This window comes from Hippoglossus stenolepis, chromosome 6 (assembly GCF_022539355.2).
Source record: "Hippoglossus stenolepis isolate QCI-W04-F060 chromosome 6, HSTE1.2, whole genome shotgun sequence".
Classification (NCBI taxonomy): Eukaryota; Metazoa; Chordata; class Actinopteri; order Pleuronectiformes; family Pleuronectidae; genus Hippoglossus; species Hippoglossus stenolepis.
In genome coordinates this window covers 25,721,879-25,866,057 of record NC_061488.1, presented here as the reverse complement: position 1 = coordinate 25,866,057, position 144,179 = coordinate 25,721,879, and the positions used below count along the sequence as shown (strand labels likewise).

The window sequence follows — 144,179 nt, the reverse complement described above, 5'->3', positions numbered from 1 at the left end:
AGTTTGGACAGGGCAGTGTTATGTTGAACACAGAGGACAGTATAAATTATTTCCAGATTGTGTTGATGTGTGTTTATGCTGCAATACTGATACTTTGTTGTTATTACTGATTTAATGGGTTAATACATGCGTTCGTTCAGTCAGTCTGTGTTCATGATGATTCAGACTCATTTAGATTGCCTTATCTTTTGTTTCGTGCCACTTTCAAACTAGAGTTTTCACTTACATATAAAAAAACTCTACAGCTACATCCATACTTCTACTTATTTGCTGAATTATCACAGATTATTCAAATAACAGCTCGTCTCCTACATATGTAATCAGTTGTATCATTGTAAAATACAGAATTGAACTGGGACAACAGGGTCAGCAACACTTGTAACTGATTATCCATGTTGCGTTCTACACTAGAGCTGAGGCTAGTGATGGGTGTTTTCTTCCGGAAGAGGGTGATCTGATAGGAGTTTGAGGAGGTTTTTACATCACTGTTTCCAAACATCTCTGTTTCCACCTGTTCAGACTAAAACGCAGCACTGGAGTGATGCATTTTAAGATGAAAACGTAGAAATGTGGATGTAGCCTAATATGCAGATGACGAGAAAGAGTGTCTCATACTCCTCCCTACACCCCTACTCCAGGGTGGCTGTTTGAAACACCTATGAAAAACGTTGAATTCCTGACATGTTGCGACCACACATCTTGGGAACTTGTTTTGAAAACCCACAAAACAGCCTTTACTTTAATGAGCATCTCTTTTCAGTCCCATTCCCATCCAACAACTGAAATATCAAACAGTAATGTCACAGGGCTTTTAGACAGCAGCGATGCTGAGTATGCATCACTCCCCTGTGGTGCAGGAGCACAGAGCTGTCAGGTTGTGCAAAGAGCTTTGGCCTTTATCCTCCGCTGGTCTCAGTGCTTGTTCGCTTTAATCTGTCCTGCCGAACAAGCCCGGGTCAGAACATCTTCCAGTGAGACCAGGACTAATTCCTACCCCAGCACCTGGGATTTGTAGTCAGCAATCCTCTGATATCACCTAGAGGGGAAAAAAAGAGCCAACTCCCAGGCCTCGCCGCACTCTGTTACATGATAAGGTTAATGAGAAAGACAGGGGAGGCCAGTCCCTGCACCGCTCCATCTACACGGTGCTCCCTTCCTCCAGAGACGATATCAAGCTATTCACTTTGAACGGGTTAAATCTGAACCATAATGACTGTACAAACGTCCTAACACAATCTGTGTCACCCTGCACTGATGCTTCTGTGTGTCTGATGCTCCAGCAGGAGATTGTGAACAGTGAGAGGCCGGTGTTGCTGTTCTCTGTGTCCAGATGGGGATGCCATTGATGAGGAGAGGTGTGGGCCAAACTGTCATAACATGCCTCGTCAGTTAGCAGTTTTAAAGGCAGAGGGAGGGGAGAGCGAGTGTGTGTGTGTGTGTGTGTGTGTGTGTGTGTGTGTGTGTGTGTGTGTGTGTGTGTGTGTGTGTGTGTGTGTGTGTGTGTGTGTGTGTGTGTGTGTGTGTGTGTGTGTGTGTGTGTGTGTGTGTGTGTGTTTGGGAGGAGGGGGTTTGTTGGTGGCTGTGGAGAGCTCCCAGTGGAACTGATTATCCCCATTTTAGCTTATGAGACTTGGGGGTGGGCAGGAAGCAGGGGTGGAGGTGGTGGGATCGTGCGGCTGTGAACAGCAGGCTAATTAATTACACAGCGGCTTGTGGGAATATTCTGCCTAAATGCCAGTCAGGTCCCTGTGAGGCAACACACTTAGCAACTCGAGCACTGCACACGCAAGCACACACAAGCTGTAAAACACACATGCTAAAAGTGAGTGAAGAGAACAAACAAAATTCTTGAGGGATTAACCACACAGTCTAGAAATTTTGTAAATGTCACGTACTGCGTCAAATTGATATATTTCAAAAGGAAGATGTTTCCCACTCAAAGACTTGGGTTCTATTGGCCGCCTAAAGATTCTGGCATTTTAATGGAACTAAAAGACACATGTGCAAGTGCTTTGCCAGTGCTAAAACATGTAAACACCTCCTGCTGTAAAATGAATCATCACTGATATAAACAGGAAATTGCTGAAAACCCATAGTTTGTCTGTGTTTTGTGGCAGCAAGAGCTAATTCTCCTTTTGCGAGTTCAGGTGTTTTATTACTAATGAGTTCAGTTTCGAAGGGAAGTCTTTTGTAGTCTGCCTCAGATGAATAATTGGCATATGATCTCACAGCATCTTAACAATCACATCCGTTTGGAAATTGTTGCACAAACTTCGGCCAAATAAATTGTGAATCAGATTCCTTCATACAACCTAATGCAAATATATGACATGAGAACATTTTAGCTACTTTCAGACATGCTCTGAACTCCGTATGTTGAAACGCAAATGCCTGATGGAGAGACTCTGGACTTTCTCCCCTCTAGAATAAAGTCAGCAGAAAGTCTGAAGGAGCCAATGTGAGAAAAACAGCAGGAGATCCTCCGCAGGATTCACCACAAGCGAGTGGGCATGTTGATTCTAACACGCAACAGACCCCCCCCCCAAAAAAAAGAAAACAAATACATGTAATTCAGGATGAATAAGTGGGGCCACACACTTAGAAGACCCAGACTACGATGTCAAGAGGGCTTTTGGTGATAAGAGCCGACGCCGATGTCAATGTGCTGTATAAAAACATGTGATCTCCACAGCAGAATCAATAAGTTACGTCCTAGCCTCTGCCTGCTGCTCCACCCCTCACCCAAACGCTCGGGAGACTTCTGAGTTGTTGTGACTGCGTCTGAGTGGAGAATCTCCTGCTGCGTTGTCAGTTTGTGAAAGACAAACTCAACTTCTCCGGACATCCTCCAGAGGTCATGTCTGAAAGCGGCCACAGTCAATGTCCCAGGAAACATGGAATTAAACAGGTTTAAAATTATTTAGCACAAAAAGCTAATTAGTTTTTGGAGGAGGAAAGGGCATTTCACATGTCTGCCTGTGAGCCAGCATACATCATTTACATGTGCAGTCCAGAGTATTTAGACAGTTTCACCTCTTCAGTTCTTCAGGCTCTGAGCTGCAGCGCATTGAATTAGAAATAAACTAATGGATGCTACTTTGAAGTGCCAAGTCTGAGCTCTAATTTGAGTGGGTTAACATCAATATAAAAAGAACTGTGTGGGAGATACAGCACTTGAAACACATTTGGTGCCCAAATGGGTTCAAAAGTAATCAGACATTTGGCTACTAGATTTTTCTTGTTTCAATGTTAGTTCATGGTTAAAAGAGCTCATATGTGTTACAGCCATGTGTCTGTCTGTTCCTCCTTGTGTGTTTCTATGTTGTGTGTGTCTGTGTGACAGACCTCCAGTCCTGCCTCCTCGTCGCAGGTTGAGCCTCTCCTCCTCCTCCTCCTCCTCCTCCTCCTCCTCCCGCACACCTGCTTTCCATCAACACCAACCCTGCAGTGTATTTAAACCCCGGCCTTTCACTCACTTTTCACCAGATCATCTGCTCACCTACAGTGGTATTGTCAAGTCGGCTGCTTAAATTGTGGAGTTTGTTTACAGTTTGCTTCAATGTGTATTTATGCAATTCTAATACGTCTTTTTTGGGTCTAGTGTTTTGCCTGCCACTGTCTCACCAGCTTGTTCACTAACTCAAGTTGCCTTTTCCTTCCACTCATCCCTCCTCATCCACCAACTCATCTGGACCTGACACCTCCCTCCCAACCTCTGGCAAGCTATTGCATGCATTAGCTTGCTAGTTAGCATTAGCCATGTTAACATTAGCTAAGTTAGCGTTAGCTGTGTTAGCTAACATTACCCACCAGCCACCTCTCTTCAGTCTGTTAAAGTGAAGGCCATGAACGACACACAATTCAACAAATAATAAAGTGTGCTGAATTAGTTTCTTTCTCCATGTTTAAGGCTAAGTGTATGATTAATTTAACACAATAACTGATAGTATCGCTGATACTATTTACGATATATTTAGTGTTTGGGCAGATTTCAAAAGTTAAACTTGTGTGGGAGAATAGCAAATGCATATTGTATTATAATAACATTAATTCTAATGTTATATTTTACAATTATATTGTTTATAATAATTATCAGTGTGATATACTGCCAGATTTTCACAAACTGTGTAATGAACTAGTCCAGAAGTTATTACTACCACTGCAGACTGTGTGAGGTTTATGCAGGTAGATTTCAAAATAACGAGTTTTAGTTTTCTAAAATATACATTTGTAGATTTTCAACAAACTTTTCAATCTATCTTCCTGATTATGTATAGATAGATAGATAGATAGATAGATACTTTATTGATGCCGAGGGGAATTTAGTTTAGTTAGTTTAGTTCTCTATTGGTTTTCTAAAGCCCCCAATTGAACTGGTTCTTCAGGGAACCTATAAACAAACGGTTCTTTGTGGAACCTTAAATTTTAGTTCTTTAAAGAACTGAATTAGGTTCCTTTAAAGAACTCGTTGAAAAATGGTTCTTTGAAGAACCAATAAGTAAAAGGTTCTTTGCAGAACCTAAAAAGGTTCCCCTATGGCATCACAGTGGAGAACCACTTTTGGTTCTAACTAGAACTTCTTTTTTTTTTAAAGTGTAGTCCAAACTGGACAAACTAAACACCTTTTGAGTTTTTATAACAAGTGTTTGGAAGGGGAGGGTTTGGTGAGGGGTATTCAGTTGCTACATGACACTTCACCACTAGATGTCCCTAAATTCTACACACTGAACCTTTAACAGAAATTGCAAAAATAATAAATATGACCCTCCTAAGTGATTATTTGGAAGATATCAGGGTGGTAGATCCAGACTTACGTTTCGAATAAAAAAGTGATCTTGGGCTTGAAAAGGTTGGTTACCGCTGCGTTAGAGGGTTCAATTAAACGCTGCACATTCACTGTGAATAGGGTGATGCCACGCATTGCCAAACTGCATTGTGATTCCATTATTTCACTTTACTTACAATGTGAGTGGTAGTAGATGAAAAAAAGCGTAACTTTTTTTTTTCCGGCACATGGACACTGACATTGGCTGACATCAGTTTTGACTGTGGGACTGGTTGAGAAAGTCCGGAGCCTCTCACTTGGATATTTGTGTTCTCACATACAGCCGCTCTGGAGAGTGTCTGGAGATTATCCAGAGTTACACGTCTAAAGGCAGCTTTGTTGTTTGGATTGTAGCTGCTTGCGAAGAGTTAATACTGAAAAAATATGTCACATGTCATAGTTCAGACCTAATTTTCCAGATCAATGACTATTAGCCATTTGATTTTTGTTTTTCTTTCTTATTTGAGGATTCCCCACCTCTCAACCGGGTTACGCCCTCTGTGTATAACTGAAGATTTTTCCCTTGGGTACAGCCTGACAATCAGTGCTCTTAAGTTTTATTCCTTCTGGCAAAATGTAGTTGTGAGTGGCATAGTGTGAATGCTTTGTTGTACAGTAAAACCAGAAGAAGATGGAATAACGTTGAATGTTTTTTATTCGCTATTTTTTACAACATGTCAACTTATTACCTTAAAAACTACTTTTGGGGATATTTTGGTTTTTCTGTTTAGATTTTTCTGCAGCTCCACTTCATGCAAAAGGTTACTGTGCACATAGAACAAGTGAATGTAGATGCACCTGACAGTTGAAATAATGTAAAGCTGTTGCTGAAGCTATTGTTTTTCTAGGTACTAATAAGTCATCGATGATTTAAAAAAAAAAAAAAGGATGTTGTAGGAAGTTCTCTCCTAATAACTCATCCTTTAAATTGAGCAAGCAGTTTATGGTGGGTGTGATGTGGAGTCAATAATTCAGATGTCGGTGAAGGAAAAGCTTTCTTCCGGGCTCCTGCTGTGAAGGGATTTCAGGGAGGATATTGCTACTTAGTCGATGAATGGAATTATGTATGAAGCAGCTTTGTGGTTTCTCCATCGTCACAGACAATGCATGCATGTCAGCTGCCTTGCTTTAGATTCTACCAGTGTTCCAAAGATTTTTCTGAAGCGCTTGTGTAAATTTTTGTTTCGATGAGATGAGTCATTTGCAATATGAAAAACTAATTATAACTATGATTCTGTGGTGTTGATTGCCGCATCACACTTTTCTCTTCTCCGCCCACAGTGAGGCCTACAACAAGCTGTCCTGTGGTAGCAGATGACCCCAGTCTGTAGGCGGCTGTTTGTGTGTGGACGTTTGCTTCAATTGGGAGCCCACATGTCTGGAGGGTCCTCATAATTTGCTTTACCTCCACCAGAACCCCAGTGCCTGGTCTCCCCAGCCTCAGCAGACTGATGAGTGTTTGTTCAGTTCACACTGATGTCATTTGTATCCTCCTCCACTCCTCACAGGGTGGCTGCCTGCTGCGGATCTACACAGCAGGCTAATGTTAATGGCTCTGCTCTCTCTGTGTGTGTGTGTGTGTGTGTGTGTGTGTGTGTGTGTGTGTGTGTGTGTGTGTGTGTGTGTGTGTGTGTGTGTGTGTGTGTGTGTGTGTGTGTGTGTGTGTGTGTGTGTGTGTGTGTGTGTGTGTGTGTGTGTGTGCGCGCGCATGGTAAATTACAGTATCTGTATTCAAGTGTGGTAGCACGTCTTTAGCTTGCACATGTTAATTCACAGCAGAAACAACAGTGTCATTATGTGTGTTTCAGTGTGTAAAATTTGAGCATTTACATATTAATTATGTGTGTGTGTGATTTGTACCACAAATGTATCTCACTTCTTGTGTGTTCCTGTGTCCTCGCACATTCTGCTGCTCAGTTCACATACACAGAGAGAAGTCCGGCGTGGATTCTGCACAGATTCTCACCATATGTTACTCTCTGCCTTTTCTGGCTAGACTGAGAGTCTGTGAGGATTGTGTAAAAATGTACATCCACAATTCTTGCATGGCTGTGAGCACACATGTCTGTGCTGCCTTTCCAAACACATCTGATGCATATGTTCAATTAAAGTTATGTTTATTTTGTCTCTCATGAGATAACTAGCCATAGCCAGTCAGCAAACAGTGGGAGGCAGGGTCCTCAACATTTCTCAGGCCTCCACCCCTTAGCTCAGTGGTGGGGAATAAGACCAACCAAAATGTCCTTCTGTCTGTAGGCCCATCCGGTGGTGAATTCAACACACATATATCTGATTAATTAGGGACAAAAGATTTTTATTTTGCATCTTCTTTGCATTGAGGAAAAAGGGCAATATCAAGTGTATTACAGCTAAATGAGTTGGAAGGACAAATACGTTTGGATAAAGTTAATGCTCTTCAGAGGAGTCTGATGTCCAACATGCAGCTTTCACAAGACAGAGATAATGGGACTCGTGCAAGAACCATTTTCATCTTCTTATCTTGAAATTCTTTTACAAATATGTCAGATTTAGCAAATGCTCCTATGCTCATTAAGGTGTGTGTAAATGACAGAGCCGATGACACACTTTGGCAATTGAATGCCCTAAATTGCTTGCAGGTAAATCCAAACTTAAGATTATTGAATGAATTAATAATTTTGTGGCAGTAACTCTACTTTCGCACATGTGTACATCCATGGTTACAATGCAGACAGTAACTACTGATAGCTAGTTCATCCACATCCAACGGTTTGCAGAGTCACAGTGAGACTTTGAAAGCCTCTGATCTAACCACATTATAAAGTACAATTTGAAAAGTTTGGGAGAACAACCGTTTTCTCCTTCTGTGCTGCCTTTTCACACAACAATCATTGCTCTATTAAAGATATATTAAAGGATACCGTATTTTGATTGGTTAACATGTTATCAACCCAACTAAATCGGCCCAGGCTGCCTAGTAGAACATACAGACATCAACTAAGTCTACGAGAGGGATGCATATTGTGTACTGTGTGAACAGAGTATAGTACCGGTCTGCAAATATTTATAGAGGAATAGTATTGGGTCATGTGGTTGACGAAGTAATGCACAGCTCTGCACAAAAATGCTGGAGTTGTAGGTGAGGCCTTCATTCTTTACTTGAAAAAAATCACGTAAGAGGAACTTCACTCCCAATCTCTCTTCACCTTTCATGGGAAAAAAGGCTTCTTTGCCAACAGTGTACTGTAGTATTCATCATCCTGGCTGGCTATGCCAAATACTGAAGGACTGACGGAAGGTGAAGGTTCTTTATTTCCATTTGATCTCTCTCAAGTTGGATCCCCACCGCAGAAGGTCTTTGATATCCTCCAAGAGGATGTCTCAGAGGAAGCCTTTTATGATAAGCCAAGCTGGGTCGGCCCTGAGAGCGATGCATGTAACTCGCTGCTAAGCCAGCCAGCATGTTCATTTTCTCGCCTCTTTTTCCAACCAGGCTGGGGTTTCCTTTTGTCTCTCTGTGCTTAAGTCCATTTGCCGGAGAGACCAGCAAGTACACTTTGTTCTCTGAGTCTTAGGAAATATTCCTGCAGCTTAGGCCAAGAAATCCCAATGCTTTTCAAAAGAACTTCAACTAGGCACATAGAAGCACTTGCAAGAACTAAAGGAAGTGATATATTATAACATTCAAATGAAAGATTCCACATAGTATGACGGAAAAGGAGGAATGTGATAATAGAATCATTAAATGAAAATATGTGCCTCTTGTCTTAAACATGTGGATTGACGTACAACTTCCTGGTACCCTTTAATGAATCATCTTTGATGATGCCGACAGGGCCAGGGTGACAATAGTCCCATGGTTACTAAAGAAAAAAAAACTATTTTTTGAACACTATTATTATTTCCTGTTGTTTTTTAACTTTGACTATTTTACTGCAACAATCTCTTGATCGTTTGCACCTTCCTAGAGCTTTAATTTGACCCTGAAGTTCCTATTATAGTGTATTTTTACTGCCAATATTCCAAATGACTGTTAAGAATTGCCCAAACAGTCAACAGCGAAGCTGCACCACTCAACATTATATATTGGATTCAAGGATTGAGATTATTGGGGAAAGTGATGCCCACCGAGAAAACTTACTTTGGGTTGCGTTTGCATTGTAAATTATAATATAATAATAATAATAATAATAATAATAATAATCAAATTAATGTATATAGAACCTTTCAAAACATAGTTACAAGGTGCTTTAGAATAATAAAATGGGAAATTGAAGGCAAACAATAGGAAACAATTAAGGTGTGCAGATTTGATCTATAGATCAGTGATTACCATTGACTGGATTTGAACTGTTTGACTTCGAAATGACTGTGTATCATTGGCTAATAAAGATGCTCCTTGACCTCCCCCTCCTCCCCACCAACACCTGTCACTGCAAGCACTAAGGCAAGACTTCATTGTCCATGCTGCTGACCACACACCTCTGGCCAGCACAAAATGTCAAAGCATCAAAATCATTCTGGGAGTGAATTGATATAAATAACTGGTGAATATTATCAGGTTTATAGTTGAATATAGTATAAATCATTTGATAATTTTACTTCCTTTTGTTGTCAATGGACAAACAACCAGTAATATCAATCTGTGCAATTAACTGCAAATTGAATAGAAAGGTTCAGAATGCTGTCATGGTAATTATTAAAATTATTCTTAAAGTCTGTGTGACAATCATTAAGACCACATACATCCTTAGACTGTCAGTCATTTACTTTTAAACCCCACCCCCCTTCTGGAGCAGGTTTAAAAACAGCTTCCAAACAACAGATTTTATAAAAGTGTCTGCATCCTTCTCAAACACTCCGCTGCACAGTATTTTCAACCTGTATCTGTCTGGACACCTGTCTTGTTAAGATTAGATTGAATTCAGAGATTAGAAAAGTTAATTGGCATTAAGGGAACCGCCCTAAACTGGTTTAAATCGTATTTTTCAGATTGATTCCAATTCGTGCAAATTAATGATGAGTCATCTGTAATAAAAACCTGGTTGACCCGCAATTTTCTCTTATTAAACTCTACTGACTGTATCGTGCTGGCTGATCTTGATAATAATGGCAGATCCTTTATCGTGTTGGCATCTGATACTGGTAGTGGACCACGATCGAGGTGGCAGCTGATGGTGGATCTGATGGCGGCAGTGGATCATGACTGTGGACTATAGTGGCATCCGATCATGATGGTGGATCCTGATTTGGGTGGCTGCTGACCATGGACTATGATTACAACAAGACTGCTTGATATATAATATGTCTACTCAGATACTCAATCAATTAATGTACTCTGAGGTTTCTACGTTCTTTTTACCCTGTTAAAAGGGTGTTTTAGTAGTTTTTCCTTACTCTGTGAGGGTTAAGGGCAGAGGATGTCACACCTTGTTAAAGCCCTATGAGACAAATTGTGATTTGTGAATATGGGCTATAAAGATAAAATTGGATTGATTGATTGATTGATTGATAATTGATTTATGGATTATGCCTGGCTCACAACTTAACCTCTTGCTTGGCAACTTGGCAGTGAAACTCTGTTACTTCTCATGAGCTAAGAAGTAACAGAGTTTCATTTGAAACTGATTTAGCCTTTTCCTTTTCTAAAAAAGAAGGAATTTTACAGTGGACATGGATTCATTGGCACTGCAACAAACAGACAAGTAGTAACTTTGTGTTGCTGGTTCTGCTTTTAATACTTTAGGAGTGTAACTCTGAGTATGCTATAGGTAATGTATGACTAAAGCAGTGCTCTCTTTCACTGCCACTTCTTGCAAATATGTAAAGACTGTGTATGTTGTGTGTGGTTTATGTGAGTGTGTTGGCAGTGGTGGTGGTGCTAGTGGGAGGGGGCAATCATCTAGACACAAGAAGAGCCAACAGATGTCTCTCCATCTCTCTCTCCCTCTCTTCCTTTTCATTTGTTTCTGCAGTACGTAGGTGGGGCTCACCAGCAGAGACAGACGGGGGGTGGTGAATAAAACAAGAAAATGAGAGCAACGTGGCTCCGCCATTTTCCCATCACATTGATTTATTCTAATTTTTTAAGGCTGTGCAGAAATGTTTTTTTTTCTTGTTGTTTCTCAAGTGCCAATGGCAACACAGCAATTTTATTCCATCTAGCCTTGGAATGGCCCATCAGAGATCTGGGTCTGTATGCTTCATGCGTCTATCTTGGAACAATGCAGATATCGGCACACTCATGCAGCACAATATGAAGTCTGCTGAAAAGAGGTGCAAGACTATTTGTATGGAGGAAAGACTTGAGAAAACAAGTGTGAACACCTGCGGTTGTGAAGAATTGCATAAGCCTTTGTTGATCGTGGTGGCAGTTGTTTGTGAACTATGATTACAACTAGATTGCTTAGATGAACAATATGCCTCCTCACATATACTGTACCATTATTGGGAATACATCTATCATTACAATTGGAAATACCTTGAAGATTGATTCACCGCTTCATTTTTATGTCGGACACTCTCTTTCTCAATGAATGTTGTCAATACTTGTCAATACTACTTAAGCCCGAAACAAATCATGATTTGTGAATATGTGCTGTACAAATGAAATTTGATAGATTGATTGCTTGATGTTTCTATCATTTAAAAGTGACCACCCCAGTATTTAAACAGAAAATGCACAGCCTACCTTGACTACTATGTTGCCAGGCAGATGTAAAATGTATTGTTCATATAGATATTTCACAAATGACAATACAAATACATGTAACAGTGACATGAGCAGCAAGTGATGAAATCTAAAAACATAACTATTAAGGTTCACTCTTGACCTTGGAATTCATAAAAAACAAACAATCCCACCTCAAGGTCAACTCACTTGCTTTTAGCCATGTCACATGGAATTCATTAGCAGAGTTTACTCAGTTTCCATAGAGATAGAGATGGATTAATTAACATGCATTCTCAGAACAAACATTCTACCAATCAAAAAACATTTGTTGCAATTTAAAAAATGAAATCTATTTATTTAAAACGATTTTCAAACACAAAAACAAATGTAATGTTAAATATATTTACTATGGATTCCCCTGTTTAACCTAATGTATCAACTGTTTCTTGAATGCAGTTATCTTACTAATAAATTACCCATTTAAATCTGACTGGTTAATGTGAAAGAGGAGCACAATGTTAACAGGAGCACAACCATATTCAACAATGATGTTTCATTTAAAGTGAACACAAACTGGCTCGTATCCTAATAATATTATAAATAAATGTATATATTCTAATGATTGCAAGTAAATTTGAATTAGCTTTAGAGACAGGACTCTCTGGCACAGTTTTATTCTTGGAAGTCTATTTATTTCCATGGAATTTTTAGACGTACAGTCAGTTTCTTTTTCTTTTCCCCCATCGGATATTTAATTTGTGATATTTTTCCAAAGACACTCATTTATGCTCCTTGTACTTCACAGATACAAATGCGTGTTTTCAAATATGCAGAGATGGAGAAGAACCACAGAGTTTAAATTAATTTGCCAGTAGCTCAGCATTCTCTGCCTGCTGATTCGGGATTCCTCCCACGAGTTATTCATCATAATATTCAGCCTCTCTTCCTCACTGCACCCACAGCTGGTCCTTGTTGGCCTGGTTTGTGCTGGTGCCTGTGGCCACCACTGGTCTTACTGTACACACAAGTCTCACTAAAGGCCAGGTTTTGCATCTGTGTGACATAAATTCCTTTGCTCAACTGTTTTGTGAACTGTAACAATGAACTATATAAAGATCCATCATTCATGACTTCTGAGGCTGTTGTTATATCATCAAATAACTAATTAAAACCAAACTTGCCTGTGGTAATAATGACCTAAAATGAGAAACCATCTTTGGAAAAACATAATTCAACATGGACATTTTAATTCGGCCTTTGTCCCATCTGGTTACAAGGAGGAGACAGGTTTATAATTTACACTGCAGCCAGCCACCAGGGACAGAGCAAGACATGTTGGCTTCATTATTGGGAGCCATCACGTCGTCCATCTTTACATACAGTAGCTGGTATGTTCCAGCCTTCACATCCTTGGTTCTGTTCTTGTGAAGCAGTACGACACAAGCTGCTTGTCGTCAGGACGTGACGTTATGTTTACTAGTGTGCATGTGTTGAACATATGTGTGTACTCATAACCCTGAGTGAAACGTGTCAGCTGTTGCTCCATTTACATGTTTCTATCAAATCAAACCTATCACATCTTGGCCTGACGTCCTGGTCCTGCAGTTAAGTTGTGTCCATCTCCAACATTGATCCTCCAGCACTGACTTTCCATTCATTCACAGTGCCTAGCTGAACAGAGGGTTAGAAACAAACTCCTCCTCCTCCTCCTCCACTGCTAACGTCTGGAAAAGAGTCAGTCTATCCTTCCAACCCCCTCATCCTCCCCCCCCTTCTCTTTCCTGCTCTCATCACAGGCTCCTCGCCTCGATGTTGGAAGCACTCCAAGCAGCAATGTAGAGGGAGGAAGGGAGGGGGTGGTCGCTTGTGACAGAGAAATGCAGAAGCTCTGAGCATTGCTGGGCAGAATGAATGACCCTCAGCCGCCCCAAAGCCTGAGGGACTGTTGGCTCACTGATGGCTCTGTTCATGATGTCCAGACACAGATGCTGCAAGGTTTGTAGGGAGAAGACATGGCTTCCAGCACAGCCCCCAGCAAACCCCACGGGGGGAGAGAGGAAATGTGTGGGCCATCATTTCATGCACTGTAAAAAACAACAACAACTGACTTACAGAAACCTTCTTACGGATTGGTTGGAGAGTCTTACTGCACTGGCACATTACATTTTATAATGTAATAGATTTTAATATTATTTAAGTTCTTCTGAGAAATATTTGTGAAAAAATGGCATTAAGATACAAATAAGCAATACCAGTGAACGGTGTGTGTTAGTGGCCCAAGGGACAGTTGGAACATTTAGAAATCCCCCCTGACGGTGACCTGATTCTAGTGGGCAGGGTAGTGAACACCCCGACATATGATATTATTATTAACAACACAATACAAAAAAAGGCAATGAAGTAATGATCAAATTAAAAGTGCTCAGATTCAAAATATTATGAATTCAGAAATTATTAGTATTTTCTTTTCTTAAACGTCCCTCCTTAACAAATTTTTGCTTTGAACGAACAATTTGCTCTGTGGGATCATTTGTGTTTATTTGTGTTTGTCACACTTTACGTACAAATTGTGCGTTGCTGGCGAGTATTTACCTGCCCTCCCCTGGAAGAGAGGAGTACTACGGGCTGAAGCGACCACAGCTGCTGTGTTGTACAGTGGAAGAGAGGAGAGGAGTAGCTGAACTAACTACAACTGCTGAGGTGTCGGTGTTGTGGAAACGCCAGAGAAGCCAGGGCCGTTGTGTGTGGCTCCACAAGCCCATCCAGCACACAGCTCGGGAACTTTCAGCAGCTCCTCCAGGAGTTGTGTCTAGCTCGTGTTCGTGCCAGGGTCCGGTGAATTTCATTCTCAGTGCTGATTGGCTTTTGGGACACAAATTTACACCCATATTCAAATATTTCTACTCAAGCGTTGGACACGAATGACGTGAAATTCGCATCTATTGCGCTGCGCCAAAACGCGCCTGTCACTTCGCCCAGAGTCTTATTGTGTCTTTGCATTGACTTTTTAGGGAATCCCAACGTGCAACATTTTTTTATTATTGTTATCAATAATAATATTTTCTAAACACACACAGCTTGGCCATTCCATTTTGTGAATTGGTCTGCAATCACTGTTATTTTCCTCCTTGTATTAATAGTTTTGTCAATGTCTTGTCTCTTGTCTTGCAATTTAAATAAAGAAAAGGAACATTTAAACTTTATACATCCAGGAGAACTGATGGTTGCTCCAGGAAACTGCACACGGCATGCAGTATTCATGTTTGACTCTGTCCAGCTCCCAGGAGATTTGATCATAAATCTTATCACAATGGTGCAATTAATCATTCAAGGCTTTTCCATTGGCACAGAAGTGTTGAGTGTTAATTGAACTGTGTAACCAGAGTGTATAACCTTGACACATACACTCCCAATGTGAACTGAGGAATGCTTTCAAAGAGCATGTAAGCCAATAGCAACAAAGGCAGACAGCAGTGAAATCTTCCAATGACCAAATGTGGCAGTCGTCTTGCCGCCTCATTCAGTTGATTCAATAACTAGAAATACAAGGAAATTGTCCTGCATTACAGCCTCTGAATAAGAGAGAGGTTGGGCACAGCTGACATAATCGGTTGAGTGATCCCAGATAAACTAATGTTTTGTTCTGCTTCTCCTGTGTAAGGATTTGCCACTTTTCTTTTTCATATGACAGCAATGATGGTCAGTCAAAACAAACAATCTCAAAACATGATGTTGGGCACTGAGAGATCACAGAGAGCGCATACCTCCACCGAGGCTAACACTTTATCACGGCATTTTGAAGAAAAGGAAAAAATCCTGGATCTGCCCTTAGGTCATGCTCCACTCCCTGACAAAATTTCATGAAAATTGGTTCAGTGGTTTTCAGTAGTAATCCTGCTAATATACCAAACAAACAAATGAAAACAAAAACTCCTTGGTTGAGGTAGTAAAGAGAATCGTTGGTTGCAGCGACAGAATGGTTACTTACATCTCAGCATTACATCTGAAGCAGCTGGTGACACTCGGCGTATCAAAGGAGATAAGTAGCTGTTGCAGTTGTGGCAGTCAGACACAAAGACAGTCGTGTGTGCAGCATCCATACTGGGACAAAAGGGAGAAAATACAAAAACACCTGGACAACAATCAATGACTCTATTCTTTTTTTTTTTTCAATAGAGAAAAAGAACATTACTGGATGACTAAAAGACCTCAGAGAGCATTCAATATATTACATTTATTGAATTACATTTTTTACCTTCGATGCCTTTTTTAAATTCTTAAATTCATTATGTAATATCTAGACCTGTAAATTACAGCATGTATCAGTTCACAAAAGCCTGTGTCATTTTCAGACAGTACACAGAAAATGAATCTGAGCTCAAAATAAAACCACTTGCTAGGTTTTCAATCTTTTTGCAGTGTGTCCATCTGGTCCCACTGAGCACTGTGAGAGAAACTGACTATTGAGCCATCCAATGGCACCGGGCCCTGCCCAGCAGGGTTTTGTAACAGAAGTGGCCCAGTCCTGTTTTGTCTGACCCATAATTCAGCGGGGTGGCCTCAGAGATAGTGAATATCCCTGCCAGAAAGCATGGAAAAAAGAAAAAAACAACACTATGCTAAACCAAGGGTACCACATGAAGGAGACAAGGAACTGCATCAAGCGGACAAACAACCATGGGAAATAGCAGTGCAAGAAAAAAATAGCTGAAACCACACAAATGCATCCCGGAATAGATGTCTTAAGAGGAGCAGACATCTGAACCGTTACCACACAAAGGCACCAGTGACGGCCTCCACTCACTCATCCTTAATACATTCCAAACACCGCCGGCTCCCTGAGGAAACATGCTCATTCAGTGCATGTCAACAGTATGCAGCAAGATGGAGGATTTGTACAGCTGTGGGCCTGTTAGTAACTAAGCTCTCCATGAATGGGTTAATGATGTGTACAGTTGACTTAAAGATACAGCATCAGTGTTGTTAATTACAGAACTGAAATCAGATTATATCTTTTTGATCATTATTTTCCTGACCTATGAATCACTGCACATACTGTATTTCTGTATTTGTTCCAAAATTCTAGGCCTCATGTTGTGTTCAATGACATCTATTTCCCCTGGTTGAAAAAACATCAAGTCAATCAGAGCCTTTTAGGTTCAAATTTAAATGGGGATATCATCTCCCTGTCCCACAGCCAGAAAACTAGTGACAGAAAAACAGACATAAATGACATCAAGCAAAAGTGTGAGGAACTTTATATTATGCAAGAATAGTTTTGGTTCACACAATATGAGGCAGCTAATATCCCACCCAGTCACACATGAGGCTCTGCCAATGCAGTTGAGCTCTGGCTGCAATGTTTGCATTTTTGGAAGACAACTTACACACATCAACCAATAGCATTTTTCAAAATTAAAGATTTTACAAGATCATTTTATAAAAATATATTTTCATGTTGTTATGATACATTACTGTGACCCATCAGCATAGGGTGGATATAACTTAAATCTGTCCCAACAATCAAGCCATTGTCATTTTTATCTGTGGATGGAACTTCATATTTTTTTTTATTGAACAAACTAAGTTTACATTCAACAGCAACATTTCCGTAGAGCCGCTAAACTTTGGCTCTGTTTTAGTTTGAAAACTAAGCGACTGAGTTTTAGTCTGGTCGGGCAGAAACGGAGACATTTGGAAATGATGACATAGACAATCACAACCTCTGGCTGGTTGAAGAATAAGCAGAGGTTACCTTCTGTTTGAAAAGACCCCGGCTCCTGTCACATGACCCCTTCCAAAAGAAAACAACTGGCATTAGCCTCGGCTACCAGTGTATTACACAACATGGATAATCAATTACAAGCGTTGCTGACCCTGTTGTCTTTGCTAACAGCTGTTGTGCAGTTAAGTTCTGTATTTTATTTGATACAACTGTTTACATGTGCAGGAGGTGTGCATGCAAAGTGCACACGAGTGATGACATGATATGTGTTTTCAGGCGTGATAGTATGGATGTGGATTAGCAGACTGGTGAGATGGGTAACTGGCTGCGGATCCTAGACACAAAGGTGGATGCGGCACATTGACAAACTAAACGATCAGGGAGCAGGGGCTGGCTGTTGGTGCACAGTTGTTATATTGTGCCAGTGATGTGTTGAGGTGTGTTGACTCATAGCAGCCACAGAGGAGGGACTGTGACAGAAAAAAATTCTGTTACCAAGTTATGGGTTCAACAGTGATGTTGGTCCTTGGTACCTTGTTCCTAATCCTTCCTAAGGACAGAATATTGTATAGCGGCACTTCAGTGGAGCTACATCAGCACGGAGCAGCACCTGTTCAGTAGGCGCCAGTTATTTAGAATGCAAACGTGCGTCTATACACCACTGGAGATGCTGTAGCATACAGTATGAAAGCCACAGATAATAGCTGTTTGTTGATTGTGTGAGAGCGGCAGCAGCAGCAGCAGTCTGAGTACAAATAGTGCAGACAGACCACCGAGCTTTGAAGAAAAGCTCTCCCCTGCGAGCTGGCCAGCTGTTTATCACAGACTCAAACCAGTCTGTCTCTCGCACACTATCTCATCTGTCTGTCTGCCCATCACTCCGTCTGTTTATATCCTCTTATCTGTTCCTCGCTGAGCGCCCTGCCTCTCTCTGCCTCTCATCTTGTGGATCTTTCTGCGATGGTGAGTGCATTTGCTGCAGTGGGCAAAGCCACCTCTTATATTTGCAGAATCGACTTTTGCGCATTTTTGCTTGGGAGGAATTAAACTGTGCATCAAGAACCATCATTATAAAACTGTTTGTGTGCACCTTAAAGGAGAAAAAAAGACCCTCCTGGTATGTGATTTGTATTGGATTTATGATTTATGTGTTTCTCTATTGTAAAAAATGTTATGGTAGACATTGTATTGACTTTGGTGCTCCTCGTCTGTGACCCCACCATCCAACCCTATTCCCTCTCCCCACACTAATCTGCTGTTGTCCTTAATCCAGCTCCTCTCACTCTAGATGGGAAATCCACTGCAGCTCAGAGACAGGTTTACACACGCCCCGTGCCCGGCCCTCCCGAGATTCTCTTTCTCACACTCTCTGTGGGGTATCATGGGAAATTCCTGTAACCACGCCTTGAAATGTTGTTCTCTCTCGCCTCTAATTTTTGGAATACAATTTAACATGTCAATCACTTCCCACCACTTTTCTCCAAATGTGCGCTGACACCAATGTCATATGTGCCAATGTTGTATTGAGGTTGTATGTACTATGTATACACATCCCCGATTGTTGTATGTATGGACAATCTTGGGCATCATTGGTGTCCATGGAAACTAAGAATTACTAACAACCAGGGTGATGGATGGATGGATGCATCCGCTGACTAACACTGTCGGTATTAGACACTGCTGCTTCATATAGCATGTAGCTTATACATTGATCATTTTATCAGATGGGGGTGTTACTAAAGCAGTTTTCAGACATGACCTCTGGAGGATGTCCCGAGAATTGGGTCTGGACTTTCTGCTGAGTTTACCTATCGCACATGAACAACCCAACAGGGGACAACAAAGGCTCAGTGTGGCTCTGCTTTTTTATCCTGAGATTTCTTTTTTTCAATTTTGCATCTGTTGCGTGTAAGAAACCTCATCAACACACCCACCCACTCAGTTGAGGTGACTGCTGCGGAGGATCTCCTGCTGTGTTCTCTGACCAGCTCCTTTGAACATTCTATGGACTCTACACTAGGCGACTCGATCTGGAGGATCCTCTGCCTGGACGCGTGGTTACGTGCAGTATTTATTTTCCATGGCTTCAGGGTCAGAACACATAGACCAGTCACAGCATCAAAATCTGTGTTTTAAATATTGTATAATATTAAGTTCGTAGTAAATTCACAGGGTGGGTGGTGGTGGTGGTTAAGGGGAGGTACATGCTTCACAGGTGGTCTGTAATTTCTCTCTACCCGCTGTTATCTTTGCCTGTTATGCTTGTGCGACTGTTGACAATGACAGTATTTCCATTGACATGCTATTTCCCCCGCTCCACCACCGCTCTCCAATTTCATCTGGTCTTTGAGGCTTATTGCCCACTTAATTTCCCCTTTTCAGTCTGATCCGCCTCGTTCGCCTTCTTTCATCACTTCTCTCTGTTTCTTCTTATCTCTGTCTTTACTTCTGCATTCTTCTCACTCTCCAGACTGCTGCAGCCCGTTGTCAGCTCAGCCCTATAGGACCAGTTTTTATACCCTACTTACAGATTTGGGTATGGAGTGGCTTTATCTTCACTGTCTACATCTGCAGGCCTCATCTGTCACAATCACTTTCTGTCAAACTCTACCAGTGACCCTCAGTGCTGTCATATTTCCACTCATTATGCTGCGTTTCACATTCAGTGGGTGGAAACATTGGAGTCGGTCACCTCTATTTGCTCCATGAACTCTGACTTGTGAGTGTAGGGCCTCACCTTCACAAAGCCGTCTCCCCTCCCAGGGGAGTCACAGCAAAGTCACATCAATTAGACAGCGCTGGTTGTTAATTAGCTGCTTAATGCGTCAGAGGGAGGTGTGTGAGACAGAGCGAGGGGATCACAGCGCATTTCTACCAGCTTGTGTTTCTCCTCCCCTTTAACTGAGAGTGCTGTGTGCGGCCACCATTAGCCACTTGCACCATGGCTGTGGACCGGGTTATAGAAATACTAAGCTAAGACCAAACAAATATTGATTTCTCTGATCTTAATATGTGCATTTTAAGATCTTTTGGAGTGAAATATTGAATAGAAATACCTTTAAATCCATGCCAGTGTGAAGTAGCATCACTTATCTGCCAAACATGATGATCAGGTTAAAGGGAAATGATCGAGCCAGACTGCAATCTGGACATACAGAGAACAACACCATCTTTTTTTCCTTCTCTTTATTTGAGTCTGCTTCATGTGAATTAGAGAAATGTGTTTTAAAGGGGACATAGCATGCCCATTTTACCACAAGTTGATATGGTTCCTTGGGGTCTTAATGAAATGTCTGTAACATACTTTGGTCAAAATACCACAAGGATCATATAAAACAGCACCCTTTTTACCCTGTATAAAACAGCCCTCCACAGAGTGACCTGTTTTGAGTGCCTGTTCCTTTAAATGCTAATGAGCCAGCTCCCCCTCCCCCTCTCCCCCCATGATTTTAAACGATATAAATTACATATTTTATATGATATAAATTATCAAATATGCATCCCATACTTTGTATTCCCCTTCTGTTGTCCTGGAGTTTTAATTTTCCCAATCACATAATTAAATGTCCCCCTCTGCCCATCCACTACAAGCACACAAGCAGACAGACAGAGAGAGAACCATGTAGGGAGACTTCCAGTTCCTTGTTACGACACAAAACCCAGGAAGCGCAATCGAGTCACTCAAGCATGACGTTTCTGACTTAGAGGAACCATAACAAAACGCGCGAGTGTTTTTTTCCCAGAGTTTTTGGGTTGGTAGACATGCCAGATACCCACATTAACCTGTAGAAGCACTAACAAAGTGGAATTTGCATGCTATGTCCCCTTTAAACAATAAACGTAGGCAAAACGTGCCTATAACATTATATATAGGAACTTACTCAGGAGACATATGGAATCATTAAATTATAAAAGAATGACATAGACAGAGGTTCTTCATGCAGATATTAGAGAGCAGGAAAATGTTTGTTATCAGTCACAAATGTTATCTATTAAAATATTATCAGTTTATGAGAACTCGTGTAATTCTACAAAAACTGGGTCTAACATATGTTAAAAAATTCAAACAAATTCAATGAAAACCTTGTTTCAAATGTAGAGCAGAGAAAAAAAATAACTATTTTATACAAATGTAAACATAAACACATATAACATCAACACAATTCCCAATTCACGTCCCTGTGCACTCAGAGATTCTTATTCTTGGTCTTTTTCCAGAAGCATTGGCCCTAAGAACTCATGAGAATAAGTTGGTTAACCTTAGATTGTTAAAAGCTAAGCTCCTCATTGATAGACAATGGGGAAATGTCTGTGGTTTCACATTTGAACCTTTGGAGTAAAGAGATTTCTTCTTACATGCTGATTGAAATACTCGCAGTCAAACAAGGAATCAAGGCCTGATAACTGACTTCTTAAATTTGACATTTACCAAGTGAGACTGAGTCATTGTTTCTCTCTCTCTTTTCTTCTCTTTTTTAAAAGCTATGCCTTGATGCATGTGGTAGTTGATTTTGATCATTTGGTTATGCTATATGTTTCCGATCTGTGATGTGTGAAGACACAGACATGAGTCTGCTTATTTAACTCTATTACTACTATTATTATTATTAAGTACTGACCACATTGGCACTAATTTTGTACTAGATGGTCTGTATTTGTGTGGATCTTTTCTAGTCTTGATGAACATTCAAAGTGCAAGACAGACTATTCACACACATTCATACAGTGCATCTATGTGCAGCACTTTCTCTATAACACATCAATCATACACTGCTGGCACAGCCGTCAGAGGCAGTTTGGGGTTTAGTATCTTGCCCAAGGACATGCGGAGTAGGGTAGACTGGGATCGAACCACCGACCTTCTGCTTTGTGGATGTCCCATACCTCCTGTGCCATGTCTGTAACATTTCCTGATGAAAGCATTTCCATTTTGGACACTCATGACAAACTTGGTAGTTATTATAGTTAGTAGTTATTATATGCCTTCCTTTCTCTTCTGAGACCGTCTGTCTTTTTTTCCTATTTTATTGTCTGTTTTGCGCCAACTGATATATTCTCTTTCGTGTTCTGGTTGTAGTTTTCATGCAAAGGGGATTCTGCTGGGCCAGAACTCTAACAGAGTCCTTATCCTTGCCTTTATGTACAGTGAGGACTGATTCTTATTATAATATAATACATATTCTATGCTAATTCAACCACTAACAAGAACTATCTCTGGAGAGCGGTGATCCTCACTGGAGTTGCCCCGATGTGTGTGTTATAGGGAATCTGTGTAATTTCAGACATTCTGTTTTGCTGTTTCCCCCCAGTTTCTTCTGCCTTCCTACAAGATTACATGGAAAATTGTATTTTCTCTTCGCAGCACAGTATTGTCTAATTAGCCTCTTTTTTGGCCTTGAGCTCATGTATCCCCTTCTGCCTCTTCTTTTCTTCATCTTCTCCCTTTTCCCTTTCCACCCTATCTCAGGAGACCACCAAGCTTCTTCTGCGGCTCAACCCAACTCCACTGAGAAATGTCTTCATTCATTAAACCTGTACACATGTTTTTAAATTAGGCCTGGACGTTATGACACCACCATGCTTTGTGGTTAACACCTACTGTATCATTTTGTCGTCCTATTCATCAGAGGGGTCAATGCCAGTTGTCTGTAATGTTACCACACTTCAAGAAGCAATCTCTTTGCAATTAGCAGCCAGACCCATACTGGTGATTGTTTTGTTACTTTTTTGTTGCAGGAGCCTAACTGCTCAACTGGCCTGATATCATAGTGCCTTTCATTACCAAAGGGGGCTACAGCAACACAAACACTACATGGCTTTGCTGTTGCCCAGTATCTAACAGCTGTGTAAACTCACATGCATGAATACACAAACGTATGCTAGCATGCCTAAATACACACACACATATGCAGACAAATGCATGCACACATACACATAATGATAATTTGTTCTCTCACCCACATGCAAACACAATCTTTTTTTCAAATCACAAAAAGGATTTTATCCAAGAGAACCTTCCATAAACAATTTCGCTGCGGCTTTTGTCTGGGCATGACTGCTGGTTTCCAAATATGCACAATGGGATGTTCACACTGAGCTGTTCTTTATCTCTTGCAAACACAGATGGAGAGATGGTTCCCCACTTTAGTCGTCAGGGTCTTCATTTTAATCCTCTAATATCTCTGGGAATATTTTTTGTTAATCTGAGAAAGGGACGTAAAAGGAAAGCACATGAACAGTAACTTTAAATATGTTGGAACCAATAAAGCTGAACCTTAACGGTGTCTAATTTTAAAAGTCCACCAAATCTGATTCCTCTGACCTGTCACATCCACGCCTGACCAATACCATCAGAAACTAAGAGAAAATGGTGTCATTCCAGTGACCCTGCTGATTTCAAGGGATTATCACTCACTCATATCTTCCTGCTCTTCCAGCATCAGTGCTGCCAAAACTGCTTTTTACAATAAGATCAGCAGTACCACTCAGAAATTATTGTCCACCTATAAAACATCACTCATCCTTCTCAATCTCCAGCAGTTTATTATCACCCTCCACACTCAGCCTTGCACACCTGACATGCAGCTGGGCTGCTACATGTACTTCTCTGTCTTCCTGAGTCAATGGTGCAAACCTTCCTTCATTCAACACTCCCACTGAGAGCAAGGTATCAGTCATCCTTCTACATGGACCCCATTCATGTAGAAGCTATGGCTTCCTCCAAGCCATAGCTTCTACATGAATGGGGTCCATGTATTTCCAACTGCATTCAAACAGGCCCAGGTAACACCTCTATTCAAAAGGCCTTCACTCACCCTGCTCATGTTGAGAATTATCAGCTGGTCTCTTTCATTCTGTTCTTATCTTACTGTTAAGACTATCTCAGAGTATCAAAGGTGGAATTTTTTAGAGGTCTCAGATTTTTTCTCAAATTGAATGACTTCCTTGATCCAATTACAGGTTAATTGGGCTTTAAGAGAGGCCACTCCACTAAAATGGCTTTAAAGCCCTAAGGCCAGTTTGAGCTGATGTTCAATACTTGGTTCTTATCATGTTGGACGTATCATCAGCCTTGAATACAGTGAACCACTGCATCCTACTATCTTTACTTTCCGATAAGCTTCCGGGGCCAAACACATTCTTGCTGTGAATCCTACCTCACTGGGTGTTCTTTCAGTGCATCATGCTAACAACAAACATCCATGTTCTTTCACTTCCTCACAGGGATGCCACAAGGCTAAGAGTTGGAAACCCTTCTCATTGTAAAATATAACAACTTCTTTGGCGCTGAATATCCTCTCACATGGATTTTCAGCACAGACTAAATGCTCCCTTTATAGAAATCTGTTCTAAGGAGCATTATGTGGCATTGCCTTCCCTATTACAAGGCAATGTCAATCCAGGCTGTTCTCATTTGTGGTCTCTCGGTGGTGGACACAGGCGCGTCTGTCTCTATCTATAAGAATCTCTTAAAGGCTCATTACTTTCTATAGTACTTCCTGTCCTAATACCCCTAACATCTTAATGTACCTAACTAGCCCTGTCAGTGAATTTCTTGATGTCTTCCTGATTTCCTTGCACTTAGTCTTGAGCAAATATTGAAAAGATTAGTACCCACTGCTTACTCCAAAGTATCTTACTGTACTGACGCTAGAATGTTTTCCTCATTTGTTAGCCACAAAGATAATAGCATCTGTCAAATGGGAAAATGCAAATGTAAAGACACCATACAATTGTTTTCACAGGCGGAGTAGCTCTTCTTGAGTAAACTGACCTCTGTACTGTTAAATTGATGAAATTCACACAAGTTTGTCCTGAAATTGACTGACCTATCAACCTGACCCCTGCTATTTTCCACCGGAATCCTTCTCTTCCTCCATTTCCCTATCTAGTTCTACCTTAACATGGACTACCGCTGGTCAAGCCTGGCCTTGTGACAGCTCTGATAACAGTGAGAGGCCCTCTCAGTGTTTATCACAACAGCCTGAGCTCTATCTGCTGCAGCCCAGACTAGAGCAAAAGGGATGCTTATCTTTTGTTAAGTGATAACACGAAGGACTCAGCGAGCTCGACACAAATTGTACATACTGTTGAACACAGGTAAATTGTCAGTCAGTTTAAAACAGAGATGTTTGTATCCTGGGTTTTTATTTACTATACAACAAAAATAATACTACATAATCTCTGACCCTTGGTCCACAATATGAAGTTGTACACAGTGACAACCCCAGAGACACTGACACTCTCATTAGCCCTACAAAGCCTCTTTACCTCTTTTATCTAATTGTTTTGGATTTACATCACAGAGATTTACTGTTTTTGTTCTCTCATCAATAGCAAGTACACTAGCTGGTCAACAAAGTGGAGAATTTAGTAGTTCAAAAGGTTATCCTAGCAGGGAGTATTGGCTTTCCATTCATTCGCTGGAAATTTTCATAACTCTAACTCAACTAATGTTGCTTCATTTATGCCATATGTATTGGGAAAAACAACTTCATAAGCCAATTTTGGTCATTGTTGTGTTGTTTAACTTGTTCCAGTTTCCAGGTAGCTTTTAAAAGGGGGGAAATCCTCAAGATACTGTGTATGTAGGCTAGACCTGCACACTGCACACGTCTTTCCCTGGAATAAACTGCTGGTTCCATGAATGTATTTCATTTGTACAGAAACAAAAGCCTGCTGAATGATGATAATATCAATGTGGTCGGGTTAAGATAGGCTGTGGTCATCAGTTATAAACATCTCAGCGCTCAGACATCAGTAAGGTAAGAAGCATGATTCAAAATGTTATCATAATATTCTAGCGCTGTGGTTAGCTGTGGTTAGCTCAATCCAGTGGCGACTTGTCAATACGAGGCGCTGGGGCGCCACCCCCTCCGGGATCCTGAGAAAAAAAAGATGTAAACATTTTTTAACATGTTAAACATATATATATATATATTTTTTTTTTTAGCAAAGTGTTTATTATTTATGTTTGACTTTCATCATTTTCATACCAAACACTGCTAAATAAAAAAATTTCAATCAACATTTTATTTTTGCATTATGTTCATGTTTCCTTCACCTATACAAACTAAGCTCCTTGTGCTTTTGCTAAAGCTTTCTTGACAAGTCAGACAGCACCTGATGGCTGAAAGTATAACACATGAAGCCCTGTGGGCTGCCCTCCATTTAACTGACATCAGGGGAGAAAGCTGGTGTGAGGCTCAACAGACGCTGGAGGAAATATGTGAATAGGAAAAAAAGAAGTGGCTGTTGGACGTGTTTAAGTTACATGAGACAGGTTTGAAACTGTATATAGTGATCCCACCCTTAAGAGGGATATGTCTCATGTAATTGAAAAAAAATCTGTCATACAATGTCTGACTGTCTATAGTTTTACCATAAAAATGTTTTTATATTATCTTGTCCAACCTGACTATAAATAACATTCTTGCCCTCCAAAATGGCCCATAATTTGTCTGTTCCTTCACACTGTCACTAATAACTATTAAAGTTGTATATATAATAATAAAATAATAATACACATTTCATACAAGAAATGAAGCTCAAAGGAAAACGTTTTAAGTTTTCTTTTCTTTTAAAGATGTTAAGGACGGCTGTTGTTGGGAACCTCTAATAGACTTGCTAAGGATGATCATAGTGTTCTAGAGGGAACATAGTTAACTAGAGAGTCAGCTATATAACTCGGTCCTCGCCCATTCAGAGCCTTGGATGTAAGGAGGAGAACATTAAAGTCAATCTTGTGTGTAACAGGCAACCAGTGCAGAGCAGCTAGAGCTGGACCAATTTGATATACATGAATCAAAGTGCACAATTCAAAGAGAAATGATTGTGTGGTTCTTGTGTATCTATGAGTCTGCTCAGCTCTAAGCCTGTGTCCTCCATCTCTCCATCCGTCCCATGCTCATTTCCCTGTTTACTGCCTCGTTGACCTTTTTTACAGGTGAGTCCTTTGGCTCTCCATCAGTGCTGCTCAGTCACACACACACTCAATAACCTCACTCTCTCTTTACTAGTGCCCCATGAAGGTGGCCTTCTTACTTTGCAGAGATCTTCCATTAAGAAATCAATCCCATCTACATGCAGCCTACAAGCACCACAGTGGCCTCTCTATGAGTCAGACAGGGAGGCCTGCTCCTATAAATCAGCATAGCTGAGATATTTGTGGCCAACTTGGAGGAAGATTTATGCCAGCTGGATATTAGAGAGCATCCATCAGGCTCTCACAGAAGGGCTGGGGGCTGCTGGGGGCGGGGAGGTGAAGGTAGGCAGTGGAGGGTCGTGGATGGAGGAGGGGATGGAAGGAGGATCTCTGCCATCAAAATCAGACAAAAGGTTTCCAAAGGAAGGACAGTGTCAAATAAGAGAGGGGGAGATTTCGAAAATTTCACACAACCACGGGAATCCTGAGTGGGGAGTAAGCTGCGATGTGAAGTTCCAAGGAGGTGTAGCAGGCAGAGAGATGGATGGGGAGTGGGCTGCAGAGGCTAAAGGTGGTGCCAGGTTGTTACAGAGAGCCATGAATTAACTGTGGCTGTCGTATATGGATAACCTGAGAACAACCCCACACACATCATCCAGCTGCCAGATCCAGGACATCATCGAGGATGTCAGTTCACTAAACCCTACAGTAAGATACGGCTCAGTATCTGCACCTGATATCTGCTATAGGCAACCACACTTCAAATATAAAATGATTAATTATCTGAAGACCAAGAAGAGCTAGATAATAACTTACAGATAATTTGTAAAAAATATTATGTTTAAGCTAAGACTTGACAACTGAGAGGAAACTCGCACATTACCAAGGGACCATATTTTCCATACCTTGCCTCATCCATACTTAAGTGTAAAGGAAGTTAGTTATAGCCTAGTGAGGTGACGCTCACATATCACGTGTCGAGGGGTCATTTATAGACAAGCTATCAAACCTTACAATGTGGGTTTCACACAAAAAGGTTTATAACAACATCCTTCATCCTGGGTAACATCAAGGCCAAAAGCTTTACTGGCTGACACACCTTAGCACTGACACAGTTATGATGCTGCTGCAAGGTACAACACCGCTGTACACAGGCTGTTGCTCTGTTGCAGATCCTGAAGATGTGCAGAATGTTGTACCGTTGAGGCGTAAATTAAATATCTCTTAAGGAGGTTAATCTTTAAACAGATACAACACTTAACCAGTTAACAAACTATGAAATGTTACTGGTAGTGGAATGTACATGTATTTAAAGTGTAGTTAAAGGTAAACTATTATGGTCTTCATATGTCCCCTATTTGCTTATCACATCCACCTTCCAGAGGGAATTAAGTTAAGGCCTCAGTGTGCTTCAAATAGTGAATGGGTGTAAATGTATATATTTAGCACTTTTATCGTCTCTTTTTCTCAACTCAAAGCGCTTTTCAGAACAAGTCAAATTCACCTGTTCTCACAAAGCTCTATGCTTCACCTTTACTATGACACCATGTATAGCCATCAGGGGCAATTTAATGTTTAGAATCTTGCCTAAGGACACTTCTGAATGCAGACTAATAAAGCCAGGGATCAAGCCATCAACTTTCTGCTTAGTGGACCCCCTCTTCTTGCTCTACCCCCTGAGCCACAGCCACCTTAATTAGAGCAGTTGGGGGGTGTGGACTGTGACCGGCAATTTTGTAGCTCCAAAACAGATAATCTTACACCATTTGTAATTTGAACTGTATGAATTTCAACAGGGAGTGGGGTGAACTTTGTATTAGTCTGTCACTTTTCATGTGCACAGTCAACACCATGAGACACTTTGAAGAGAGTCTGAGACGGCCACCAACTGAATGGGTCGTCTGAACGCATATAAACACTTTTCCCTCTAAACGTGACCTTGCATACTATCTAGTTTATTCAAAGCATGACAAGACCTTTACCCTTTCCTTACCTTAACCTGCCCTCTCGCTCTGATGAAATCTAGGAAGCTTTATTCACACACAATAACAATGCTTTCACACTAAACATGCTAAACGGAGAAAGGTCATCAGACCACATGAGCTGTAGTGCTGTGCAATGATGTAATTCACATGCAACATTTACATGTGTCCGATGGCAAGAATGTCAGAGAAGCTGGTGAAGAAATTATTATTTACATATCCATAGTCTATATCATCTTGTTTGCTTGTTTGTAGAAAACATTTTTTCAAAAGCCAGTGTTTTCAAATTTCTTCGCATAGATTGTATTGATTGGGTTGGACTGCTGCAACAGTGAATGAGATATGGGATATTGCTTTTTTTAAATATCAGAACATATTTTTTAAACTTTTGACAAAACTTCCACAGTCTCCTCTGTGAAATTTCCAGACACCAAGCCAAGCTCAAGCTTGAAGCAGCCAGTGAGCCAGTGTCCAACATTTACCCATTCACACCACTTCACACCATGACTGGCCAGCTTTGTGTAGGTGAGAAAGTTAAATGATGCTGAACTCATCCCTCCATCTTCCCTGTAACATCCAGATCTTTGCTCAGATTTGTGGTCATACTGTTCCATGTAATAATACTAGAATAGGCACCCAGTAGGGATATAATAACTACATACCCCCTTATCTCATAACTATGTCGTTCCCCAGTACTTACATATATCTACTGGTACATACTGTACAGGTTAATATTACAATGCTCTGAAGTATTTACATTGTACATTGCGGGCTGTAATCTAAAGCGCTACTGGACAATGCTCTTGGTTTTTTATCTTCAACTTCTGGGGATACTGTCTGGGAATCAAGCTCTGAGGTATTGTTCCTGTGCTGTCGACATGCCACATAAAGACAAAAGCTCAAGAAACTATCCCAGCTTCGTGTCCCAAAAGCCTATAAAATGTCACACCTATACTTGTCCTGTGGGCTTTATGTCTGCGATGGACGTCAAGAAGTCTGGGGTGTCAAGTGTCCAACCTACATACTAGAACAATGCTGTAAGACAATGCTGGGGAGCAACTTTGTATTTGTGGTTTCAATCAAAGACAGAGCCAGAATCATGTCAGTGTGTCACTTTCATCAGAGGGAAGAGGAAGGCAGCCATTGCTATATTAAAAAGAGATATCACTTTAAATATTATATTTCAATCCACAATCCAATGACTGCTTGAGGAGCCAGCATGTGACGGACTAATCATATTTGGTAATATCAAATCACAATTCTTCTTAGCTGACCCCATATGTTTGGCTTCATCTTTTGTTTTAAGGAAATGAAAGTGAACAGCATTCAGTGGAGAATGCACTCATCACCAGACAACCAGCGATTCCATATGCTGCAGGACTCCATCTAATTACACTACAGTGCAGAGGCACACTTAATAACAAGGGTATGTAACAGTCTGGTGGATTCTGAACAGAACATCAAGGCGACAGTTAATATTCTGCTGATCATAATAAAGGCAAATGTATAAATGAAGGACAACTGAAAAAACAGCCAATTTGTTGTACTTAACTTAAATACACCCTCAAATTATATTAGAAGACTTTCCCCCAGCATTATCAAAAAATATGAGTGAAGGAGCAACTTGATGTTAGTCTTCACTTTACCTGGGTTCTCTGATCTGCTTTGCTTGTGTGGCTCTGTCCCCGGTCTGTCCTTTCCTTTCTCTCTCTCTCTTTCCCTCTGAGTGTGTGTGTCACTGTGTGTGTGTGTGCGTGTACAGATATTTTTGTGAGGACAATTTCAAGCCAAGACCTTACAGAGTGAGGACATTTTAAGATGGATAGAAGTAGCTTGTTTGTGTGTGTGTGTGTGTGTGTGTGTGTGTGTGTGTGTGTGTGTGTGTGTGTGTGTGTGTGTGTGTGTGTGTTTGCCTCAGTTATCTCTCCCTTATCCTGTGACATACCTATGTGACCACTGAAAGTTTTTATTTGGTGTCATAGTTCCTTCTGTCATGTGACTGTTGCTGTGGTCTCCATAAACAGCCCCTTAAAAAACAGGTGTTAATGTTTGTAAGGACATATATTTCAATACAACTGACATTTGTCAATTCAATTTAACATGTCTAGTGTCAAATCCTCTGCTTCAAAATATGTGTATATTACATTGCTATTAAATTCATAACTAAGAAGAGATGAAAATCCAAAGTCTGGCCAAATCTAATTATATGTACATTTAAAGGTGAATTAGGTATTATTTAGTTTTAGTCGCTGTGAAAACAAATAAGTGTGAAAATCATTAAAGGGAATAGGCTAAGTAAAAATATAATTGAAATCAAATCAAAATAATATTGAAATCTAAATGAAAATGAAAAGAATCATATAAACAGGAGAGACTATTTGATGCAGTTTTAAAGCCCCATGGCTATCAGGGGACAACGACATGATAAGCATACCTGCAGGTGATGATGAAAGAGTCTCTGTATTTGAACCTGTTAAAGGGTTAAACCAGCGTCTCAGCGGACAGGATGGCTTCAACCTAAAGCATGTTTTTATTGAAGATTAAATTAAAGTGAATAAAAATATTGGTTTTTTTTAATTAGTGCATTAAATACTGGCATCTGCAGGCCGCTTGATAAAAATACACTGACTCCTCCTGGATGCACACATTACTTCAACAATGAAGTTAAATTACAGAAACATGGATTTCTAATCAGTAGGAACACAAACTCTTAAAGGGCCCATATTGTGTAAAATACATTTTCTGGGCTTTTATCCGTAATCACTTGAAGGGGGTCAGTAGGGACCCTCAAAGTATGAAAACAGTCACTCAGCGGACTTTTCCCCTCAGTCCATTCTAAGAAATATGTTATCGAAACGTCTTGTTTCGTACTTCCTCCCCCGTATGAGTCATATGGGATCGCACTCGTCTCTCAGCCCCACCCACCCAGCCGTTACCAGTCCAGCCTCCGAACCCACCATCCCCGCTCCCTGTCAACACACCGAACGCGACACCAAGCAGACTTGTTGCTGAGCTATCAGCTTGTTAGCTACCACAGGCTAACCACAACAAACAACACTGAAGAAACACTGCAGCGTGGAGGGATGCAAGGAAGAGAATGTGTCCGTGCACATTCCTCCTAAGAACTTATGTTCGAGACCAGCGGTTACGCTTTATTTCTTCTGATGTGCCGTGTCGCTGTGCTCAGTACGGAGTAAAGTCTACATTACTCCGTATTGAAACTCCGTTGTGAAACTCCGTACTGTAACTCGGGACGTTACTCCTACATTGCGACTGTCCTGCTAAAACTTGAACAAACATGATGACGGTGTAGCTTAACGTTCAGAAACATCCTGTTGTAACCGACTGTAAATATGTGGCTGGTTCTTCTATAGCTGCAAACATAACGTGACTTTCAGCTGTGTTTACAGCCAGAGTGAATGCGCCAGAATGAGACCGGTGATAGGCCTGGTCATGTGTCACTCAAAGTGCAGTCAGCCAATCAGAGGAGGGGCTCAAGAGGCAGGAGAAAACAGCCTGTCTGTTCTGTCTGCAGCTCCAGAGAGAGGCAGAAGAGAGGACATGGAAATACACATTGCAGCAGTTTTTTCGACTTTAAACCACTGATATATCATCTTAGGGGGACCAATACCTCAAATGAAATCCCAGAAAGATGTAAAATATGGGCCCTTTAAGACACTGGTGACACTAACAAATGACTACTGGTAAAATAATCAAAAGGAAAAATCAATAATGGAAATATGACAAAATGTACCTGGAGTATGGCTTTAATTAGAACTGGAAGGGCAGGGATCCATGACAACCAACATCCTCTGTATCATATTCAAGTCCAGAGGCTTTCCACAGGAAAAGTTCTCAGGCTTTAGGAGCTCTTGGAGGAGACTCTTACTTTGGTAAAGTATAAAAGTTTTCTAATGAAAGATGCCTTCCTCTGCTACTCTACCTACATGACATTTCAACTGAATAATTGATCTGAATGCAGGACTTCATGAACTGTTATTTTCCCCAGAATGATGATAACTGATGCTTACCCATTACTGGATGATTTCCAGAGCCAGAGCAATGTGTCAAAAGCCAACGTGCAGGTCGTTAGCACTCATCTCAGTGGATGCACATGCAGGTCGGTGAGTTTTTCCCTGAAAATCAGGCGATGTCTGCAACAGAAGAGTCTATCAGAAATTTTCTTGCACTGACAGAACTTGCCAGCTGAATTGGAGGAGTCACTGACTGATGTTGTGGGCGAGACAGCTCTGAAGCCGAGGTTCATGGAGAAGCCTGGAGAAGTTTGGATATCAGTGCAAGGTGAATACCAAGGACTGAGTAACATGGCATTGAAGATAGTTTGCCTCCTCCTCAGGTTGAGCAATAACTGGAACACCTCACTGCCTCCTTATCAATAAGTGATTGATCTTTTTGATGAGCTGATAAAATCACCATTTCATTACATTAGCCTTCTTGATATGCCTTCTCTTAAATGAGTAATCCAGCAGCAACATTTAGTTTTTCGCACGTGAGAAACATGCATCAGAACCTATAATATAATAATATAATTAACAATTAACAATGATAAAAAAATTCGCTCTGCCTCAGTTGAACTTTATGTTGTCTGCTACCACGGTGGTGAATTATTTGTACAGTGCCAAATCATAACATACATTATCTCAACGCACTTGACACGGTAAAGATGAGAAAAATTTAAGAGAATGTAAACATTCTAAACACACCTGATAAGCTCTGGGTGTTAGCATGTTGAGCATATTAGTATGCTAACGTTAGCACTTAGCTCAAGCAACCTAATGGAACTGCCTCTTTTTCTTTTTTCTTTTAAAAAAAAATTATTATTATTAAATTATTCAGATACATGGTTTAAATCTAAATATATAATCTCATGCTTAACAAGCGCATCATTTTTTATTTGACGTTTGGTTGTTAAAAACCTCTAAACTGATATTTTGGCATGTCACAGCTTTTAGAACATGTTTAATTGGGGACATTTACTGTAAGTGAGCTAGTACTAGGGTCCTGGGGTTGTACATGCTGGCTCACTGTGTTGGTTTACACGGACACTTGATGGAACTGCTCCATTCTTATGTGCTTTTCCAGCTCTATTTCCTTGATACAACAACTCCTTGGGATTAGATTAAATTACTTGTCTAGAAATGTTTTCTGATCTGAATACCATTTGTTTGTACCCTCCAATACGTAACCGTTCATTGTTGGAAAGTGATGGGAAAATGCAATCGTTGTTTGCTAAGATTTGGTTCAGTTTATGCAAATGCATGGTTAAAGTTCAGGAACGATCATGGTCATTATCTAGGGTTAGGGTGACAGTTGTCATCAGTCATCCATGTTAGAAAGCCTTATTTGGTCCATCCATCCTACCATCCATCATTTTTTCTTCATATCTTTAAGAAAAATATTGAAATTTTATATTCAACGTTTAACACTTTGTATCTTTTAATTATGACTTATTTTTATTTTTACCGTTACTTAAAATGGTTGATAGACATCAGCTTCCATCAATCACTGATTAAGAAACAAAAGTAAGATCAGGAAAGGTTTGAGCAGACAGGCCCAACATTGGGCTTCCAACACCACTCACATTTACCTCATTCATCTTTGAAGGTCATCAAGCTAATTAGTGTTCGTGCTGCCAGCTAGTATGACTGGTTTGAACTTGGAAGGTCAGTTAGGCTAACTAGCAGACTAGCCATTGGCTAGTTAACATGGTGCATTGCATTTGTCAGTCAGGGTTAGCACGCTACATGTGCTTTTGTCCCTGGTCTTTTACATTTGGACACACACACGTTTGAACCCCATTCCAGCAGTACAGGTGTGCTTAGCTGCTACAGAGAGCGGCCTCTCTGTCACACTCTCTTTCCAGGCCAAAATCCAAGGGGGAGGGGAGGGACTATCACGTTGCACATGATTAATGCGGGGCCCTTGTCTGCTAGAAGCAGTGGTGAAGGAGACACTGTGCCTCTGGGCATCAACAGACTCAGTTCCCAAACTGGGACTTGGCCCCTCTCTGCATGCTTGACCAGAGGAGTTGAGGGTGTTTAGAACCGACTGTACCGATTCAATCCAGAGATGAAAGGATTCGACCTGGAAAAGTTCAAAGGCAGACTTTCCCTCTCTGTTGACCCCCACATCTTTTTTTCTTCATCCCCTCTCCCTGCCTGTCAACTTCTTTTTATCTTTCACCTGATTTTCCTCATTCCTTCTCCCTGCTTCTCCTCTCTGTCTTCATCTTCACACCAGCCTTGCTCTCTGTCGGTCTGTTCCAGGTAAACTCAACCTGACTCAACCTTAATAGGAGGATAAGAATCTGAAACAATGTCATAAAACAATCTTGTTTTTTCACATACTCTCACTATGTGGTGAGTTTACCTGTAAAACAGCAGCATGTATCTGCATGTAGCCAACTTTGGTGACAGCTTGGCGTACGGGTGTACACTGCCAAGATAATGAATTCTAAGATGAAAAGACATTAATAGTAAATGTTATGAGTAGATACTATGTTCATTTCTCATCCATATTGATATGATTTCAGGTCCATCCCACAAAATGAGCCTTTTCTGTGTTTTAAGTGTGACTAACAGTACAGCAAACACTTCATGCTGCTTCATAACATAACAGACTAACAGGCTGTTCTGTATAATCGCACTTGAATAACATTCAGCAGATAAACCTTCACAAATTCAGTTTCATTCATTTATGAACTAAAGTTACAATAGTAACTTCATAGGTAACCCACATTTCCAGACTCAGTTGTACAACACCTAGTACCACACTTAGTTTATCATGATCATTGCAAAGCCTTTTAAGCTCTGTGTTCATTTCCTCTTCCAAAGAGGGGATTTTACTGCAGACAACCATTACGAGCCCCACATCATGAAATGGGTGTTAATTAATTTGTTGTGTTCTTTATAAAGACAGGTGTTAAATATAAGCTCTAAAAGTATTGAGTCACTTACTACTTCCATTTCTGTAGACCCCCCATGAATGGATGGATGCCCCACCCCCAGCCATCCATCCAGACACACATGTTAAGTGTTAAAATATGGGACCTTTAATCATTTGCATGTTTATTGAAAGGAATTAGACGAAATCAAACTCTGGCTCTACTTTTGTTTTCCTAATGAGTGTGGCATTGTGGGAGTGTTATGTGAAGCTGCCTGAACAGTTAGTTTTAGTGTGTTTGTGTAACCAGGGCGGACAATGTGCCACAACATTGTTTGCAGACCGTTATAAAATTGGTGAGTAGAAGAAAACAAAGGGAGAGAATTAGTAATAAAATGGCAACCTGGCAAAGACAGCAAGAAACACTTCTGTGTCTCACAGAGGGAGTAGGTGAGACACAGTTTTATTGTCTCTACTTGAATGAGGATTTACTTTTTCAGTTTAGATTTTTACAACAGATACTATGCAACTAAAACTTGTGGGTTGTACAATGTAAATAATGACAGAGATAAAGTCTGATGGTGTCATTTTTTCATAAAATTCCTGAAAAATAAATGAATCTATGTTATTGGATAAATCAATGGGTTTCATGAAATATTTTGGAATGTAAGTCTCTATTTTTACTAGAAATGTCTGGTGATGGAAATTTCCACTTCCCCTGAAAGTTTCAGTAAATGCTAACAAATTGTTGAAATTGTCAGGATCTATTCCAGAAGAACAAGCTGAAAATACTAAAGTGAGATATTTTCAAATTATTAAAACCAGTTACCTTTTCACACATCCACCATACACAGTGCAACTCTGTCACTCATTTGAGCTTCTGGTTGAGTCCACCTGACAAACCCCAATATTTACTCTCTTTTTAGCTCTGATTTCAGATTTTAAGAGGAAGAGTTTTTTTAAGTTTAGATTTGCACAACCAATATTTTGCAACTCTTGGTTGTGCAACTGACAGACATTGTTCATTGTCAGTTTGGTTTTTCCACACAAACGAATAGAAAAATATTATTGTAAAATTCCTGAAAGATAAATGAATTCATGTTATTGGATATATCAGTAGGTAAGATTTCATGATATATTTTGGAATGTATGTCTCTAATTTAATCTAGAAATGTCTGGTTATGGAAATCACCATAAAGTTGTTAAACCAGTTACCTATTCACACATCCACCATACACAGTGCGTGACTATCACTCATTGCAGCTTCTGGTTGATTCCGCCTGAGGAAATCCAATATTTATTCTCTTTTTAGCTCTGGTTTGGTCTCCACACACATAACTGAGAGCTTTAGCTCCGAACTCAGTGAGTTCAGGGTTAGGGTTAGAGGGTGAGTTCATCAGAGCTGGTTTCACTGGAAACAGCTGCCTCTTACTGCTGGAAACAGGACTTGTTGTTTTGCATCATTTCATCCTCTTTTAGCTCTTTTAGTTTAGACTTGGTGATGATTTACTGTTGGTTTGTCACTACCTGGTTGACTGCTTTCACATAACTGTCATTTGATTCACTGATCATATCAAAATATTGACAAGAGCAGTTTTAATGGAGGCCTGTTGTTTTAGAGAGTCCTAACTGGCAGCATGCATGAAATTGCTTGCTTTAGTCTCGTGTTTTAGGTTTTGGCAGTAGGAGTGCATGTATAGTGTGTCTTCATGTCCCTGACTGTGTGGAGAACATTTGATTCCAGCGCCCTTGAGTTAGCCTCAGTGTCTGTGCGTGGGTGTAGTGAGACTGTCCAGTTCACAACTTTCCTCATTAACTCATCAAGTGTGCGTTGAAAGGCATCAGAGGAGCAGTGAGTGGGTGAGCCAACACGTGTCCACCACTGTTGGAGCCAGTTAACTTACCACTCTCCGAGCCTACTTAACTGCTCTCTCTCTCCAACACTGATACTGCACTACATCGCCTACACACAGACACACATACAGAATCTAGCCTGCTCCCTTAACAAACAGTAAATACTGTTGTATTGTGTTGTATTGTGTGTATACATTCTATACACACACACAACCCGGCAGAGTTTACTTCCACACAGGCATCAACTATAAAGGAGCTGGGAAACCAGGAGAGCAGGACAACACACAGCACACATTAATAATGAGTTAACTCTGAGACCACACAACTCTGCACATTAATAATTCTCCACACAACAAAGGCAGAGGGGCCCCTATAACAGACCCCAAGGTCAGAGTCCAGTGTGTGTGTTTGCGTGCGTGCGTGCATGCATGCATGCAGGTGGGCAGGCAGGCAGGCAGGCAGGCAGGCATGTGTTTGCTGTATGCTACACTGATTATGTCCTCTATCCGGACATTAGTGGGATGTGTATGCACAACCGACACATATGCACTTTGTCCAAGACACGTGAGCCACTTATCAATGACACAACAGGTTTGTCAGTTTCCCTGTCCTTCTAAACCACATTATGGGTCATAAAGTGAACAAAACAAGTCATATGCATGGTGTAGTATTGCAGGCAGTCATGTGTTTCACTGTGTGATACGGTCACCGCGCAGTGAAGAACAAATGGCTGATTATGTAGCCTACATATGTACTATCTCCATGTAGTGGAGAGAGGAACATTACAGTCATCACAATTGAGTTTATTTTAATTAATCAGTGAAGGAAATCTTCCGTCTCAAAACGGGATCTGTTTGCATTATCAACTGTTTGATTTGTAAAAGGTTTTTGAGGTTGATTGGTCATGTGACTAATCAGTACATTTATGGAAAAACTGACTATGCGCAAGGAGGACAGGATGTGAATGACCCTGACACTGTAATTCCAATCAGCTCTGCAGAATGTTCCTGGATGTCAGTGAGTGAGCGAGTGAAAGAGTTGAGTTTGGGATCAATAATATGAATGCTTCATGACTGACTGAAGTTACACCATTGGCTGACCGAGAGCTGGGAGTTTCCCCATTTGGCAGTTGCTCCTTCAAAATATATTAGCGCAGTTTCCATCATCAAATACCCCCTTTAAGTACTTCTTTTGGGTCCTAACAGCACCTCTGTTGTGCTCTCAAATGAAGAGGAAAAGTCTAGAGAGAAGGATGAAGGAGGACAACCACATGCAGCTCTCGCCTTCACTCTTCACATAAACAACGCAATTAAAACATACCGTATATTTCCCTCAGTATGAACACATTCATTTATTCTTTATCACATGCCACTTGTACAGGGACAAATGACTTATTGACAAACTTTCACAACTTTCCACAGAAGAGAGTCATCAAGCAAGTGGGAGGCTGACTTCATTCTGTGTCCACTCTGTTCAGTGAGCGGCAGAAAGGCGTAACAGCCGTTTGGTACCCAGACGAAGGCTGTGCACTGTGTGAACGGCAAACAAGTGCTTTAAGATATATTCTGCAACCCTGAGCAAATCTCAATGTTTAAACGCAAATGTCAGAATCAGTTGAACCAGACTTCACTCTATCAGCTCCTGTGTACAAAGTTTGTGTAATTTCCGACTGAATCCAACAGATAGACAGGCCGGAAACCATCTGACACCCGGCTGAATGCAAATACGATGCAATGGCATCATGAATATGTTCATTGGATTGTTTTGCTGTTCCACAACAGTTTACTGTCCTCAATCTCACACAACAGTCATACATGGTTCAGCTATATACTTGGCTTCGACCTACTCTTATTCTTTTACCGCCTGCAGCTTTAAGAGTAAAATTTGATGACATGAAGCTTTCCTTCAAAAATCGTAAATAGCATAGGAAAGTACAATTCTTCATACCTTTTTATATGAGTAAACACATCCAAACAATGTTGCCTGTTGTGTGAATTGTGTGAATAATCACAGTATTTACAGCTGCTGCAAAACAGGAAGGAACTTGCACAGATTGGAGTAAAAAGCTAAAATACACTGAAAGAAAGCACATGGCCACTTCTACTGCATGCAGTTCCTAAGCAAGCAACACTGTAGGTAGACAACAGAAAACAATGGCTGTCAGCTAATTCACAACAGTGAATATATTGTATGTGGGACTATTAGTTACAGAGGGAACATTGTCACTGCACACCTTCCGCTTTCCAGGAGGACGCTTTACAAACAGAAAACTAATCAATGCAATCTTCAAATTAGCTTCGTGCTGTCTGCTGTAAAAGCAGTCATGGATATAATGAGAATCCTCCAGGAAGAGCTAATGTGAGCAGACTGAGAGCACACATGTACGAATTGAATTTACTCCCACTTGTGAATCATCAGTGTAAACATACAGAAAGTAGAATGAGAAAATATGAGCCATTTATTCATCCATCTCATATTAAGGTCATCTGAGCTTAGTGGACTGGGCCCTGTGTGCCTGCCTCATATTTGCATGAATTCCCATCATGAGAAAACATGGCCTGATTGCATGTGTATTTCTCAATTATCAAATCAATTAGTCAGCGAGGCGTATGACCTGTTACTGATCCAAAGACGACTTACGTAATGGCTTGTAACACACTGGGGGGAAGCAGGTATGTAGTAATTCTTTATGAAACAAGATGATGCCATCACTCTACATGCTGGACAGGTACTTAACTCACAGGAGTGTCGGATGTATAAACCGTTTGCTTCTGGCTTTTTGGCTGTCCAGTTACAGTAATTGACACAGCTCGACTTAGTAATAGCAATCAAAATATTTTACTGAAATGAAATAAAACGTACACAACTCTACCCCATTAGGAATGTTCTGTTCTCTTGTCCTGTGTTAATAATCTGGAGCTCCTTCAGAATTATTCCTTGTCATTAGTGAGTCCTCCTCAAACCGTTCTGCAATATACTGTCTTTGAGGTGTAAATGTTAATGTACTTTTTATTGTTTGTTGAAATGTTGTGTGCAGAGTTTTTTGTAAAGAGTGCAACTTTGTATTCATCCGAAAAACAAGTTTATCTGCAGTGAAGATTTTATAGTCAATGTTTTTCATAAAATTAAACTGAATTTGCTTTATTACTTTTCATGTGTGTGATTATATATAAGTTTGAATTAATTACTTAACAGGTGAGATTTTTTTCCTACAGTCAGTGGCGGACCTGGGGGATGGCTGGGGGTGACCGTGGCCACCTCACGCTGAATCTTGGCCTCGCTATTGGCCGTCAGTGGTTTCCCCCATGTGGAACCTTCCTGCACTGGCACAGGCAAACTGCCGGACACTTAAGCTGAGCGCACATCCTGTGAGTGATCACCATAGGCTGAGCTGAACATCTGCTCCTAGAACAGTAGTAATAGTCAGTAGTTTGGGACACTTGTATTATAGAATAGAACAGAATGCCTTTATTATCATCACACAGCTGAAATTTAGTGCTACTTCTCAGATTACATCTTCTACTTGGTCTGCTGGTGCTTGGAAAGACTTAACTTAAACCTTCAGTATTACACTATGAAGTTTCTTATAAATACATTGTAAGTTTAAAAAAAAGTTGTCTGGTGATATTCTGTGTGTTTCTCATTGTTAACAAATCCCATGAACAGACCCAAACTAACAATGAATGTCTCCTATGTGTACGTATCCATGTGTGAGGCCATAAGTGATACATCTTAATCCTCTGGAGCTCCACTGTCCATTTTAAAGGTCACTGTAACAATAATATATTGTGTGTAGCAAAAATACAATTGAACAAATAAATATTACAGTCCAGCAACTCCACGCTGTTGTGTTTTGATTTGTTTATAGTAAATTATATCATGCTTTGAAAATATGACTGAAATAACTTTGTCAGGGAAAGAGTGGTTAACAAATGAATGCTGCATTGACATAGTTCGTCTGATGGTTGCTGTTCTTTAGAAGTGGAAACAATATGAACAGCATGACTTGTTTTCAGGGTTACCACCAATAAATAACTCATCAGTTGTATGTGGACAGCAATTAATGGTTACAACCTGATATCATATTCTTAATGAAATGCATGAATTTGCACCTTTAATCAAATGTTTCTAAAATATGCTTCTGTCCTCCATGTTTCTCCATACTTAAGTTCAACAACTCTGCAAGTCAATGTGAGGGGGTGTTCTTATGAACTTAGCCTGTAAGTAAACTCATGTTTACGATCAATTCAGTATTAGTTCTGGCCTTATTTCCTTTTTTGTCCCTGCTGGTGTTTGCTTTTGTTAATTTATTGAAGAATTACATTCTCCTCCCTAATTTGCTAAAGAAACGGTGTCTTTTTCATTTATTCAAGTCAGCTTTAGGGCTGGTTAATTGAACAATATCAATACATATCACAATATAATTTTCATCAACAGCAATATAATAAATATATATATCAATATATATCAATATATTTAAATTTATTGTCATGGGATAAACCCCTTGAGATGTATCATCCCATACATCCCAAACACATTATTGATAAACCTCGTATTTGTTTCACGTTTTGCTGTTTGTCAAGCAAAAATAATTATGTGACATTTTCCATGAGAATTATCTTTATTGACTGATATGAACATTTTCATATCAGCCGTATCGTCCAGCCCTATTGTCAGCGATTACATAAAATGTTACCCCACTGATTTAGCAATGCATTTTTATATCTTTCATTCATTGACCCAGAACATACATACATATCCCATCTGGCCTGGGAATGCCTCGTGATCCCCCAGGAGGATATGGAAAGTGTTGCTGGGGAAAAGGACATCTGCCACAGTGAAACGATCTTGGATAAGCTGAAGTAAATGAATGGATATAATAAAACATGTATCTACACTCTGTACAACAAATCATGTTACAATCTTTTTCATAATACTAAGGGTTTATCTTAATATATCATTTATAGCTCCTGTAGCCTGCAGCAGATATGAGGGGCAGGCATAAGACATCAGGTGGCATCACTTCTTCTAATACAATCCAAAATGACTGGTTCAGAAATACACCTAAGTTACCTTCTTTCTGAAATTGTGTCACAAAATTAGCCATTATCAGCTTCATTATAATACAGTCGCTGAGGGAATATGATGCTACAGATTAGGGTGGCCACAACTAATGACCCCGGCTGCCAGAGACTCCTGGATTTCTCCTGCACTGCCCCAAAGGCTGCTGGTCCCTGTCCTTCAGATGCGCCGTGGTAGGCAGGGGCCACTCTGCAGCCCGGAGTGGCCGGCTGTCAAAGCCAATGCTTAGACCATGTGATGAATTCTCGTGTCACTTTAATTATGCAGCAGTTCACTCAGTGACTCACTCAGTCTCACTCAGTGTGTCCAGGTTTCACAGTTGGAGGACTGCACTGAACATAATAATGGAGCTTTTCTTTGTCCCAGATTTGTGTCCACTTTGTCAAATGGAAAGAATTGAGATGCTGAGACTTTTACAAACAATTGCAGAAGTCTCAGCACTTACGTAATTAACCGTTTAACACTCACAGGATGCAACCACTATCTGCATTGCAATTGCCAAAACAGCTACTACTAACAAAATGTGTGTGACCATGTCATATTTTGGGTCTTTTAGGTCAATGTGATCATTTTCAAATAGCCCACCGCCACATAACTCAGGTAGGAGGGAGCTTTTTTCCGCTCCACAGTCGCCAAAGTGCTGATCGTTGTTGGAACTGTTGGGTGTCTCTATAATTGTTAAGGTCTTGACCTTCTATGTAAAGTGTCTTGAGATAATATATATTATGATTTGGCGCTATACAAATAAAATGGAATTGAATTGATGCACTGCAGCATAGAGGTGTTTAGCTTCTTTTTAGGGGTGCACAAGGTAAAATTATTTGTAGCACCCCTAAAGATATAATAATGTTGCCAGATATATATATATATATATATACCTGAATGACCTGAATTTCAGATGTTTGGGGTTCCTGTCAGTGCAAAGAGAGCATGAGGAGGATGGAGAGGGAGAGGAGAGAGAGAGAGTGAGCAGGGAGAACCAGGTGAGAAAGTGGACAGATAGTGAAGTCAAACTTGTTATTGTGGCAGAACATACATTATGTCAGTGGACTTTAAACACGGCTCAAGATGACTTTTGATTTAGGGGAAACAGTTGAAGCTGTTGAAGTACCCACACGATCAGTTTGGTACCAAAAGAAAATTGTTTGTGCTGTTTGTTAGCCATGGCTTTTTACTGCTTATTTCACTCATGACATGTTTTGTATTGTATAAAAATAATATAGGAAGTTGTTAAGGTTAAAAACTCGATTTTTACTCGAGGTGGACTTGAACTGGCATGCACATAACATAACAGTCATCTGAAGGTTATCACCCTCTTATTTTCCCTGGCCTGTTTTGTGGACCATCCTTTATTTGTCTGTGCCACCCCTGCACTGCAGACATGTCACATTGTCATGAGCACTCCTAAAAGTCTGATCCTAGACCCTGCACTGCAGAGTACATTGAAGAGAAATTAAAAGGTACTGCTCTAACCTGTGTTCATAGGAAACATAAGGTGAAAATCAGTTAACACTAGCCCTAGTCCAATAACATCACTGAATACAAAACTGACTTATATATCCCACAGTATAACTGAATTCACTTTTGGAGCCTGGGTCCATTTTTCATTTATTCAACAAATATTGCTGCATGATTTTTCGCAACTTTGACAACATGTATTTTCCGAATTTGCTACAGCTCTGATTTGTGCTGGTGACTCACCACAGACAGACAGACGGACATTTTCTGGTGGCCTGAGGGTAGTTTTAGAGACACTCATGGATGCATGACAGCAACCTGACTGATCTGCTGCAGCTCGCAGGCATGTGTGTGTGTGTGTCTGTCTGCACTGTTGCTGCTGCAGCGCTGCTGCTGTCAGCCCTATATTTCTACATTCAGTTTGCCTTTGTCTATGGCCATCAAAAATGATAATGATCCATCGTTGTTGAGTGAAGAATTGTATGCAGAAAGCAATTGCACCTGCACGTGTTGTTAACCTATACTAGGTTTGTCCCACCATAGTTTTATAATGATACATACATTTTTAGACAACATAAAAGATCTCTGACTTAGTGTTTTGTGCTGTTGCTTCAGTGTGAAGGTGTGTGTAGCGCCCTTTGCCCCCTTCTCCCTTCGTTTCTCTCTCTCTGTCACACACACACACAAACACCTAGACTGTCTGCCGTCACAGTCAGATTGACCATCACCAGCACCGGGAGGAATTCTGTCTGCGTCTGTGGCCTGTGGAAACACCCATAAAGATTTTACCATCCATGAAAGGCAGGCAGGATTCAGCATACATCCAATAGATACCCTTTTCACTGTGCATGTTCACATGACAAGTCACACAGCTCTCAGCAGACACACAGACTTCAGTGAGGCTTCTATGCTTTCCTTGGGTAGGAAATGTTTTTTAAAATCACAAACACACACATGCTTGGCTTTGAATGCAGAAAGACAGCCACAGTGATCTGGACAAAAATAACGTGCATGGAGCATTGGCGGAAAGTGAGGAAATATGTGTTTTTGTAGCTGGATGTTGTGTCGATTTTTATTCCAATGTAGCTGAACAGGCATGCGGACATACATGTATTGCTAAATGATTCTTCATTCTGATGCCAACACATTGTCTCTGGAGAAACTGACTCATAAAGAAAACACCAAGAAGTTCACTAGATGTATCTGTAGTAACACAGTGTGCACGCAGACTGACACATCCTGTGGAGTAGACAAAGGTGAGGAAATATTTACAAACAACTATTGACTTTGCCCGCAGTAGCACAAACACATAACCAGATTCAAACACTTCATTTACAGTAACATCACAGTCCTTTAACAATGTGGATTAGTGATCCTCCGCTTCAGAGTGGGATGACCGCACACTGTGAGAGACAGTGACAAACCAGCTCCTGTTACAACACACTGATACTTCCAGCTAAAATGCATTGTTGTCTGTGTGGAGATCTTACCTGTGATTCAAAACATTGCAGCACAGCCTGGCACACCCTGTGCAGCACCGCACTGACACTGCTACGTCCTGCATGACTACACGATATGAAAACGATTTGTCTTGGGAAAACACCCTTTTTCCCAAGACAAATATGCTAATTTGCTTGCTTTCAGAAAGGGAAAAGTAAAGATTTATGTCGATCTCATTTCTGTGTAAAACTAGTGGCATTGTAAGACTTTCAACAGGCACACAATGTTAACACACTAATGTTTATCAAATTTAATTTGATGCTAGTTAAGCATCTTGTGTTAGCATTTAGCATGTCCATGATGACTTTAAAATTAAAATTACATCTGTGGCTGTGTTTTGGAGGCATATTAAGTTAACATATGTCAAAACATATTACCATGCAGAGCATACAGACACAGAAAAAATGTACATACATGCATACAACATCATCAAATGCTGTTTCGGTATATACGTATGCAAGCAACATGAAGCAACATGGCAAAGCCAGCAACACTGACCACATCCATCTGTTTATACATGCAGGAATGCGAAACATCAACACATAGATAAAGATTGAAATTATCTATAGACAAAAATCATTAGGTCAATCTAGATAAAATGTTACAAGGTGCAGTTGGCCGTAAGTAAAAGCCACTATAATTACATGATGATTATGATGATATTATTATTATCTTTATTATTACTGATGTTGTTGATATTATTATTATTCACGATCCAAATTCTATACAAAATTGAAAATATACATTGGTGAATAATATATATTAAGGCAGTTACCATTGGCTACTGAAATAGCCCTACTTCAATCAACCACCACTGGGCGCTAGGGAACTGTCTCAAACTAAATCTATTGTTGCCAAGGGTTTGCTCATTTTAAGTCTCATCCTTATGATGTAAAGTGCCTTGAGCAACTGTATGTTGTGATTTGGTGCTATACAAATAAATCTGAATTGAATAAAAAAGCCATGTAGCACAGGGTTTAAGGACATGACTATTGAAAAACATATCAAGATAAAAGATGGAATATAGCATAAAATAGCCAAACTCAGCTCTTAAAGGGATAGTTCACCCAGAAATGAAAATCCACTCATTATCTACTCCCCACTATGCCGATGGAGTGGTGGGTAAAGTGTTTGAATCCAAAAAACACTTTCGGAGTTTCTCAAACACTTTACCCACCACTCCATCATCATATTGGTGAGTAGATAATGAGTGCATCTTCATTTCTGGGTGAATCCCTTTAAGACTTAAACAGGAACACACAGAGATCTTATGATGTAAGTATTCTGATGAACACAGAGAAGACAAGCCTTCTGGTGTGAACTTTAAATACCATTAGTAAGAAACTGTTCATCAGTAGAAGTAGCTCTTCAAAATCCAGTATCAGTTGAAACGTTCACCCTAAAACTCATTGTTTCCACTACGAGAGCTGACAGGATCTGACACATGCGTCTGGTGATTCCACAAAGTGAAAGAAAATTACTCGTGGTTGGTTAGGACGCTTATTTTCCATCTGAAGGTAAGAGATGAAACTCACAGCTCAAGAACGTCATTATGTGAACACACTCACCATTCAGAGATCATATTCCTGCGGACACTTGCTGGACTACTACATAGTATTCAGAGTGTTTACCTTGTACGTTGTTTGGCTGCTGTTCACCGGGGCTCAAGTCAAATGGATGAACGTTATTTTTCAGTTTAGAAGAATGCACATTTTTATTTTTCAAACACATTCCAAAGCTACAGGCCCATATTTCACTTGGCTTATTATTATGTATGATTCCACCTGGCAAGACAAAACAAAGAGCAGTGATAGCTGTCTCTAACTGCTAATGCTCCTGTGTGTGTGTGTGTGTGTGTGTGTGTGTGTGTGTGTGTGTGTGTGTGTGTGTGTGTGTGTGTGTGTGTGTGTGTGTGTGTGTGTGTGTGTGTGTGTGTGTGTGTGTGTGTGTGTGTGTGTGTGTGTGTGGGCAGAAGCCATGCACTGCGGGCTATAGTAGTGCTGAAACTGGATGTTGGCAGCACTCCAGGTGGATGGAGGCTGAGCGACGCCTCGGCGCTGAAATATTGATTCAGAAAGCTGAAGCAGCCGCAGGCCACAGGCTGCATTTGGACAATACATGCAGAAGAGTGTAAAAGTTCAATCCCTGCATCTGTGCATAGTGTTACACGACTGTAACATCAGACTGAAGAAAGCTTTGGTTGTGGGGCCACCATCAGACTCCATTTACACCGCCCACATGCTTGACAATACATTTGCATTTACACTTGTGCTTAATGAGGTCACAATGTGTCTCTGACCATGTGGTTTGACCAATCAGATCGTGATCTGTCGTCAGTACATCTTGGGTGCATTAACAACTGCACTTACTGACATGTTGTCAAGCGCTACACATTTCAATGCTAGGTGTAACTGTTGCTTGTACATAGACACCCTCCCCTTACATTTGCCACTCTGTCAGTGGAGATTAAGCTGTATTGTTCCACTGACATCTTTATAAACACATTCTCACAGTGCCCTTGCTTGTTGCTTTTACTAGATTAACACATTATACCTGAGCCAGATTTTGAAGCTCTGTTAAAAAATACTCACCACAACAGCCAGAGACAAACCAGTTGCTTTTCAGTAACCTTTTATTGAAGAATGGGCACCCACATAAGAGTTGATTGGCCAACTAGTCTCAACTTTGCCAATCACCTCTCCCTGGTCCACCTGGATGTGCTCTCTGAGCCCCCTCCAAGAGTAAATAAAGTGTTAAGTGTATATTTGAAGTTTGGACGGAGCTGCCTCCCTGTTTCTCCCTGTTCACAGACTTCATGCTGAGCTAGGATAACAACTACCCCTATGTTACACAGATGTCACATTCAATTCAATTCCATAACATTTTTTTGTATAGCACCAAATCACAACATACATTATCTCAAGGCACTTTATATAAGCCATGTTCAGACATGACCTCCGGAGGATGTGTGCAGAATTGGGTGCGGACAGAGGTTTCCTCCACATGAAGAACGCAGCAGGAGATTCTCTGCTCAGACGCATTCACAACAGCAACAAATCCTGCAGAGGATTCATGCTAGGGATGGTGCAGCAGGCCGGGTAAGACTTATCTTATTAATTCCACTGCTACACTGTTTACAGTACATCGTCATCGACACTGACTCTTGTCCTGGCTCTGCTTTTTTATGCTGAGATTTATTTATTTTTTGTATCAGTTGTGTATTGGAAACATCATCGCTCGCTCGCTGTAAATCCAACTGTTCTCACATCGGATCCTTGAGACTCTCTGCAGATTTCATACTAGGGGGCCAGACAGAAAAAAGTCTCAAACTCAGGAGGCTCTCACTCGGACATTTGTAGTCCCTGGGAAAGTCTGGGGGATCTCCAGAGAAACCCAACAGTCCACACAACGAGCAGAGGTCTGTGGAGGGAAAAAGGAGCAATACAAATAATAATTGTAGTTGTTGGTGTCAGATCTGGATCCTGCATCTTTGGAGTCAGAAATACCAGATACCAGTTGTTGGTCCTGATGAGTCATGGATCAATGATTTGTAATAGTCACAAACAGGATTATTGCAGAAGTTCTTTTCACATCAGCAACTGTTTCATGCAGTTGAGTCACCTTTCCATTATGTTAAAAACTGTTTTTAATCAATGTTGTAAATATTGTAATTTTGTTGATGTGTTCAGCTACACACGGCATCTTCTGCACTTCTGTCCGTCCTGGGAGAGGGATCCTTCACATGTGACTCTCTAGGTTTCTAAGTTCTTTTCCCCCTTTTAATAGGTTTTTTTTGGTAGTTTTTCCTTACTCTTGTTGAAGGTTAAGGACACAGGATATTGCACCTTGTTAAGCCCAATGAGACAACTTGTGATTTGTGAATATGGGCTATACCAATACAAATTAATTAGTTGACTGTTTGATTGATTGATTGATTGATTGGGGTTAAATATTCAACTGAAAAATGTAATTTAGTCAGAAAAATATGATGGAAATCATGGTCTCAGAGTCAAATGTGACATCTTCAAATAAAACTAAATTTTTAGCATTTCTTACTCACAACTTCTTCCAATTACTTAAATTACTTGTTTCTGTCTAAATCTTGAAAGTCAAAGTGGACTTCAGTGCAGTAAATGTCCCATTTCCTGGACTGGGTAAATATAGCCAGTAAACCTAATCCAGAAGTGTGTACATGTGAGACTTTTATTTATTTGTGTTTTGGCTGCTCCCACCTTTAAAATTGATTTAGTGTGTATTTCTTTTGGAGAGTTTTTGCTTTCCAGTGTCTAAATGCAGTTCAGCAGGAAGATAATTATGAGGAAACAGTTTAGATTGGGATTCAGATCAGAGGGAGCGGAGTTTGTCAGAGACAGTGAATGGAAGGTTAATTAGACAGTGTGTGCTCATATACGTTTGTGTACTTGTGTGTCTCCTCGTTGCTGTTTAAAGCCATATGCATGTTCAGAGCCCTTGAGTTGAAAATGTATGTTTATGTATGGATGGATGGATGGATGGATGGATGTATATATGTATGTGGGGGCTGTGACTGACTCTCACTTCAGAAATGTTTCTCTGCCTCACTAGGGGAGGTGTGAGTAGAACTCTCTGTGTCTTTCACTTGGAAAGCCTCTGTGCCTTTGATTCATTTTTTAATAGTCCCCTGCAGCACGAGCTCCACGCTGCCTCATACTCTGCCTGGGGTTTTTTTGTTTGTTTTTTTGCTTTTCCTCTCTCTCGTCTCTGCCTCTCCTCATTGAAGTTTTCTTTTTTTTTAATTCAACAGATTTACCACTTCTTTCCTCCTCCCCTTCCTTGTTACTGCCTCTAACACGACGCGTGGTAGCCTCGATAGCACTTTCGCCCCCTGTGTGACGTGTTCATTTCAAACTGAATAGCTAGATCCTCCAAGTCTCGCTCCTGTGTGTTGGAGCTTACAGTATATGCCCCACAGGAGACATGGTATGTAAAGGACAAGAGATCAGTAAAGTATTGGCAGGCGATGCCGTGTTGCCACAATGGCTTCATTTGCGGGCAATGCAAAGATGCCGGCCCATGCTCATGTTCCTCCATGTCCTCCGAGATGGCAAAGACAGAGTAGGAGGAGGAGGGAGGCAGCCAGCCCATCATGTCCCTCTCGTCCTACTTCTTCTTTCGTCGCCCTTCCCCCTTCCTCTCATCCCTCAGTTTTTTTCTCCCACTGTCTTACGCCTACGCCAGTTGTGTTATGTCTCTTCCTGCACAAGCGCCATGCTGTCTTCCCTGCATGTAAACAAACGCACACATGCACAGCACATTATAAGAGCCGTACTGTATGTACACGTGACAGCAGCCCGCTGTGCAGCGCTGCGCTAACGGTCACGTCACGCCAGCTCAGCCTCATCAGTGTGACACTGACGTCCCAGCTTCCTCCCTCAACAACTGACGATTACAACCCCCACCCTGCACCCACTGGAGGCGATGTAGCACCCAGCATGGCCAGTCACCCCACCCCCCCTCCTCTGGGTGCTGTCTAGTCATATTGCCTTGACAGAGCCTCAGCCAGCATCTTCCCTGGGGGAGACTGTGATGCTCTAACCTTTGTTTAGGAATTAAGCGTTGAAAGTGAGCTGAAGCTGTCTTTTTTCTTTCCCTTTTCTCTTCTCTAAAAGCCTTTTTTTCTTTTCCTTCCCTGCTCTGGATTCTCCAGCAGTACCCCCAGGTATTTCCAAGGTTTTTTTTCTTTGTTTTGTTTGTTTTTTTCTTTTTGAAGTCTCCTGTTTACAGGGTTTACTTGGATCACTGCGACAGCCGTGTCTCAAGGGAAGTCCTTCATACGCCAACCGTGCTTGAAAGAGCGCAGGGCGTGGAGGGCTGCTGGCTGCTGCTGGCTGCTCCTACCTTGTAAATTGACTAACCACAGTGGGAATCTGTGGCCTATATACTTCTCAACCCTGCAGTTACACTTTTTTTTGTCACCCTTCCCCAGATGAGCAGTAAGGCCTGTATGAGTCACCCACAGGTGCCCACAGTCTCTCTGAAATCATGCCCACACAGGCCTGGATGAAAGCTTCTGGCGAAGCATCCTGTTCACTCCGTCATGTTGTGTGAGGTTACACCCGTTCCACCATCCACAAGGCCTCTGCTGTGGACCTGTACAAACACTTGTGTTCCCATCTTTGACTGATTTTGGCTGTAGTGGTAATGATTCATGAGCCAGAAACCCAGGGCACCCTTACAGCAGGAATGTTTTCTGTTTTAGTTCACTAAGAACCATAACAGCTGTTGAGCCACAGGACAGCCACACTGATCAACCTGAAGATGTTACTCTTGAACGTAGCTTATGTTGGATTGTCCACAGAATGATACAGGTGATGAAGCAATAACATATTTAAACAGTGTGTATGTGACTGTTGACTATGGCCCTGTACACACCTGGTATTAACATCCGATCCGATCACGAGTGGCCAGCGTTAAGTACGTGTGTCCCCACTCTACATGCAATTTAATGCGTATGTCAATATGTTAGTTAAGACCAAATGATGTTATTTTGACCCATTCTGAGTTTACAGATGTGTCTGAATACACTGTTGATGTGTGTCTGTGTGTTTGCATGAGAGAGAGAGCGCATGGGCACAGATAAGAGTAAAAATAGGTTCAGTTCTTAGTGAAACTGCAGCAGGTCAGAGGACGTCAGCTGAGTAGGAGGTCCTTCACATTGTGCTCACACTGCTAAAAGAATGCGGACATATGTCTCCCAGACCACCTCCCAATGTGGTCTGTTGCGATTAGATCTATATCCGTGATCTAAATCACAAAAACCACATGTTAAAACCATTGGTTGGTAGGCGTGTCTTAGCCCCAGATCCCAGAACTGCATTCTAAAAGCATTTTTTGATTTTACGGGGAGAGACACTTCAGCCTAAACTTAGCGGTGACGTAACACTGGAGCTAGGGTGTTGTTAGCTTAGCTTAGCATAAAGACTGGAAGCAGGGGAAAACGGCATAAACCTAAACATTTCTCTCTTAGTGATCCTGTGTCTTGTGTCTCTAGCAGCGACATTCTGTCAGGGACTGTAAGGTAAGTAGTGTTAAAACAACTACTTTCAAAAACCAATATGTGAGCAATCTCTCATTATATCTGATGTCAGAATAGCAGACATCCTCACTGGCAAATGACTTATTGCAGGAAGTTGCTCACAGCCCAGCTGTTGTCCACCAATACATAGCTCCAGCATCCATCTCTGCAAAACCACAGTCTTTTGCTTTTACATAAATGGGACATGACTAACATTTGGTCCACTCTCACAAAAAAAATGAAGGCTAATTGAAGTAACACTTCGACTGAGGGCTTTTCTTTCTTACCTCTATTCTCGTGGGGGTCCACGCTGAATCACCAAATCACTGAGGCATTTTCAAAAGACCTTGTAAGCACACTGTGCCGATGCCACCCCAGAGTCAATTTGTGAGTCATTTTCAAGTAGCGTGCTTTCGGTGGCCACTCAGCAGTTGGTCTCTCTGTGTTAAACTGACAGCTAGGTGTCAGGCAGCTCGGTGCAGTTCACCTGGAGGAGTCTGCCCGCAGGCCTGCATGAAAGGGCACTGTACCACAGTGTCTGACAGTATGATAATGTCCTAAAGTTTAAAATCAGATAGGTTCAGTCATTGTTTTGGATGGATACCTCAAAGTTTTAGACATTTGATTGTGTTACACTGGTGTGAATCACTGTCATATCCAAATGGACATGTGTGTAAGGAGCTGCCATGTGTTTCATTGTTAGCGGTTTAAGCACCACAGCTCTTTGATCCAACTGTCTCCATCAGGATTCTTCTTCCCCAATAAAACCCCCCACACGTCCCAGGCCGCAGTCATGACCTCCTGAACTCTGAGGAGATGATCGATTTTTACCAAGATCATTTTGAGATGAATCTTGTGCATCAATTTTATGCTAAACACAAACTCTAGGCAGTTTTTGAGAATGTAGTGTGAGAAGGTACAAGTGTGCAAGTTCAGTCTATGAGGTACAAATCCTACACACAATCCTTTACAACACATGTAAAAATAGAAGACAGGACATTGTGTCGCAACAATTTGGAAAATTTTACTGACCACCAGCAGCTAGCTTAGACTCCTGTATGTGGGCGTACCAATGGCTAATGTTAGCAAACCAGCTAAAATACACAAGATGTGAATAAGACAACTGTAAAATTACTTCACATTTCTTCTTTTGTGGCAGAGATCAAGAGCTTCCTTACGGCTCCAGCCTCCAGCTCCAAGATAACACATTCTGGACCAGTGTTTCCAGTGAGTACAAACTGTCTTTTAGGAGGATTAAAGTCAACATACCAGTAATTAGCAAATAATAATAAGGTCTCTACAAAGGGTCATAGAGTCACAAAAGAAACATGGCTTCTTTCTCTTGGGATTGTGAGTGTGCTCAGCAAAAAGCCTGCCAATCTGGGCATCAGCTTTTGAGAAATCCCGGTCACAGACAAACAAAGAAATAGACTGAAGCTGTGACCTAACCTCAGAGCAGAGGCTGTGAACACCAGGAATCAGGGGGGAAATGGCTTTCAACCTAAAAACATTATAGATGGCATTTATACTGCTACTAAGTGGTTTTGCCAAGTGTGTACAAGGGAGGTGGTGGAGCTGGAGGGATACTCTAAAAACTGCAGGATTTTGAAACCAGAAGACCAAGGTTCACATCCTGTGTCCTGTGTGTGGTTGAAGCAGGTTTTATTCTCCTTCCAAACAGCACGTCCAATGTTGGATCGTGGTGGAAACACGTTCCAGCATCGGATTAGCAGGGTCTGAGTTCCTTTATGAATCTGATGATCCGACATTCACACTCCCTTTTCACACCATGATTGCACAGCTTTCCGGAGGTGAAAGAGGAGCCAGGCACTGTACTTCTCTCTCTCTGGCTTTCTTTTTTCCTTTGGTACACAACTATCTGTGCTACTTTGATGTGACTGTCAAGTAGACCGTTCTAAGAACAGGCACTGAAGATGCAGTCGGGATGCGTTGAGATCTGATCCCACAGAGTGTATATACCGCATATACAATATATATTGATTGTATTTAAAGACGCGAAAATGTCAAATCTAAATATCCTGGATACGGGTGCTGCCATCTTGCATTTTTGACAAAATTTAGAGCCAGAGTTTGCATAATATTGATCATGCAGTGGAGCCGCAGTATCAAGGTTACACTGATGCACATGCTGCTGAACCAATCGTGAGTCAGTTTCAGCCAATCATGACGTTTCACACCATTTTTATAGCAGCACTAATTAAAATCAAACTCATCAGAAACATGAACACATAAACATACATAAGTGTCTAAAATTACAGAAATTACTAATTTGACGTATAATTTGTCACAGCCCCCACATACATATATACATCCATCCATCCATACATACATAAACATACATTTTCAACTCAAGGGCTCTGAACATGCATATGGCTTTAAACAGCATTTGACTAATTTGGCAGCCAGCCATCAGGGGGCGATGAGTTGGTTTTACTTTTGGGGAGCTGGCATGTCGTCCGTCTTTATATACAGTTCTCTGCATTTAGCCACATTATTTTAGCAATAAATGGGAATGTGTCCTGACCACTGAAGGATCAACTACTCAACTGAGAAAGTACTTGTTTCCTACTGATCAAACATTTGTTAAATTGCAATAGCTAGTTTTAACCACATCTGAAAGTTTGGAAAACCCCATAAAGATTAATTTTGAGGTTGTTAAACATGTTGGTCTATTGATTTGACTGGAAAACACCAAGGAACAGCCCCAGTCAGTGATTTCTTCTTCTTTCTTCACTAGACTAGGCACAGACAGTGCACTGCTGCCTCTCACTTCTTACAAACTTTCCAAATGGAAAAGATGTTCGTGTTTATTTGCTTTGAGAAGTGAGGCCAGGTCCACTGCCCATCACAGGGCCAACATATAGAGACAAACAACGAATAACTCTCACATTCACACCCACGGTCCATCCTCTGATCATCCTAAACCCCAGTCTGCATGTTTGAAGAGGAAACAGGAGTACGCAGAGTATGCAAACTCCACACAGATAGACCTCGGCCGAACTGGGATTTGACACAATGACCTTCGTGCGAGGCAACCACCGTGCACCACCGTGCCGACTACACTTTTATCAAATTATCTAAAATCAAAGTCCAATTACTTGCTTGTTCAGGAGCTTTTGACTTCATTACAGTCTTCATCAGCAGATGGAGTTATCTCAGTCATGAAACTGTGGATGTTCACACTGAGCACATTCAGAACTTTTTTTATTTGCTCAAATGTTGTTGATGTAAAAACTAAAAGTCATGGACAGGTTGTCCAAAGTGTTAACCATTATCTTCATCAATCAATCATTCAAATTGTATTTGTATAGCCAATATTCACAAATCACAATTTGTCCCATAGGGCTTTAGAGTTTTTTGTGATAAGAACCGATTCCGGTTTTGATGTGCTGAATGTTTCTCCTGTGACCACTTATGATCGGATCTCACTTCCCTGGTCCCTATGCTAATAAACACATACGTAATTTCTGTTAGCAAAGACCAAATTATGTTGTTTTTACTCAGTCAATGTGTGTGTGTGTGTGTGTGTGTGTGTGTGTGTGTGCACTTTGAGGAAGTGCATCCACTCATGTACTCAGAGCTGACCACTTGGGATAAGATCAGTCAGGACAGAGTAGACACTGTGTCTAACTTGCTCACAAGTTTACCATATCGATGGTTAAATTGTGTCACTACTCGTTTCCACTGCCCCTGTTTGACAATAAACATTTGATTACAGCAAGTTTGTACTTATGATGAAAGTAGATTTAAGATTTATTTTATTTTATGGTGGCTGGTGAGACTGGAGGCTTTATGAAACCCAATAAAGAAAGAAAGAAAGAAAGAAAGAAACACACAACAACAATGATCCCATAATCCTGTATTAGGATTGAAAGCATTTACATGTCCATCCATCCATCCCCTATATGCAGACGTCAGGCTGTTTCAGCTCTGCGCCCACAGTGGTTTATCCTTGAGGTGGGGAGAACCCATCTTATTGGCTCTGTCCCAGTGACATCCTGCAGGGTTTACAGCGATGGCAGCTGATGTGGTATGTGGATCTGCTGGATTGACAGGCAGAGTGCCTGAGACGCTGATCACGTTTGTCAAGCAGAGATGCTAAAATGCTGCAGCAACCCATAAATATTGAACCTGCCTAGGGGCCAATGACCTGCACCGGCTGACTGTGGCCTTGCTGGCAAACCAAGTGGTTGTGTGTGGATGTTAGAGAGAGATGAGTCCATTAGGCTGCAGGGGAGTGTCCATTTAGAAGGAGAAATGTGGGGGGAGTCAAGACCATTGTATTTGGTGAGTTTTTCTAGGTGGAATAATATGTTAATAAACAGCATCAACACATGTATCACTTTCTCATTTGCCTTATGTTACACTGGGCATTTTACAAAAAAAGTACTGTCCACTGATCATACGATCACTTTTCTCATCCATCAGTGTCCATCATGCTATCAACAAAAGTCAACAAAATCATTAACACATAGCACTTTATTAGGAACAGTAATACTGGGTAGTTCTACCCTCAAAACCAGATGCCGGAAACTTTCCTTTGACATTCTGCTCCATGTTGACATGACGGCATTATCATCTCTGCCGATTTGTCAGCACACACCCATGCTGTCATTCTCCTGTTCTACCACATCTCAAAGGTTCTTCTGGGTTCAAAGGAGAAGAGGTCACTGAAGTTCCCTTCACTCAAAATCAAGTTCACAAAACCTGTTTGACACGACTTTTGCTTTCCTTCCTGCTGAAATTAGAACCTTATACCCATCCCATTTTTATGAAAGCCTTCTAAGTTTAAACAAAATCATTAAAGACATATATATCATATTAACCTCTCTAATGGGATGGCTGGAACTTCTCTTTGGTGAAATGATGTTCCTCTGAAGACCATGAACGTCAGTCCATCTAAAAGGTTCAATTAAACGTCTTCGGCCAACAGTGGCCGCGGATTAACCGCAGGATATGTCAGAGGACAATATACCATGAACATAGAAAATGACAATGCTTCAATTCAAGTGAAATTATATTTTTATAGCAGTATGAACAACATGTCCAACCTTGAGGTAAAGAGTCTACTACTCAATTCAGTTTTAGCGCAAAAGTGCTTTGAGTGGTCATCAAGACTAGAAAAGCGCTATACAAATACAAACCATATACCATTATAACATACATTATCTCAAGGCACTCTACATGCTGAGGTTGAGACCTTATAAAATTACAGAGAAATCCAATAGTTCCTACAACAAGCAGCACTGACGACTGTGGAGAGAAAAAAACTCCCTCATTAACTGGAGGAAACCTCTGGAACCAGACTCAGTGTGGGCGAACATCTACCTCGATTGGTTGGGGTGAGTGGCGAAAAATGGGGGAGAGAGGAGAGGTGGCTGGAAAAGAGAAAAAATATCCAAAGCGTCAAGACTGCATTTGCTAAGTAGGGTTTGGTTATATCAAAACCCATCAAAATCATTATTATTAATGTTGAAATAGTAAATCCTTATTGTGTTATTGCTGTGTAGGGTGACATTATGCTGTAGGGGTGTTCTTGTTTTTATGTCCACCCTTTCATACATAATAATAATCATGCATCTTTGCTGCTTTGTGCCAAAAAGAAGTGCAAGCATGTCTGAAAAAGCCTGCCCCGCCGTTCATAAAAAAGAAAAATCCTGGAACTGTACTAAATGAATTAAACATGACTTAGTAATTGACTGTACATTATAAAACAGCAGGAGACACGGATGCAGCGTATAAGACTGAGAGCTGCAGAGAGACTCCAGAGACTAATGAGCTAACTGCGGGGCGTTCTTCCTCATGTGACTGCTGTAATTGGGTCAGTCAATAGCCCTGTGTGGTGCTGCTGCTGGGTTAGAGGAGCTGAGCGCTGTCTGACAGGCCGGCCCACACCGCTCTGACGATTTGGGCCACAGCAGCAGCAGCAGCCAGAGAGCGGCCTGCGCTTACTGTATGGGTGGAGCCATGATCGGACACTGGGGGAGGAGCGAGACAGCATATCCTGAGTTATGTGAAGAAAATCATCTCCATAATCCTACTGCAGTTGTGTTTTGCTCTTAGCACTCTTTAGATGTACTTTTATATGGGTTAATCATTTCATCCCAACTCTTACCCAGGGCATTTTTTTTTTTTAATTAATAATTTTAACAAATATACATCAGTTTTAGTCAAACTAATTTTACTTATTTTATAAACCAACTACTTATTTTTTTTCAACCATGAATTTGTAATTTTTTGTTAATTTTTTGGTCTAGTTTAGCCCAGCCAGAAATCATGTTGCGGGGTGGTCATAGAGTAAGAAGTACTTTAACTTGGACCATTTGGTAAATCCCTGGTACAGGCACCGGCACAAAATCATAACACTTGGAAGGCATGTTAACAGCCTGGCACTCGCCGATAACCATGAGCCCCTGCACCATCACATGTGGCTGGAAGACACCAGCACAGCAGGGTCAACATTAAATTAAATGTTCAGACAACAGAGCACATATGGGGAAAAATCAATGAGCCAGTTGGACACAACAGTAAAACAGCCAGGGTCAGTGGCCCAATAAACACACAGAGACACAGATTTAGGCAATTGTGTTTCAGGGAAAGTGTGAGGAAAGTTCAGTCTGTGTGTCGCCCCTGATGTTCTGATACCTGCTTTTATTTTATGAATGACATTAACTATAAAATATGAATTGCCGATAAACGAGGTAGGATGAACACAAAGTTGTCTAACTTCACTCTGCACCATAGACTGTTTCTAAAAAGCTCTGCACCCAAACAATAAAAAGTGACAGTGTATTGTAGAACTGTTTGAGGAGGACTCGCTTATGACAAGGAATAAATCTGAAGTAGCTACAGAGCATATCAAAGAAACACTCAAATTATAATGTACATGTATAATTCACAATATGGAAAGAGGAGATAAAACAGAGATCGTTAAGAGCCTTTCATCTTTCTGAGACAAACTGTGATTTGTGAATATGGGCTCTACAGATAAAATTTGATTTATTGATGAATTGATAATAATTCCAAAAATCTCTGTCTGTCACAGATCTGTGGTCTGACTGCAGCCCTGTTTTGAAATAAAATAGAAGCTGTTATTTTTCAGTTTCTAGCATTGTCTTTTTTGTTTGGAATTTATGGTCTACATACTCAGAATGCAGAGCCTGTGCCAGCTTCTTTTTGTCTTTCATTTGTCTTTTGGAGAGCTGCAGGTTTGCTATCAACCAGAAACCTCTGAAACCTTTCTTCTACATTAGCTTCATCTCCCTGGATCCTGAGGAGGCTACAGCTAACCTATGCTGCGCACACACGGCCATATAAAGTGTGTGTGTGTGTGTGTGTGTGTGTGTGTGTGTGTGTGTGTGTGTGTGTGTGTGTGTGTGTGTGTGTGAGCGTGCGTGCGTGCGTGCATGTGTGTGTGTATACACACTAATGAATGTTTACATCAAATGCTGCTAGGCTGAGTGGGCGTTAACTTGGGACCTACAGTACATTCCTTTCTAGTTAAGTGTTTGCAGCTCATCTTTTCCGTTTTACTGTTTTCACAGTAATTATGGAGGTTTCTCCAGCAGCTGCTCTAAATCATATCTGTGTACATAAACCGGATGAGAGGGTGAAACACGCACAGTGTTTAGTGTTGTTTTGTTACGCTGAGAGCTGGCCTCTGCACTGCACTCACAACTCATTCTTTGTTTCACCTGAGAGGAGTCTCTAACATGAATGACTGTGACTGAGTGACTGACAGGAATACCATTGTTCAGCTACAGGCCGCGTGACTGTTCGATGAATGACAAATCGGGAGTTTCCCCACTGACTGCTCCTCGTCACGAAAATGGTTCTAATCGTATTACATTAGCCAGCGACATTTTGAGCAGGATGCCACTAGTTTCCATTGAAAGTAGTTTTCAGTTTTCAACTGCGTCCACGTTTCACCACGAACAGTCCAGCCACACTGTCATCCCTAATATTCTTACAGTCCATCTTTAATCAATTTAAATTTTGTCTGTCTTTGTCTGTCTCAGTGTCTTTATTTTCTTTTATGTAACGCTCTTAATGCTCTAATTAAGAATTAAGCCTGAAAAGCTGAAATTAACTTCCATCCTTTTTTTCATCGTCTTCTCAACCCATGCAGTCATAAGCTGCTTTCAGACATGAACTGAACTCTGGAGATCCTCCAGACTTTTTCCGCAGGGGCTGTTTGTGTGAACACAAATGTGAGAGTGAGAGCATCTGGAGTTTCTGTGGACTTTTACACAACAGGAGTTCCTCTGAGTGGGTGTGTAAATGACGTTTCTTAGAAAAAATAAAAAAAACAAAAAGGAAAACAAATATCTCAGCATGAAAAAGCGCTGTCATACACATAAAAGACCGAAATGTCAAGAGACCTTTTTGTGATAAAAGCCGACATCATTGTTGACGTGCTTTAAACAAAATCATGTGATCTCCGCAGTTGACTTTATACGTTACAGGAAGCCTCTGCCTGCTGCACCACCTGAATCCTCCTGAGATTTCTGTATTGTTGTGAAGTCGTCTGAGCAGAGAATCTCCTCTCATGTGTGAGAGGCAAACTCTGGAGAAAGTCCGGACCCAATTCTCCAGACATTCTCCCCACAGGTCATGTCTGAAAACGACTAGTTGTATGTTCAAACTCTCTCCCAATCATAGATTTACCATCATAATACATGCTGTGCTGTCAGGACTCAACTCAAGATGAATCAACTGCCCATACAGAACTTTTTACCATAATCTTCATGTATTCATTATGGGTTTGTAAGTTGTTTCTGAAACATCTTTTTTGTTAAAAATCCTCTTTACGTCCGCGATCGGAGCGATTAACAGAAAAGTCCGCTTCAAGCAGTTGTCAGTGCGCGTTCATGGGTTTTTGGGGAGTAGCTTTGATGAGAGGACCAATGGGAGGGGGTGGGATGTATCAGTTGCATTTTTCCAGACTGTAGAATTACCAACCCTAGCTTTAAGTCTAAGGAAATTAAAGTGTCAAAGTGTCACCTGTATGATACACATATTGGATTGAGACGAATATGTCACCACTTCTTCAGTGATTGATGAATGATTTATTGATTTGTGTTGCTTACAAATTAAATCTTACAACATCTGTCCATCACTCACCAGCTCCGCCGCTGAAACCCTGATCCGTGCATTCATCACATTCAGAATGGACCATTCCAATAGCATCCTCTATGTTACATCTTCTAAACGTCAGTCCATCCAGAAGTCTGTTCCTTTCCGCTCACCCACACCTGCTCCTGTGACCACATCGCCCCTATCCTCCAGAACCTCCACTCAGCACATCCAATTCAAAATCCTCCTCCTCACTTCGCCAACCAGGCACCTTCCTACCTCACACACGTGCTCCACTACTACATCCCCTCACGCAGCCCCCAACACAGGACTAGGCATCAGACCTGGGCTGCCAGAGCACGGACCCACCCACTCTCAAATCTCTTCTCAAAGCTCCCCTCTGCAGAACTGCTTTCAATATATGACAATGTTGTATGTATGTATTATGTTTATATGTATATAAATTCTATGTTGGGTTCAGGCATCAATGTAGTGACAACCAAAGTTTTTTGAGTTCCTATACTAATAAAATGTATTATTGTTATTATTATTGTTACCATTTTCAAACTAGTTGAATTAAAAAGCTTTGTCACGTCTGAGAAGATCAACCAGGTTTATCTCATAATGTACTTAAAGATTATACGTGGGCATTTACCAGGAAGGGAGGCTGTAAGGACATCATCTTGTTGCATTATGGGTATTGTATTATCCAGTGTTTTGGCGGTTGGCCCATGTGGGTGACTTAAAGCTTCTGCAGCTTTGTGGTCGTATTTTAATGCACCTCTCGCAACTCTTCAAATTTTTCAAAGTAAGATTTAGGTGAAAAGAATATTAGCAGAAATTGAAAATAAAATAATCCTAGTGATGTTTTCACTAGTGTGTGATCATCTCAATTGTTGTTTTCTTTACCCAAGAATGAGCCTTTTATATTTAAATACTTTATATTTACATCGGGAGCGGGTCCTCTCTACGGAGGCCGCCATGTTTTTTACAGAAGCCCAGACTGGACAAATTAAACACCTTTTGAGTTTTTATGACAACTGAAGGTTACCACAGGTTCTCTTTCATCTTTGGAAGGGGAGGATGAGGTGAGGGGTATTCAGCTGCAACATGCAACTTCACCACTAGATGTCACTAAATTCTACACACTGAACCTTTAAAACAGAATTCATATTTCTGTAGCCCATAAACAGCGTAACTTAAGGCACAGCATATCCAGTACATTTTCTCTTGCAGAGCTCTGTACTTCAGTTTGAAGTACTTGTACTTTACCTGAGTGCTTAATTTTATGGTTCTTTATATATATCAGTGGGAACTATTTTGGCTTGAGATCCTTTGAAATGAAGTATGTATGGTCATAGATTGTGAGATTATCAGTTTGTTAGACTCTTTGATGACATATACATAAGCAGGCAGAGTGTTTTTTTATATACAATATCAAAATAGTAGTCAACAATTATATCCTCTCCTAATAAAAACATATTTTATATGATTAGTATTAATACTGATATTACTGATTATACTAGTATTACTATTATTTACACTAGGTTCTGCTGAGAACTACATTATATCCATGATTTCCTAAAGATGGAACTTGAGGACATGTTTTAAGTATGACACTACACTGAACATGTTGAATAAGCTACATTTTATTATATCGGGATGAAACAAAATTAATCAAGATATATATTTTAAGTTTAGTGTACATATTTTTTAAATGGATTGTGCTTTATTGTTGTTTCTCTATTTTATATTTTATGTTGTTTAAAAATTATTTAAAAAATATGTAGGGTTTAAAAACACATCAAAATCAGATTTAAACATGTAACATTTAAAAGGGCTCAGAATCCATTGTCTCAGTCTATTTAACAGGAGCAGAACAGATGAATTAATGAGTGAGGTGAATTAAAAGAGGCAGCAATAACAAGAAACTGTGACAGTGGATCTGGACAAACAACTTTATTTCTGGTAATGCATCTATACACTGTACATTCAGTCACTGTAGTATATAAGCATAGCTATTTTCAAACATAATCTCATAAAGTCCTTTACTTTACAATATAGTCCGTGTCGTGAGAGAAGGGGAAGGGTGATGATGGAGAGATGAGGACAAAGGTGTGAAAAGATGAGGGAAACAAGGGATATAGATAAACAAGCCAAGCTTTTTTCCATACTGTATATGTGGTATTAATAAATGGGAAAGCTTACATTTACCTCTTAGATAAAAATATTTCTAGAATTGTAAGGTTTATATAGTATTAGCAGCAGCACAGGGCTAAAAAGATACATGAGGGTTAGGGAGAAACAATCAGAAAGTGGCGTAGTCATGTGTGTGTGTGTGTATGTGTGTGTGTGTGACCCATAGCACAGGTCGGCTATCTGATACTAAACATACTGTTAAAAATATATATGAACTGGTGAAAAAAAGTCATTCAATATAAAGACTCTACAGTAAAAAATGAAAAGAAATGGGTTAACATGTTTATGTAGGGAATATTCTCTTACGCACTGCATTTACTGTTTTTGAAACATCTCAGTTAAAACACAAATTCCAAAAAAAAACAAAAAAAAAACAAGACAGTTATTGTAAGAAAAGATTTCTTTTTGAAAAAGGAAACACCATGTACATATATTATACAATATTGTAAAGAAAAAAATATTTACATTTGAAAATCCTTATTCAAATCTTCACACTGGCTAGTAGTTGTCTATTAATATGGACTGTTATTGCTGCTTTGCTGTCCATTATTTAGCAAAATGATTCTCCTTTAGAAAACAAGACGTTGTTAAACTGCTTTTTTCTTTTTGTGTGGGAGAGTGAAGAGCCAATGTCATTATTGTCTCCCTTATTTTGTAGAAAACCATGAGTAAAGTAAACTACACATTGGCTATCAATTCTTTTGAGTGTAAAAACAACTACAAAATGTACCAATTTGAGGTCTGCCAAAGTGACAGACGCAGTGTCGTCCTCTGAGCAACATCGGTAATGTTGAATAAGAAATGGGCCTTCGACATAATGCCCTCTTTATTATACTTGACAGGTCCGCCCCTGGACAAGTCAGCAAACTGGGAACAAACAGTTAAGTCTTTATGTACAACCCAAAGTAACAATTCACCGAAGCAAGTGGCTTTTAAAGATGTTCTATAAAAATTGTTTGAACATGCATATCATTGATTTCAAATTAATTTTAAAAAAGCACTCATTCAGGGAAAAAACCCTCAAGCATCTAGCCTTTGTTCAATTGTTCTCTGCATTGAAAAAGAAAAAAATGTGTAAACTGGTTGGTTTTAGGAATACTGAAAAAAGAGCTGCTGAGCGAGGGAGGGTCATTTAATTTGAAAACCTGCAAACAGGAAGTTGATGAGAGGCCCCGCCCCAACAGCTTCATCATCAGTTTTTCTTACTCTGGAAACCTTTCGCCCACATCCAGGCACTTGAGGTTGTCCAGCATTGCATTTCTTTTTTTTTCATGTCTTTAGTTTTTTGCAAGTGTGAAGTTTTTCTTTTCTTAAAAAAACATTTGCAACAGTTTGTTGCTTTTTTAATTTCTTCTTCCTCTTGTAAATAAGATAAATTGCTTTATGTTGCATAACACAAAAAACCCTTACATGTACAGTATCAAATGCCCAATAACCGACTATATGTATGGCAAACTTTCTCAAAGTTCATGCATAAAGAAAATATGAGTTTTCTATTGAAAAAAGTGAACATAACAGACGAGCAATAAAATATCTCCACGTTTAAAAAACATCAACAACCAAAGAAAAATTAGCATTAACACAATGTACATTCTGATTGCATTGTACCCACTGTGAGGAGGCGGAGTCATGGTCTCTGCCTTTTGGATTGAATCTGATTTGAATCTTTGACCATGTGATTTCTGTTCAGGCTCCAATAAAAACTCAACACGGTGTCGTACAGTAAGTTGTTAATGAACTTTTTTTTGTCAAACTTGTTACATGTTTTAACTGGGTGCTGAAGCGACAGTTGTGTCATTATATTACAAAAACGGGAGAGTGTGTCGACAAAAACTTTCAAACAATCCCAGACTGCATCAGCAAGCAACAGGTAGAGCCTTTTTTTCTTTATTTACAATACTTTGCCTTAAGAAAACAGATTTTTTATTTGAGATGCAAATAATCAACAAAATGCTTACTGGATTTATATGGTAGCAGTCACGATAAGATGATGCTTTCAAAGTAAGATTGAAGACAATAGTGGGAGTACAATGCATTAAAACAGTATTTCTGTTATGACAAAGTGCGACTTATTATTGTAAAGGAAAAAGGAAAAGAACATATATTTATATTTACATACCTTAATTTAATTAAAATGAACATTTTGTGGTTCTTGCTAAGGACGCCCCACCTGAGTCCACTATGATTTCATACATGATGGAGCCAACTGGAGTAAAAACATGCCAGTTGTGACTTGATGTGAAAACCGCTGAGATGGAGACTGTTGGATATTGTTATTGATCATCCGAACAAAGTGCTCACTAAAAAAAGGTGCCTTTACCATGGCATGTTTTTATTACCAGTATCTAATCCAGGGTTCGATGCAAAGAGAGAAACATATTGATTCAACTTTAACTTCACACTCGATGCTTTTCCCCCTCAGTTGGCGGCGATGGCTTCCTGAAAAACCGACAAAACCACGGTGGCACTGTGGAGAGTTCAACTGCTTGTTTCGTTCATCTTCGAATGAGTTTGTATCTTTTATATTTTCAAACTCCATGAGCACAGAGAAACAAAGTAACTGTCTATCTTTTTCTTTACATATCGCTATGTAGTCTCTTAAATAGCTTATAATGTCTTCAAAATCCTCCTCATCCCTCACCATGACGGGAACGGCCATGGAGACTTTTTCGGGTACTGCCGGTTGAGTGTGAGCGCTGCCCTCCAGGCTGCACTGCTGTAACACCTCGAAACAGCTGTGTAGCTCTAATATAAGATGATCGTCTTTCAGCATTATTTATCACGGATGTGTGTCCAGTCTCACTTCATTCTCTGTCAGAGAAAATCCAGGCACAACCACGTTTTGTGCTATACATGTGTCATGTAATCCTTGAGATACAGTTATTTTTAACGTTCTGTGAGTGTGGAAGGTGCAAGTCAGTGCTTGATTTAGAAACACATGCTTCCATGTTGCAGAAATGTACTTTGCTGTTTTCAGTCATTCTCCAAAGGAAACATTCACTTGACTGTTCATGGGCATGGACACGGGTCCTCGTCTTATCTCTCCGTCTCTGGTCAGAGGGCGAGAGTCTTTGAGTTTTGTGTTCTGGAGGGCGAGCGTGATGGACAGTGGGGTGATGCAGTTGGCCCAGGACTCCTGGGTATGGTCGTGGTCTGACGAGCAGATGAAGTTGGGGATCATGGCAAGAGGGGTGAATGGTTGGGCTGTGAGTTTAGCTGCTTGGTTACTTGTCCGCCAGTGTGTCCATGGGCGTCCCATCCTTGTCACTGTTGGTTTTGGGCCAGAGCTGCTGCTGTAGCTCCTTTACAACCCTCTCCAGGTGCTCCCTGGCCTCCCGCTCATGCAGCAGGTCGGCTCGGAGCTGCTCGCGGTCGGCCTCAGCGTGCTGCAGCTTCATCTGGAGGTCCTCGATCTGGTAAACACATGGCAGGAAACAGATGAAGTCATGCAACAGAACAGATCTAACTCCAGGACGGTTTGGAGAAGAATGATCCAACCACTCTTCTAAACAACCATCTTCCATACACAGCTCAAAGAACTATATCATTCAAGTGGCTGTTGGCACACTATAGAGTCCTACAGCCCTCCCACCAGTGTCCAGGGTTTCCTACTGCAGGCCTGATGCCATGTTCACATGACACAGGTAGTTAACTGTGTAATAATGTTTGTGTTAAATTCAATCTAAAATTAAAACAGTGCACTTTAGATTTTACTGTGGATGCAGACCCTCGCAACAAGGGTACAAGTCTCTTGCGTGATCCAATTACATGAATATTCCTGAGTCAGAATTTTGGATGTGGTATCAAGCTGGTGCCTTGAAACAGGTGGCTGTTTTAGTCAAATTCATTTTGAGAGGACAATGGTAACTGACAAGAAGATTCAGAAAACATCAAAAACATCTTGACGACAGCTGTCTGAGGGCGACTGCAGTCTCTGCAGGAGGCACACAGATGCAGTTGGAGAGCATAACCTCCCTCTTGTTTTGTCTAATCTGCATTTCCCATGGTGCCTGAGGGAAGTCGACGTCTCTTCCTGTTTCCTTTCAGTGGGGGACTTACACGTCTGTGCACTTGGAGCTACACCCATTTATTTTTGACTGTGGAAGAGGAAATGTGTTTTTTTTCTTGCCTTCTCCTCTGCTGACCTTGAGAGTATTTAAGGGAGTGAAACACTGCAATTACTCTGAGGGTGTTGTCTAGACTTTGCACACATTGGACTGTTAGTGTCTGCCTCCACGCATGGCCTTGTCTTGTTTCATTTCTACCCATGTCCCATGTTTCTCAAATATGTTCTCATGTTTAAGTTTCATCATATCTTTAAAAACGATAAGCCTAAAGGGTGATAGCTTCTTAAAACCTAGCTTAAATCCTTCATAAGCAACATCCACATGCACAGTAACCAACCTGTGCCGAGTATTTTGCGCGAAGACGTCCTGCCTCGCAGCCTTTGTCGCAGACCCTCAGCTGTCGAGCCTGCTCCAGCTCCCTCTTCAGACGGATCCGCGACTCATTGGCTTCCTTCATCTTCTTCTCGCTCTCGGCCCGCAGACGTTCGATTTCCTTCCTCAGGTTCCGCTTTGCCTCGGTTGCCTCCCGCAGCTTCTCCTTCTTGGCCACCCGTAAGAATTCTAACTCCTGGGAAGAAGAGATTGTAGATGTTAGCATCAAGGAGAGGCTCAGTCTATGTGGGGTTTATACGTACATAATTAAACACTTCGAAAAGTGTTTTTGTGTTTTAATATAACGTGTCCCATGGTGCTTATACAGTGGATATACAGTATCTGTCACATGGCTGTTCGACTCTGCCTCTGAGCTGTTGACACCCAAGAGCAGTGACTTGTTACAGAAGGCTGCAGTGTTCGTTTACACTGAGACAAGTCAGGGCTGAGGGCAAGTTGTGGGCTGACAGAAGTTAGGTTTCCTTCCTCTGAATCACTGAAAGAGTGTGTGCGTGTGTGCGTGTGTGTGTGTGTGTAGTGGTAACACGCCCATACTCTTCTCATGGGAACCTAGCAGTTGGGACAAACATGTCTGTCATCAAGCTTTGTTAGTTCTCACAAAAAGAGTGAAAAGAAACAATCCCCATCACACCCATTACTCTGCAGAGGCTTTACATAAGAACTCTTTGAATACCAACAGGGTTAGAGTTAGTTAATCTTAGTAGAGTAGTAGAGCAGGAATTTTACCAGTGACTTCTTTTAAAGTAAGACCCCCATTGATATAACTTTTGGTTGGTTGGATTTGCCTTGCTTCTGCACAGCTCCTCTCAACACTGACGGAAAGTGAAAGTGGAATGCCGTCGCGCTGGAGTCCCTTTTCTTTGCTCAGGATGGATTTTTTTGCTCTCCCACACAAACTCCTTCGTCTGCACTTTCTTGTTCTCAGTCCAAGACCAAAAAAAGAAATGGAAGTCTGGCTTTTCCCTTTGCAGCAACATCCGCTGTCGTTGTTATCACTTGCCAACTCATGCTAAGCTTTGCGGACAGTGATAAAGACTCTACTTCTGCATTTCGATGTCTGAGCTCAAGTCATTTCTTCAGTTTGCCAACTTTGAAAAGTTTCTGTCGAGTTGATTTCTAAAAGGTTAGGGGAGGCTAAAGGATTGTATGAGTTGTCATTGGCAGCTGAGGCTGGGAAATCTCCTTCTCTCAGTCAACAGTGACACACATCATGGTGCGTTCACTACAGTTAAATCATAGACTATGTAAATATAGCATATAAGTGTGAGAATAGTGACACTTAATCACTGGGGTTGTAGAACTGAATAAAGATGGCTATACACTGATAATAGGCTGTTGCTATTGGCAACATAGGAAACGTTTATGAGTCACAGTTTGTATAAGTGTGCTTTTCTATTATTTACCAAACAGATAATCACAACTTCTATATAGAGTTACACTGACACATGTGACTGCTTGGTGGCCTTGAATGAGGGAGGTTAGTCTGGTTGAAGCGGCTCCTACCTGTGGTATGATAATTGGAAATACATTCCACATGTCTTTTACCTTGTCTTTGGTGGAGCTGTTTTAAAATCTTCCATTGGCAAGTGTGAGTGAAATAAGTTCAGGTCAACTCAAATAGTGTTCGTCGAGATGCGACTCTTTCTGAATTAATATTGTTTAAAATCTTTTTCCAGAAGCCAAATCTGTTCCAATTTTCCAATTTAAAAAATGGTTAAAAGGTTAAAAGTTAAAAAAGTCTCAAAAATGTATGACTTAAACCTATTTCCATTCAAATCTCAGGTCAGTGACAAAGTGAGGCAAAGTCTAAGTCTAAGTCTACAGATCTGTGTTTTAGCTAAGCAACAGTTTCCCTCTGCTTCAGGTGTTTCAGTCGACCAGGACCGACAACTCCTCAGACCTTAATCGGCACTCAACACACACAAATGAGACTGACATCAATGTTCTCATTTGACAGCACAGAGAGGTTCTTTCTGACACGTCAAACATTCAAATGTATGAATGAAACTTTACCTGCTGGAGGCTGCGTTTGGCCTGCAAGGCCGATCCGAGCTTCTCCTCCTGCTTCACCCTCATCTTCACAATCTCATGCAGAAACTTCTCCTTTGACTCTTTTGAGTCCAGTCCGCTGTCCAGTGCCTGCCTTAGGCTCTCCAGCTCCGACTCCAGCCCCAGCTCTGGAGGGGTCACGGGGGCTGCAAGGGGTGCAATGGGTGCAGCAGCTGTAGGGGTAGTGCCCTCGGCTGACGTGACAGTGCAAATGGGCCCTTGGGCGCATGGTGAGCTCAAGTCCTTGGCCGAGCTGCTGGACGAGGTGAAAGATGGTGACGACAGGGAGGACAGGGACGAAGTGACTGGTGGGAGAGATCAGGGAGGAGAGAGAGGGTGAGGTTAGTGGAAAAACTAAAATGTGCTGCTATTGGAAATGAGCTGTCACCTCTCTAGCTGTCAAGACTCAGTTGATCTTGTTAAATCTGACAACATTTTGCTGGCCAGTCTAGCATTGTAACAAATGATCTTTACATGTCTCGTAGCTGGTAAAGATTTATTAACTTACACTCGTCCCGGCTCTCCACTTCAATCTCCACCTCAGAGTCTTTGTCATCCTGAGGTGGTGGTGGCTTGCTGGCAGTGAAGGAAGGTGGGCAGGGGGCCTCAGTCACTGGTGGCTGGAGCTCCTCTGTGGCTCTTCTCTTTCGGGGCCTCGAGTTGGCTCCTTCACCTGGGGGTTCACCTCCACTTGGGTGGGAGGTGCTGGGTAATGATGGGGACATGGGACCCACCTTACCCAGGGGTTGTGGAGTGAGGGCAACATTGGGGGCCACACCATTCTCCAGACTCTTGTAGTTGTAGAAGCTAAGGGAAAACGAGAGAAAATTTAATTGTATGTATTATTATGCTTAAATATAATAAACCAAATCAAGATCAATTCATTAACAAGAGTAGAACTCTATATCCAAGTCAATAGAACCTCAACCACATTGTAGGGTCCAGCCTCTGCAAACCAGGGTAGAGAAACCTTCAAATAAAGTGCCTATAGCTTTTTCCTCCCACTTCATGAGACACTGGTCCAGATCAACTCTGATATGATGCTGCCTGTACTGGCAGCAACATGGCAAGTGGGTGCCCACATTATGAGTGTGTGTCAAATGTGTTTGAATGGTATCGTGTGGGAAGCTGTGGTACAGTCAGACTTGACCTCTGTGAAACCATCCCACCCAGACAAGTGAGGGAGTATGCTGGGAGCTCACCAGATCCAGCTCAACAAATGGCTACCACTTCTTGTAGTTAAAGCTCCTCTTAGTGTTCAGATATTTCCCGGTTCCTGATTAATTCAATTTCTAGTTGAAGTTAAGTGCTGTTTGGTGAAAGTGTCTTCTGTTTTTGATCAGGCTGTCCTTTGCTGGACCCACCTGTCTCTCAGCAGGGCCAGGGGGTGATTGGTGGGGTCCTTATCACCAGCAGAGATGTGTGGGGACCAGGGCCTGAAAGCTGATGGTCTCTGTCTGGGCTGGATGCAGTTAAGCCCCTGAAAAAAAAAGAAGGTACTTTAAATCACAAGCCATAAAGAAATCACTTTTTGTAAAACTGCAACCAGAACGCTTAGTGACAGTTGTTCAATTTCTGTATACAGTTGGGACTGTAGGTGGAAATGTTTGGTTGCTACTATTGATTTGCACTATGTTACTTAAAGGGATAGTTCACCGAAAAATGATCTACTCACCACTATGCCATGTAGGAGGGGTGGAAATATTTGAGTCCACAAAACACTTTTGGAGTCTCAGGGGTAAACAGTGTTAGGCTTAAAACATGGACTAAATGATGCCATTTTGAGTCGACTAGAATGTTGGGCTTCCGGAAACTTGGATGACACCACAGGAGCAGTATGGAGGCATGTTATGTTTTCTTTCTGTTGTTTTTTACATCTGAAGAAGGAATCACTAGTTACTTCAATTTTATTGGAATTGGCTGCAACACTGTTTACCCCTGAGACTCCAAAAGTGTTTTGTGGACTCAAACACGTCACCCACCCCTCCATCGGCATAGTGGTGAGTAGATTATGAGTGAATTTTCTTTTTTCTGTGAACTATACTTTTAACTTAGAGACAAAAACATGTTCTACAGATAATTGTTTTCCATTTGACAGCGTAAGCAACATTTCTCATTTCGTAAATGCAAGCAACTGTTCACGAACATTGCAAAATTTAACCATTATTATTCCATATTATTATTAAATATTATATTATTACAATTGGGTTTGATTTAAATCAGGAAAACATCTGGTCAAAGAATAAGTGAACAAGAATATGAATCTTGAGTGGTTTTCACTGCTAAAGTTGAGTATGTGATGGTTTCCATGATACATGACACATTCCAGGGTATTAAGTGCTGAGGGTTGATACCCAGCCCTAGTGTAGGGTTAGCCTCTCACATTTACATGTTGTATTTCAGTGTGATCCACTATGAAATTCAGTTTGATTCTGAGCAAATGCAATCTTGGCTATCGCCTGATGACGAATTAGCCTCTGGGGCAACGGCTATTATTTTGTGGCCTCCAGTGTAGACAGTGGATATCCGGGCCAAGTCTCTTTTGTTTGCCATTCACTGTTTACAGTCCGACTGGTTTCTTTTATAACAAGTTGAACAAGCCTCCACACAAAGCACAAACAGTGATGAAATTATCTGATTATTGAGATTAGGGCAAATGTGAAGGCGCCTTAGAAGACCTGTCACTGTTGACCTCTCTTTGACCTTGGGTATGGTTCCACAGAGATGGGGTTCACATAAAAATGATGGGGCATCCAACAGTAGAATATTACAGGGCTTGATATAAACATTGATTCTTTGGTGTTACAATGTGCTGCAGGTTGCAGTAAATCTTTGCAGTTGTCCTAATGTAGTCCATTGTTGTTTTAATGTGGTCCAAAGTCCATTGATTAAAAGGATGTGAATGGGCCTGTCATCACTGTGGTCTTACTATAGAGTTTGATGTGTTTGGTGACTGGAGAGGGGTCAGTAGGAAGATTAATAGTTGAATACAGTCTGCAGGGTGGACCCCTTTTTTTTTATAGAATATTGATCTTCACAGTGGACATCCATCTTTATATTGTGGTAATATTCTCTTTCACTGCTCTCTCAAACTTTGCTCCATCTCAGTAAGCGAATCTGTGCAGCTCGTGGCATCTACAGTTACCCCCCTCTGTTAGCACAGCTTGCCAAATCTAAATTTAAGCACTACCCTCATCTGAAAACTTCTGTATAATATTACACGACATCTCATCTCATGCACTATACATCATTATCATCATCAGCATCTCCGTTCTGAGCTTAGCAGCACCAACCTTAGTTGAGGCGGACAGGGATTGTAGCCAGTCGAGCTGTTTCTCTTTGTCGGCCAGAGGGGATTGCGATGGGAAGTCTTCAAGTTTGGACCTTTTGATCGGGATGGGATCAGATGTCTGGAAGAGACAAAGAACATTTGTTTTAAGTTTCAAAATTGCAGGTCAGCTAATACAAGCGAGGTCAGGTCACCACAGGTTGCCCAGTTGGCAAGGGCTGTCAGTGTCAGTGAACTAAAAATGCACCCAATAGTGCCAGACAGGCCAATAGCTGTGTGTGTGTGTGTGTGTGTGTGTGTGTGTGTGTGTGTGTGTGTGTGTGTGTGTGTGTGTGTGTGTGTGTGTGTGTGTGTGTGTGTGTGTGTGTGTGTGTGTGTGTGTGTGTGTGGATGCCTGATAGGGGAGTGCCAATGGAGGTGTCTGATAGCTGGAAGTGTGACTGTGTTTAAATGTAGGTGTGGTGTTGACTTTGTATTTGTGTGTCTTTCTGTGGCTTGGGAAGTTGTTTCAGGGTTACTAAGTTGCACACACGCACACACACACACACATCATGTTTGGTCATGGGCAGCCAAGAGAGGAGGCAAGAGGTGACTGGGGCAGTGTCTGTCTGTGTGTGTGTGTGTGTGTGTGTGTGTGTGTGTGTGTGTGTGTGTGTGTGTGTGTGTGTGTGTGTGTGTGTGTGTGTGTGTGTGTGTGTGTGTGTGTGTGTGTGTGTGTGTGTGTGTGTGTGTGTGTGTGTGTGTGTGTGTGTGTCTATCATACACAGATACACCCATACATACAGACAAGTAGGGGTTTGTTTCTCTACCTCCCTTCTGGCTGGCTTTGTGGCTATGACCTCAGCCTCCCAAGCTGTGGCTGTCACTAGCTGCCCCACACACACACACACAACAACACACACACACACACACACACACACACACACACACACACACACACACACACACACACACACACACACACACAAATGTACCCACACAAACTAAGAGCAATTGCAATGCATTTCTGATTGAACAGAGCATACATGTCCAAAATCGAAGTAAAGGTGTTATATTTTTTAAACCGTTTTTTAAACAGAACTATGTAGGTGTTGCTGAGCAGCGCCCCCTGCAGCCACAAGGGATAATTAAGTCTGTTGGGCTCCGAGTCACAAAGGATTCCAAGACAGGAAGTGCTAACGCTGAAAGAATTACTAATAGTAATAATTTTAGCTACATTTTGAGGATGAATGGTAGCTGATCTACAGTTTGGTGTTACTGTAGAACATGTTGGGCCTGAGTATTATAACACACATTCGACAGGAGATCATATCCGCTCAACAAAGTTACCCAGTGCAAGAACTAGCATTTGGGGTGTTGACTGGTAATTAAAGAGGCAGTTATTTTATGGTAAACTAGTTACATAATGTTGCTTTAATGCTACCTGAAATCTAATTTAAGATGATTTTAGAAAGCCAAAGCTGGTGTAAGAGTGACACACAGCAGGAATCTAATTATCTGGCTGTAAATCCAGCTAAACAGAGACTCCACCACTGTATATAATGATAAAATAAAACTGGTCAATTTACAGCAAAAACAAAACTTTCAATATGTGGATCTAAAATAATGTTCTTTGTTTTCAAACAGGTGGTCATTTGCTGTGTTCATAATTTCATCTTTTTTTAGACTTAGTCTTAGTCCTGGTTTCTCAAGAGGAGTATTAGGGCTAGGCATAAGAAAGAAATGAGAGGAGCAAGTTTTTCTTCCATTTCGCATTTTCAGAATTAAGTCAATATGTTGAGAATTAAGTGAACTCTTCAGCTACCGACAGCTAAGAAAGCTGCCAGTGTTAAATACTTGGAAAAGTAGAAGGTGAGATTCTGAAGTGGTGGAACTCTAAACTTAATTAATATCCTAGTTATTGAGGATTGGTAATGTACCTCGAGTAAAAGATTTCATGCCAATCCTCCAACAATATTTTAGTCTGGACTTCAACGTTGGACGGACCGGCCAACTGGCCATGACTGACTTACTGGTTCAGTAAATCACAACCAATCACCCCCAAACAGCAATCTTCTATCACTGGCTACAATTAATAACTGCAGTCATCATGGCCTTCGCTCAGTGCAGGTCACTAAATATACTGTATATAAAACTAACAATAAGGAATACATTCAGATCAACGTTTGTACAACTGAATAGTGTTTTTTATTTGAATGGAATGCTTTTTAAAATCAATTTCTTTTGTCATTTTAATTGCAGCATATAATCCCACCATCGTACAGAGGAGACCTGACTGTGGTTGGTAGGTCTGTGTGTTTTATTAACATAAAGAGATATGTCCTATATAACAGGGCAGCAAAGCAGGGCTAGAGGCAAGAGACTAGGCCCTGCAGTTCAGCCCAGATCTCACACATACACACACATACACACAGAGCGCTGCCTCAGGGCAGACTGTCTATGCCACGTGCCAATCCTTGTCTCGTGGATTACCAGTTGCCAACGCCGCAGCTCTCCATCAGGGCGAGATCCGGCCCCGGTAATGTTGGCCATAGAGAGCGTCGGAGGTCAACAGAATTGGCAGCTGAGCTCTACAGGCTGAGCACGGGGGGTGGTGGTGGTGGTGGTGTGGAGGGGGGGTTCAGGGAGTGAGAAATCTGCATGTCTCGATTACTGAACAGAGGGACTGTGTGACATGAGGCAAAAAGACAGCCGGGGTGGGAATTCCTAATTTTTAAAAGCACCCCTGTGATGTCTGTGGCACTGGTGCTTAGGGTCCCATGGGCTGGGTTCAGGGGATCTAGTGCAAAATGAGCACTGGTTAAATTTCACTATAATTTGATTCACTTAAAATGATCCCATTGTGTGATATTCCTCTGTGGGTCCCTGGGAGGAAACAGTATCCAATTGGGGACTGTGGCAGACGGCGTGTGACATGAAACCAATAGACACACATGTGTACATTCATACACACTCAGACCCTGAACGAGGGGTGAGTGAGACACTTTTCATGGAAACTTGACAGGGCTCTTCTGAAAAGCCTCTGACTTACAGAAAGAGCCGGGCTAACTTCAAAGACACACAAAAATGTGTGTGTGTGACAACGCATCCCACCTCCTCACGATCCAGGGTGGATTACACAGCATAGACAGGATGTCACACTTCTAAGATAAGGCCTTCCGATTAGGTGAGGTGTATGTCAGACGTGCTCAGACTGCGTGTCTATGTGCTCAGTGCCAACACTTCCCAGTGCCAACATGACACTTCATAATATCTACGCAGTGGTATTACACTGCAGTCTGGGAGGTTGGCATTGGCCTTTTATTAAAAGTCAGATATCATTTTATGGTTATCATCCCTGCTTCCAGTTAAAAGTCCCTGTGCTCTGTGGGAGAGCATTTTTTGCATAATATGGCAAAAAACATCAGTGCTGGACCTTTGAAGCACATATCCGTCAAATGCTGATATACAACCTTAATTTCACACATGACACTTAGGACTATCCGCTACATGAGAAACTCACAAATCCCCGATGGTGTGGAAACTGTGACAGTGTCGGGCTTGTCTCAGCTGCCATAGACGGGGCCTCACGCAGGGGCCCATGTGTGAGCACGTGTCAGGGCAAGTGGATGTGGGTGTACACGTATGTTAGTATGGCTCTGTGTGTATGTGTGGCTGCGACAGGATGGGTGGGGTGATAACAGTCTTCTCGGCTGAAGACTGTCTGTGCCTTTTGAAACCCTCACGGTTTCAGAACACTTCCTCTGTCTGCAGGCCACTGCTGTTTGTCACAGCCAGACAAAAACACCATGAACAGCACTGTCTTTTAACAATATGCAGCAAAGAAGTTCTCCCTCTTTGCAAAACCATCTTTGCTGCCTTCTTTTTCAAACGTTCTTTATCAGTCAGTGCTGTAATCCCTCTGCATGTGGACATTTATGAAGGAAATAAAGGTTGATTTCTAAATGTTTCCCACATGTATTCCATGCTAAGGACATTCAAATCGATTTGTATAAGACCTTTAAGAAATATATCCATATTAAATCCAATCTGATGAGTTACATGCAGTATAAAGAAAACTTACATAACTGTCAGAAATACAACGGGAAGTGAAACCTTGTTGCACCTTCACTATGTTGACCTTAGGTATAGTTAAATTATATTTTTTCTCTTCAAGTTGTGAACATTGTGAAACACTGTCAGTTGCCTAGTGGTCCCTCTATGGGGAAGCGCAGCTTGTTACACTGGGTTCTTTATTCTGTTGTACCTTTTTAAACAAATCAGGAGGGTTGATTATGTGAGCTAGTGAACTGAAGAGGCAAAGGGCTACAGGTTAGTCAGTCAAGAGAGAGTTCATTGAGAGGTTTTCTTCTGCTGAACAAACATCATCCAAGAAATTGGTGGAGGCATAAAATGGCAGATTGGAGAAAAGGCCACCAAAAAAAGACATCTATGTCAAACACCCCAAAAAAGGCATCCGATCAGTCTGACTTCATTAGATATTAAGGTTATTTTGTTCTATCTCTGCAGGAGAGGTTGTGCGAGGGAGTTTGTGCTTTATAAAATCACAGTCTTTTGACAACCTGATCTGGGGGAATAAGCTCCAGGCTGAGGTGAAACTTGCCTCAGGGACAGTTTGATGTAAGACATCTTACCGTGTTGAAAACAGGAGTGTCACCAACAAAAAGCCAACAAATCCTAGCGGCTTTGAATGGAGACACTCTGACAGACAGCCTTTCATTAGGTAACGCATAATCTGCTTCTTGATACTATCTGTCATTTTCATTTATGCCCACCCCCAACGCCCCTCCCACCCATGCTTATTTATTTCTGCCACTATACCTCCTCTTGCTGTCCATTCTATTCGTCTTGTCTGTCTGAGTGTGTTTCCTGTGCCATAGATTACCGGATGTCCTCTACAAACAAGCAAGACTCCAGTCGCAGAGAAAGAAAGCAAGCAAAATAAGTAAGACACAGACATCAAGAAGTGTGGGTAAAAAATGTCATGGAACAAGAAGGCTGTTCCAAATCCTTGCCATGAGAATATAACGACAAACAGGAACTTGTAAATTCATAGGCAGTAATTAGGGACATGTGTTTTAGAAAAAATAAAAAACCTTATAAATGTAACAATGCTTTCATATTCAGCGCAATTTAAACAGTTGAAAAACTTTCTCCTGCGCTGTCTAAATCTTTGGTATTCTTGAAAATACCACTTGTCACGGTTGCCAGAAATCATGTCTGCTTTGACCGCATTATGTGACTCAGTATCACGACCACATGGCTGTCAGCTTGTAGGTGTATGGTGCTAAACAGGTTGCCTAACACAACATCCTCCCCAGTACTGGTCCAAGATGAAAGGGCAAACAACCTGTTTTCTTGACTCTTTCTGTACTCCGGAGCCGCACCCTGCCTGTGACCTGACTTTGGCCTCCCTGCATGTCTTACTAAGGGGCCCATGGTGGTGGAAAGGGTGGGGCCCTTCCTGGAGGCGAAGTGAGAGCTTAGCTCACCTCATACAAAACAGCCACAAAAACCCCACATATGCTGGGAAACAAACAGGTGTCAGACAACATGTCAGTCCACTGTTTATGCAAAAAAAAAAAAAAGACTGAGCAGGGATGCTCAGGCTGAGTTTATGAGCTGTTGGCCTTTGAGCAAGCAAACAACTACATGTAGGATTCTAGTTTCCCCCTGAGGTTTTAGCAGTTTTTATATCTGCTGAATTGCTTTGGGCAGTGTTGGAAAGGTGAGACGTTTTGTCCGGACAGTTGAACTTTCACCACCTGTCTATGCTAATTCCTCAGTCGGAATGACTTGTAAGTTTGTCTGTATGAATGTGAGTGTGTGTGAGCAGGATAAAAATACAGTGAGCACCGTGGCTGCTCACTCGAGTGAGATTCCTCGACTGTGCGTTTGTGGGTTACACACACGCACAGCTCCAATTTTGGCAACTAGTTCATCCTACCATCGTCTCCTTGGCTGAGGAGTCACAGAGAACAATGGGGCCTCTGTCTTCAGTCAAGTAAATAGCAAAAACACTTTACATAGTTACAGTCAAGAAATTGCAGCACTACACTGCGCATTGACCAAATTAATGTTATTATTCAGGAGTTTACAGTTGTCGGTCTTGCTGAGGCAGAGTTCCGACTTCAAGAATAACTGGTTTGCTGACTACACTTGAAATGACCTCATCTAATATTCACTTTGATTTAATGATGAGTAATTTCTCCTGTGCTCAGCACATAAGTAACTATTTTTTAACTATATTTATTCACTTTGAGTTTGGAATTATAACAAGCAAGTATTAACTTGTTGAGAACAGTGTTCGGCAAAGACACCTTCCAGGCAAATGCACAGGACTTTGTACATGCGTGTGTGCGCAGAAAAATGGAAGATGTTCAGATTGTCAGTGGCTGTTTAAAGAGAGGAGGCCCCAGCAGTACCTGGCTGTACCACCTCTCCTTCACATTACATATATCTTATCCCATTAGCAGGCAAGCTTCTCCTACATTCCCCTGCTACTTAAAAAAAGAATTTGTTTCAGTCCTTCTCCAAAACAGCATGTATTGACACCGCTTCTCAGACAAAATACTCTTGCTCTCCTGTCACCTCCCAGCAGTTTCCTGGACAGAGAGTATAACACTACAAATTCAATTTGAGTTCCTTATATATCAGCATTTACATTCCCCTGGGACACTTTATGGCAGCAGGTCTGCTGTTGTTCCTGTGGTCTCCACTTCCAGGAAGAATCCAGAGGAGCTAGTAGACAAAACAGAGGAAAAGCCTCCCAGAGCAGCTGTCACCAGCTGGGCTAAAGGTTACACTTGTAACAACTGATAAAGAACCAAAAACATTTTTGACATAAGTCAAAGTGTTGTAAAAATATCCTTACATCAGAATAAAATAGTTCTGGTAATGATGGTAATTTCACAGCACCAAGTATAAATTCATAAATGCCAGTTTGCTATGGTGAATCCTGCACTATAACATGATGTGTACTCCCAAATTCTCAAATACCAAAAAAATGTGACAGTTCACATTTACCAAAAAGGGTAAAGGTAATGCTAAATTAGCTTAGCACCCACCATTACAAGTCCTCAGTAAGGAGCTATGCTAGCTATCCCAGCTATGCTACTCTACGTGCTATGCTTAGCTAGTTTACTGTCATCACAACTGAGGGGACAAGAGGCTAAATGAATCCCATAGTCCCAAAAGGAAATGAGAGCCCATTCCCAAATACATGAGTAAAAACAGAGGGATGGGCAGTGAAGCAAAGAAGAGGATAGAAATGGAGGAAAAAGGAACAGAAACAAGAGAAGAATAAACTGTTTGTGGTAGGTGATCAAGTCTAAACAGAGAGCATCAGTCAGACACACAAACAGAGGATTTCTCACATCAAACTCCTGCTTATCCACAAGGAAATAAAGACAAGCAGCCTTGATTTTTAGCTCGGCCAAAACAAGTCTGTCTGATGGATCTCAAATGGGCCCATTAGCCACAGAATTTTCACAACTGAAATTCCAATGTGGATAGCGCCAACGGTTTTACTTGACGACAGTAATATGCAATGGAAAACCAGAGTATAAGTAAAAGTAAGGAGGGAAGGCAACAAATGACTCTGCTTGCACCGCAAGCCTTCCCACTGCTGCCTAGAGGCCATGCTGCACAGCAATGAATACACACACAGAGAGAAAGAGAAGGAAAAGGAAGAGATTGGGAGGTTTGGGAAGGGAGCAGGGTCTCCATTTCCTCTCGCCAAATTTGCTTTGGCAACTCTTTCCGTGGGAATGGTGAAAGACTAGTTCTCCTCAGCCAGACACAGCCAGGGATCGGCCCACCGAGGAGACGGAAAGCTCAGAAACGTAAAATGGAAAACGTGGGGTGGGGGTAAGTAAATACAGCTGGACTTTTCCATAGCTTTTCCTTTTCCACCCCTGTTTTTGCCTTTTGCTGTTTTTAGATGGATCAAATACTAATATTAACAAGTTATACTGATAGGCTGGAAGTGCATAATGCAGTGTGTGTGCAACATGTGAAAGGTCAGAGATCAATATCAATTCTATATTGCCTGAAATGTGCCATGTCTCTAAATTTTGCCTTTTTCTGTAGCATGGTTTTTTTGAGGCCAATAACAATATTTAGGTGTGACAAGTGATGGAAATCCATATTTTCCTAAATTAGGCCTTATATGTGTACATTAAGGTTATATCTTGGGAAGAAAATGTAAGGCCATATTGCACTGCACCTTCTTTGTACTCATTAGCTGACATACAGAATACACATACTTTCTGCCATAAGCATCTGGGTCATTTATTTGTTGGGCTCTAGTGGTATTGGTTCAATGTGGTGTTCTAATTACAGACCCAAAAAGTTGTAAACCTATGCACAAACACAAATGTATTATTAGCAGATGAGACAAAACATTGGTCGGATGGTTTATAACTTGCACTCTATTTTTCACACGGATTTGAAATGTTTCGTGCCTTTCCTCACATATTTACCCTGATTAAAGTGGACTGTGAGCCAAATTAAGGTGTACAACATGTTGACGTATTTGGTTTTATCATTTCTACAATATTGATCAGTCATGATAATTATTTTGAGGGTGGATAACACAAACAGGCAGATATTAAAAACCATATCAACAAACTAAAGGAAAAAATGCAGTTTTAGAAGCATGTTTATGTCTTTAGCTTTGCTTTCAAAACAGATCAGTCTTTAAATGGAATGGAAAAGAATGTAATGTTCCATTCATGATCTTAGAACACAAATGTTTTAGAGTCATCTAAAAGCAGGATAACTCAATTGGCTCCATTTTTCGTTTATACACTAATGGACATTTTCCATTGATCTGGGTGTGTATGTGTGTATGTGTATGTGTGTGTATGCCTGCACTTTAGAATATATGTCAAATCTCATTTAAAGACGGCTAAATGCCTAATAATTCATAATATTAGATGACAAACTAAGCCCTTATACTAAGTGGTGCTGATAAACATCATTTTCTCCAGCCATACACTATCTCTGTTTATGGTTTAAAAAAAATCAAAGGCCTATAGTTCCAAATTTATGGATTTCTTACGTTTATAGTATCTAACTATTTTCATGATTTGGCTTGATTGACAGAGGCTTTGATGAGCCAGATTTTTGTTTGGCATCCGAGCTGTGGAGCAGTGTAGGAAAGAAGAGAATTCCTACGTTTACTTTCTGCACAGAAGAAGGTTGTAGGGAGGCCCGAGTAAGGAAAGATCTGCTGATGGCTCTTTTCTTTGCATCGGTGCAAAAAACTGCCTCGTTTTAAAGGAGGCCAGATGTGAATTATGGGTAACAAGGGGAGTAGTGTGTGTGTGTGTGTGTATGCCGAATGCAGGCTTGCAAGCATGTGTGTGTGAAGGATGCATGCATGTATGTGTGCAGGATCAGGGAATGCAGGGCATAGGGCATATTTCTGCTTGGAGTGTTACGTGCCCTAAGGTTGAGGTTGCTTGTGAAAGGGTTAAGTCGCATGGCTGAGCAAATACATAAATAGCTCTGGAAGGTGTGTGTGGGCATGGGTGCTGCTGCCAGCTGGCATGGAGGGAGAGGGTGTACATGCACACACACATACACACAAACTGGCAGTTTGATTTCTAAGTATTACTTATGGGGCACTGAAACACCAGCAGGCATTTCGGGTACCCCAGTCCAGCCTGCACTGCAGCAGATGCCTTAACATGTGACATCCTAGCAAAGAGTGTTGTGCAAACGCAGACACACACACATTGGTGTATACTTGTTTGAAGTCACACTAACCTACGCACACTGACACACAAATGCAAACCCACCAAAAGAAGCAAGCCCGCTCGCTCCCACACATCAAAGAGCTCACAGCAGCAGAGGGAAGCTGCAGAGACGGGCCCCATTCCATAATGATAAATCACATCCCAACACCTAAAGAAAACTCTCAACTCTTCTTAACTGCACTAATATAGACACCCCAAACAAAACAGATGGGTGGGTGCTCCGGGACTCCCTCCCTACCTCACATTCTTTGAACACACGCTTTCCTCCTGCATGACATTTCCACTAATCTGAGAGGTATGGGACAGGTTTGAGATCTCTGGAATTATGTCAGGTTACAATTTGAAATCTGACATGAAGGATTTTATGTGTTCCTTGCTCATGTTCACGACCCGTTCACCTTAACTGCTTTTAGGAAAAAGTCTTGGTAGACTTCCTAAAATGGGGCACGGGAAGGGTTGATATTATTTAGCCATGTTTTGAGTGTGTCATGTGTCCTTGTGCTCATGTGCACTGGCAATTTTCTGTGCCTGGATCCTTCTGTCAGAGAGGAGGATGAGGGGGATTTAAGGGTGGGTGAGGGCTTGCAGTCAAATCCCCTCTCATCTTACAGGCATCATTACGCCTGCTAAAGCCTCATCCCTGGAGCCCTCCACTACCAGGGACCAGGACAGACCACCAATTACAGTCTTAACCTCCCTCTTGCCCTCTATGTCTCTATCTCACTGACACCTAGAGCTGGAGGAGGGCAGGGGTTGATAAAGATGCTGCCTCATGGGAGACTTTAAAAGCTGCTGGCATTACAGACATTATCTGCTGAGCCGGAGTGAGCATTTCCCCTGCATACAGACATATGAGGTTCACCACCACAGTTTTACCATAGCTACAGTGCATCATAAATAATACAAATTCCATTATGTCACCTGAAACCTTTATTATCTTCTTCCACTAAATGATGCATTAATAAAGAAATAGTACTGCTGTCATGGATATAGAGGTAAAGTTTGACAGGATAGACTTATGTCTTGGTGTTGTGTTTTGATTGCATTGACAATATGCAAATAATGCTATATTTAGGCAAATGTATGTTTATAAGAGATAATATTTCTTCCTTAGATAAACTGGATAACATGCATAGGATAAACTGTGTCTATAGTGCAAAGGATTTGAATTACAACCTGGCCTTGTAAGACGTGATTCTCATTTCAGTTAAAGCTTCTAGGATGCAGCCGCAATATAAATAAAAGGCTCATGGGGTGATGAAAGAGTGGTCTGCTGTGACTCAGTAGCTGTAAATGAATTGTTGATAACATAAACAAGCCTCCAGCACTTGAGACAGTGAAGGTGATATGATGGTTAAGAGGATAATAGAAGGTGTGAATCTGTAACGGCCATCTAATAATCTCAACCACAACCAATCACATCCAATCCACCAGAGCACCTGCAGGAGTGCTGAGCCACAGCGAACAAGACAGCTCATTGGGCCATAATGAATGAGTCAGACTACCCACTTCAGCCATGTGCGTCTGTGTTTACAGCTTGTGCTTCAAAGTAAACACGGTGACTGGGTGAGGTGAAAATTTGTCTTATTTCTAATTTTTGAAGTGGAAATGTTTTAGCACTGTAGCCAACACATTCCATCAACCTCAACCCCTGTATGACTGCTGCAGTGACAGTCGAAGAATTAGCCCAAAGCATTTTGGGCAACAACTGTAAACCAAAAGGTATACCTGCTTGTAATACCCTCTAGGGTTGGGTTGTTGATCTTTGCTGCTAATATTCAATCTAGAGAACATGTCAGCTACAGTTCTCTTTAACATCCAGTACATTTTATTCTTGAACATATTTTGAGAAGTAGGCAGTCACCGATCACCCGCACATTTCGGCTAATATGCTTTAGCTTTTAACCTTCCAACTGGCTGTCCAATGATAACCCCTTGCTGTACACAAAACAACTAGCCTTTCAGAGATCAGAGATCAGATAGCCATGCAGAGGCTACACTCCTTTTCCTTCCTGTCTCTGGGGTAGGATTAGGTCAAGCTGTCAGCTGTTTCAGACACCATGACTAGCCACTGTCACTCTCCAGACCAGGCCCTCGTCTGACAGGCCCTGCTGTCTGGGCCTGCCTGCTTTTTAGACAAACCACTGAACACACTGGGTCTTTACAAGCAGACAGCAGCTCCCTATATGCTGCACAAAACAGCAGCTGTATCTACTGATGGCTGTGTTTGTTGTAGTTGGGCATTAAGTGGGCCGGGCATGGTCACACTAATGCATTTGGAGACATGGCGGGTCAATACAAGCACCATGCTCAGCCCATCATCTAACATGGAGAAACAAGCTCTTACACACGCTGCTTTGATGCAAACGGTGGTCTTTAACTGTTATTAAATGGAGAGAAGAGGAAAAACAAGGGAATAGGGGTGAAATGAATGAAATGTGTTGTGTAAGACTATAGGACATACTGCCTTGAAGTTCACTATAAACACTGAAAGCTGTTCAGTATACAGAAACTTCACCATTGCCCTGATGTACTTCTTGCCTTTTACGAGAACCTTTCCTGTACCACCTTCTTTAAACTCAACACCCTCAACTAATTTGAAATAATCTTGATGACACATCAAAGTCAAACTTTAGAAATCGTCCTCCAGATCAACAGAATACTTAAGACAACTTGCTTATTGGGCTGTGTAGTAGCCTGTTCACAGGCTGTCCACACACTTTGTAGTTTATGGGTTGGGCTATTTAGAGAGAATTGGCGTCGCCCTATGGCTGTGCTCATGAATCTGTCTGCAGACGCATGTGCAACAATGTTAGTGTTACCCATGACTAAATATTGCCATGTACATATGTATGTATGAATGAATGTATGAATGTAGGTATGTATGCATGGATGTATGGACAGATGGACAGATGGATGGATGGATTCACTTATTGGTTGACCACTATTGTTTGGAAATCACCGTTCTGAGTAAACTAATGCTGCAAATTATTTAATTTTCATTAAAACACATCATGATATGAAAGAGAAAAGTGACACATTTGTTAGGAACTTTGACAATTGATAAATTCATAAAATAATATATAACAAGGGATTTTCTTCAGCACCAAAATAAACCTGTAAAAAGTATTGTAGGTTTAGTCTGCAGACCCATGTTAAAAGTGGCAGTAGTGCTACTCCAGCACCTGGACAGCTCTTCCAGTTCCCATCCCATTTAGAGCACAACAGTCGAGCAGCTGTGAGAACAACACCAGCCACTGACCTGTCTGTGACAACCAGCTATCACAGTATGTTCTGTGGTATCATCCAAGCAGACATAAGTGGCATTTGCATTAGCATTAGCAACAGTTACAAAACTCTTGCAATTACAATATTTGTCAAGAGAATACACCTGAACATGGCCGGTGATTAGTTTCCTTTCACGCAGTGTAATGGTATGGTGATGAGAGGGTTTGTGTATTTAGTTTTGTCCATATTATCACTGCTGCTCTCCTCACAATAGGAAAGATTGCATGTGAGCATGCATTGTTTCAGCAGCATTTTACATCTCACTTTCAAACCACAAAATAGACAGAAGGGTTGACATTGCCCAACGAAATAAGCATGTCAGACAGGAAGTCAGCAAATGCAAAGCAAAAAAAGATAAATGTTTCAGTGAGAGACATTAGGTCATGTGCTGCCAAGGCCAAGTGGTGCTTGGGGACCTTTAAAAAAAGAGACAGCAACCATGTTCCTGTAATATTGCACCAGGAATACGTGGCTATTACAAGTCATTAACTAGCAGACTGGAGTTCCAGCTAACACTTGAAAGATTTATCCCACAGGGGACAGGGCAGAGAGCATGCTGAGCATCATCCTCTGCTGTATTCATAAGGTATGTCAGGGGGAAAACTGCCCAAGCACAGTCCCGAAACTGTCACATGCATTTTTCTGAGGTGAGAAGCTCTCCATTGAGCCTCTTGACACACTCAACGAAGGTAAGGGAAAATGGTTGCCACTGCACATGTGCTGCATGTACTGAAGTCACATCTCAATGTCTGTAGGGCTCTGTCTGCTGCCTTTCTCTAGGAGAGGAGGCATGATGGTCTGGGTTGTTAGTGAGCACTCCAGTTGTGCTGTGATGGGAACGCTTTCGACACCTTTCAGACACTTGGTACTAATGATGTTCAGCTTGCCCTGTGGCCGAGCTGGGAGATTTGTTCTTCTTCGTCCAACATTGTAATGAACAATTTTAGCGTCATCCATGCATGCACACAGGAAAAACATGCCAGCTCAGCCAGATTGCGGCTGCTCCGACTTTTGCAAGTTAATGTTCTAAAAAACTACATGGTCTCTGTGCTTATTATATCCTGTTGATTCAACTCATTTTAAGTCAATTTCAATCAAAGCTGACCATAATTTATATAACGACATCTTAAATAAAAACATGTAATAATGACTAAATTATTAAAAACAGTTACCAAAAGCAAAAGTACCAAATATAAAGAGAGTTGCCTCCCTTTTTTTGTTTTTAAATCAATGTGAACACTTTGGTTTTCCCATCTGGGATTACATTTTATTTATAGAGAATTGGACTTGTGAAGACTTTATGCAATGCTCTTTTCTGTTATTGGTGCTTATGGTGGCCTGATGATCTTTCTTCAGAAAGGCCTATACCTTACAGAGATATTATATAATTATAGTTTTTTCCTGAAGCAGATGACTCTATTGAAATCCAGAAGTAAATATACCCTCTGTCATGTTGACGTAAGGTAGCCAATGATAGGTGAAAGCCTTGTTAGAGCCAGCCAGACAGAACAGACAGGAGGAATGAATCAATGAGCACCAGAGGCTCCCTGAGGGCCAGCGTAGAGGGGGGGGTGGGCAGTTATTGTAAATCAATTGTCGGCCAATTCATTTCCATTGATAGCATCAGAATAATGACATGCTGTAATAAAATGGTAATCAGGGCCTTTAGCTGCGGGCGGTAGAGACTCGTTTGGCAATCTGAGCTGCAGGGAAAGTGGCAGTGGCCCACATTCTCCACTCTTGCATTGTTGAACATGTGTGCACTCATTCATGTGTACGCATGTTAGTATCTGCTCAATAGAACATGTCATTTGTTTTTGTTGTGGCTGGATAAGTGTGTTTGTCATAAGCATGTGTATCTCACTGTGAAACAGTGTGCATGAGGAAAATCTCACGTGCTGCGCAGCCTCCGATTTAATCCCACAGATATGTGGCCCAGCGATGGCAGCAGATGGCTCGGTGAGCCGATTAAAATCTCAACAGCTAACCTCACACCAACCCAAACAGACACACTTTTAAGTGAGTAAGAGGAGCTGAGACAATTACCATACATTTCCAAGCAACTCCAAGGGGAGGGAGAAAATAGATGGTGTTAAGATTTTGTTTAGCTCTACAGAACCACAGATACCTTGAACCCCCACCAATCAATGGCAGAGACAAACAATATTAAACTGTGGGCCATGGCTGTGGATTTTTAAACATTGGTAACATTTAGCAAAGATTCAGCCAACATGTACTTGGGTTGACAGGTTGATTTTATCTGGTGAACTGCCCAGTAAAGCCTCTGTTAAATGTTCAGGTCTTAAGTATGCAGAAGTGAACATTAGATATTAAATCAAAACAGTCTGTTTTACACTGAAAATAGTTGGCAGTTTCATTATTATTTTTAATAACTCTTTTGATCATTATTAAATTTATTTAATGTAGAACTGCTACCTTCTTTTTCTGCCTTCCCACCATATATAAAAGGTACAAACACAAAATGGAAGGGTGTTGTTCAAGCATTAAGCCAGTAGCAGAGGTAGTCACAGAGCTGGATCGATGAACGAAAGTTTCACATCATACGTCTGATTCTAGAACATCGGCATGCTATCTAAAATCAAACACTGGAGGAGTAATATGACTGCTTTGTTTGGTTCAGTGTAATCAAGCAAAGCCAGAATAATCAGATGGCTTCTTCATGGTAATTCAGCAGGATTTTTAGTTTAAAGGTCTAGTCAACCCACATGGACAATAGGTCAATTAAATAGGATGACAGTAATTCAGTGGTATTCTGGGGAATAAGGAGTGTAAGAAAGGTGGACTGGTACTGCTGTAGAAAACAGTTGTACAAGAGTACAAGGACCACAGTCCGATTGAACCCATCCAAAGGGCAGGTTGAGCAGGGTGAAGTTGGGGTCGCATTGCTGTATGCCCCAAAAAGAGGGGACAGTGGTGTCTGTTGCAGGAGTTCACCTAGGGGTGAGCAAGCAGACCCATGCCATAAACAAGTCTGAAGTTTATAGCCACTCTTTGGGTTTGTTGTTCGACCGCATTCTGGCCCTGATAGCTGACTGGTGGGGGGGTGGGCAAGGACACAACAGAGACGAGCAAAGTGAAGACGCCGTAAAAAACAAAGAGAAGTTTAGAAAAAAACATGTGGATCACAGGGAGGCCACTGGCCACTAAAAGTTGGGGTCATTCAAAGAGCAGCTTTAGGTCAAACACTTCAGGTCAGTCTTGTTGCAATCTTGGTTTTAGTTCTCTCTCTGAATGGATAGCTATACACAGTCGGTTACAGCATGTGTGTCATTGGGTGTCATCTATTCTCCAATGCATATGCACGCACACCTCCAAAGCCGTTTTCAGACATGACCTCTAATTGGCTACGGAGTTTACCCGTAGTCTGCCTTTCACACGTGCACAACACAGCAGGAGGTTTTGTGCACAGACGCGTTCACAACAGCATCAAATCAGGCAAGAGGTGGAGCAGCCGGGTGTAGCAGACAGAGACAGGAAGTGACATATTAACTCTGCTGCTACTAGGCGGCTAAATTCCGTAGAAACTGCAGGGCGTCTCACTCTGACATTTGCGTTCACGCATGCACCTCCTTCGGGGAAAATACGAAGGACCTGCGGAGTCCAGTGCATGTCTGAAAGCAACTCAAGAGAACAAGAGCAGGCACTCTGAAGAACCAAGTCACTTGCTTCTGGAAAAAGAATAAAAAAGAAACACGATGGGAAGGGAAGAAAAAGGAAAGAAAAACAAATGACAGGATGTTGCGGTTATGTGTGTGTTTGTGCATGTTTGGATGTGGGGGTAGCAGTTGCTCTTCTTTCCTCACTGGAATCTGTCATAATTAAATAGGATTGGTTTTACAGTAAGTGAGAGCCCGAGGGGAGCCGGCTGCACTGCAAAAATATTCAAGGCAGCAGTGAGGGGAACAAGGTTTGGTTGAATGCTTTCGAGTTCTTTTAGCCTTACACACTTGTAACATGGTGTGTTCGAAGGACGGTTCTTTATGTGTGACTTCAGCAGAACCTTTATATGGCAGAAACAGGGTTCTTAAACATCCCAGTTGGGCCAGATATCAAAACAAGACCAGGCTGAAACCTAAAGAATGCAAAGCCGTCGATGTGATTTGACTCTACAGGGCCACTTTTAAGCAGCCACGAGGAACCCTGTTTTTCCTTGGTGTGAAACTTTATTAGCAAGTGATGAAAGTTACACCAAGAGCCAGTTTGGAAGCTGAGTGCAAAACTCATTAATGAACCTGGAAACAACTTGCTGTATGTTCTTCAGCTCTTGTTGTTGCCACAGCAAACTGGAGGACCATGTGTGTACGAGTGGCTGCCCATGAGCAAACACGATTGTATGTTTGTGTGCACGTGTGTGTACACTGGGCCTGCCTCCAGCTTCTGTCTAAGGGCGCTGGGACGCATTGGTTGCTGTCAATCAGGGTTTGTTTAGTGGGATGTGTTAACTGCCGTGCCTTCCTCTCAAGCTACACACACACACACACACACACAAATACACACCTGGGCCAGCAGCTTTGCCCTTGTGACAAGCAGACAGCTCTGAATTTACAGTCCATACGTTTTAGAAAGCTCTTTAACTGTCTCAGGCCTGAATCAATTTAACAATAGTTTGACAGGCAAATTTTTAGGCATTTAGTCTTAAGTGGAAAATATCTATATCTTTCCTTTATCATAAAGTGGTGTCTCTATTTTGTTTGTTTTTCCAGAAGTCCAAAACCCCAAGATATTTAACTAACAATGATAAAAAAAAATATTCAGAGGTCTGAGTGTATGGAATGAGTAAAAAATATATTTTACATGCATATGTATACATGCATATGTATACATGCATGTAAAATGCACACGAAGATCAAAACATGTTGTTCTCACGTTAAATTATCCTTAAATGAATCTATGTGCCTGGAATGTTACAAGAGTGAATAAGAAAATTATAGGAAAGTATGGTAAAGTAAATATAAATCAGTCCAGGCCCGCTGTGTGACTGAGTCAAGGAAGCCATCCAAGGATGTACTGAACACTTCCAGCTTACCGGCAGTGAGTGATGGAGGCAGCCAATCACATGGGAGAACCAGAGCATCACCTTGGCAACCAGTAAACCCATGGCTTTTGTGGAGAAGTGTAGACTAAACTGTTGATACAGAGTCAAAGCAGACCCCAGTGTGACTGATCTGTATGAACTGAATCCCCTGTCTCACTCATACACACACACACACACAAGCACAGGGATCATCATGACCTGCACGAGACACGCTATTCACTGTTGTTGTTTTTTCGGTCAAAGTGACATATGTTTGTTCATGGAACTGGCTTTATCTTTAATGTGTTTGTGTGAGTGCGTGTGTGTGTGACTGCGTACGTAGGAGAGTGGGAGGGTGGGATAGCAAGTGGAAGTGAAAAGAGACAGTGAAGGACCTCACCTGTATACAGACAGGCGACAAGTGTGAATGTGAGTGTGTGTGCCCGCACACATGCACATGGGCACCAATATGCATTTCTGTGCCTCTGTGTGCCAATATGTGCTGACTACCTTTGGACTCCTGCAACTGTGTCTCCACTCCACAAACGTGTGTGTGCTGGCAGTTTGTTTGTGGGAGTTCTTTTACTGCAGGTGAGCTGCATACCATGAGCTATGCTGTAGACAGATGGACTGATAGCAGACAAGCAGATACAGGCACAGGCACACACACACACACACACACACACACACACACACACACACACACACACACACACACACACACACACACACACACACACAGATGTGAACTGGTGAACATAGAGAGATTCGATGCAGCTGTGTATGCAGCAGAGGGACAAAAAAAACAAGAGTGTTCTGAATTAGTCTAAACATTTCTGAACACCTGCAGACACACACCAATAAAGGAAATGTGTGTGAGTGGTAGCAGAAGCCTTTCTGACCTTTCAGTCACTTCATTTTGTAAAGTAAAATGCACCCCATCAGTCCAGCTTTGACACTAACATACCTCATCTCTCACTCATACAGAGACCCACTATCAATCACATGTCAGCATGCGCTAATGCACCTCATCTTTCATTCATGGAGAGGAAACGGCACGAATAAGCATCAACTCTGCTCATACTGAAATGTGGGATTAGCAATGTTAACTGAACGGAACCTGGCACTGGATCTAAATGGACCTCGGGCAGCATAGTGTGGCAATCAAGGCATAGTTTGTAGGGTTATAACAGTGTAATTGGTCGATACCACATTGGGAAGCTTTGATCTTTTGAGAAATAAAGGTTTACATCTCATGAGTAGAATACAAATGAAAGAGACCAGGACACAGGTTCCAATCAATCCTGTTTTTACCCTGTATATCACTCAAATCACCTGAACTGTGGGCTGCTCATCATTCCTGTTTGAACACATTTAATCAGCAGCTATAACCAGCAAATAAAAAAACGAAGTAGAATTCATCTGTTTCACCCTCTCCATTAAATGAGTACTTTGAATTGTGCAAAAGGCACTATTAAGTCTAAGAGTGGCTCATGTGAATGCCTACAAGCCCTCGCACTTGAGATGACTCTAATAACATTGCTGTTACAAGTCTGTTCTGATATCAGCTATTCGCAGCCCCGCAGTCTTTAGAAATTCTTGGGCGTCAATCCCAAAAAAGGTGCAACTTCAAAGCTGCCATTTTATTTCTACTTGACTCGGTTTATTCACGGACTGTGGAGAGAGCCATGTTCCTGCTCTGCCTTTGCTTAATTTTTTTCGGTCTGCAGCACATATACTTTCGGTCTGTTGTGTCTTGCTCTCTGTGATTCCACACCCTCCAAATTCTTGGAATCAAGTTTCCCTCGTTACCCTGCCGTCGTCCCCCTCCCCGTCCTTGCGCATGCTTTTTTTTTTTTATTCCTTGTACGACTTGGAGTCTGGCATGGGCTGTGTTTTTCTCCATAGAAACCGACATAACAGTCCAACACAGCCAAGCTTGGGCTCAGCAAACAGAGACCAAATAAAATCCATCATTCAGTCGGTGTGTGTGAAAGCCTTTTCCCCTCTCTCTTCATGAGGCACTCACGCCTTATTTTAGAGCAGTTCCAGCAGGACAGGAGGGTGGGGGGGCTTGAACAAAGTTTTGAACACAGACGTCATTGGGCAAGTCGCCTGCTAATGGCAAGAAGCATTTCAACAAGCTAGAATAATCCTAAAACGGACGAAGAAAACACATGCATGCTTCCAAAACATTGAAAACTCTGACGATACAGTAACAACAATCTTAAGAGGATCCCTGTAATATTCATTTGTAATGATAATGTTACTCATGACTCCATCACCTGGTGGATCATTACATTATGTGCGGCAACATTTAGGATGTATTTTGATGTTGCTACTCATCGTTATATTCATCCCAGCTGCTACAGACAAATTATTAACAAATCTTTCGTTGTAACAACAAACTCACTTAAAAGAGCATTTCTGTACCTTCCCAGCACATAAGTGCAACTAAAATCTACCAATTTGATCCCATTCTTATGATGTAATCCCTTAAAATGTTGGATATTTGCTTTAGTTATGTAAGCCCTCGGCCCCCTCCAAACCCTCCACTCGGTCTGCCAGATGGAACAAATGACGAATCTCAGACGTTTGGCGTTTCCTGGCCAGAGAAGCAGGGGAAGGCTTACTTCCAAGCCATTTCCTAAGACGCAAATTGTTCAATGAAACCCACATATATCAGCAAGTGTCTAGAACAACAGCAGTTGAAAGAGACGACTGCACACGTTGTCATGCAGACCTGCCTTCATTTCTTTGGCGCTCTAAGTGCCAAGGCACATGCAGAAATCAGATTATTGTAATCTACCATAGATTTGATAGCTGCAGGTTTAATACTTTCTTTCATGGATGGGATTGAATTTAAGACCAATTAGAAAACAAGAACAATTTGAAAAAAGGGCAACGTGGGTGCAGATGTTTTTGAAATTTTTGACAAATGAAAAACCAACCAACAGATTAACAAGCTGACTGTCAATAAACAGTCAACAAAGAAACATGATTTCCTGCAAAAATAATAATAATATGCCCTTTAACTAGCTTTCAGTAAGTATTTACTGCAACTTTGTGTGCATCGGGAACATTGTGGCAACCTATATTTTCAATGCCAACTCTCATAAATAATGTGCTTTTCTTTTTATCAAATGCATGCATTCATTAGGGAGGGCATACATTATGTACACACACACACACACACATACAAACACACACACAGTCACTGTCAGCTGACACTGGCCAGCAACCCAGCCAATCGGCTCTGTCTGTTGCACTGGACAATCAGCCTCGCTGCCCTTAGCAAACCCCATGGCCCTCTGGGATATCTGTGCTGAGAGCGAGGGAGAGAAGAAAGGGAAAGGGAGGGAGGGCGAGCGCTGATGGTGGCTATGGGAAAAGTGTACGTGACACACAGACAAGAGCCAGAGTCAGACTCTGGCAGAAGACGTCACAGACTCTCTATCAGCTGTCTCTGGACTCTGTCAGCTGTCTGTAACTGTCTCTCTTTGTCTCTCTATACATATCCTTTAACCTCAACCCCTCAAGTGGCATCTCTTTGTCCTGTCTGTCCTAGTCGATTTAAAACTCTGCACTTTGACAAAGACCTTGCAGATCCTATTATACCGTATATACTATGAAACCTATAATCATTAAAAATAATAGGAGCATGCATCACAAGCATCACTTTCAGACTCACTAGTATGTTGTACTAGACTCCTAGACTAGACAAGACTCCTAGATGATCCAAGGCCTTTTCCCGGTTAAGAACAAGGTATTTTCTCTTGTCTAGATGCCTCCTAGCCTCCTCATTCCCCCATCCTCTACAACCATGACACAGTTACATAATTGCATTTGGTAAACTATGTGACACCCCCCCCCCCAACCCTCCAATCTCAAATCGCACTCATCTGTTATGTCTGAGGCCGAGGAGACGAGATTTCCAGACAGACTTTTTCAGTGTTTTGTTACTGCGCTGTGGAACACACAGTTACTTTCATGTGTTCCTTCAAACGAAAAAAGAAAAAGAAAAAAATTCCTTCCAATCAAAGATTAAAAGTTGCAGGCCGTCGTTTCAATTCTGAGAAACGCCAGATGAAATTGCCCGCCCGTAATCTTCATTTTATCAGTTTAGCACAATACTACACAAATTTTCCTATCAGTTGCATTTGTGTTTGTGTGCATTTTCCCCTCAGTGAGCTCATTGTTTTTGGACAAGTGAGGCTTCATTAGAGCGGGGGACTAAGCTGGCTCTTTGCTGTGGGTACAAATGCCAATGTTCATGTTGGTGACATACTGCAAGACTTCACAGACAATGTTAGATAGCACATGATGTCTAGAGTAAACCTAACATGATTAATCAATTAATATGTTGATAAACAAGAAATAAATCAGCAACAGTTCTGATGAACAGTTAATTGAAAGAATGTCAGATGGTCCATTGGTTCAAGCTTCTCTGATGTGAATACTGGCTGGTTAGTCTTCTGTGGTATTAAGCTGTATACCTTCGGGTTTTGCATTTTTGATCCGGCAAAAAAGAGGGCCAGCATCTAGTGGGTCTTCTAGCACAAAGCTTATGTTTTACTTTCTATGTTCTCTCTTCAATCTCCCTCTTTCCAGCCACCCGGTCAAGGCAGATAGCTCTCTACACTGCCAAGTATTTGCTCATTGTGAATTGTTGGGGTTCAAGCAGTCTTGACAGTCGTCCTGTCCACTGCAGGTACAGTACTTCTACTTCTAGGTACTGTTGCAGCTGTGCACTCTTTTTTTGTGCAAATGAATTAATTTGACTACTAGGATACCTTGATAGGTTGGGAACAGAGGGGGAAGTGCTTAAATCAGAGTAGGTGTTTTCTCTCACAGGGGTGGAGAAATAAAAGTGTTGTTTTCAGAGTCAAAAATACCAGTTGCAATTGGCAGGCTCAGAGATTTTCCATTGGCTCTACTTCCCTGAGAGGTTCTCCCTCTTTCCTCTCTCTGGCTCTCAACCAAACTCTCTTTTTCTCTTCATTGTACAGTTTTATCATTTTATCTTTCCCTAGACAACATGTGAGGATAAGCCTTTCATATACACACTCAACAAAACAGAGAGAGAGGCGAAAAGGGAATAGGATGCATGAAGCCAGTGCGGTAGCAAAAAGAGGAAATGGCCATTTCCTCCGCTTCCCCATTTCCTTTATTTTGTCCCATAATGTGGGAGGGAGATTACAGTTCTGAACCAGAAAAGAGAAAGTGGGAAGACAAAAAACAGAGGCAGCAAATGTAAGAACAACAGGAGAAAGGGGGAGGGAGGAGAAAGGCACAAGAAAAATAAAAAATGCATCAAGAGCTGAAGCAGGCAGGAAGCCGCCCGTGGGCTTAAGTGCAGGGAAATTAACATCAAACTGTCTTTAACTACGCTGCTCGCCACAAACAACGGGCCAGCCTCTCCCCTCTATCTCCACAGCCTATAAAATAATTCATTTAAAGGAAGGGAAACTTGTACGTCTTGTTGCTACCATCTAGGTGAAACCTCGTTCAGGTTTGAATTTCACCGAGAATACGTTAATACAAGGCCAAGGTTTACTGGCGTGGAGCAGGCCGTCAAGCTCACCACAGCAGATAAGTGCTATGGACTGGGATTAGATGTGGTGAATTAGAATGAAGCTGAGGTGCTAATGGCCCAAGACTAATGAGGGCACTTACGTCAATTAGGGGGAGTACAACTATCATCCCTCAACTGGCTTCATCACTCCATTTGTCTCGTTTTATGTTCACTCCCCTGCAAAGCCAACAGATCTTATTAGTCAGGAAAAATGACTTCCAACACTTGCAGTGTGTGTTCCAGTGATAAAGAATAAACAAGTGCCTGTGTGTGTTTATGTGATGTTATCAAAAAAGCTGTATAAGAAGCCTATTCACCATATGACCACACTCTGTTTCGAATAAATTAAGCTGCTTTCAGACTTGCACTGGACTCCGCAGCTCCCCCGTATTTTCTCCAGCGAAGGTGCAAGTGTGAACGCAAATGTCTGAGTGAGATGCTCCGCAGTCTCTGCGGACTTTATCTGCCTGACCTCCTAGTCCATATAAATCCAGGAGAAGTCGATGTGAGAACACAGCAGGGGATCCCCGCTGACAGATGCAAAAATGAAAAACAAAACAAAAAGGAAACAAATACGCGGCGACACACAAGTAGAAGACACCTGCGAAGATGTCAACTTGTCAAGAGAGTTGGTGGTGATAAGAGTCAACAAAGTCACGTCATCTCCGCAGCGGAGTTAATACGTCACTTCGTGCCTCTGTCCGCTGCACCCGGCTGCTCCACCTCTTGCCTGAATAATGCAGAGGATTTGTTGCTGTTGTAAACACGTCTGTGCAGACAACCTCACACTACATTGTGCATGTGTGAAAGGCAGACTGCAGGTTAACTCTATAGTCAACTCTCCGGATTTAACCTGCAGGTCCTGTCTAGTGTGTCTTTGTGTGTGTGGGATGAAATCCCGCAATGTGATCTGAATCCCTTCTAGGCACTGTTGGAGTGTGGGTGGGGAGGGTGTGTGTGTGTGGGGGGTATTTTTTTGCGGGGGGGGGTTAAGGAGGCAACCCAACACTAGTGAGTCTGCACTGGCTTTAGTGAGCAGTATAACTGATCGATTTTATTGCATAGATTAGATTTGGGGAGTGCACTTGATGGTGGGGGTTAGGGTTGTTGTTGGTGGCGGTGGCAATCATCAGGCGCCTAGTTGGTCTTCTGGAGTCTGCCTGGGCCAACTTACACACACACACAGAGAAGCTAGGGGGGATATCAAGGCTGGCTGGGGGTGCAGTTAGGCAGCTGTTAGCATTTCAGAAAAGATTAGCACCAGGTTCAACTGTAAACAATGAGCTCATTCTCTCTGCTAGGGTGCCGCGCAACACACCACATCTGTTTTGGAACAAGCAGCCTTATTCAAGGCCCACACTGAGGTAATCCACACCACTCTTGTAAAAATCTAACTGAGAAAAGCACTTGAGAGGACCTTAGAGTCCTGTCATGTCCTGTAATGCTGTGAATGGTATATTTAACGTGTTATGCGCTAATATGCATCACTCGAGACGACTGAAGAAATAATGATTAATATTCATAAAAACTGTATGGAAAGACTTACTAAATACTTGGGGAGGGGAGAATGATTCAACAACTTCAGATGTTTAACTTTTATCATGAAGGGAAGAGGGTGAAAACATGGTTCCTACCAACATATACAATTAGCCTCAGCTTCCTGGGGTTCCCTATTAAAATCACCAGAGGTATTATCTTTAAAAGTATGATATTTTAAAAACAATCGCCATTTTGTAAATCATACAGGGCTTTGGAATGAATGTCTACAGATCACTTGCTTGATATGCAAGTCATCAAAAGTAAATGTTAAAATACATTTTTCGTAACTGCCATCAAAATATCCAATAATGCTGTTTTCTAAACTTCTGCCTCTACTAGCATGACAGCATCATCAACCTGTGCCATATGAAAATATTGCCAACATTTCATATATATTTTTTTCTGATTAGCTACTCCCTCGGTTTAAGATAATTTTTTCTTCACGGTTAATCGGTGAACTACTCTGTTAACTTTAGGAAATGATTGTGGTGGTTAAAATAAACTGTGACCAATGAAAGACTGACTGTTGTTAGGAAATGTGATTCTCAAACCCAACGAACCAGTCCATCCTAAGCTCTGTCCTGAAATCTATCAAAATAAGGATTTTGTAAAAAAACGTCACATAGGTGATTTTCTAATTGAGGAATCAAATCAAGCTGTTGTTGCTTAGGGACCGTGGTAACTAACCTCATCTTAATAATTTCTTTATTTTTTTAATGATCTTTTTATGGCTAAGATCTCATAGTAGATCTGTGCGCAGCTCATTGATTCATTCAGCCCCTCATGACTACGCTCACTCTATTTCGCGCACGTGCCGACACACAGACATTCAATAGACACATCTGTTTGCTCACACTGGGTTATAACAACATTAGTCTTCGCAAACATTACATGATTATTGGCATATAGAGCGGGGAAGTGAGATCTGATCACAGTGATCACAGGAGACACTTTCTGGCTGGATTTTAATACCAGGTGTGAACAGACAAACTTAAAGCGGTCCACTTGGGTTGGATCTCTCAGGAAGGACGTCAATATCAGGTCTAAACAGGGTCCAAAATAAATATGTAAAGAAAGACTTGCTGAACAAGTCTCCAATATGGTCCACTATATTTAGTAGCACTTATATGGCAATACATATAGAACTTTGTTGTTTGGCTTTCTTGAAGAAAATAGTACTTTCTTGATTCTTGTTGTTCTGGGTTTGTACCCTCATGGTTGAATGCACTTATTGTAAGTCGCTTTGGGTAAAAGCGTCAGCTAAATGCAATGTAATGTAATGTCCATTAAGTCACTTATCAAAGCAGTTACAATGTGAACACACCTTCATCCTGTCGGTGCTTTTTGTAGAAAGCTGAAATTATGTTTTGTGCATGGCTTCATGTAGAAGTGCAGCTTTCAGCATATGCCTGAATGAAAAAGACTTAGAAGGAGAAAGTGAGTGACAACTGGCCCATCTATAGCTAGTTACTGTAAAGAGAGGAATCTTCCTCCTCTTGTTGCACACAAGATGTGTGGGGTACACAGCAAGCACAGTTGCAGCAACCACTGTACGGGCTCAGAGGCTGGTCCAGACAGTGGTAAAAGCTGAAAACGTGGGTGTGAACCTTCACCCTTCAGCATGTGAATTTTTTTCCAAAATGTGAATCTTTTTCTATTCTATTAGAACAACAGACTGGGAGAAGGAGTAGGTGTGCTTGCAATGCTGGAGCCCAAAAATAAGTGCACTGCTTTCTCCTCACAGTTTTTAGTACTGTGGTTCTTATCCTAGTGTGTGTGTGTGTGTGTGTGTGTGTGTGTGTGTGTGTGTGTGTGTGTGTGTGGCTGGCATGCGGGTCAAACAGACAAGAGGAGCAGGTGGCACCCAGGTGGGTGCTGCCGGGTTGGTGGCTGAGGATTGGTGGGCGCTGCCCTTTCACGATCCACGTGCCATCTGCCTCGGCCGGCGGTGATTGCGTCCCAGTGACAAAGAGACAACAGAGGGACGGAGGAAAACATGGCACTGCCATTTTAGAAAAACCTACTGATCGTGTGTTCATTTTCTCCACCATCCTCCACTTCAGTCTAACTACAGAGGCAGCTCTGACAGACTTGGCTCCGGCTCCTGTAGTAGACTACACTACTCTTATACTGGTGTGGTATTATGACAGCAGTGCCTAGATTAATGGTGGCAGTAAATGTGTTGTGCAAAACATTGATTTGAGTCCAGCTTTTTAGTGTTGACTTACACAAACCTACATCTGTTTTGCAGCATGGACTAAAGGAGAGGGATTGGCCCCGTCTCCACAGAGACTTGATGTCACACTCTGCCAATTTAATTTGGCAAACCAATTTATGGAATAGTTAATTGCAACACTGCTCTATTTAACATTCAAATGAGCTCTGGAAGTTGTCCTCGGTCTTTTGACCTTAGAAATGTCATATATTATCAGCCAGGACTGGGAAGTGGCTTCAGGAGTAGTTCACAGTGTGCACTGTCCTTTGTGATAAGATGCAATTTTGTGTCGAGTTTTGACAGTTTCCTCTTTGCAGTCGCTTCTTCAGCTTTTCATCTTCCACATCAAAGCAGGATTTCCGTGCAATCTGGTGGCGGCTCATGCTTATGAGCGTCTGCTACACCTGGCTTTCTTGTTGTAAAAAAGGAGAATGGAAGAAATAAAACGGGGGCTTGTTGCGGTGCTTAAATCCGTCTCAGCTTTCTCTATCTTCCTCCCATCGGAACGAGAGGGTAGGGTGGGTGGGATGGGGGGGGGTCGTATGAGCTATTTACGAGGAAGGTCACACTGAGAGGGCATGGCAAGGAGCCAGCAGTCTCTCTCCTCTTCCTCTTCCTCCTCCCTCCTCTTGTCTTTCTTTTATCCTCTGCACTCTACCTCTCTAGTAACTCTCTGAATGTTGAAACTTTTATTTTGGGACTTTTTCTGTAGCAGTGTTCAGTTTCTTTCAATGTAGCAGTCGCAAATGTCAATTTTACAAACATTTTCTTGAAGGGTATAACTGTTATTTTCCCTCTGAATAGAAAAAGCAAAAATTTATAAACAACGTTTGGACACTCTTCACCCATCATGGTATGGTAAAACAAGAGGATGTAAAGTTTGCAGCAACTGTAGGCACAAGTTGCAGTGGCAGGATATAAGTACACTGGATGTCCCCCCAAGTCATTTGTTTTCATTAGGTGACCTAAGCGAGAGCGGGACGCGCAATGGGACCACAAGCAGGAAATGGTGCCTACGCGATGTAAGTTACACAGCAATATCTACCTAATGTTGACCAGAACAAGGAAGACTGGATCAGCAAAATCCCTGAATCTGCTGACTTGATCAAGGGAGTGCCCAGTTGTGTCAACTGAAGATCGATCATCACAGTGCCAAAACATAAGTCCTGATCTGAAACAGACCCATGGGAAACCTATACAATCATGAATTGATTTTCAAATAAAAGAGCCCTGATATGAAAGCGACCTGAGAATATTTAGGCACACAGACCCAAGACCCACGATCATACACCTATGAAACCCTATTAGCCAGTATTAAATCCACCAAAGATCAGGCTTTGGATAATAGCAACTGAGTAGACCTCTGAAGAAGAAATGAAGTGCAACACTCAAACTGCACCCAAGGCTTGATCAAAGCAAATACCTCAGCACGAAAACATGCTGAACTCAGTCTACTGCTACTGTTCTTCTTTTCTCTCCTTCTGCTGTCAGTTAGGGATGGATGTATGGATGAATGGATGGATGATGGGCAGACGGATGGATGGATGGATGGATGGACAGACGGATGGACGGAGACTGGTCAGGAGCTCAATAATAACTTTTAGCAGTCTAGCCATGAGGCTGGAGGCCCAGACTGCAGCTGTTCTGTCCTCCCACCTTCCATCCCTCCCCTCCCCTCCATACTACCCGCCTCCCTCGCTCTCTGCTTGTAGACACTTTCTCTCTCTCTCGGAGTGGCAGGCACAGGGATGCACAGCTCTTCCGCCTCCCTCTCACATCAGTTTAATTAGTGCAACCCACAAAATAGAAAAAAGAGGAGTGTGTTCTCTAGATAATCATGGCCAATAAATGGACTTTAATTAAAACTCAAACATCATCTGCTAATGTGGAACATGAAACAAGTTTGATCGATATTATTATCAAGCCAATCAATGCTGCTCTTCTAGCCCCTAAACCGCACTGATTAGTTACGTTATTCAGCATTATGCTGCATCAGAATGTTTCATTTTAAAATGTAAGTGAACCCAATTAATGTATTAACAATCTCAAAGTCAAGCTATTGAGAGAGCATTTTTATCCGATGATAGTTGGGTAAAACAGACTTTAAAAGCTGCATCAGAGGCACAAAATATCAATCATTGAACCCAACTCTCTCTCTCTCTCTCTCTCTCTCTCTCTCTCTCTCTCTCTCTCTCTCTCTCTCTCTGCAGGTCTGTGGACTGCCAATCCTCACCATCAGCAAGACCTCCACCCCCTCATCTCCGACATCCCCACCCGCCCCCACTCACACACTTGAAAACTCAAGAGAGCACTCCAGCAGAAGCAGAAGAGGGTTAGATTGGGTGTGAAATACGTTCCGTGACTTTCAAACAAGGAAAGTGCCGTGGCATCGCTGGCGGTGCGGGCGAGCGAGAGCACCTAGTGGAGGGCTCTCCCTTTGATGTTTAATTTAGAGAGAGAGGGAGGGAGCGGCTGAGAGGGTGGGGGATGGATGGAGGCAGAGACAGTGGAAGTGTCGAGTGTGCTGAAACTCCACTGTTTTCCATCAAAGGCTTTGGGTTTCCTCTCCTTTTCATTTATTCACCAACAGTGATAAAGGAGACTGCAGGCTGGAATATAGTAGTTGAGAGTAAAGGCTCTGGGACAGTGAATAAAAAAATAGGAGAGGTGGAGGGAAGTGATAGGGGGAAGAAGAACAGGGGGAAGCAAGTAAGTGAAACAAGGTTCTTCAGGAGGTTCTGGTTGAGGGTCGAGTCAAATCAGCTTTTTCCACCATTTCCGCTTTTATCCTCTCTTCCTCTTATTCGCCTCTGTCATGTGTTTACCTCTCCTCCTCCTCCTCACTCGGTCTCTCCTCCTTCAACCTCTCCATCTCTCCTTCCCCTCTACTCTGCTGGGGAGTCCTTCCTCATTCTTTCTGCTCACTGAGTGAAAAGTGGAGCTGTGTGCCAGGCGGAGGAAGCAATTAAAAATTAATGGAAGCTGAGTGATAGAGAAACCTGCAAGGGCGTGCTGCCCGCCACTCCCACACACACACACACACACACACACACACACACACACACACACACACACACACACACACACACACACACACACACACACACACACACACACACACACACACACACACACACACACACACACACACACACACACACACACACCAACACACACAGTTTCCCTCCTCTTTTCCTGTGCTCTCAGTCTCCCTTCACCTCTCTCGGCTTCACTGTGTGTCTCTGTTGGAGCATCAGCTGGGACGAGGTGACACTGAAACACTGAACACACCAGATGCCAAACCCGGACAACTTCTTTCTGATGGCAGTTCTAGTGTTTTGGTAGTTTATTTCTATTCTTTCAGAATTACCGGCTGAAATGTGACTCCAAGACATGCACATTTTCTCCTAATAAATATGAAGTTTTATGTCATGTCTGACTGGGCCTACAGGCCTGCTGATGTGGGGGGCTTTTGGTTGGTGTTTTCAGACTCTCACAGTTGGTTTCTTCTACTTTGTTCTATACCCCAACGTGTAGACAAAACAAAATTAAATACAGTGCACATGCACAAACAGGATGGTGGGTTAGCAGTCAAAACAAAGGGCTGCATCTGGTTTGGACAGTGAAGTGTCAACTTGAACTTGTCAGCCTTGTTGACTGGCCGCTCCCCAAAACATAATGTCTGCAGCTGGCCACCAAAGTCCTATGATTAGCTGCCATATATGTATATGTATGTATCTCTGGACGGTGTAATTCAGACTTTGTTCAAAAACAGAGAGAGGAAATCGCTCACTGCACAGAATTGAACTGGTGTCTAGACAAAGCACCAACATTCTCCAGTATAGACCCAGGTAACAGATGCGCTTGCTCTTCTGTATGTACAGCACCTGGGATGTGCATATGTGGATGTGTCAGTAGAGTCGGCCACATGTTGTCTGCATTCTCGCAGACATCAGCTGGTGAATAATTGTGTGTCCCACTGACCCAAAAGGCAAAGTGGTACCTTTTTAAACATCTTCCCTTGTTTCACCCAACTCACATTTTCTTTCTGTCCCTACTTTGGTTATGTTGACCTCAGTGGCCCGCTACTCCATACACTAATGTGTCTGTGGTGCAAGGGAAGCGTCATTCACCACTTATCGCTGCTATTTATTTGATACCATATCTGTGGTTGTAACCTTTACAGGCTGAAACTGTGCGTTAGCAAGGGAGCTTTAACTAAATTCAGCTACAACCGCCACATGTGCACCAACAAATAAATCCAACATAGTCATTTGGTTCACCTTACTAACCGCTCCTCACTACACCTGCAATAGGTTAGCAGCGTTGTGTGTGGCTGTGTCTGCTAGGATGTGCCATTTTCTATTGAGATGATAAAGATTCTTTGTTTGTTTGGTCCTTTTTGTATGTCATTAATTCAGGGTTTCCCACTGTGTTTTGCAGGGGAAGTCGGCTACCTCACAGAAAAGAAGGACCAGCTCCAGATCATATTAACAAAACTTAAGGTGCTACATCACACAGCAAACGTTGAGTGTTTGTTAAAAAATATTTTGTGGCTAACCTTGTTTGTTAGAGTTTCTTGTAATATGGACTACTGTGCTGTATTTGTTTGTTAGCAATGAAGCTGTTCTAATGAGCCATCGCAGTCGTATTGATTCTGCTAAGCTGGTTTTCGGCATTTTTCTCAACAGCATCTCATCTCTCTTTGTCTCTGGTCCTGGTTGTTCTCAGTGAAGGACATGACCTCTCAACCCTGCCCTGGGATCCCCCCTCCTATCTTCCAAACACACACACACTCACACACAAAGTGGGAGCACTTGGGGGGCAGCGGCCATGCTATCATGCTTATTTGCATTCCGAAGAGTTGGATGTAGACCATGCTACTCTACACACACACGCAGAACCATCCAGACCCTTGACCTTGATGAACTCCTCCCCAGCTGATGCATTCCCCAGAGGTGGACGACTGGCCCTTTGTTCTGAGAGAGGCCAGCCGTCCACAGTGGGAAGAGCATCCTCCTCTTTTGTTAGTGCAGGATGAGGATTTAAATCCTAAACTAGCCTGTGCAACATTCTTGCTTCACAGAAAAAAAATTTGAACTTTGCTTGAATGCAGAGGCTTTTCACTGTCTCACTAGTACATAAAACAACAACACTCCCACCAATGCTGCCTCTTGTATTGGTTTAACGGGGGCAAACGTCTGTCTGAACGTGACCTAAATCATCTCAGCCTCTGCTGCATCGCTTCATCACTGGACCTTGAGTTAAGATTATTTTGTCATAATAGTGCTGTTAAAGATCAAGAACAAACTTTTAGCCTCAGCTCGAGTGTTTCTTTTTAAAAGAGATGGTCAGTGGGAGCTAAAATGAGGGTTAGTATTCTGGAACACACCAAAGTACAAAGCATAAAGCATTGAATCCTAACTGTTGGCAGAACTGGCGTTTTACAAAGCTTTGTGGCTTTGAGGAGCTCTGTGGAGCAGGATCAAATTAACTGAGAGATGGTGCCAGGCACAGTTGTGCAAAAAAGTTGTACGATACGGAGTTCAACAGAGCAAGGCCTTGTTGTGTGCACAAACTCAACAGTTTGTAGGTCACAGCATGCACCACTGCTACGTGGAAGATAGCAGAAACATGTGGTTACACCCTACTCCATCTCACAGAGGCCTGTGGTAGGCGGCCATTTTGGTTAAACCCACGTTGGTCTGTGCTGGGGGTTTCACTACCGCACCCTTCCCCTCCCCTTCCTCTCCACACTGCAGCTCCTCCCTCCCAAAACTACCAGACAAATCTCACTTTACAGAGTTTGAAAACAAGCCGCATGCAGGCGAGCGGCTGCTGCTGCTGCGGCCACCATAAAATTACAATTATGCAGCATATGTAACATGACTAACCTGCACAGACGCTTTGTGTTTTACTGCAGCTCCAGTGTAAGCTATCATTGTGTGAAAGGCAGCAGTGTTTCTAGAAGCATGTGTAGTGTGTTATCAAGGTGAAAATGGACAGCAGCTGTTACATCTAACATAGTGTTGTGACTGAAGAGGGCCCTGAGATAAAAAGCATGAACTGCAGACAGACACTCACCTATAGATGAAAAACAGCAGCAGGAAGACCCCACGGAGCAATGCAAAGGGAGAGAAAATAAGAGAAAAGTTAGTCAAATCATGTTCGGGCGTTCAATCTCACATCATAGCATTGAGCCTTGATTCCTAGAAAATGAGAATGATCCTTCTTTAATTGAAATGATGGTTCTCTGTGGACTTTGCAGATATGTGTGTGTTTGGTTTCCTCAGGTCTCTTGCCAAGGCCCCACAGAGTAATCAAAACTCTTGTTGGAGCACTCAAAATATCATACATCACTTGATTACCAGCAGTTTTCCCTGTTAGCCTCTTGATTCACTCTATGAGGTGTTTTTGGCTTTTCTGTTGACCAGCGCACAAACACACATGTGAAAGGTGACTTTTTCTTTTCTGCCTTCCTTTTCATTCTCTCATCTCAAGATAGGCGGCTGCCTCTCTCAGTAGTGGTTTTCTATTTTTCCTGCACTATGCTTAAGTGACATGGCGGAAGGGGCCTGTAAAATTCCAGACAGCCTCATTAAAGCACAGTAATTGCTTTGCGAACAGCAGCTCATAAAAAGGCCCCACTGCCCCATCTCTTCCTATAAAAGGCAAGCCAGTAGGGGGGTATGAGATGGGGTGGGGGGTTGTAGGGGTGCGGGACAAAGGGGGACCCCAAGTGTTGGTTAAGAAGGTGGGATGGGGGTGTGTGTTTGGAGCAATGGTTCCTCAAATTCCCTTTTCTCCATCTTTTAACATGACATCACGCTGAGGTTTCAGCAAATCCAGAAATGTCAGTATTGGTTGTGGTATCAGCCTTTCACAAACTCTTTTAACGCCCCCTGCCAAGTCCCCACACAAGCAGATACCTACACTTGTGTGAGCACTAATGATTAATCATGCATACAGAGTGCAAGCACCCACACAGTTGGCCCCTAACATCTAAAACACAATACTCACAACTGAGTCTGGCATGACTTGATCTTCTGCGTGGAAAGGCTGTGACCCCCAGCACAATAAGTCCTACTTCTCTCTATTATGTCTTCTGGATTTCTGTCTCACCCCCCCTGACATTACTCTCTCCGACACATAACCAGGGGCGTAAAGGCAAAAAATGATGTGTTCTTTATTACACCACCTAATGAGGTAACAAGGGTCACCAAATGTGTTTGTTTTTCACACCTGGGCCCTCCTAATTGTCTTCTCCTGCAACCCCTCTTTTTGCATAATGATGCCAGTTGACTAAAGCCGAATCAATACTATGTTAGATAAACTTGAGAATGCAGTGTCTTTTAAGAGAGATTCTCTTGAGTGGATAGTCCACACACACATAAAACAATTCACAGAAAAAGAGGATGTCAGTTGAACACTTAAACAGTCATGGCATCTCTCATCTCATGGTCGTAAGTAAAAGTGCAATTTGACTGACATTGCCGTTTCCTATGCACCAGATCTTAAACACATTAGCGGGCTGAGATCTGGTTTGGATAAAAAAAATGTATGTGTCAAAAAACAATAGCAAAAAGAGGAAAGTAGAAATTTTGAGGTGGAGAAATCCTTCAGAAGGTCTCACTTTCACATGCTGATTAATCACTTAAGAAGATTGTGCCCTCCCACTGCAGGCCCCCTCCCTTCTCCAGCACTGATGCTCATAACAGGATTGGTCTGGCTAATGTCTCTCAGCTTAACATATTTCAAGCCTGGCTGAAAAGTGGCATGTTTTCATCTGAAAAGGCAGATGAATCGCAAAGACAAAAGACAGATAATAGTGCTTGACTTTCTCTTCTGGGGGGGTAGGGTTGTTCCAGTGAGGCTTTGCCCCTTCATTTGCTTTTCCTCACTACATGGCTTCCTCTGTGTAGTCAGCGCAAGCCAGCAGGGGGTCCCCACTTTCTCTGCAACTAAAGGGATTAGATGTAATTGGGACAAAAGCACTGTCTTCAAGCTTTTTTTTACCCAGGCCCCTCCCTCTTTAACAGGCTACTAACTACAGCCAGCTCCTCTGCAGGAATCTTATCAGTTCTGACTCTTCAAATTTGTTCTGCTTGGCGTCCTTTTAAATTCCAGTTACATGAAGAAAAGGGTTAAGAAACTTGCTGACTAAACTAGAAAAAAAAATCTAAAATGCTCTGAATCTGGCACCCCCAACCGCACTTTCCAGAGGAACAACTTCTAACACTTCTGGAAAAAATCCTTTCAGTGATTTTGCATCTGAGGTTAAGAATACATGTCAGAGTGGGGAAGCATTTCATTTATCTGTGACATTTCCACTTGTCCGGCTGTTATTTCTGCCTTGTCTAGTTCTGGTGGCGCTGAGAATGCTCGCATGTTTCCTTTCTCACCATTTTATCTGACATGTCTGCAAGGCCTCGCCACCTATGAAAGTGATGCCACTGAGACCAGCATAGAAGACTGGGGATAATGTCAAAACAGCAGAAGAAGATGCAGGTTCTCCGCTGTAGGGAATCTTGTTTATTCATGTTATCTATGATAAGTCTCATATGGCGTCTTTCCCCTGTCGTCAGCTGATGTTGTCCACAGTAAAAGAATTCAATGTGTATTGAATATTGCAGCAACATCCTCCATGTAACCTTCAGCATGCACTCTGCTGAAAGAAATCAATAAATGATGAAGGAGGGCAGGCCATTTTGCAGGTTACTAGAATTGTGAAGATGCTTGGGTCAGTTGCGATAACAACCTGCTGACAATAATTGTTGCAGCTCGAAGCACCAACACTGTTTTTGCTGCAATACTCCTCCACAAAGAAATAAAAAGTCCTGAAACCATAAGCTTGAACAAATAAAACAGATGCCAGAGGCATACATCTGACCTTATCCTGCTCTAAAGAGGAAATAAACTGCAGTCCTTGGCTAAAAGGTTAGGATCGAGGTGCAAAACAGAAGTCCTACACCCTCTACCACTGAAGCTCACCCCCAGAGAGCCTCATTAAACAGTGCAAAAGTCAGGCTTACTGGGTTGTCTTTATGGCTGCCAGATGGCATGAGAGGGGCCTGGGCTGCCTGTGAACTAGCCTCCACCCCTGTAAAACAGTGACCAGTTGACCCTGGAGCCATATAATCCTGGCGTCTAAGACAACAAGGCTCCAACCATCAAGCCACAGTCAACTCCAGTGAAGTCACCTGAGGAAGCCGGCTTCTCCTTTACACCGCCACCCAACACCCACACCCACACCCACACCCCCCTTGGCATTGATTTTCGATTCTTCTCTGATCCAAAGAGTTCTCTTTAAGAGGGTAAAATTTGGCTGTGCTGAGATTCTACAAGGAGAGTAGAATGTCCTTATGTTATGGATTTGACTCTGGAATCTCATTTTAAAGAGAGTTGACTAGTTTTTGCCGCATGCAACCATGTGACAATGTTTTGCTTCTACTGCAGTAGAGATTACTTAAAATATTTATCTTGTGGTGTCAAGGAACCACACAGTGGGGTTTGCTACTTATCAGGAACCCTAATGACGCCAATTGATAAAGAAGTGTATTCCCCAGACTAGCCTCAGAGGGCTAATTTCTAGGTGTCAAAGAAGGTTCACGACCCTTCATGACCTCCTTGTGAACAGCCAAAGCTACCTCTTGATTGACTTTACGGTCTGGACCACTGTAAAAATAGAAAAAAGAAGAAATGGTAGAGCTGGGGGATGATTGCGTCTGGCCTTTAGAAAGCAGGCTCACTCTGCAAACACTATCTTGAGAAGTAATCAAGGGAGGGACACTTAAAGGCTCAATTGCGCCAAATGTCCTTTAATGAGCAGAAGTCACAGCCCATCTTAACGTCCTCAGCTTTTAATGGCAAGAGAGCCCTGGCCACAGAGAGGTCAGAGAGGGGTCAGGTTGAATAACGGCCAAAAGAAAGTTTGGGCTGTAGCAGCTAACAGCCCACTATGGTAGGGGCTAGGAGGTTAAAATTGAGGCCCAGAAAAATGTGTTATGGCTTCTGAGAAAGGAGTTGGTTCTAGAAGAAGAGGTGTGGAGGCCAAAATATTCAAGGCCAAGTGTACATCAAGGGAGAAAAAATAATAGTAGTGTTAGGAAATTGGATTCCTTTTATAGAGTGAGCAAATGAGGAAACTGTGGTTTCAGGATGGTGTGAGGCCCTGTTTTGGGGTTAGTGTTGATCTGGCAGTGCAGAATTTATCAGCATTAACAGGGGATCCACCTCCAACCAGACAAACACCACTGACCACGAGACAAACTGAAACTGGAGTCAGGAATAATTCGATAGCAGTCCATTTTATTTGTCGTCACAGTCTCTTTTGTCCATCCAGTTCCCTTCATTTCTCTCCTTTCTCCTCACATCTGGAAAGCAGAACTGGTTTCCTTGCCATTCCGCCTGCATGCATACTCATACACACACACACACACACACACACACACACACACACACACACACACACACACACACACACACACACACACACACACACACACACACACACACACACACACACACACACACACACACACACACACACACACACACACACACACGTACAGACTGACGTCATGAAGACCACTCTGCTTGATGGGAAGCATATGAGCTAGAAAGGAACATTGGAGGAAGGGGGTGTTGTCACCAGAACACACAATTATCTGCCAGAACTCTACAAAAACTCACTTTTTCCAGGCCTTTTTCTTATCATACAAGGCTGCTGTTGCTGCTGCTACTTTAAGATGGCCTGACATCAGATTCTTCCCTTATTGATTGCAACGTAATGCCAAATATTAAATCAGGTGGATGGAAGTCTTTCGTCCCTTGTCTTCAATCTACTGTATGATTAAACAGGGGATCCAACATCTGTTCTATAGGTATAAGCAAGTCGGATGCGTCTAACAATTAGTACATCCATGGTAGGTGGCAATGATTGCACTCGGCTCACACAAATGGCTTTTAATAAAAGGCAAACAACTGTAATCTTATTCACTCCAGTTATAGCATGTAGCTATAAGTAACTCCTTTAAGAAGCAGGGCTTGCTGGCTCTGCATGTGGAACTTGGGACCAGAATTATTTTTGCAGTCTTCCCTCTTGCAAAACAGTGCAGGGGGGATGTTGATGAACTCCTCCTGGATCTGGCAGGACGATGTATTGCCTGCCTCCCCACCATTTGTTGGCTAACTCTTTCCATAGCTGCACCAATATCGGAGCCAACACAAAAACCCCCCTGTGCTGCTCTCCTCTGTTTGGGTGGTTGCCACTACCACCACTATCATCACTAACTTCTCCGTGGATGCCATGGAGGGGGACACCAGCAAAGAAGAAAACAAGTAGTGTTTGTGGGGGATGTGAACTGATCTATAAAATATATTGTTAAAAAAAAAACAACAGTCAAAGATTGAGAGATATTATCAATACTGATGTATATTAATATTATTTGCTGTTTTCAATGACATTTGAGTAACCTGCTAAAATATGACAAAAGTTATTATTTGTGTTAAATGAATGATATAATATCAATGAAATAATTTCTATGTTGACCTGATCTTCCTTAATTCAATTCTTTTTGCATTTTCTCTTTCCCTCCTACCTCCTTTTATGCATCTATGATTTACACTCAGGACTGTAACACCATATTGGCGCCACCTGCCACCAGGAAAAAGCTGAGAAGGCTTGAAATGGTCAGTCACGCAAACACGAACAGCCTACCACACAGTCCCGCTCACACATACACACCAGCCATAAGCGTCAGCACTGTGCATCTAAACAAGAATGAGTGGTAAACAACAGCACCCACTCGCATAATAGTGAGAACAAAACAGCAAAAACAAGAATCCGATTTAAGTAGTAAGCAGGGTGAGGTGGTGCTGGAAATGAATTGTGCGTACTTTGCAGTTGGTATATAAGCCCTTTCGTGCTGAGGAACGATTACCTAGTTTGCAGCGCTGGTAATCTGAAAAGCAGCTTGGAGAGAGTTTTTAAAGACGCAGCAGTGGTGGCAGCCTGTCCTCTCTCCCCCTGTCCGACATGGGCCAGCCTCACAAGGCTGCTAAAAAGGAACCACATAGAGGTGCAACTCACAAAATTTACAGATCCAATATAAATACAAAGTGCTTTGTAAAGTAGGTCAGCCAATACAAGTTGGTCCCACATGCACATGATGGGCCTCCCACATATAGTGCATCAGTGGTGTTCAGTGTGTAAACAGTGAATCTACTAGTCAAATAGAGGATAAAAATATGAAGAGTACATTAAGAGCTTGTCCGAATTCCTGGCAGCTGTTTTGGTGTTGGTTCCACCGAGACAGCACCATATGACTATATTCTCAGCTCAGGACATTCCCAAAGGAGAAAGAGTGGGCACTGCTTTATTTTTGAGGCGGTTGACCTTCTTCTCTTTTCTCCTCAGAAGATTAAAAATTAGTCTGAAACTCACACCAGTCTCGATCTAAGCTGGGGCTAACTGTGATTGAGAATGAAGGGGTGAAACAAACGAAGCGTTCAATGTATTTTGAATGAAAAGAACTTTGTAGATACGTTTGAACATCACCAAGTTTAGGCATGAATGACCGATTGTCTTCTTCAAAAAGTCACAAAAATAGTTGGAAACAGCGCCCTGATTCCCAACCTAGTTCAACAACTGCAAAGGGATTCAGATTCTGTTAAATGATCCGACAAGCACTGTTTGAAGCATATCGATGCTGATGAAGATTTAAGGAAGAGAGGGATGAAGGGTCAAGTAATTTCTTTCTTTAATTCAACATCGCTGACCATTTAACAACTACACACCATTTTTGAATTCCACATAACCGAAGTGTTTAGCTTTTAGTTTTCAACAGAACCTTTTGCTGCCTTTGACTTTTCCTTAACAACACCTACTCAAAGAGTTAAACATTAAACTTAAACATTTCTTTGACTTCAAGCTTCTCTGTATCATAATTCACAAAAATTCCCATCTAATATGTTATATCTATTATGATAAAACGAGGTATTGACCAAACACCCAGCAGAATCATACTGTAGTGTGAATACATATGCCTTAATAACCCTTACATAACACTCATGAACAATGGCAAAGCTCGCTCTCGTTATGTTTTTGTGTCCAAAACAGAAGAATAGAATGAGAGGGAAAGAAAGGAGGGATTAGTAGGAGGGATGGAGGCCTAGACCCACATCTGGGTAATTGGGGATGACAGGCCTCGGATCATCCCTCCCAACAACAGGACTCTCTGAAAGAAGAGAAGGGGTGGTGGTGGTGAGGGATGGGTGAGGGTTGCCCCAACCCAATGGATGCTGTGTGGTTTCTTTAAGCTTTGGGTCCACTTGCAAAGACTTGAGTCTTTCTTTAGGGAGTGAGTATGTTTGTTATCAGCATGTGGAGATGTTTGTGTGTAACTTTCTTAGGGGGGTGGGGGGGGTGCTCAGAGGCTGACATTAGGCTACTTACATGTTTCAAAATAAAGTTGTTGCTGCAATTCATTGCACCATGTCTCACCAGTTGTCCTTTGTACCTGTGGAGCTTGATATTTTTTCCTGCAACCATCAAAACTTGGACTCTTCTAAACGACAAACGTTTGGTTGATTATTAGTTGGCAGCCTGCTCCACACTGGCATAATTCCAGCAGCAGGTTGTCGTGTTACACTGGGCCTTAATGAGTCCACAATGACGCTAGTTTTATATCCAGCAATGCAAATTACAGGAAATATACTTTATCAAGTTAACATCTGGCAGCCATTAGAGTAGATCATTTTAAAAGATAACAACCAATAATTTCGTGGTTTAATATCTTGTATGGAAAAGATGATTTCCTATTTGATACTAAACTTGAACCCATATATGAACATTTTCTTTCCTTTCCCGAATGAGGCAGACAGCGCCACTCTGACTTTGTCTGACGAAAGCCAATGCGAAATTGTTAAGTTCAGTTCTACTAAGGTAAGCATGCTCAGAGCCTGTGGGACCCTGTGTGTGTGTGTGTGTGTGTGTGTGTGTGTGTGTGTGTGTGTGTGTGTGTGTGTGTGTGTGTGTGTGTGTGTGTGTGTGTGTGTGTGTGTGTGTGTGTGTGTACACGAAAGAGTGCGTTCAAGTGAACTGTGCAGCATGGGCAGTGAGGCACACTGTAATGTGGGGGAAAGGAGAGAAAAAGAGAGCAAGAGAAGAATGGATGAGAGAGGGAGAGAACGAGAGGGGAGAGGGGCACAGTGAGCGAGCAAGAGGGATGGATGGGTGGATGGGAAAGAGAACGAGAGAAAGAGAACAGAGAGACGCTCTGGTCAGGCACGCGATGCTTGGCTGGAATCAGGTCAGGCCCACATGAGGCCTCCCTCGCACACACACTCTCAATAAAAAGGGTTCCACACAACAGTAGAGAGCACTTGTGCACAGCTGAACTACATTATATGGTGCTGGAAAGAACCATTTAAAGCAACAGTCCAGCATCTTGGTAACACGTTGTTTACAGTCTCAAACCAGAGTTCAGATTAGACTGGAACAGGACTGGCACAGACTATAAAGTGTAAATTGACTATTGAAAAATATCAGTATCAAAAGCTTTGATAAAACGTAAACACTAATGTAATGAGCAATGATTTGTTCTAAAATGAAGTGATTTAATAGGTTGAAATTACACGAACAAAAGTGGTAACAAGAGGTTTTTGGTATCTGGGTACAAACATAGAATTCATTTAGTCTCTCTTATCAAATGCTGCACTGCCCTAGTTTTTTTCCCTTGTCACAAAGCTAGCAGTTTCCCCCTGCTTCCAGTTTCTGTGCTAAGCTAGGCTAAACACCTCTGGAGGCACAGAGACCAACATGATATTGGTTCTTGTAAAGAAGTGCATTTCTTTAAATGATGAAGAAGCAGAGATCGGAAACTACTGGAGATGCTAATTTGGCTTACTTAAGAGAGAAATAGGGTGTGTTACAGAACTGTGTCTCTTGGCTATCAAAGCATAAAGTATAGAAAACTTTCAAGTCGCAGACCACACGTTAAAGTCCAGCTGAAGGTATTTCATTGGCCCAAGTATTAAAACAGCTTAAACAAATCAGTTAACGATGTTGTTCCTACAAGGAACACTGTGTGTGTTAGTTTTTAATTAATTGACTACTTGATTCATCTTACACTGAAATAGTGATTCATTTCCTTTACAAGGTCTCCCAGATATCTGAGCTAACAGCAAATGAAATAAAAAACTGCTATTATGTTCGTTTTCTTGATGAGTAAACATTAACTGACTACGAAAAGTGCTTTCATGTAAACTACTGAACTTTAAAGAACTAATGGGTTGGTTAAAAAAATTGGACCACCTTTAAAATGATGTTCTGTCTCTGATGTTCCTTTTCAAATCCACTTCAGTGAAGAACCCACTTTTTTCAGTGTTGTACAAAGAGCTTGGCCAGTTTGTAGATCCACAAATTTGGTGCCCTTAAAGTTTACACATTAGCTTTCAGGCAGTGAACACACAGTTCAGCTACACCCACATCCACCTGGAGACATCTGATACATCTGAGTAAATGAAGCAAATGAAATGTGACTGACTTTATTATCACAAATGATCTACAAAAATTGTGTTAAAGGTGTCCACTACATCTGCACGGTGTGTTAAAGTAAGACATACTGTACATAAAGTGGAGTAGCTTAGATGTAAGGCGAGGAAATGTGACACTGAGTGTAAAGTTAAAAATAGAAGGCACAAACCCATACACATATATAGACAGCACTACTACCCCAAACATGTTTGAAAGTGGATCTCTGCATGCACCTTCCGGCCCTCCTCGTTACCACCTCTTGATGTCTGGACAGGCTAATTACTGGCCCTGTCACTCTCAGGCCTCTCGACAGGAATATGTCATGCTGACCGCTAACCTAATGGACTACTGGTTTAATTAAAGCCATCTTCAGGAACTGACCCCTCAGCCCCTCCCCAACTGCGCCTCCATCTCGCTCTTTGACAGACAGTTGACCCCGAGCTGCCATCTCGCCTTAACTGAAACTCGAGCCAGCGACTGGCGGGCCGGTTGGTAACCAGAGAACAGGTAGTAGGTGGGGACATAACTCATCAACACAAGACTATCTGCCTTTGATGAAAACAATGATGTTGTGTAGGACCATCTTTCTGACTCCCCCCTGTTTAAACTGATTGAATTAAAGTTTTGGATGATAGCTGAGTATTAGTGGTATGTTTAAAAAACTCGTAGTTTCTCAGTCAATTATTTGACGATTGAATTGATATTAATCAACAAGCATTTTAGAATTGATAATTGATGTCATCTCTAAAGTATTAATGCCAAACATTCACTGGTTCTAGCTTTTCACATGTATTTTTCATTCATTACTATGAGCTCTTTTTTTCCCATTTTAAAAACAAAACCTAATTAATAATTAACAACTTAGTTAATTAATAAAAAAAGATAAATCAATAGGCAATGACAGAAAAGCTTAGCTATGAAATTAAAATATCTCCTACGAAGATACAATATGTTAAATGGTTTTATCTCGACATTCAGCATTTAACATTAGTTAATACTTTCCACCATGAGCTTCTGGTCAGACCATGCCAAGTGAAACTGTAGTAATACAACAAAACTCATGAGTGTGCTGAAATGAGAAAGGGTGTGTTTAGTTTCAACTTCTCATTTGTAACAAAAAGTTGTTTCACTTTCTCCATTCAAAAATGGCTTTAATTGCCAATGAAACTGACAAATTGCAGCTGTATTTGAAATTTTGCATTCTTAGCATTGGCTTAGTTTTCCACATAGCAGCGTTAACTGTTTCAGTTGCAGTGACATTACCAGTGGCCTACAAATGAACTCAGCAGCTGCGTTCACTGACTCATCTGAAAGCTTTTGTTGTGGTCCACCACTATTCTCTGGTTTGTTTAACTCACTACAGGTCATCATGTTCTCTGAGCAGCTAATAATCACTACTTCAGATTGGAGAAAAGAATGATCAGAGGTTGGCCTGGTGCTGCAGTGAAACAAGTCTGCCATGTGCGTGTGTGTATGTCTCTGTGTGTGAGTCATGTTAGCACGCAGCAACAACGGCAGCCAAGCCCGGCCCGCCAGCAAGCCAGCCAGCCAGGAAGCAGTCGCTCCGATTTAGTCCAGGAAGACTGCATTTGCTTAGCAACCACATTACCGCTCCAATCACTGCAGCAGCATTCGGGATAATGTGGGGCCAGAGAGCTGTGCTGTGTAGAGGCGGGGCGATAGACTCACAAGAGAGTGCACACACACACACACACACACACACACACACACACACACACACACACACACACACACACACACACACACACACACACACACACACACACACACACACACACACACACACACACACACACACACACACACACACAAGTCTGATGCCTCTCCCACTTAATGCTGCACCTCCTTCCAAGCATAAAAGGAAGGAGAGTAGTTTTTCATACAAGACTGCCTGGCCTTGATGCTCGAGCTACTGCTTAGCCCGCTCTGAGAGAGAGAGAGAGAGAGAGAGAGAGAGAGAGAGAGAGTGTGTGTGTGTGTGTGTGTGTGTGTCTGGCACCTTGAAACACACACTGAAGTAAATCCATTATCACTTTTCCCCACCCTCTCTCTACGCCGCAGAGGTGTCTGACTGTCTGCGGCTCCCCATCAGACTTACAGACTGAAATAGAAATTTCCGTGGTAGCTGCTTGCTGGTGCTGGCTGTGTCCTGTAGCACTGACCCACACACACACTCGCACATATGCACAACACATTTTAAGCCATCCTATCCTGGACCTCAGTGCTATTTTTGAAATAAACAGTCAGTCTCTGAGCTTCCAGTTGAGCCAAATTAACACTCTGAATGGGACTTTGTACGACACACCTAGCACGCGGAGAGCAGGCAACAATTCAGAGGCCCACGCTATGTATGTGCGTGTAGCAGGTACTGAGTCATATCTATGATGCTGTAAAGCATGAGAGGTCAGGGTGCAGTACTCAGGTCACCACAGCGGTTAGCCCCATTATCAAGGGCAGAGAATATCATTCATGCGGCTGCCAACTGTGTCTTTACTATCACAGACGGCAGCTGAGGTCTAAAGACAAGGCTCAAAGTTCAGCAGCACTATTGTATGGAAACACACACACTCACAGAGCAAATAAAGGCCAGTCTAAGCAGGGTTAACAGAGTCGAAGCAGCAGCTAGATTGTGTCTGGCTATCTGTTTATGACTATCTGAGTCGGTGACAGTCATGGGTTTGTTATTTCTGTCAAAACACTCTCCCTGATTGTCACCGTCCCAGCGTTAAACCTCATTTGCACTGGAGCACAATTACCTGAGGACCTCATGTGACAGACGAATTTCACTACACACAGACACACACACGTTGTCTGATCAAAGAATCCATGGAAAGAGCACAAGCCTGAGAAATGTTTATGTGTTCATTAGTTGATTACTTAACGGTTAGAAATTTCATCCTCAACAATTATGATAATCGATCGATGGCCAAATAATTTATAAACCAAAATCTCCAACCAGGTATCAAACATCAGGTTGTTTTCCTGCTTTTTATCAAATTGTTTTTGTGTAATTGGGTCATTGACAAAAAAGTCAAGAGCTTTATCAAAATGGATTCTTCAACCATTATTTGAAACCCTCCTGGACAGTTTTTAACACTCAGCACCAAACATTCACATGGGTTGAATAATCAAACCTAATCATTTATGGAGAAATTTACAGAAAATAAAATTATAGACTTAGTATTATCCCATGCAAATAGGACTTTGCTTGTCAATTCACTGACTGCGATGTGCTTGCAAAGACGAGCATTTGCAGAGCCATCATGGCAGAGTACACGAGGAAGAGGAATGAAGGGAAGGAACCACGTGGGGCTTTGTTAGCTCAAATGGAAAACTTCCTTCCTCTGTTTTTCTCGAGCCCATTCACCAGGTTTTATTTGTAACTTCTGATTCTGGCAGCTCCTCCACTTGGACCCGGTGCACAGGGCTGCAAGCAACCCCTCCCTGGCTGGGACACTGCTGTTAGTTTTGTTTTTAGAGGTGTTTTTTTTGCTGCTCGGGGTGTATCTTTGTGAAGGCAGAGCACAAAGAGGCCCTTTGGTTCAGTGCAGGGTGCTGGGCAGCCTCAAAATCGAGCTGGCTGGCTAGCACATACTGGCGCTTTCCACTCCAGAGCTGGACATTTTGTTCCACTGTTGAACTCTGGGAGAGGCCGAGTGAGCGAAAAAGAGACATAGGGAAAAAAAGAGAGCGAGAGGCTTCACTCTGAGGGAAATCACATGGTTCCCAGTGGTGAGGGAGGAGGGCTTTAAGTGACGAAAGAAGGTCAGGAGTGTTTTGGAAGCTTCCTTTAAACACTATTTCAAGCTATTCAATGTCTTTCAATTAGACATAGTTCTGTTTTAATACTACCGAGGTCTTTTTTCCATTGCTGTCAGTCACAATAACACTGTTCTCGCATAAGTAATTTTGTTTGCAAATGATCAATAAAAAACCTGATGTGTGTGATTGTCCTACTGCATTAGTTTGTTGCCCTGTTTGATTTCGTTTTTGCAAACTAGTGACTTCACATTAAGGATGACAGAAAAAACTATAACTCAAGTTGTAGAAAAAAGGATCTGCAAGTAGAGGTAGAGCCTCATATTCAAATATCTGGAATAAGAAAAAAAGGTAATACACCAACATATAAGAAGAAGTCTAAGACACAGTGGTAGATATTCTGTTGATGGGTCTGTTATGTCAGGAGTGCTAAAGATGCTTCCGACAGCAGGGCGGAGACGCCACAGGAAGCCAGTGTGGTGTCGAAACCAGAAGTCGAAGTTGCTGCCTGCCACGGCTCTGCGGTACAAGTTCAGACTGACAGTCTGCAGGGTTGTTGTGGCTGACAGCCGACTCGCTTCTCCCCCTGGTTGTACTCAGAAAAAGGGAAGTAGGAGGGATTGCAGTGCAGCAGGTGAACATGTGACACTGCATGGGTTCACATGTTCAGCTGTGTGTACAGTACGTTGTATTCATTTTGTACAAAAAGGCCCATCCCTGGGATTCTGGCTGTTGTCCACTGACAGTCACCCCACACAGGTCACATGACAAAGGGGGCAGCAGGGCTTCCATTGGAGCAAACTCTGGTATCAGCAACCTCTCTGACCCCCCGTCATGAACTGTGGGCCAGACAAGGAACAACAGGATCACGCCTGGTAGAAAACATTTACACAATCACAGAGAGAATCCCTTACAGAGGTGGTGTTTTTGCAACACTAGGCCTAAACCGTTTTCTTCTGATAAAGGTTTGAGTTCGTTATTATGTGTTAGTTCCAGTTAGCAGCTATCTTGTTTAGTTTGGCGTATATATTTTTAGTCTCCCTTCTTTAAAAAATTTGATTAAAATGTTCACTTGAACAAAAAGATCCTAACATTAGCACCAAAAAGAAGGTGAGCTGAAACAAAATGGCAAAGGAGCAGCTCAACAGATGAGGACTATACTGAGTTCAGCCAAATCTGTGGGCGGAAAGGAAAGGAAAGAGAGTTCAGTGTCGTTTCCTGTCCGCCATCTCATCCCTCTTTCCCTCTCCCTCTATCTCTCTCCCAGCCAGGTTGGTCTCTCGTCTGACTGAGGGAAGGCTAATGGACACATTAGCCGCCGGCTTGTCCCTCCGCGGCGATTAGGTGGCTGTGAGGTCATCCTTTCACTTCTGCTCCCATCCACATTAGGGATCTATCATTTCATTACCGCTGTTGGGGAGAAGGGGGGAAGGCCAAAGCATCCATCATATCCCTCCATTCATCCATACCTCCTTCAATTTATCCATCTATCCGTTTAACTGCTGCTTCTTTACAGTGCCAAAAAATCAAACATCAACTTTGGTAGAGAAATTAATGGTGGAGAGAAACATTTTACTGGATGAATTAGGCTACGTCCACACGCTTTCATTTCGAAACAAAAACGATCTCCATCCAGATGAGGCTTTAAGCTCTGTATCGCAAATGCATATCACAGGAAGCAGATTATCTCTTTGCAGGTGGTTGCTTCTTTTGAAGACACAGCGATCATGACGACAAGTACGATTTATTTTCTTGCACCTTTTTAAATCTCTGCTATGCTGGTTGCCATTGTCTGAGCATGAATCTCCACTCAGTCCCTTGAAGACTGAGTGCCTGTGGTTCCAGCACATCATCAGCAGAATGAGTTATCAAACAAATTCAGCCATCACATGTTATGTTATGCACCCTCAAGCTTTGGGGCACTTGAGTTGAAGCACTCTTCTCCAATGCAGCGCCTTCATCTCCAGTAGCTTGGAATGTACCTCAATGCAGGGTCTGCCTAATGACTAAATGTAAGTAATTCCTTTCAGGATCTCCTTGAACTATCTCATAGAACACCAGAACCCCACTAACAGTGACTTTGAAAGCATTTTCAGTGTTAAAAGATGGAAGTTAACTAACTTGACTCCATTCATTTGATAAATTGGTATACTGACAGCTCCTCATTGGATAATGTGAAGGACATCCAGGCCTTTGCTGCCGTTGTCCTTCATTTTAACAGAATCTGATCCTGCTGTACAGTGCTCTGAATAAAAGCCCTTCTCACATACATATAGTGTGAAATCACACTAGGTGTGTGTGTGCGCGCAAGTGAGCCAGAGAGAAAGAGGGGAAAAAACATGTGTGCATTCTCAGCTGTGGATGTGTGTCTGCTTGACCTGAGATGTATTGATTGCTGCAGGAAGTGGAATCTGATGTTTCACAGCACTTCCTGAGCTGGATGGCTTCGCCACAGATGGTGAAAGCAGTGAGAGGTGGATGTCTGGCAGGGCAGAGGAAGGGGTTCGACACAGGGGGAGTAACCAGTTCAAGAGAACATGGAAGGTAGAGAGAGAGAGAGAGAGAGAGAGAGAGAGAGAGAGAGAGAGAGAGAGAGAGAGAGAGAGAGACATAACATCTCTGGCTCTGTCCTTGAATCAAGACTAAACACTGCCTCCCGTCTGGGCCTCTTCTCAGAACACTGACTGCTCTGCGGTAAAATAAAGTGAACCCTTATCATTCTCCCCTGTCTCAGTCCTGAAGTCTTGTACGATATATCAAAACAGCGTCTAAATCTTGACACCATGTAGACCGCACTGCACACCTTTAAAAAGCAAACGCATCTGGGCTGAGTTTTAGACCTTGTGATTGAATATGACCTCCTTATTCACACTGGATAATATCTATGAGAAATGTTGCCAGTTCTAAAAAAGAAAAAAGACACATTGGCAGATATCTCGATATATGTGGCAGCTATCTTATATTTACCTCCATTGTGTTCTTCATAACCATGAGTGAAGTGTTACAAGTGTTACAGTGTTATTATAATTAAAGCCCAACAGATCAGTCAGCTGATTTGAAAAAATTAAATAGAGCAAAACTAATTCTCTCCATCCCAAATGAACCAACCATCTACTAACCTATAGTATAATATTAATGCTATAATATTTACATATGGGCACTTGAGGCCCAGCCTTATTTGTAACACTGGCCTTAGGTTGAGTCCGTGATGAGTTGATCAAATGGGAAATAAATTACACCATTTTGATCATTGACCCAAATTTGCTTAAATTTGATGCTGACCAAGAAATAGTGGAGAATCTTAAATAATTATTTTTGTATTATACATGACTAAACTTCTTGTGCTTTTAAATGTTTTTGAATCCGAACAGATTTAACTGAAAATAATACATTTTCTATTGCTGCACTGCCTCAACATGTACATATACTGTATCTTACTAACATGTAGCTTTTATTTCTTAGGATGTGCACCACCAGTGTATCTCCCGCCTAAATCAGTGCACTGAGGCGTGCATTTGCATTTAAGCTGACATATCAGCAAATTTATATTTTTTTCACACTTGCTTAAAGAAGAAATTGCTAAATCAAACATATGTGCATGATCATATTAAAATATATAAATCTGATGGTCTTAACCCTGAAGAACAGAGGCTGGAGGAAGTCTCAGTCCTAGAAAGTGGTTCTATATGGGAGATATGCATTGCTGTTGCAATAATGCTGGTGGGAAAAGTCTGAGTGCTATGCAAACCACAAGTGCTCTCACACACACACACACACACGCACACACACACACACACACACACACACACACATACATACACACATCTGGCTTAATCCTCTGCAGAACTATGCAGACGACCAGCAGCCATGCCTGAAGAGGGGGAATTGAGGGAAAAGGAGAAGCAGAGTGGGAGTGGAGGTGGCGTGGCAAGGTTCAGCTGCAGCCCTGACCTCTGTGTGCGTGTGTGTGTGTGAGAAGATAATTAAACAGGGCAGACGGATGAGCCCAGTGAGAAGGCTAGAGGTCGCATGGGATAAGTCAGCTTGTCCAACCTCAAGAGACAGACAGACAGACAAACACACACACACACTGTCAGCAGATGTATATAAATGGCCAGGGACTTTATATAAACAGATGTCCTACTGCTCAAGATAGCCTTGGCAGTTTCTTTGGAGGAAGATGCTGAGAATAACGTCTTTGTGCTCACTGTGGTTTGGAGGTGGTTACACACTCCGCACATTACCTTGTCTTAGAGATCTACAATTACATTAATTATAGTCCAAGGGCTTCAAGAGGTCTATTGTCTGTTCTAGAGGAGTAGAAGGAGTGTATGTGTGTGGGATGTGAAATCAATTGCCTGATTCTGGGTGGGTGGGGGACAGTCTGAGCCTGGTGGAGGATCAGACTGCGACCTGAGAAGCAGGCGTCCATGCCAGGAAGAGGGATCCCCTTTCAGCATATTGTTTTATTTAGCATCTGCATGGCCGCTTCATTTGCCAAAGTGCAGCTGGGATGGATTAATTCAGGAGATTGGTGACTTGGAGAGGAGGAATGGCCCAGCTAGTCTGGAGGAAGGATGTTAACCACATTATAAGCCTTTGTTTCCAACATCTCATTCCTGAGGAGTAAACTGAGCCTACTGAGCTCTACCCCTGCCTTGCCTCAACCAAAAGGCCCTGGTTTGCACACACACACACACACACACACACACACACACACACACACACACACACACACACACACACACACACACCCACACACACACACACACACACACACACACACACACACACACACACACACACACACACACACGCTTTCCACCTCGACTTCCTGACAGGCTGCAGCTGAGGTGTGGCCACAGTTCACCGACTTTGTTTCTGTTTCTCCCCAGGCAGCCTAAATGAAAACCTTTGAGTTCTGCTCTGCCTAAACTTTTCTCTCCCGGATGGATTTAACTATGCTCTCCAGTGTGAACTTACCAAGTGCGACTAGCCTAAACCTGCCCCTCACCAACTGGTTTCACTAGGAGCCTAATGATCTCACCCTCCAAACTTCCTATGCGTTACACTGACAACAAATCCTCTGCTGACTGTGGCACACCTGGCCTCACAGCACGTCTTATAAATGACTGTTGTGATAAACTTAGAAAGGTTATAATGGTCAATCAATCAAAGTTCAGGACAGACTTGCTTTGTTGGATCAATAGGGCAGGTCGATCCACCTCCTGATTAATCCAGTTTAAGATTAACCCATCCTGCCTTAGCATACAGTAACTAGGAGCAGTGAGACACAATTATGAGTCACAGCAGACTAAACAATAGTAAAGATCAGAAGTGTTTGCCAGCAAAACACACATTTTATAAGAAAAGACGTGCACAAGGTAGCACTGAATCGAATGCACTGAAGGGATGGCTCATTCATAACTTTGTTTTGCAACAACAAACCCAGCAAAAGCCTGTAAACAAAATGTGCTGCCTGCAGCTTCTGGTGGATCACTCTGTAGATTATTTAGTTTTGAAAGTGAATATTTTAAATGCATACACTATTACGCTGTTGGTCTAAAAATATCCCCTCAGAAATGTAAAGGCATATAACAAGATGCATTATGATTCTTGAACCCAAACAAGTTGATTTCTATTTAATTGGGACCAAAACATATCTGAAACATATGTTGCTTTCATATGTGAAACATGTATTCACTTACTATTAGCACTATCCTCCAACTGATATTGCCATGGCGACATTGCTAAGCCTCTTGGTAAACGCTACACAGTGACTGATTAAGCTGGCTAGTTAACACCAACGTTTCATATAAATGCAGTCAACATATCATAATGTGCTTGCTATCAAGCTGAAAATGATGAAGCCAATTTGAATTTTTGTTCTTTTTTGATACTGGAAAAATGTTGAGTTCCCTAACCTTTCAACATGATGCAGGTCAATTGCTTTCAGATTTGTGTATTTCATGTCACTGTTTTGGACGATACCAAGAATGCTTGCTCAAGAATCCGTGAATCATTGTAATGTCTCCGTAAAAAGGATGCTGACCCAATTTAATTAATGGCCACTGGTGCCATTAATAACATGGGTTTTCTGGATGTTACATATGGTATCTTTAACAAAAAGCATTGTGTAAAATGGCTGCCTCATTTCTTTGTTTGTGCTGGACAGAGGCAGTCGTGATGCTTCCTGGAAAGACCAGCTAAGTCACAAGCAGGAGGAAGGAGGGGTGGGGGTTGGGGGGTGTTGGCAAACAATGAGAACTAGCCCATGACTCAGGCGCTTTGGGACCACTGATCATCCAACAGTGGAGGGGGTGAGGGGTGGGTTATCACCTCTATCTGTCCCACAATCACAGATCCACAGCTGATACCCACCACAAAAGAGGTGACAATGGCTAGCCGGCGAGCGAGCGCACACACACACACACACACACACACACACACACACACACACACACACACACACACACACACACACACACACACACACACACACACACACACACACACACACACACACACACACACACACACACACACACACACACACACACACACACATATTCTCACAGAGCTCCTGGGAGCTGCCCTTCCACATGGCTGAGGCCAAGCCAGTATGACCCACCCCCCCATCCTTTGAAAAGTCAATGCAGGAAAAAAAAAGCCACAACAAGGAAGCTTCCCAGGACCCGGCCGGCCTTCACAACAGAGAATACATCACAGGCCCTTTCAGTCTCTCCTCATACCTCTTTTACACCAAAATAAGCAGGTACACACAGGGTTTTTAAATAAGTGCAAATCTGCGACAAAATTACACAAATGTTAATGCGCCGATGCCCGGAGTTTCAATATGCATCATAACATTGCGCAGAAAAAGAATAAGTAATTGGTGCTTTTACACGGGTGTCATTTTTCCATCACTGCCAATCAGACCAAGAGCCGGTTAAAAACTGTTTCTTCTGCAGAGTCATATAACCCGGGAGTGAATGCCAATGCAGACAAAAGCCAGGTATTAGTGGGTGTTAGCAGGTTTTTTTGATCAGTTCCTGCCTATAGATTGGCCACCAAATGCTTGTTCACCATTATTCCAAATGTGTTCTTAGGAATTTTTCTCCGACTGCTGTCACCATTCGATCCATTTGGCACTTTGCAAAGCTGCTGAGTTGACTTGGCAACTTCATCCTCAGAGGAATCACGCCAGTTCCATCAGAAATAAGATAAACACAAGTTATTACAGGTTTAAAAGCTCCCTGTATCTGCCTGTCCATTCCAAACCTTGAGGTTAAGGATATTCCTCCCCTTTACAGAAAGCAGTCCACCCGTAGACTGTTGTTCCAACTGTCTGAGAAGGACCACTTGGTACTGACATCATATTATGAGAGTATATTCTAGGCCATGCCTGGTGGATGTTGTGTTACACACTGCCAGTGCAGCTGACGAGTCTGTATGTGTGTGTGTGCACATGTATGTGCATTTGCACGTGATTCTGTCTGCTTCTGTATTCATTATAAGACATTGCGGGGGTGGGATCTGGGCACTGTGTGGATGTCTGTGCTGAAGTATGCGTGTAGATTGCAGTGTGTGTGTGTGTGTGTGTGTGTGTGTGTGTGTGTGTGTGTGTGTGTGTGTGTGTGTGTGTGTGTGTGTGTGTGTGTGCGCACGCAGGAGGGGGGCATCACTGTGGGAGACAGGCAGATGGGGATGGAAATGAGTAGGCAGTGAGCTCATGCTAATCTCCTCCTACAGCTCCTACAGCTGATCCAGGCACAAAACAAGCACGCACACACACACATACACACCCACAATTACACACCCGCACCACTACAAATCATATGCTCGACCAGCCCCATGCACAATCACACACCAAATGAGGCAGAGGATACCTTTGCTATTCGAATGATTCCATGTGTCTCGTGCATATTTTGTGAGGTGAGCACAAAATCTTTCACTGAAATCTTGAATACATTTGAGCCCACCATTTATCACACAAATATTTAATTCAGTTCATCACGTTGCCTGTAGATGATTTTTTGGATTGCAGTGTGTGTGTGTGCATGTTTGTGAGGGAGAGTCTAGCTGCCTTCGTCAGACAGCCATCTGCCCCGTGGGAGTTGCTCAGCAGCACGCGATTGGCCGACTGCATTTCAAGAGAGGCAAAGGGTGAGGTGGGTCACCTCTTTATTTGGGCTAGGAAAGGTCGTGTGGTGCTGGCTGCTCTTCCAAACATATGGGTGCAAAGGGAGAAAATGGACGGGGGGAAGGGCAACTCCAGAGGACAGCGCTGCTGTCATATACAAAGCATGCTCCTGGGCTGACGCAGCACAAAGTAAAACCCCCATCCCACAATCGAGCAAAGCTGCCCTGTTGGGGGTTTCTAGTTTGAAACCTTCATGTTTAAAAAACAACCAGTTCCATTTATTCTGTTGTTCGTTGTTAAACATTTACATTCTACTTTTAATTGTCACATCTACACTTCTTTTCCCAATAAAGCTTGATATCTCTTCCAAGGTGATGTAGGTTTTGAGTGTTTCCCTGACCACCATCACCACCCCCTCCCCCACTGCAGCCATCGTCACAGAAACAATCCGATTTTTGGTGCAGATCCACATTGTAAACTCACCGGCTGAGAACACTGTGGTTTGTGCATTTTGGGTAAATCTGAGCTGTATTCTGGCACTTTACTGACATTGAAAATATCCATTAAGAATAGTTAAAAAAAAAAACTCAACTAAAACTTAAAGAAATTATAACTTAAATTATTTCAATAATGATATTTTTTTTGCATAATTAGCAATTTAGACATGACATTTTTAGGGGGACAACAGTTGTGAGTATGCAGACACATAAATGCAAATTTAGTGTGATGCTGGGCTTGCATTGGAGCATCACTGGTAAAGATGGTTAAACACTGGTAAAGATGGTTAAACACAGGTTAAAAGAGGCAAAAGGTTAGAGGATGGTGCTTGGGGATGTGTAGTTAAGGCTGAAGCTGGGCTTACAGTGCCATGTGTCTTGATGAATATTTCAAAGACCCTCTCATTAAATAAACACAACAGGCCTCACTGCCTATGGTAACCTACCATCAATATTGAATGCTTGCAAAAAAATGGACACAGTGTCGTTCACAAGCCAATGGCCAAGCCAGACATCAAATTGCACCATCTGACTGTGGTGGAGCTTTTTTCAATGCAACACCTGGAGGAGGTCACTGGGTTCTTCCTTCCGTGCTGCTCTGACAATAATCCCAATAGGATACGCTCAAGGTGCTTCCAAGACTTAAGAATAGCCACTGCAAGCTGAGTGTGCTAGTTAGTTTCACGCTTTATCGGAAGGCTATGAATATTCTGACAGGGAGGAAATACTTTATTTCCACGCATGCTCCTGGCTCCTCAAACACATTTGCTCTTAGCTTTGCATGCACTACTTTCCCAGACAACTTGTATGCATGGTTGACTACAACACAAGCAACGTTATCGTCTTCTTGAGAACCATGTCTTCCCTCCCGTCTTCTTTGAATGGCTGGTTGGGTAGGTGGGATGTGTCCCCCTGATCCAAAAGCGCCTCCTTTTCCTTTTCCTACCCCTTGTGTCTTCCTCCACACAACATATGACTACAGCAGGACAGTCCCAGCAAGGTATATTGATACACCTCCTATTCTATGGGCTATTCAAGAATCACATGGCCAGTCGCTCCGTCAATTTGTCAAATGAAAACTGCTGGGGGATGGGAGCAGGTTAGAGGGGGTGTGGGGCAGAAAATAACTGGCAATGAGGGCTGAAACATCTCCCTTCTTCCTCACCTCCATCATTCTCTCCCACTGAAAGACACGTGTGTTAAAAAGTTGTCCTCTCAGAGAAGCTGCATTTAACCCTTGAAATTCAGCATGAAATATGTGTAATGCCTCAAAAACAAAAGGTTGAGAAATGTTTGAAAATGTTCTGCCAGTTTGATTCCCAAATTTTGGTAATGATACTATTTTCAGCTCCTTATCTTAAAAAATACGATGTTTTTGGAAAAGAAACGGAACAAAAACGGCCAAAGTTAGATCAAATTTAGCTCCTAAACAAACCAATGACGGCCCCTTGCATGGTTCATTAAATCAAGCATCATCCTACAGAAATTCAGAATGGTTAAATTAACACAGGGACATGGTGCTGATGGCTTCGCCAGACAAGTGACAGTAAAGTCATAGTTTCACAACAAATATACTTTCTAAATGCTTTCATCCATTGTGCATCGATTGATAGTCACTGGGAAAATCCCCCTTTGTTCGCAGAGTTTTAAAGGCTTTGAAATAAACAGCTTATGGCAAGGAGACATGCTGTATGAAAAGAATCACTGCACTTAATTCATTTTCCACTGCTACTTCAGTAGCAGCCTTTTGAAAAGATTTTCCAGACAACACAACACACAATATAACCTGTGATGCTCTGCCACTCTCTCCGGTTTGTTATAGTGCTTTCCTGTCTATGAGCGTGCTGGAAACACAGGCTGAGACAGATGTTTAAAGGCACATCAAAACCATTGCACAGACTTTTCATCTCATCTCACAACACGATTGTTCCTCAAAGTTTTCCATCGAGGAACCGCAGAGCCACAGTCGCTCTTTGCTGAATTGTTTTTCCTGAGGGGGAGAAAAGAGCTAAATAAATGTGGTTTTTGCAGATGGTTTTCTGCATGGATTAAGAAAAATGAAAGAAATCTAAAAAAGGGACAGCATATGTGGTAATTACCTAAACAATTCAACTAAACTCTGATCTGTACACTGCTTGTTTTAATTTAAACTTGCATTTGTATATTATTCAGGTTAAGAGTAATCACAGAGAAATTAGAATGCAACCTATGCCTTGACAGCAAAAATGCATTCAAGGTAAAATAACATTGTTTTATTTCAGAGCAAACGAGCCAGTGAAGTCCACAGAGAGGGAACTGTCTGTGTCGGGTCTGTCACTTTGGTTTAACTCAGCTCGAGAAGTGATGGAGTTATCAATCACACTTGACTTAAAGACACTTGAATGTCAATACGTCATTGATCTCCCTGGCCCTCAGCCATGCCTTGCAGCATGGACTGAATCTCCTCCATTAGAAACCCAGACTGGCGGCTGGGCAAGGCAAAATAACTCATTATACAGGCATGATTAAATTGTTGGCTTCTTCCTTTTTTCAAAGCACAGGGTATAAATTCTAAGGCCCTGTTCAGACATGGTGTAAACACACGTTTCAGGTTATTCAATCACAAGAGGAACGCACCCAAGATGCATTGAGGACACATTTTAGATCTGATCCCTAGAAAGTGAGATCCATCAAAAGTGGTCACTGAATACATTCTAAAGGTGTTCAAAATTCTACTAGTTGACTGACAAAGACAGAAACATCCAAACAGAGAAACAGATTGAAAGCTATTAAAAACCCTTTTCCACCACTCATGCAATTGGACAAACTAAAACTGTGCAGCAGACTTTGGCAACTGTACCATTTCGTCAAACACCCAGGAAAGAGAAATAAAAATATTCCCTTGCCTGCCATTGCAATGCACAGCCACCAGCTGCTGTCCTGTCCACAGTGTGGACATGGCTGGCTGTCAGCAGGCTTAGCCAACACTGTGCCTTGCATATGAAGCAGGACATGGGCCTATATCCCCTTGGGGAGTTTACTTCCTCTGAGCCCCCACCACCACAACTGCCCCACCTCCCTCTTGAAACAAGCGGCCCCTTCTGCTGGAGGCCAGATATCCTGAGCAGCCGTGAGGGCGTCTTGGGGTGGGGGTGGTTATAAAACTAACGGAGGGAAGTTGAGCACATGCACAGCCAAATATTTGAGTGCGATGCTTTATAATATTAAAAAAACATAAATGACAATTCCTTGCTATACCATTAGTCAGCTTCTCCTACAGAGAGCCATAGGATAACAATGTACAGGAATGTGCTGGCAGTCAACACTGTAACATAGAATATCTTGTGCACAAACACAAAATGGGTGCTTTGTTGTTCTCAATGAATTCTTTATACACATGAATCTCTAAACAAATCACTTTCCACCACCGCAGAATGAAAATTACTCACTGGATAAGAGGAAATCTGCACTTCCTTTTCAGCTGTAAGCAATGGACTCACTGGTGACTGTAGGAATAATCATGGATGGGGACGGTAACAGTTGTGTTAAACATCTTGACATAGCTACAGATGTGGCATGTTTGTAATATAAGCCAAGATCGAAAGAAAGCAAAAAAAACATCTTGTGTGTGATCCAATGACATCAACAAAGAAAACTGCATTATTTCTAAAAACTGATGTAATTGGTGAAAACATAAGAGACCGTTCGGGACTATCGCCACTTAGGAAGGAACTAACTAAATTAAAGTTTGACGTAAACTTGCTGGTTTTTGAACAGAAAAGCTTGAGTTGGCTTAAAGACAATTCTCTTTCTCATATCTGCCTTACACAGACGGATTCTGTAGAAATCACATCATCTTGAGGGCAAATTATAAAGTTAGCAACATACTAAATCTGCAGCCACAATCCTTATCTAAACATCCTGATGCGGAAAGCCACTGATTATGTGTGCCACCCACATGTGTACCAGCCAGAAACCAAAAGACTTGCGGCCGGGGGCTGGCACAAGCAATCCGGAGAAGTGTTCCACACTCAGCTTATAAATTTATTTAAACAATTCAATAGTGCTCCGGCTCACATCCTCTCAGATAAGAACAGAGAATGAGCTCATGCTTCTTCTGCAAATACAGGCAGGCAGCAAAAAGTGAAAAGCTGTTTTTACTCAAACGGTCCGTGAGTCAGATATGTGTCTGTGTGCGTCTCGGGGGGAGGCTCTCAGAAGAGCGTCTGCGAGGAGGGAAGTGCGGCAATATCACTTCCTGTGTCTGTCTGCATGCGAGACTGCTGCTAACACGTTTGTTACAACCTTATTAATATTCACAGAGCCGCCCAGTTCCTGGGCTGACAGCACACCGATGATGGCATTTTCTTGTGTGCTAAAAGGTAGAAGGCAGCGCAACGCAGTCTAGCACTTTGCCTCACATCCTCCATGAACCGTGCCTGGGCTGTGCTGAAATGTGCTGACAACGGGGAGCTCTGTTGGTGTAAGTTAAGCATTTTTCCTCCACTCCTACCCAGCATGTATTCCTTCATTAGCGTTTCTTGAAACATGGTAGTTGAGGAAAGAAAAGGAGGAGTCGAATTAAAAAGCAGGGTAGAGGCTCAAAATGAGCCTTGGGCTTAACACTTGAGTGCCCCATCGGCACTTACAAAAATAGAGGAGGCCCCTGAAAGTGGGGGTCCTTGAGGTGTGCCCACTCAAGTCTGAATGAAAGTGTGTGCCAAGAGTGGGTATTCACCATGCATGGCAGGACTTTGGCACTCTTCGGGACTTCAAGGGTCTCTCTCTGAATTCACTTCTCTTTGGCAGATTCCCCTGAAAGAAGCCTCAGCGGGGACCTGGGGGGTTGGGGGGGCTTCTTGTAAACACTTTTGCAGTTACTTTCTGTGCCTCATCAACAAGTCTGCTTCCCCCATAAGTCCACTCTGGTTTCAGTCAGGTTGGAGTAAAGATGGAGTTAAGAGGGGCAGGATCAGTGTGAGTGCGTGTATGTCAGAGGTGGGTGGCTGGCCTGAGTTAGGTGGATGTTTTGGGGGGGGTGGGGGGATCCCGATGTTTGCTGAATGCTCCCCTTTGTTGGGATCATATTATGTTTCCACCACAATACTTCTAAACCCTGCTTCATCAACTCCATTCATGTGTAACAGTTCATGCAAATGGCCACACTAGCCTTTTTTTCCGAGAGGTGGGGTGGGGGGTGGGATTCTTTTTATCAGTCTACCACCCAACTACCCTCTCTGCAAACTCCTGTCTGCACACTGAAGAACAGATTATAATCTCTTCATACACCTTTACAGACACTTAGCCCAAAAGGCAGAGCCGAGGGAAGCACTGAGAATCAGATTAAAATGTGTGTAGCCAGAGTCAGTGTGGACGCTTGGATTCTGATTATTCAAACATTTAGGAAAAAAGAATCAGAAAATGTTGTTACAACCAGGAAAGAAATATGAAAGGCCTTTGACACTGGTGGCAGCACTTCAAACCAATCAAAAGCCAAACAATTGTTACACACACTTCGGTACTATGGCACAAAAGGCTCCCAACATACACACACACACACACAATTGGCAATTTTTCGGATTGATAACAATAATCACACTGCTGACCAGGTGTATCCCTTCCCTTGGGAACACACAGACTGATAGAACAGCCAGAAACGTAGACTGAGCAAGATATAGCCTCAGTCCCAAGAAGAGAGGGAGCGAGAGAGAGCATGAGCGTCTGTGTGTGAGTCAGAGAGAGAGAGAGAGAAAGAGAGAATGGAAAAACTGAAAACTCTTTTAATCTGAAGCAAGGAAGGAAAAGTGTTTCCTCGTTGACATCAGAGCTGATGTTTGAGCTACACACTTCTCCTGGATGCTGTTTACTGTTTCCCATTGAGCCATTTGTTGGTAAATGAGACTGTATTTACAGTACAGGCCAATAAAAGCCTGAGAGGTGTTTCACAGGCAAATAATGGTTTTATTGCCACCAGAGGCGTTTTGTTGTCACTGCTGGATGAGCCCTAATTAGTAACAATATGGCAATGATGACCAAATACTAAGTGGTCTCTCTACAGGAAGGGGTCAATGACCCCCAGATAGACACGCATGACACACAGTACGAGACATCCATGCGACGAGTCACAGATACATTTTCGAAATATGTAGGTAACATATTTGTATTATTCATTCTGTTGTGGGGCCCACAGGGAAGCCTCCCAAAAACAACTAGGATTCCCAGGACCACAGGCTGAACGAGGAAATCCAGATCTTCAGCACACCCTCTAGATGCGAACATTTCTTGTGGCATGCAGGGAAGTTTTGGCAAATTCAATTTTAAGGGCCATAAGTTTGCATCTAGGGGGGCCACACTACATGGATTCACTAATGTAGTGCATTTGAAGGCTTGGATAAAACTGTATTTTAAAGGCAATATGAAGAAAGCTCTGTGCTGTTAAAAGGGAGAAATATATGTATGCATATAGCTTCTGTCCCAATGCAAGAATAGCAAAGAGGAAACATAAACTAAAATGCATAAACTGGGTCTTGACAACAGGGGAGGAAATACAACCAAACCAAAAAGTAGATGAGCTGCACAGGAAGGAAACAGCTCCCATAGTGAGGGGCAGCAACTCACCCTGGACGATGCTTTCCTCTTGTACTTGTTGGCGAAGTCAAATTTCTCCTTGATCTCGTCCAGGAGCTGCTCCAGACGGGCCTTCTCCTCTTTCCCCGTGTAATCCTGGCCCAGGAGGATGTACGCTCTCCAGTTTGCCGAGTCGAAGCCCCAGTGGCAAGTCCTGTTCTCCTGCGCCTTGTGACTGTGCACCACGAACTTATGGGTCGGGTACATGAGTCTGCAGTCCATGCACTGGATGCACGCTGCGTTGGGGCTGGTGTACAGCTCCGGCACGAACAAGCCCTTGCACTTGCCGAAGCACTCGTGGTAGACTTTGAAGCTCCTCTCGGTGAGCTCCAGCTCCAGCGCGCCGCCGCTCAGCTCCTTCTTGCAGCGCGGCGGGTAGGCGCCTCCGTAGATCAGGGCGTTGCAGAGCCGCTCGGAGTCCGTCTTGGTGATGAGGCCGCAGGACGGCGCCGAGAAGGGCAGGATCCCCATGACTTTGAGGATCTCCAGCTGGTCCGCCGTGCACCGGGAGCAGTAGATGTGCAGCTCGTCGCACACCGAGTTGATCTGTTGTAGGCTGAAGTCCCGCAGCACCGTGTTGAGGATCTGCGGCAGGCACAGGCGCTTCTCTCCGCCGACCACGAAGCACGAGATGGTCTCGGCTTCCAGCACCGTCTCGCACCTCTCTGTGGAGCGGTCCGACGGGATGAACAGCGGGCCCGGCATCACCGGCGGCGGCAGATGCTGCAGAACCGGCTCGGACTCCTTACAGTCCTTCTTGAAGAGGAGCTCATGTTGCCACCGGGCAGAGAAAGCCGCCGGTCCGCCCAGAGAGCTCATAGAGCTGAGGTGAAACTGCTTGAGAGTTTGTTGCAGTCCCGGATGAGGCTGGAAGCTCTGCCGACTTACTGTCTCCATGTTTTTCCTGCAACTTTAGAAGCGCAAGTACTTCTCGTCGTCGACCGGGAATCACGAGTTTCAATCCGTTCCTGAGCCTGGTAAATCCACAGAGTCCCAGAATTGACCAAAATGTCGAAGCACTTCATCAAACATCCAGTAAAAAAAAGTCCCACACGGCGAGTTGGCTGTTTTATTCCTGCGGCTACTGAGTGAACACCGGCCGGTCGCTCCCTGCAGCGACTCGCCGACTGTCCATATCCGACGAACACGGCTCTCCAAACTCCAGAGAAGAGAAAAAGTTCCGAGTGTCGAGGTCCAGGACGAGGCGGCCGGAGACGAGACACCAGCGGCGGCTGTGGGTCGATACGGCGCGATAAGAAAAATCCTGATTTGAGGCTGTGTCCGCTGTCGAGGAGCAGAAACCCGCTCCGTCTGCCCCGCAGTTCACTGTGACTGTTTGAGATGAGAGGTCTGAGAGCCAGCCTCTCTCTCTCTGCCTGTCTGTGTCGCTCTCTCTCTCTCTCTCTCCCGCTCTCAGCCTGTCTATGTCGCTCTCTCTCTCTCTGCCTCCCTCTCTCTCTCTCTCTCTCTCTCCACACCCTGCCTATGTCTCTCTCTCTCTCTCTCCCTCTCCCTCCCTGTGTGTTTGTGTGTCTGGCTCAGTCATTGAATACCAGCCAGGAATGTGAGTGACTCTGCAGGCAGCAGGCTGAGCTCCTCCAGGAACAAGCCTGCAGAAGAAGGAGAAGAAGAATATATATATCTATGCATATGTATTTACTACTTAACAAAGACTATTATTACTATTATTGTATAACTGCTTTTGCTGTCATTAATAACATAATTACACCTCTCTCTCTTCTCCCCCTCCCTCTCTCTCTATTCTCTCCCCCATTTTTCTCCTCTCACTCCAACCGGTCGAGGCAGATGTCCGCCCCCATTGAGTGTGGTTCTGGTTAATGTTGTTAATGTTAAAGTTTTTTGTGTCTCCACAGTCAACTTAGTGTTTGCTTGTTGTGGGAACTGTCAGGTTACGGTTGGGTTTCTCTAGAATATTGTAAGGATTTACTAACACTTCTAACTGCCTTAAGATGATACATACATACATGTGGTAAATGGGTTTACGTGGGTTTAACCTTAACTGTGTGTGTGTGTGTGTGTGTGTGTGTGTGTGTGTGTGTGTGTGTGTGTGTGAGAGTGAGAGAGAGAGAGAGAGAGAGCGATGGGTGGTGTTTTGCGAGACAAGACAAATTTAGCTTTGGAAGGGGAAACTTGCACTGACTGTGGTTTATTTATTTTCTCTTCTGCTTGGATGTGTCAAAACGGTTTGGCAAGTAGCAGCGAATAAACAAGCTTCATGTGTTGGTGACCTTGAGAGACAATCCTGCTAATGAAATGATGAGAGACGTTTTATTTTTCACAGATCAGACTTAAGAAAGCGTTTGTAGGCAGTAAAATCACCACCACGGTCAGAAATAAATAAATCGAGATATTTGGATTCATCTATTCATTGTATTGATTTTACTTAAAGCCATAGACATTGTAAACTCTGCAAAAGGCCTTTTTGTAGAATATGTTGATGTTTGCATAGTTTGTTCAAAGGAATGAAAAGCTTCCTACTGCCAGTTACCACTGTGGTATCTATACAAGAATGAGTGAGTTTTGGGGTGTAACAGTCTATTGATTCTGAAATGTCTGCTAATGTTGTTATACGTTCAGGGGAAATACTGTGACATCTTACTTCAGGGAGTGAAGAGGTAACGTGAAGTTATCATCAACCGGGTGCTTCCACATCAGGGGGTCGTGTGTCCACAGCAAGTTCAACTTAAGCAGCGTTGATGCACTTTGCTGTTCCTGTGGCGTCCCCTAGCCACACACGGCTGTAACTGCAGCATGATGGAAGGGGTGCGTAAAGGATCTGGAAGAATGTTTCAGTGCAGGTCAGCAGAGTCCAGGGGTTCAATTCAAATAGGAACCAATGATATATCTAGTTTTATCTATTATTTGAATCCTTTCTAAAGGTCTTTTTCGTCCCATAGTCTCTCTCTCTCTTTCTATCTCTCTTTGCAGGTATCTCCGACTCCAGAGCTGCACGATAACAACTATTATTATGATTATTAACAATAATACGTATTATTAATAATTTGGTATATGAATTGTTGCTGCTATCATTAATAATCAATAGAATCTTTACACTGTTATTGTTTTCATTATAACTAGTCAGAGCTGATACCTCGATGGTGTGCAAGTGTTCCTGGTCTTTCTCTCCTCTCTCTCCCCCTCTCCTTCCCCTCCCCCTATCGTTCTGTCTCTTCTCTCCCCTCTTTTCCACCCATCTCTCCTCTCCTCCCGATCCCAACCGGTCGAGGCAGATGGCCGCCCACATGGAGTCTGGTTCTAGAGGTGTCTTCCAGTTAATGAGGGAGTTTTTTCTCTCCACTGTCGCATAGGTGCTGCTCATTGTGGGAACTGTTGGGTTTCCCCTATAAATTTTAAGGTCTTGACCTTCTATGTAAAGTGCCTTGTATATAATGTATAATGAGATAATGTATATTATGATTTGAGACCATAGAGTTCAATGGCTCAAATCCTGGAAAAGGGTCAGTAAAGTGTGAGTGGATATTATTCACCCTAAAGGGGGCTTCCATGTTTGATCACTGGGTATATTGAGTTTTACCAACTTATACCAACAATACAGAGCAGGAGCACTCGGAAGCATATGACCCCCTCGGCATTTACCAGTACCTGGTGGTTTGAGAAGGGTGGGGCTCAGGCATGGGCAATTGAAATTACATCAATAATTGAGCCTATAGGTTTTACTGTTTATAGTGTGTCTGTCAAAGAGTTTTAAATAATAACATAAATTCAAGAAATAATTCGTTTGCATGTATTACTATACCATGGCTTTGTCTCCAGCATCTACATTACTGGTACTCTCTGTTCACCAATTATTAGACGTCAAAAAAGTGTGTTCAGAAGTGACTTCAAAATGTTATTACTTGTTTTTAAATCACTGAATGGCCTTGAATCCTGTTACTGAGCAGACCGTCTCACCCCTCATACCCCTGCTCGTCATCATCTGATACCCTGGCAAGACTAGAGACAGAGGGAGGAAGGGCATTCTCTGTTAGGGCTCCACAACAACCTCCCTCTGTCCATCAGACAGGCCATCTCAGTATCCTCTTCTAAAACTCTTTAAAAACAACACAAAAAAAGGCTTTCAGCTAGACTTTTGTTTGTTTTACTCAACATTATAATAATTATTATTATTATTATTATGAAATAATATTATTATTTATTTTTATATGACTTTTAACTAGACATTTCTTGTGTCATTGCTTTATTTGACCTATTGTCTCTTTTTTTGAAAAGTTCTACTTGTTTAATAAAGAGTTTAATAGTATCATTATTATGACTTAATGTGAGGCTTTTCTGTCTTCTCACAATATCATCAATTCACTTAAATTGTATTTGCATTGTGTCAAATTACAACATACATTATCTCAAGTACCTTCACATAGCAAGGCTGAGACCTGACAACATTGCGGACACCCAACAGTTCCCGACACGAGCAGCACATGGCGACAGGGGAGAGAAAGTTCATTATTTCTGAAGGTTTTAGGATGGTATGATGAAGTGAGTAACAGCGTGTTCCAGTCAGTCGTCATGAATGTTCTCCACTGATTTTCACTTTAGATTCTTTTGGTGTGATTCAGAGAGTAATGACTAGAAGGAGTGGAGTTCTGCAAGTGCATGAATGAGAATTTATGTTTAAATAAGTACAAACTTCTAATAGATTCAGTTCCAGCTAGCTATGCTGGCAGAAAGCGACAAAAACATCTTCTGTGTAGGGTTTGCAATCAACGATCATTTTCATTATCGATTAATCTGTTGATTACTTTCATGATTAATCCATTAGTTGTTTGGACCATAAAATGTCAGAAAATTGTAAAAAAAAAAAATAGATCCTTCTTTCCCAAACCCAGAGATGGCCTCTTCAAATCTTGTTTAGTTAACAAACCAAATATATTATTTACTGTCATTAGATAAGCAAAGAAAATAGAAAATATTCACCCTAAAGAAGCTGAAAAAATCTAAAGAGAATTTAGATTTTTTAATTTTTTTTATTTACATAAAAGAAAAGACTCAAAGCAATTAATCGATGATCAGAATAGTTGCCAATTGATTTAATAGTCAATTACTGATCGCTTATCTGGTTACTTGTTGCAGCCTCATTCCTGTAGGTTACATTCAAGCTGTTTTCAGGCAAGTCCTGCAAAGGAACTGATGAGAATTGGGTCCAGACTGCAGTTTGCTTACATGCAAAACACAGCAGGAGATATTCTGCACAGACGCATTTGCAACAGAAACAAATTCTCCATATGATTCAGGTGAGGGGTGGTGCAGCAGGCAGAGTTACATCAGAACATATTTATTCTGCTTCAGAGATCACGATTGAGATATTTGTCATCTTTTTGTGTTTTTCAGTTTTGCATCTGTCGTGTGTTAGAAACGTCATGAACACACCCACTCGCTCGCAGTGAATCCTGCGGAGGCTCTCCTGCTGTGTTCTCACATTGGCTCCTTGGAACATTCTGCAGACTTTTTTCCCAGGGACTGGCCGGAGAAAGTCCACAGAAACTCCGGAGGCTCTCCCCTGTACATTTGAGTTCACACATAGCCCCTTGAGAGAATATCTGGAGGATCTCCAGAGTTTAGTGCATGTCAAAAAGCAGCTATCATGTCAGACACAGAGACCACTACCTGTGCAAACTGACTGTAGCTCTCTGCTAATACAACAGGAGATGCTGCACAGAAGTGTTTGGCAAGGAGATTAACTGTTATTTATCAAGAAAGCACATAACTCTTTAAATTTGTGTTTTTTAAAGAAAAAACTGAACAGTGAACCTTGGTGGTGTTGGTAGACATGCTTTTGAAATAGCTGCTTTCCCCTGCTTCTAGTCTTTATGCTAATCTAGGTTAATCATATCCGGATTCAAATCCAGCGTCTGCACAGTATATTACATGCAGTGCATTGAGTAGTGAGCCACCAAGCAGTGGCATACAGTGAGTGGTCAGTGATGGTTCCAGTGCAGGAGCCACGGGACTGGGCTTTGTCCCATCTAGCTGGCAGATAACTAACCTTTCCTGAGGGGGACCAGAGCCTTCACGGGGCCTATCAGTCTAGCACGCAGCCGTCCTCTCTGCCAGCACTGAGCTCTGACAGCTACAGGCTGGATGTGGGCCTACAGTACTATACTGGCATACTGTATCACTGTCTGTGTGTATACGTGAAGTGGTAATGGATACAAGTGAGATGCAAAGCTTGTGCTTCCTTCAGGCTTCTCATCCTACCAAGGCCAAAGCTGCTAGACAGTATGTATTGTATGCCAAGCCGCGTTTTCAATGATTCATAATGTTGCCAGCATGCAGCGATTGTCCTCTTGCTCTCCTTTTTTCCCTCATGAGATTGTCTCTGCTCTTCACTTACTTGTGTTCTTTTTATTTGTTGCCATTCACTCTGCTGGCGCTTTTTTAATTCTTCCCTTGTATGTGATGATAACCTCTATTACAGCTCAAAGTGTTTTTCTTGAGAGCTGCAGTGTCTGGGGCACAATGGACACTATCTACTGCTCACTGTGAATATGAAGGTCCCACTGGATGCTGGGCCTCCCCTCATTGCAGCAAACACTGCATTTCATAATGTTTTTTGCAAACCGACGTGATCATTGCATGGCAGTGCAGCTGCAAGTGCAAAACTATTTTGAAAACTCCTCCCTGCTGCTGTGTTCAAGGAAGCTCTGGCTTCCAGTATTTAGCAGCCGGGACAACAAATCAAGACACTTTGCTCCTGTCTATTTTCACACTGGACCAGGCACTACATAAAATAGACACAGGTTTCAAATGAAATATTCTGTTTTGGTAAATCACCAAAAATTGTGAGACACCTCGTGGAAATTACACTTCCCAATATGGTGGTTTCAGGCTGCGTTAGACTCACCATCAAATTTTTATTTGACGATATATTAAGTATCCAAGTGATCTCTTCTTTTCGTTGAAGTACTTTAACAGTGTATAAATAAATGACCTGCCAAACCCTGTGGGACAAACCTCTTTATTACAGCAGCAAGATTGGCTCGGCAGAAGGTCTGAGGATGTGTGGTCAAAAGCACACCATGAAAACCAGAAATTTTCAATGTTTCATCCTGAATAAATTTCCTTACGGTTTCTCTCCTAAAATAGAGTTAAAAATTAAGTTAATAAAATTGTAATTAACTGTTATTGAGATTAAAAGTGTTAGTCAGCTTTAGGTGAATTTTTCAGATGGACAAAGGGAAAAATTCACCTAAAGCAAGAAAGAAAAGGACATGAAGACAAAGTATTTGAAAAACCCAGGCTGTGTTTTTCTTAACTCTAAGGGTACCGTCACAAATATGCTAATATTTCAGAGGTGAACCTTCGCCTTCCATTCATTTCCAATTGAGCCCACACGAGTGCGGGGTAAGAAAACATTCTCTTCCTGTGGCTAAGCGAATCACAGTGTGGCTTTACGTGGAGTTTAACTTTGGGGAAAGTAGAACCTCAATATCCGCTTCACATTTGTGTGACCAAACTCAGCTACATGTGCTACATCCAAACAATTACAGCCTAAAGACTACGTTTCATCCATATAACACCACAAGGTGCAGATCAGATGGAACAGAACAAACCCCAGAGGTTGCACTGAGATGGACCTGGTAGGTCAACATGTTGTCAATGATAGGAAACAGAGAGGAAGGTTGTTATGTCCCAATGGGACAAAGAGCATTAAGTGAGTAAATAAGCAACTGGAATGAGTGGGAGAACAACAAAGTTTTCAGTAAGTAATTTCTTTTATGTATTTCATAAAGGTCAGTTTTCTAACTGGCTACAGTCTATCTGAATGGGTTTATGTACGTTCTCAACTTTCCATGGACAAATGAACTGTTGTTGTTTGCTTCTCTTTAACTTAAATGGTTAAGGCTCCTGCCACCTCACTATTATTATCCTCCTCATCATCTTCACCATCGCCATGGCAGCGCAGCACAACACAGCATCACGTGGGATGGATGACATAATGTTTCTTTCCAGGCGCAGGGTTGCTTTTTTCCCAGAGTAGCACTATGTACCACAGGCTTGGCCCACTGCTCTGCTTTTGTGTTTCTTCTCATCTGTGGTTGAGGTAGAACAAACTGATTGGCCAATGTCAGCAACTCAGCGGCAGTCCTTCTGGAATACTCATCCGACG

General features: G+C 42.1%; 1 protein-coding gene across 1 annotated transcript; it reads right to left on the bottom strand.

Annotated features, from left to right (window-relative positions):
- Positions 1 to 64,000: 64,000 nt before the first annotated feature.
- skia (v-ski avian sarcoma viral oncogene homolog a) lies at positions 64,001 to 137,405 on the bottom strand. Its single transcript, XM_035160389.2, has 7 exons — positions 136,025 to 137,405; positions 74,058 to 74,174; positions 72,129 to 72,244; positions 71,273 to 71,571; positions 70,729 to 71,069; positions 68,660 to 68,890; positions 64,001 to 67,668 (listed from the first exon to the last, which is right to left on the bottom strand). The coding sequence occupies exons 1-7, from the start codon at positions 136,928 to 136,930 to the stop codon at positions 67,480 to 67,482; spliced, it is 2,199 nt and encodes a 732-aa protein (XP_035016280.1). The 5' UTR covers positions 136,931 to 137,405; the 3' UTR covers positions 64,001 to 67,479.
- Between the last annotated feature and the right edge of the window lie 6,774 nt (positions 137,406 to 144,179).

Coding starts and splice junctions, on each gene's coding strand:
- skia (XM_035160389.2), bottom strand. CDS start 136,930: ATGGAGACAGTAAGTCGGCAGAGCTTCCAGCCTCATCCGGGACTGCAA. Junction 71,070..71,272: donor AGTGGAGAGCCGGGACGAGT/GTAAGTTAATAA, acceptor CTCTCCCACCAG/TCACTTCGTCCCTGTCCTCC. Junction 67,669..68,659: donor GCGCAAAATACTCGGCACAG/GTTGGTTACTGT, acceptor TGTGTTTACCAG/ATCGAGGACCTCCAGATGAA.